We start from the raw sequence: 133,248 nt of genomic DNA, 5'->3' as shown, positions 1-133,248 counted from the left end.
GACTATGCATGTCAAAGCTCACACCCCCTGCCAAATTCTGCTTGGTCAAATATCCATCCCCTCCCACCCCAACACCCCAACACCCATGGGAGGAGGGGTGGTAGAAAAAGAGAGATGTCCCCAACCATTTAAATCCCTTCTAACTAAGTGGTCAGAGAGGGGTAAGGGCAATTATTCCACAGTGGTGCATTCCTTTTCAGAGGGGAATACCAACGCCGTCCAACACGTGGAATGCAAACGCTGCTATTAGCGCTCACGGCATGTCACATCCTCCCTCTGTTCGTCGCAATCCAGCTGCATACTTTGGCAAACAGCAGGTGCTCTCAAAGCTGCATGGCATGCATTAAAATGGCGTATACCCTAAACAAAACAAAAAAAAGGTTTGCAGCCATGAAATGTTGTGTTTGTACACTTACCCAGAACGAAATTTCACTTTTAGAGACCTGAAGTTATCGACTGTTAGCGCTAATGATCAATACCTGGTTGAAGATGTTCACATCATGAATCAAGCCACTAAAAAAAATCAGCTGATAGTGACACAAACCGGAGTAAAGTCAGCCTTTTCCATTGAAGCTTTTGGATGTTTTAAAAAAACAAAACAATTTTATATAAAGAATATAAATGTGGCATTTTTCCCGATGATAGCATTTCAAGAAAAATTAAGCCCAATATTGCATTTGTGAGTTTTTTCATTTTTTTTTTCAAATTCTTGTGAATCAGGAGCAGATGAAAAAAATGTAGTTTGAAAAAGCTTGTAGGTGTGACGTAGAAGCTACAGTGGGGGCGGGTCACAAGCTCCCCGCTCCACTGCATTCTGATCCACCTGCGAAACGAATACACCCACGCACGTCTTTGTTTTCCTAGTCTCGATCCAAAATGTGCCGCTGGATTGCTCCAATATTGCGCGCCTTTTTTGTTGCATGCGCTAATATTAGGTTGGGCATGTGAGGGGCTGTAAGCTAGCAGGAGAGCACGTCAACAGATGGATGAGCGGAACAGGGCAAGCTTACTTTGTGCCAACAGTTCCAGCCACAACTCAAAGGCAAATTTCTAACCAACTCCTGCCGTTCTGCAGAAGCTACGTCCTAGAAAACGACTCAGGTTTTTGGCTAAAAACAGCATCATCATAATTAAAAGACCACTGGAACGCTTTGAAAGTAGGGCGGGAATCTAATATCAAAGCTTTAAACTGACCTGTACAAAACATCCTTTGGTAGTTTTTGGCACAAAGGGGAAACAGATGCCTTATCTATCAAGCAGACTGTTGGCTAGGACAAACACAGGCCTAATGATGAAAAATACAGCTGCAGACATTTGAATGACGGAGCTTCCAATTAAGGAAGATAAATAATCGTGAGCCGAGATGCAGCGACGCCCTAAAGGCAGAAGTTCTGGGAGAAAAACGCAGTTTGTTTGCTTGGCCCCCCTGATATTAACGGCAGGCAACAGAAATGCTGCAGATTCATTTACACTTCCTGTCAATGGTCATTATTCGCACTACGTCTTCCGCAAACATGAACCACATTTTGGTTCTCCTGGTGATGCAGTGCAGCGTGGGCTCTCAAACCCCACCTGTAGATTGTGCAGTATCGATTGCCTCCGCCTGCCATGTTAGGGTCCATTTCTTCAAGCGGTGTTTAATGGAGCTCATCGTCCCCGACTAATTCTCTCAGCATTTCCTCTGAAACTGGACACTGCTGGCCATGTATCATCCAGCAGCACCCTTCTTAGGAAGTGACTGGAGCATGGAGCTCGAGCTTTAACACTTCTTTTTAGGAGTGTAACAATGGAAGCAAGACAGATTTCCAGCTGTGCTTGAAAACACACTTGCCTTTGTCCTGTCCTTCCCCTCCAGTGCATAGGGGTTGTCATAAACTCTGCATTTGTTTCCCTTTTTAACATTTTTGAATGCCTGAAAAGTTCAAGTGGCCATTTTCACGGGTCTGAACAAGCTCACAAAACATTTTCTTCTCTTCTTAACAATATTGTTTAGGGATAAAAAGTCACTGCAGAAAGAAAACACTGATGGGACTTTCTCTTAACCCTAAAATACCCACTGGGTCAAATTTGTCCCAGTTTTATTTATTTATGTTGTTGGACACTATTATAATTGCTTTTTGTTTTTTATTTTATTTATTTTTAATCAACATACTTTTTAGCTGTCATTTTTTTCCTTTTTTTTCTTTCACGTTTTATTTGTATTTTTATTTTTTTATGTTTGATTTCTTGGCCATAGTTTTTTTTTCTTCATTTTTTTTATTTATCCTTGAGTTTTTAGCTGCTGTTTTTTCCTTTTTATTTTAAAAAGAGTGTGTGTTTTTTTAAATCTTTCAATTTTTTTTATTTAACTTTTGATAATTTGGCCGCTATTTTCTCCTTCCTTTTTTTAATTTTTTAAACATTTTATTTATGTTTTTCTATTTTTGTTATTTTATTTTTTTTAAGTTTTGACCACTGTTTTCTCCTTTTTCTATTTGAATAATTTTATTAATTATTTATATTCTTTATTTTATTTGAATGTATTTATTTGTGTTTTTTCCTTTTTTTATTTTTAAAATGCTTTATTTATTTATTTATTTATTTATTTATTTTAATTTGTAGACATTATTCATTTTTAGTTTTTTGGCCACTCTTTATGGTAAAATGAACACAAAAAAAGTCAAATTCCCTCTAAAACCCTAAAACTGTTCTTGGGTTCTCAAGCATAATTTGTTTTGTCCCAGAATTCTAACTTAGTTTTCAAAGTCATGATAGCTAAAGTCAATTCTCCTCTCATTAGTGAATCTGCCTTATTAGTCAACATTCGTTGTGGTTTATGGGCTAAAAATAGCCTTAGAGCTAGCTAATGGTAACATAGCGGGATCAAACTAATCCCTGCTGTTATTGTGGTGACATCAGCTAAATTAGGCCACTTTTTGGTTAATCGCTTGGGAACATCGGATGAGTAACGACTAAAACATTTGATTGTGTTCCTATTATTAAAAATAATAGACAAATAAAGCCCACATGCTTCTTTCACATACACAAACATTCATTCATTTTCTATGCCGCTTTATCCCTTTCGGGGTCACGGGGCTGCCGGAGCCTATCCCGGCCACTTGTGGGCGAAGGCAGGGGGGACACCCTGAACAAGTCGCCAGTTTGTTGCAGGGTAGAATGTCCTCACTCACACACCCATTCACTCCTGCACTCACACCTATGGTCAATTTTGAGTTGCCAATTAACCTACGGAGCATGTTTTTGGATGGTGGGAGGAAGCCGGAGACCCCGGAGAGAACCCACGCATGCACGGGGAGAACATGCAAACTCCACACAGAAAGGTCCCCCATTGATGTTCTATTTTTCATGTCCCCCAGCCGGGACTTGAACCGGGGGCCTTCTTGCTGTGAGGCAAGAGCGCTAACCACTGCGCCACCGTGCACAAACAATTAATTAAAAAGGAAAATGCAAAGAGGCCTGTAATATAAAATATTATAATGTTATATTTATCTATTAAAACATTTTAGTGAGCGGAGCTATCAAAATATTTGATCAAACTCAATCATTTTAGCTGAAATGTGTGGCTGATTTTACTGGAACAAATAAAGGTATAGCTGGGCCACTTACAAAAAAGCTTTTTCATCCAAAATAATTGTATTTATTAATAAATTAATAGATATCTACATGCCTCTTTTTTGGTTTTCTTAATATGAGCGTTAACCCCTACAAGTTTATGGAAACTAACCATCTATAAATGGAGGGGCTTTCCTGTGGTAAATTACCAAGAAAAACACACCCTCAACCCACTAAGACTGTTCCCAAATGCCCTGAGACTTCATTAGTAACAGCAGAGTTAATCGGGTTAGGATGGCAGCTTCCACTTTAGTGAAAATTCTTCAAGACCCACTCTAAAGCAAATGGTGTTTTTGGTGTTTTTAACATGTTCTTTTAGCTTTTTATCTGATGATGGAGGACATAAAGAACTAAGCTTATATATTTCGTAAATGAAATTGTTGTGAATCAGGAGCAGATGAAAAAATGCCGTCTAAAAAAGATGGTATTTGTTACGTAGAAAAGATGCTCCGCTCTTTTCTGATGCATCCAGTTGCACACGAATAGATTCATGGACATCTTTGTTTTCCTCGTCTGAGCTGGTATCCGGCTCCAGACTGTATGGCCGGAGAGCTCAGATATTGTTATTGTTTCACTGAGCGGTACAGTATTTTCAGCCTTTCCAGAATATAATGGACCCATTATGCCGGATTGAACGGTATCATTTTCGGGGCCCTGTTGGTTGTGGGTCCACAGAAAAATGGAACGGACCAGTTAGGGTGAAGCTAGTGTCTTCAAACAATAAAACTCTTTGATTGGCGGAAGGTCATTGCCACAAAAGAAAGCGCTTCTCTCAAACAACATTAAATGACTCATATATACAATGATGTGAAATTGTGTACACAAAAACCAAGCAGGAAAAACATGAGCTACAGCTGGATGGCCTCCATTGTTGTTGTTTATTTTTGTTAGCGCCCTTTTTTGGACACTAAACCTTAAGACTTTTTTTTCCCCCTCAGGAATGTAAAGTCATTCTACAGGGAATCAAATGCAACTTTTCCACCATCACATCATAATGTATGTATGGAAGCCCACCTGCTATTGTGAAGCTGATTTGTCTCAGCAGTAGATCAGGAGGGTCAGAAGGTACAACAGGACAGAAAAGAATAAATGCCACTCATTGTGGTGATTAATCTAGATTCATAACCAGGAAAATTTTATTTTAGCAAATAATGTTTATTGGTTTATCTATAATAATTGGTGTAAACAGTAATTGTTCTTCCAGAATGTAAAAAAACTAACTCTTCTCTGCTCTTAATGCTAATGTAAGATACTCCAGCCTTGAGAGATACTATTACCCTCATCCAGCTCCAGGGACAGGTTTGTGCCTTGCATGTCACACAGGCTGAAATATGAATACTTTCCTCCAGGTGTGGGCTGGACAGTTCCTCCACCCAAAAACCAGAGAGCCATAAAGTGGATTTCCAGAAAAACGCAGACCCGGTTTCGTCACAAAAACAGCCAGCTTGAAATCAGTGCTTCTGAGGGGCCTGCATTGTGTTAGCGGGCACACAAACCGCCGTCAGCTAAACGCATCTGTGAGATAAGTCCAGGCCGAGCCTTTCATCCTCTGGACGTTTGGACGGAGACACAGACAGGTCAGGGTTAATGACAGGCTGTCACTGCACCTTTAATGTACTACGTGTTGAGTAAAGGCTGTTTACTCATCCACATGTGGATAATGGTTTTCCACTGACAAGATAAAGATCCAGACTTATTCAGCAAAGGGTTTTAGCACTTCTAAAACTATTGATACCTCTATGGCCATTCAGAAAAATCTCTAGAATCAACCCCTACTTCTGTCACTGTAAGTAAACAGTCGATTAAAAAAACTACGACAACAAGAATGTGCTTTAATTTGTCAAAGAGATCTGAGCTGACAACTTTAGTAAAGTCCACTATTACAACCTTTCAGGGCCCCTGACCTGGGGAGGTAGTGACCCCTGACCTTATTCGGGCCTCTTTTATGAGGATTTTTTTCAGCTCCCGCCAGATGGCTAAACTATCAAAGGGGTTTTTTTATGAGAAAAATCTGCAGGCAAGACTGCGTAGTATATTTATCTCATTGTGTGGAGAACTTCCATAGGCCAAGCTGAAAAACGTATGTTGATGATGTTTTTCATGCAGGCAATTATGAAAAGATCATCTGCAATTATACATATTTAATGGAATTAACTTCAGAATGACTTTGCTCTAAAAAATTCTAGCCTCCTACATCAGCAGCTTACTATTGACTGGTGGCCAACATATCCTCAGAGCATCAGCAAACAAGAAAAAAGGTATTGATTTTATGTCTTTTAAACTCAAAGCAGCTGTGTGGAAGCAGAAAAACCTACTGCTGTCCTTCCATTTTTGAGATGACAGCCATTTGTTTTTTTACTGGTAATGTAAAACCCGTATATGAGCAGGTTTTATGAACGCTGCACTTGACCCGGCCCCACAATTGCAGGAGATCACAGATGAACACAAATCAGTAGAATTTGTGTTCAGCAGAGCCGTCCATCCCATAACTGGCTGGCTCTTTTGGCGAATTTATGAGCGATGCTCCTGCCTTTGCTGGATCGAGTTTCTGTTTTGGGCATTTATAGTTTCTGTCTGCGGGTGACTGAGATTTCCCATTCATTCCTGATCAATAGAGGTGTAACGATTCATCGTCTTCATCAATGAATTTCTTTTCCTTCGATCCAAACACATCGATCTGTCTGAGACAAGTTGTTGATCGAATCGACGTATACCATTATAAAATCCTTTCTAAATGAAATAAATCAATTGTATTAATATTGGAAATACCATTTGTATTGAGGCATGGTAGGTTTTATTTCACAATAATGTCAAAATGTTAAACGGAACTTGTATGTGACATTATGGTAAATGGCGTATACTTATATAGCGCTTTTCCACCTTATCATCCCAGTGGACTACACACACCCCAAAAATAATCAGGACTTTATAACAGTGTGGTATAACGTTCTATGAATGCTCTGTTTGTATTATTTTTATGTTAAAAAACAACAGTGGAAGTAGCAAGTAAATCTTAATCTTTTTTAACCTGTATTGTTATCGGTTGTACCATAGGGCGCACGCCGTCCATAAATCTATCTCTAGGTCTATTTTTGAACTTATGTCATATCCCAACCTTGGAAAATGCTCAAAATATGGACCCTTTTATTTCACTGCATTACCTTATAGTTGTAATTTTTAAAAATGCTTAATCAATTATTGAAGATTATTAAAATGATTGATCCCTAATTATATCACTTCACTTGCTCCAAAAATTGATTCATGATTTTTCCTAATGAAAAATAATTTGCACATATTTAGAACTTTTGATACTTAAACTGCAGATGCTATGAAGTTAGGAACCGAATAATGATAAAGCATGTAATAAAATGGTTATGGTAGAGCAGGGCTGGGATTATATAAGTTTGCTTCCTTCCACTCCCTTCCAAGCAATTTTTAATTTAATGTCTAATTATCCTAAGTTGGATACATCTTTGTATGAATGTATAACTACTTATTGTATTGTTTGGTACATTATTCTTATTTGATTACTTGAAATAAACCATTTCAAACAAAATAAAAAATCAAATTCAAATATAGGAGGCGCATCGAACTGTGAGGCACATTACGCCTAGGAAAAAGAAAAAAAGATAGTCGGTCAGACTTCACTACCTGAGTTCACAGTAATTCTTGAACTTGATTGTAACACGCCACAAGTCAGCCATGTTAGAAGCGTCAGCCCAGCGTTCATTTGCAACATGTAAAAAAACTGACAAATACCGCTAAAACAAATGTTGCTGTGCATACGCTAACTCCCTCCATTCTAAAATGTAAAAAAAAACAACAACAACACAGCCTGACACTGCTACACGTTAGCCACATTAGCGTTTGTACAATAACACCCAACCTGGTTGGTAACATGTTAAAAAAACTGACTATTTGTTAAACATTTGTACAGAACACCGTGTGCCTCTCAAAATCATGTCAACATCAGTAAACACAACCAGAACAAATCCATGAATAAGGTGCTTTAAAAAAAAAAAAATTTTAAGTACACCCTGTAGGGCAGAAAAACGTCACCTGCACTGTTCAGTGTTTCTGTCTGAGTCACACTGGTTGAATTTTTGGCTACAAATGTCCTGGATCCATTTTAGGTCTGTGAATCGGATCGTTCAAAATGAACAGATATCGACTATGAATCTGATCTGCAACCACTTATAATGACATGAATCGAACCTTTCTTAAAATGAATTGTTACACCCCTACTAATCGAGAGTTGGAAAAAAAAAGAAAACTTTTGAAACTTCTAAAAGGAAAAGAGGAAACGGTCTAATCAAAGCTGCCAATTCTCTCCTTGATTGCACTCGGGGGTCGAGGGAGATCTGAAGTGACTGGAAGCAGTTAAAATAATAGGGGCTAATCATTTGTTTGGGGTTGTAAAGAGGAGAGGAATGTCCCTTCTGCAAAAACTTAATCTGAAGAATGTTAAATAACTCTTGTTTCAAGAAAAAAAATGTCTTCTTTTTTTTTTTATTGTGCAAGAAAAATAATCTCATCAAGAAAGTTTTTCAATAACAAAATAATCTTCGTTTGAAAAAAAGAGTGACTAGAATTTTGTCTTTAAAATAAGAAAACTCATTTCTCTTACCCCATTGTCAGATTTTTTTTACTATTAATTTTTCTACTTTAATCATTTTTTACTTCTAATTTTTGTAGTGCAGGGACAGATGGAGGCTGCTGCTTCTTCATTTGCACAGACCCGGGTTTTTTTATGAGAAAAAAGGCATCAGACGCTCGTGTTTCATTCTGCGGTCAGAGGCCTTACGAAGCAGAAAGAAGTGCAGTTCTTGAGGGCCCTCCCCTGCGCTGCAGTTGCTCAGCACATGTACCCAAGCATGTGCACACACCCACCTGCGTTCAGAAACCCCGCTCCACTCACAGACGCGCTCCACGTTGCTGTCTCCGCCCACTTTCATTCACAAAGAGGAGAGGGAGGCGTGTTTACCTACATTTACTGCATGATCACAGCGAGCAGCTGTCCGTGTGCTGCTCTTGGAATCATTTTTTCCCCCGTCAGTAGAGGTGGAGACAAAAAAAAAAAAAAAGGCATCCCCCCCCCCATCAACAAAAATGTCCATTATGACCCGGCCTCTCTCTGCCGTGTCATCTTGAGCCTCTCAGCGGGGTTTGTGTGCCTTGCAAATGAGCTCGAACTGGAATTATGAGGAGGATGCTCACCCTCTGGGGTTCAGCCTTCTTCGGTTTTACCCCTAAAGCCCCTGAGTCTGAGGCACAAAGACGCCGCCGGCCGGGCCACCCTGCAGATGGCTGGGAGATCACGGCTTGTCAGCACGCTTAAACGAGCCAAGAGTTCAGGCTTCAGCCCTGCGGGGGAGGAAAGAGCCTGAATGGGGCATTTCCACCGGCCTCTATAGCCCCCCACTGGGCATTTGTAAAATGATTTGTGGCAAATTTGTTTAATCAATATGGATGTGGGGGTTTGCATTCCCTGAAGTCTTTGTTTGGCCCCTCCCTTAAACGCCCCAGCGATCACAACAGCTTAGGCTCAGTGTGAATGCAACAGAAACACACCTGAGTGAAAGAGCTTATTTATCCAGGCCGTTCAAGATTTCCCTCACTGATACAAGATGCTGCTTATGCACTCCAGAAACAGACCCCTCGAGCCGCGTTCACGTCGCCCTCGGCAACGGCCATGCAAGTGGACACTTTCTTTGAAAAGTCTATGTAAACGTGTGTTTTGGACACTCACGGGTAGCTGCACAAGTGTTTACGACTGCTTTTGAGCTTTTCGTCGCTAGTTAAATCAGGTCAAACGTTGACCAATCAGGGACTCAGATTCGGTAATGCAGTATGGATTTGCTTTATCCTGTGGTTTCAGAGACGTCGACGAACCCAATGATGTCATTTGTTCTTCAAATAAGGATCAAACCGACGCCACTCTCCTGACATGATGGTAATCCATATCCGCCATTGCAAAGACGCCACCCATGAACCGAACCCTTTCCATTTCCTGCCCAAATCGCGACATTTGCATCGCTTTGATATTTCGCAGCGAGCGTCTTCCAACTGTAGGTGGTGGATATGCACTAGTAAACAGTTAAAAAAGAGAAGAAGCCCCTCCCTGCATGTGCAGTGTGAACACCGTTGGCTAAAAGTTCAGAACCAGGCATTTGAGGCGCGTTTAAGGATGTGCGTTTAGCGGCTTCTTGACCGTGTATCAAATGTCTGGTGAGTATGTAGCTTTAGAAATAAGTCAAAATGTCTTTTTCCATTGGTAGATTTTCTTTAAATAAGCAAAAAAAACTAAAATTCTAATTTAAAAAAGGAAAATTCTAGTCACTGAGATGTGTTTTTTCAAACTATGATTGTTTTGCTATTAAAAACATTTTGTTTTTATTGTTTTTTTTAAACTTTATTTCTTCAGGGAAGACAGATTAAGGAAAAATTCTTATTTTCAAAGGCCTTATAAGAAAGAGAAATGAAAGGAGTTACTTTCTTCATAAGATTTTGTTTTCCTTTTCAGGTCTTTTTATTTTCTTAAAGCTCTGTTTTTGCAGGTTTTCTTCTTATCTGAAGTGAGGAGTCAGCTGTGGAGAAATCCTCAAAGGCCACAACAGCTACTCCACCTGAGATCTGTGGATCACATTTTGCTCTCAAAAGTGCCCAAAAAAGCGAGGCAAAGAGAAGCGGACAGGTCTTTCATGTGCGTGAGCACAATCCTGTTTAAAAAAAAAAAAAAAAGGAGCTTATATCCTGTGTCCAAATGGTGGCTTTACAGGCGCGCAGGTGGCTTCAATCCAATTCTTCTGAGACTGCTGTCCGCGGGGAATCACAAGACAAAGGCACCATGGGGTTTGCTCCTTTTAGCCCAGATTGTGATTTACAGTGTCGCCTCACACACACACACACACACCCCCACACACACACACACACACACACACACACGCACTCAAACTTCGGCTCATAGAGCAGAAAAAGGCGACATGACCTTTACATTCTTTGAGAAAATTATCCCAACAGTCACTTCTATCGGCATTTCTCACCTTTAACTCCCAGCAGTCAAATTCTGCACATTTTACCGTCCTTCTGTCACATTAGAACTTCAAACCCATCGTCTTCAAAAACTCCACTTCACTCTTAACACTGCCAACCCCCACCCCAAACTCCTCCTGGAGCTGCCGTGAGTCACAGGATCCGGACAGATGCTGGCACGACTCCCAGTACCATCGGCGCTCTCATCCGATAAAGCAGCACAGAAAATAATCAGCAGAACATCCCATAATGGTGAAAGTGGGAGCAGCAGATGTGTGTGTGTGTGTGTGAAGGGGGGTTCAGCAGCCCCACCCCACACACACAGACATAAACACCACCCCTTCCACAGACACACACAATGAGAAATGAAAAAAAAAGACCCATCTGACTATTGTTCAGCAGAGGAGCAATTTCTTTGGTTGCTATGACTACCGTGATACACTCAGTGAATTTTTTTTTATAAATAAGCAAACTTTAGAAATAGTCTCATCTTGTGAGAGGGGGGGGGTTTGAGTTCATATTAATGGTTGCAGAGAGGATCAATACCACTGAGGGGCTACGGCCGTCGTCATCGCCTGCTGTAAAAAAAACACCAGGTGCCTTTAGTGTGCGAGTCCCACATGAGCGAGCGCATTCACAGTCACACTGCCTTTGTGTTGTTCTCCTTAACGCCCAATGGAGATTCTCACTTCTGCTCGAAAATGCCCAATTAAGAGGTTAGAAAAGGCAAATGAGACGATGACGATCAAACATTCATGACTCCGTTTATATCACGAGTTAACGCAATTTTAGCTGAGGACGTCGTTACAAAAATCCACTTAGTTCGTAGGAGGTCATATTATTATCCTCAAATAAAAAAATCTATAACTCATTTATTTGACATGATTTTAGGAAAATAAATTTGGTTAAAAACAAAGGATGGTCAATTCTAAGTCCATCTTTACTGCTTCCACAAAATCTAGGAGGATGTGTGTTAATGTGGGACCAACAGGAAACGACATTGGCAATCATGCTAATTTACCGACCTCATGTAACCCCAGACGTCTAATCCTGTTTAGTTTTTTTCTTTCTTGTTTAGTTTTTATTTTGGGCACATTTCTACTGAGGCATAATTTCTATTTTAATGATGAAAATCACATTTTTGTGTTTTTAACTAGATGGAGGACGTACTATACATGAAAAAATAAGCTTAAACTTGCAATTCTGAGTATTTCTTTCAATAAAACATTGTGAATCAGTGGCAGATGAAAAGGTTGCGTTTGAAAAAATGTGTATTTTTTGTATTTTTATGTAGAAATTAGCACAAGCTCCCTGCTCCGCTTCATCCTGATGGATCCACTTGCAGACTAATAGATCCATGTCTGTCTTTGTTTTCCTCGTCCGAGCTGGAATCTGGATTAAAGAAACTTAGAAACATGTCGCCACCATGCAAAATAACATCATCATCAAATCAGACTCGTCCCATATCTTTTCCGGTTTCTAACTGCATTTTATATTTTAACATTTCGTTATGATTTATAGAAATGGCTGAGGAAACTGTCCTTTTTGTTTATTTGTTTCATATTCATGTCCCGCAGCGGTCCTGGACTGCAAGGACCAGACAGTTGTCAACAAAAAAAATTTATTTATTTATTTATTTTTTGCGTCTTGTGTACACACAGAGTACCCCCCCCCCCCCCCCCCCCCGCGCCTTCACCAATGATTACATCACAACCATTGCCAAAGGAGGGGGGGGGGGGTAAAATTTCTTATACCGCTCAGACATTATTTATTTATTTTTCAAAATCCACTTCTGTAACCAAAACGTACGTGTTTTGATATCCAAAGAAAGTATTGAAATTATTATGGGATGGCCACAGGTCTCCCAATTTGTGCACAACATGGGAAAAGAAAACTTTTTTTTGTTCTAGCGATTTTCACAAAACAAGACCACAACCACAATCAAAGTTTCTTTGTTTTCGGTGGAACTCCACCATCTTTAATAAAAGATAAAAAAAAAACTTTTAGTACTTTATGCTAATTTAAACTCTTCATTGGGGGTTGTGATGCATCGCCTCCCAACTCCTCGAGCTTCCCTGAGAAAAACGTTGGAATTAAAAGGAATAATTGTGGTAAATAAAATCATCTGGTTGTCATAAGCCATAGAATTTCCTTTGATTTCTTCTTTTGTGAGGAGATAAAGTGACTGGAACTGTGTGTCAGTGTGAGACGGTGTTAACATGGGGGTGTTACAGTCATCAGGGCTTTATCCCTCTTTGCTTTGGTCACCTAACCATCTGGCTGCTCCCCGCAGAACTAGAACTAAGCATCAGAGCAAATATGAAGGATTCTCACACTTTTGCATCTGTAATCAGATTTCTTGTATAGGACTTTTTTTTTTTTTGGTAATTTCTGAGCCTTGGCTGGTAAATAACGTCTTCTGTAAATGAAAAATCTCCACTGTGGAGATCTGAATAAGAAGGTGATTCTCCTGAGATGATTAGACGTGAGGAAGAGGCTCCTCTGCTCTGTACTTCCCACCCTGTAAATGTTTATGACCCTGACCCAGATTGCATCTGAAGATTTGAGGGATTGGCCCCCCTGTTGACTCACAGCTTGCTGGTGACTGCCGCTCTCTTTCTATCTCTTTTGTTTATTGTGTCTCAAATCCTTCAAGTTTGACCCTGTGTGCAATAAACTGCAGCCACCTCTGATGATTGAGGGGTTTTTGTGACACTAAAGAGGTTTCTGTTTAATATCTCCTGACACTCTTTTTTTTTTCTTTTCTTTTACAGTTACTTAGCTCACTTGTCTTTCAGAGGGGGGGTTGCAAGCGAGAGTGAGATGTGGACACAGTGGGGTTCTCTTCATACAGTGAGGCCTTGTCTTCCCCCCTCTACAACACTCTATTGTTTATTGATGGAGGCTGTTGTCGCAGCTATGCAACAACAAAAGCCCGACTATTGCCGTGTTTACCTCTGCACAGGAACTACCGGGCAATTCTCCCATTAAATTACAGCCATGTGTGGGCTGCCGATCTCTGCCCCTCACCCGCCGGCCGCTCCACCAGAGGAAAATTCATGCATCGTCACAGGCTGACAACACGAGAAAGCTCCACTCACCCGTAACTCTCCCTAAGTGACGTCCCGGAGATGTGAGGGGCTCGCAGGAAAGGAGACATGATTTCAGCTAAACGAATCATGGGAAAAATCCCAGACAGAGGGGCGAGTTTTTGTTGCAGGAAGGTGTGAGACGAACAGGCACAAGGAGCTTAGTGCTTCCTGTTTTCATGCAGGTGTTACAACCATTTCTTTCCTTGATCTGCTGGTGTTCATCAGGCGTTTTCCTGGAATTTCCTGCAGCCACATTTGTGCTTATTAGAGCTTTGTTTCATTAATTTCTAAGGGGGTTAACCCTTTAAAGTCCCCCTCCGATCATCTTTTGAGCTTTTTTCAAACCATTCCCAGTGGTCGTTTAACCCTGGATTTTAGGCTAAATCCAAAAATTGTCTTGCTTTCCAGGACATAGTTTCTGCAGAGCGGCAGGAGTATATTAGAAATTAGCCTTTGAGTTGTTGCTGGTGTGAAGCAACCCCGCCCCCACTTCCCCACCTTGTTGCCGAGCGGGAAGCTTGCGGCCCACCCAGCGTATTTTCTATGTAACAAATACACTCTGTATCCATTTTTTTCAGCACAACGATTCGCATAAAGAAATACTCGGAAATGCGATTTTCAAACTAATTGTCTTCTAACGTGTCCTCCATTATTAAAAAAGATGCCACAAGAACATTTTAAAAACACCAAAAACACAAATGTAAACTGAGTGGGTCCTTAACACCAGAGATGTTGCAACACCTGAATAACACACACACATGCTCTTTGACCTATCGTAACTCTGACCGCTCAACATGAATCAGCTGATTTTTTTTCCGTTACCAACATAAGAGGTTGCATAACGGCACAAAGCCTCTTGGATATATGTTGATCGCATCAGCGTGTCACTACTGTAAAGGGTTGCACATCGGCGCAAAGCTGCTTTTCTCCACATCAGAATCCGCTGGAATTACATTCATCGCATCAACGGTTGTCGAAAGAATGTGAACCACGGAGCTAAAGATCCGGCGTCAAAGGGTTAAAATACACATATATTTGTCCCAAAAAGTAAGAGGAGTTCAAATAGCATTGGTTAGGAAGCTACAGCGCTCCGGTGTGGACCAAACAGTTCAGTGTGACAGTACTGGGTGACACGTTTCATCAGCTGCGGGAAATAAAAAGGTTTCAGAGAACAGTACAACATTCAAAGGGTGAATCTGAGGGACAGAAAAGTCCAGTTGATGCGCAAATTTTCATGAAACCCTCGGACTTGCTTGCGCCCATTTGTACATCATCCTTAAAAAGGCGTAACATCACGCCACAGCAGACAACCATTCATTACCTTTCACTTCTCCCCCCTCATAAAAAGAAAGAGAGGGGGTGCACTGATCAATAATAAGATCTGGTTGACACTAAAGTAATTGTAGGAAAGTGTTGGGGTTTTTTTGTCTTCACTTGTAAAATCAGGTATTGGGGTTTTGTCTGCCGGCACGGAAAACGGAGGAATTGTCTGCAGCTGCATTGATCGCAGAAGATCAGAGCGGCTGTAATATGAGCGATATGAATGGAAAAGAAAACAAAAACATGGGACGGCTCGAGTGACAGGAAAGGTCAACCATGGTGTTTTCATTTGTGTTTGTTTATCCTCGCCGTAGGTTTCAGCGTCATGCATTGAAGAAGAAGAAGAAAAAAAACACTCCGTCCTTTTTGATGTTTTTAATTATGAGTAAAAATATATATATATATATATATATTAAATCATAGATAAGTTGGAAGAAGATCAAACAAAAAACAGAAACCATCAAAAAGAAAACAAAGTTATTGGACATTAAGACATTTGTTTGTGTCCCAGAAAGAAGCATGTTCTCATAAATAGGAGAGAAATATTGTAAGTTTAGTGTAGTGCCCCTTAAAAGATTTGACACATATTTTTTATCAAATGCAGAAGTGTCTGCATTTGATTTTTTTTTTTTGCGACCTGCCGGCTCAGTTGACCGTCGCACATAAGCAGAAGAAGTGGAGACCTACACGTATCTGGGCAAGGTGGAAGCAAAAACCTTCATCCAACAGGCAAAGACATCCTTCATCACCCTGAAGAACATCTGGAGACCGCACCTGATAGATCGCAATGCGCACCAACATCGGTCTGTTCAACTCAAACATCCAGTCTGTCCGTCTGAACCATGGAGAAGAACCAAAACCACCATCAAGAGACTACAGACGTTCATCCATTCCTGTCTGAGAATCCTCAAGATCCACTGGCCAGAAGGTAGCAGCAACACAAAGCTCTGACGCAAAACTAACCATCCACTAGAGGGTTAGGGAGAAGGGGTTGGATTGGTCCCATCCTGAGGAAAGCAACACCCATATCATCTGTCAGGCCCTGACCTGGAATCACCAGGGGAGGAGAAAACGAGGAAGACCAAAGAACACGTAGAGAAGGGACCTGGAGGCTGACGTCAAGCAGACCAGTCACACCTGGAGGGAGCTTGACAGAATCCCCCAGGACAGAAGATGTTGGTGGGGAGCTGTTGAAGGTCTATACCCAACCAGGGATTCGAAGCCTCACTAGCTTAAGCAGTGTAAATGCAACCTGCATGTACCGACTGAGGCTCCATTGAAAAAGATTGGATGCAATCAAGAACTACATTTTTATGTGGTCCAGGTTGAACTTTTTTTTATTTTCTAAAAGCAGATTGGGTGTTACTTGAACTCTTTTGACTGTCCTAAAAATCTCAGATTTTACTCCAAAAACTGAGATTGAAGTCGCCTTGGGCTGCAGCTAAATGCAGCTATTGTCTTTTCACCTTCCAGGCTGTTATGCAAACCCTCCTCCATCCTCCCTTGCATTCTACCCCCTGGGAAGCCTCATCCCTTCCATGGCCACCATCAGGGGACTAAAGTCTGGGGAGTCTTCTCCTAACAACTCCACGCCTGATTCCGATCTTACCAGGTTGTATTCCAATCTAATCGCCAAAAGAGTTTAACTGTCAGAGTATATTCATCCTGCAACATTCTTTTAAAGTCACTAATGTTTATCTGAACACGTCTCCATCTAGAAATAAAAAGTCACATGCATCAATGAAGTACGTTCTGTGTTGCTGTGTTTGCGTAGAACATGATTTGAGCGTCAAACTCAAGTCGCCTCGATTTTGAAACGTGTCAAATTAGCTGCTAGATCTTTGTCCAAAAGGGTCTGAAACCTGATGATACTGATGCTGGTAAAAACGTCGCCATGTCTGAGTTCATGAGATCAATCAGGGCCTTACATTACCAACAAAGCGTTACACCGAGGAAGAAGAACATTCTTAATATTGTCTCAATGCCAATATGTTAAACTATGACATTTGTGAGGAGCACAAACTGCAACACCACCCATTCTTCATATCATCAATACATCACTACTGAAGTTGGGTTCCTGATTGGTTGATGCAGCTGTTCACCAGGTATTCAGGTATTCAATTCTGGAAACAACATGGAAATTATGATGCAAGTCCGTATGTTTTTGACACGCCCCTACTAGAAAACCACGGCATGCCAAAACATGCTGCCAGCAGACTGGTCATTTTTCCAAAGTGCACCCTGCCTTCGACCAACAGTAGCTGGGATAGGCTCCAGCAACCCCTGTGACCATGAAAGGGATTGAGCGACTTTACAAAAGAGATTGACAAAGAACAGAACCGGACCCAATAAACTCAGGTATACCTTTGAGTAGGGCTTCCATTTTTGTTAAAAGTGGTGGTGGTGTGATTCACTCTTAGACCATCAACTCGGTTTAAATGTAATGCCAAGGACATTGACCGCCATCATTGAGTTTCCTCTGCTTTCACACGGCTTTCATGAGAGCGCAGAATCTGCATACAACATGCACTTGGTAAAAGTGACTGAAATAAGCTCTGACCTATGGAGAGAAAGCAAGAAGAAAACCTAGCTCTTTCTCCATTCAAAACACTTTTAAAGATGGAAAACGTCCAGACGTTTCTTGATTTGCCTTTTTGTTGTGTCTCTCTGTGATCAGTTTATTTATCCGTACTGCGATGTTCACACTGGCTGTATGCTGCAAGTTTTCAGCATATGAGTTGTGTCCGAATTCCTTCACTACTCACTACATAGTGCACTTTATAGTGCGTTCGCCATTTTGTAATGCTTCTCCGAATCTACAATTCCAAAATCGAGTGTCCGAGAAACTTCCCAGAAGTCTCTGCAAAAAAACAGTGTGCATCGATGCTCACTAGAAAATGCATCTAAATGTATTTTTTTTATAAAATAGAAGTGGATTCATATAGACAGTGGATTCATTAATGGTCATTGGAAAGCGCTCATATCAATGAGATTTCCACTTCATGAAATCGATGACCTCATATTCGCTGAGCAACGGTGTTCACACTGGACTGTTGCTGCCCGATACTAGCACCTACAGTTGAAAGAGGTTTGGCTGACAAATCCCGTGAATCTTGCTCGAGGCTTTTTCTATCATTGGGCAATTATTAGTTTCTTCTCCATCATCATTCGTTGAACGGTTGGTACTTTCTTGAATTAGAAGGGACGCCATCCATACATCACTACCCAATACAAGTCCCTGATTGGTCATAACTTTACTGGTTTAGCTTTCAACGGGTGTTAAATGGGCGTGTTTTATTCATACAGCCCTAAAACTGACTTAAAATTCTGAATAGCGATGTGTGAACGCAAGACTTTTGACTGTGGAATCCCAAAGCGCGTTTATACGTCTATTTACATACATTGGGGAGCGTGTTGCCTAGGCTGGTGTGAACGTAGCCGGATTGCAATTATGCTTAGACCTCCTCGTTTTCATCTACTGAAGAGCCTGCTTTCATTCATCCTGCAGGTAAAATGCACCAGGGTTCACTTTCAAGTCACTACAACTTATAGGAAGAGTAGGGTTCCCTTGCAGCTGTTAGAATCATGTGTCGTCTGAATTGCCATCTTTGAAAACAGTAAAGACAAACCCTACCTAACGTTTAGCCATACGGGAAAAGACAAACGCTTCAAAGCTTCCTTTAGCATTTTAGCCTAATTTTTGTTTATTACACACCCTTGTTGATTTTTGTGTGTGTGTAACCTACTTCTTAAACACCTTTGGGTCTGCAAATCCTGAGAATTTAGTCCTCACACAATCATAAATTTATATTTGTGTTTTGGTTAAAAACCAAAAAATAAGAAAAGAAATTGGTGTCCAAACTCATTTAGGAGAAGAACCAAAACTGCAGTAATTTTCTTTTACAACGGCCCCGACTGTCACACGGATGTGAAACCGGTCATAGTTTCCGAGCTCGCCAGTGCCTTTCATCTTTTATGGAGTCCTAAAAAAAAAAACACATGTCCAGTTCACGATTCTCAAGCAAGTGTTGGCCTGTTTTTGTTTGTCCTTGTCAAGCTTCCCAACCGGCGACACATATGAGGTAACTTCTCCTCCACAACTAATTAAAAAAAAAAAAAAACTCTAAAAGGGGATTGAAAAATAAGTCCCGGAGAGAGAAAAAAGTCAGTGTCCTGGGGCTGTCTCTGCTTTTTATGAGACCTTCTGTTGAGTTCCTCCATTGTCAAACACCTGGTCAAGGACACAGTAATGCGTTTGCCTTTTTCCTGGCTTGTCATTCACTTTTCATCAAAGTAAATGCCACAAATGGTCCCAAAAAAATGTTGGCCTCCGTATCTGGTAACTGAGTAGAAAAAGACAGGAAAGAAAGGTTTCAAAAATGCAGCTCTTCTCCAAAAGATCAATTTGTTTCTTAGTTCTTTGATTTCCAAAATGAAGAAGTAACAAAGTTACTCCCAGTTTTTTATCTGCAAATGGGTGAATTTCCACAGGAGTCGCTCAAATTCCTTCTGGTTCCCGCAAAATACACTTTAACGAGCGTGCACAGTTTGAGCTGTTTAGACTGAATGCAGAAAAAACAAAGTATTCAATGTATACTTTCTTATTGGGGCAATAAACTGTCTAGACAGCCCCCCCCCCCCCCCCCTCCTCTTTTTACCTTCAGTCAGTCCCTCCAAGCACACATTTGTTTATCTGAATATATTGGCTTGTCTTTGTCTCCGGCTTATCAGAAGTGTCATTATACAACACATACCCGTGCATTTCAGCGTGAAAAGATGGATTGCGAGGTCAATCTCAAAAATGGCGAGGCCTGCAATGAGCTGACAAGCACTTTGGTCCAGAATTTGTCCATTTTAATGATTTATTTTACCTTATTTAGATAACTTATTTTGACACAAATGTATTAATTTCTTCAAATGTTACCATTTCATTGAAGTCCAAGGACCAAAATATTTTACATTATCTTCTAGAATTTCAAAAATTGAATCGCTTGGGGTTTTTTTAACCACAGAATCTCTCATTTTTCAAAGCTTTTTCTGCAGTTTATGAAACTCACCTTGACTTTCAAAGCAGACAAATGCTGGGCTTCTTTCAGCTTCTCCTTTGTGCTTTTGCACATGAGTGGTGTGTCCTTTCCTGAACAGCAGGAGGAGTTTCTCTTCCTCTGTCACAGCAATCTGCAGATTTTGCCTAAAATTGACGTTTTTTTTAATTTTTCACAATCTGGGTTTGTGCATAAACCAAAGCATAAAGACAGTTTGTCTTTGGGCGTGCGATGCCACAGAAACAAGTTCCTGTCCATAAATGAGCAAATGACCATGAGAAATCATTTTTCTACTGTACCGCAGTAAACAATTTAGTCATCAAGAATGTGTCTGTGTGCACACTGCAAAAACACTCCTTCAAAGTAAAAGTCTGATGTTCTGAAATACAAAAAAATATTAAAGCAAAGTCCTGATGATGCACTAACTGAAGAGTTCTACTATTCTAGTTAATTCCAGTTTGTTTGTTTGCTTTTTCATAAAGTTATGAGATATGCTAAAGTTTTCCCTGCTTTTTTAAAAAGATTTTAAAAAAGATTTTTGTTTTTTCAGTTTGGTGATGTTTACAATAAACAAATACAGAAAAAGTCTCATAAAAACTTTATGAATAAATGTTTTGATTTTTTTTCTCGAACAAAACATTATATTTGGAGGTTTTAGGTCTTCACGTGAAAACAGGAAACATCCTGAAGTTTGGCATTTGTTCCTGTTTCTCTCACTGCAAAAAACTCCATCAAATAGTTGAAATTCCCGTCCAACTACAGTTTCTCTCTCGTGAAGACACCAAGACTCGTCAACTGGTATTCACACTACTTTAAAGCAATTTTTCCATTGGAAAACTGTATTTCTCAGGACAAAAATGTCTAGATTTCAGTAAAAAAAAAAAGCAATATTTTTTTGTCAAAAAACACCCCTTGAGCCATTTTTGTCAAATTCCTGTGTAGTTCCAGAAAACACGTCTACAACATTTTGGCATTTTGAGGTGCTTTTTTTTTTTGTTTAGGTCAATCTGCATATTTTCAATATTTGGGTGATTCCCAGTTTGGTGAAAAATTCCTGACTTTTTCCCCCCAAATGAAATTATTTTAAAGGTTTTGACTAGTAAATCGTTGGATTTACACCAGTCAATTGTTTCATCTGAGGAATAATTGGAAAACTATATGTAAGTTTTGGATTTTTTGCCGTATTTGACTTTTTCTGTGGTTCTTGTTGACCAAAACTTGCATTTTGAAATGATTTACGGCACTTTACTTTTGCATTCAGCAGCATCTAAAGTCAATGTTTTTTCACTGGAAATCTGTGAAAGTTCATATTAATTGTTTTATAATGACTTGATTCACAGGAAAAATACATTTTGGCAGAGCTTGACCTATTTTGCCATTCTCCAGGATTTCAACAACATTTAGGTGTTTTAGTGACACATAAGGCCTTTTTTTCTCAGTGGAAACCATTAAAATGTTTTTAAATGGTTGGATTTACACCAGATAACAATTTCCTTTGACAAATATAAGCAGTAAAGTAAGATTATTACAGTGTTTTACTTATTCTGTGGTTGACCAAAACCTGCACTTTTACAAAGTTCTGTACAGCCTCTACAGATGCAGTTTTCATTGTAAATCTTTGAAATGTTATTTTGTCACATCAGGAGGTTTAGATTAGCTCTTCTTATTAGAGATGGATTTTTATTAGTGTTACATCTAGTTTTTGTTAACAAAAACTCTCATTTTTTAAATATGTGACTGTATTTCAACACTTACATTTGCTGATGTTTTACTAGAAATCTGGGAATTGTGAAATTTTTATGTCGAATGAAGTCTTTTAGATTCATTTGACCAACAGGAAACATACTTTTTTGCAGAGCTTCACTTTTTCTGCGCTGTTCTTGTTTTAATTAACCAGAAATCATTATAATATTTGAGTGATTTCCAGCCGTTTTAGTGACAAATCGTGGCCTTTTTTCCTCTATTGGATATCTATACAATATATTGATAGTAATAGTAATAAGATTTACTCCAGACAAGAATTTATTACGACGAATAATGTGACAAAAATATGCAGTAAGGTGTGATTTTCTTGTCTTTTTATAATAATTTTAGTGATTTACAACAGTTTTTTCACTGTAAATCAGTGAAATGTTTCATTTTATTGTCATTTCAAGTGTTTAAGTTAATTTGATTGATAGGAGAAAAACACATTTGTAGAGCTTCATCAGTTCTGGTTTATACTAATCTGAATTTTCAAAATATTTGTTTATTTTCCCAGTATTTCTAGTAAGAAAGCATGGGTTTTTTTTCTCTCAGTGGAAATCTATAAGATATTTTAACTGGAAAAATATTGGATTTATACCAGATGCTCATTTAATCTGATGAATATTTGGACAAATATGAAGTAACATTTTTAATTCTTTGCAGTAGTTGACAAAAACTCGTTTTTGTGCAAAATGTAACTGATTTTCCGCACTTTCAGTTGCTGTTTTTGCACTGAAAATCTATAAAATGTCATTTAAGTTTTTATCATTTCAAATGTTTTATGTTAATTTGACCCACATGTCACAGAACAATTTTGTTGCTGAGCTTCATCAGTTCTGACATTAGTCAGAATGTTAACAATATTTGGGTAATTTCCAGCAGTTTTAGTGAGAAATCATGACTTTTGATCTCCAAGGAAATCTGTAAAATGCTTTAATTTGGAAATTATTGGATTCATAGAAGATAGTCATTGAATTTGATGAGTAGTTGCACAAATATGATGCAACATTGTGATTTCTCTGGATTAGTTCACTTCTTTTTAAAGTTCTTTTTAACAAAAACTTGCATTAATATCTGGCCCCTCAGGTCATTGTGTCAAATGTTTTGGTTTAATTGACTTATTTGGCAAATTACATTCTTCTGACTTATTGTTTGCATTCATTTGGATTTTTACAGTATTTGGGGGATTTTCAGTCTTTTTAGTGAACAAAAAAGGGCAGGTGAACTTTATATCCCGTTGCACATCTGCTTCTTGCTGTCAAGTCCACCCAAATCCCCGTTGGAGAGAAAGATTTGAAGTGTGGGTGCTCCACAGAAACCAGGACAAAAGCTCACATCTCCTCCACAGCACGAGGACTTCCCTGAAAAGCAAAGGGCAGCGGTCAAACCCGAAAAACTGCGAGCGCCACGCGGCTGAAAGTGGAGCTCTGCGCCAAATGTATGCGGCGTTTTTGGAAACCATTTGTGTTATGAAGCGCCCTCTCGTTTTACAGTATTTTTTTTTTGCCATGAAGGACGAAAGGAGCAAGAAGTTGTCCGTCTTTGACCCTGCCTCCATCCCGCACTCCGGCCACTGGCGTGCCTCCTCCCGCCCCCTCAGCCGCTCATCAATAGGGAGTCCGTTTGAATAATGTGTGAGCGCTCTGGACTGGAGCCAATCAGCTGTCAGGGGCTCGTGATAAATCGCAATGCATTATTGATAATAATAATTACGTTGACATGCGCATTTCCCACTCGAGGGGCTAATTTTCCGAGCCGACGGATTTGCAGAAGAAGGGCAGGAAAATTGTCGGCGACTCTTTGCTCCTGATGGTCGCAGCATGTCGAGGCGCAAACAAGCCAAGCCGCAGCACATCAACTCCGACGAGCCCGCTGTGAGCCACACTGGTGAGTCTGACTGGACCGGACTTCATATTTAAACTCGTTTTAGCCCCACTTTCCCTTCCTTTTTCCGCGCCGTCCACGCGCTCGTAGACCCGCTGGTGGCGGCGGAGCTGGGGCTCGCGATGGGACCGCACGCGCGCATTCTCACAGGTGCTACACAGTCCGACTTTACTACGACGCGACAAAGTAACTTTATTTTTACTTCAATGGCGCCGCTTCGCTTGGAAGGTTCTGCATTTATTTCACATATTTGAATTAAAGTCGGTGGGTTTTGCTGCCTGGCGGCCTTTCGCCACCCCCACTTCCATTTTTTGGGGTAATATTGTGTCAATTATTCGACTTTTTCCACGAGTCATGTAGTAACTTTTTTCGTTTGTTTACGTCACCTTTTCAATTCAAACTTTTTCTTGCGTCATTTCTTTCAACCCCAATTAATTATTTTGTTAATATTTTAAGTTTTTCGGTTTCTTTTTGAAACCTTTTATTTTAATTTACTCTTAATAAACTTTTTTCCCCACTAGTAATAAAATGTGACTCTGTGTTAAGCTGACCCAAAGGCAATAAATCCCCCAGTTTAATGCATGACTGTTTCCTTTAGTAGCCTACATATGTGGAGAGGTGGGGGATGGAGCCTTTTTTTGTGGAGACTGGGTGGGGGTGCGTTTTGGCGTTGCCATATGCAGGCTCCAGTGCGGTCAAAGGCTTCACCTTTTTTTTTTTAATATATAATCTGATCACGTGGTGGGGGTGTGAATGCCGTGTCGGACAGTTCGCATTGATTTTTGAATTCTGGTTTGTCTTTAGACCATTCAGAATCAGAATGAAACTTGTTGAAGTCTGAGCACCTATATACTGAATCTGAGAGTGACCTCGTGTCATATCGCACGCAGTAAAGGTGATCGGGTCATGCGCAGTCAAGTGGTTATCCGACGTTTAACCTAACTTTAGAGGATCCCATTTCTAGGCAAGTTTCAGCTTTTATCTGCAAAATCATGAGATTCCTCACTTCCAGTTGACTTTACATGACTTTTATTTATTTTATTTTTTAAATATAAATTACCCCTAAGATTCAGATTGACTGTTTGGTCTCTGAAGTGGATAGCCCAGTCATGGTTTGAATCTTATATAGTTGTAAACTTTTGTGAAGCTCCTTCAGTGCCTCTTGGTGAGCAATTAACAAGGCCAAACGTTTCCTTTAGGGGTGTGGGGAGAAATGCAAACAGGTGGTCTGCCCCCTCTCTTTGAGGCATTTGCATTTAACAATACACCCAGTTGTGAAATGGCTTCTTGGTTACAGGACACTCAGAGGAATGATCAGGCCCTGAAAGGGTGCTGTAAACTGTTTCTTAGGAGGTAAAAAATGAAATTAAACCCTTTTTGGGTAACCATGACAATTTCCTTTTGTTATAGATGAAGTCTTTATTTTCCAGCTTTTATGTGGAAAGAAGTCCACTTTTGTGATTCAGGACAGTTAAATCAAAGGAGGATGATTGCCCTCTGGTGGCCCTCCAGACAACACATTAGAGGTTTTAAGCAGCTGCATTGTCTTTAGGGGTTGGGAATGTCTGCCTTTTTGCATAATCTCAACTAAAAAAAAATGCTTCTTTTTTTCTCTCAGTAATTCTGTGTTTGTCATTTGTTTATCATTTATGTCGGGGGGAAAAAACTGACGAGAATCTCCCTCTCTTAAGATATTCCTCGAGATGATCAAGCTGAGGAAGACGGAGGCGACATAAAGCGTTTCAAGATGGAGGAAACCAGAGTCTGCGCCAAGTGCTGTGCCGAGTTCTTTGACGAAGCCGAATTCACTGAGCACCAACGAAATTGCACTAAAAGCCAGCAGGTGGTCATCATGAAGGAGGGAAGTGGCAACGAAGTGCCAGAGGAATATTCCCAAGGCTCCCCCGAAGGCCTCAACAGCGACCACGACGATAGCCAGTCCAGCAGTCATTCCCACATTGACCAGCTAGAAAGAACGGAGGAGGAGTCCAGTATGAATGCAGAAGACTCGGGACATGGGGACCCGGGCGATGTGGCCGCGAGTCCTGAGACGCCTTTTCACCCTTCACCCAAAACGCAAGATTCCAGCGTCCCGCCTGAAACCATACCTGACGCTAAAGTGGCTGTCTCCCAGCATTCCTCAAATGCTTCTCTGACGTCAGCACAGGACGCCCTGCAGGCCATCCCAATTATCTTGGAGCAGCTCGTGTGCCTTCAGCAGCAGCAGCTCCAGCAAATCCAACTCACAGAACAGATTAGAATCCAAGTGGCCATGATGACGCCTCAGGGTCTGAATTCATCGGTAGGAGCAGCCATGGATCCTCTAAAAGCCCTGGGTGCTCATCTCTCTCAGCAACTGTCTGCTGCGGCGGCACTGATCGGGAAACGAACTGGCAACCAGAGTCTTTCCATGGAGACGATGAAGCAAGGCAAACTACCGCTACCCACTGGCATTCCTGCTTCTCTGGGCACAGGACTGGGATCAGTAGCCTCCAAAACAGACATTTTAAAGGGCGTTCCCGAACTGGCCAGCCGTTTACCAGCACTGCTGCCCCAGTCTCCAAATGTCTTAGCTTTCCCCGGCTCCTTCAATGGTATGCAAACGGGGCTAGATTCCTCCAAGAAGTTGAAGTCCAAAATGCTGAACCTTCCCGCAGAATCAAAGAATGTGGAGTCATTGTACAAGCATAAGTGTAAATACTGTGGGAAGACCTTTGGGAACGACAGTGCCCTCCAGATTCACCTTCGCTCTCACACCGGAGAGAGACCCTTCAAGTGCAACATCTGTGGAAACCGCTTCACAACCAAAGGAAACCTGAAAGTGCATTTCCAGAGGCATAAAGACAAATACCCAAACATCAGCATGAACCCTCATCCTGTTCCGGAGCACCTTGACAATATTCCCACCAGCAGTGGGATTCCTTTTGGTATGTCCGTACCCCTGGAGGAATCGAACCTGACTGAAATGAAGCCTGTCCTTAGTCACCCTGCTGCTGGATTCAACCCACCCTCCATACATGGTTTCAAAACCTTTGATAGTTTTGGGGGGCCGTCGCCATCGCCAAACGATGGCGCTACACCTGCGGCCCTGGCCTCTGTGTTCAGCAAAGAGACGGGACTGGATCCAAGTCCGAAGGATGCCAAAGAGTTCCTGGGAGCGCTGCATCACCCCAACCCGCTTCCTGCAGAGCAGAGCTCCGGAACAGCTAAACTGCAGCAGATGGTGGACTGCCTGGAGAAGAGAACCAATGACCCCAACGAGTGTGTCATCTGCCACCGGGTGCTCAGCTGTCAGAGCTCCCTCAAAATGCATTACCGCACACATACAGGCGAAAGGCCCTACAAGTGCAAAATCTGTGGTCGCGCGTTCTCCACAAAAGGTAACCTGAAGGCTCACTACGGAGTTCACCGAGCCAACACTCCTTTGAAAATGCAACACTCATGTCCCATCTGCCAGAAGAAGTTCACAAACGCTGTGGTTCTGCAGCAGCACATTCGCATGCACATGGGAGGCCAGATCCCCAACACCCCCATGCCAGAAAGCCAGTTTGAACCAGCAGATACCATGGACCAGTCTCTGTCAGAAGAGAAGTCCATGGATGCCCCCAGCTTTGACGCAAGCATGGATGACCAAGAGCTGAGTTCCCAAAAGCCACCTGGTGCCTCAGACCCCCTTCCGTCTACTTCTGAGGAGCAGAAGCATGCCGTCCTCTCCAGCTTAGATGTTCTGAAGAATCTCACCTCTGCGCTGGCACTGAAACGCCAGACGAGCACTGCTTCAGAGAATGAAGGCACCTCCAAAGAATTCCCACCAGCTCCAAAAGAAATGGATTTTACAAACGGCTGTAGTCCTGCCGTTTCTGATTCCGCCATGTCCTTTCACTCCTCCTCCCCGGTTCACAACGCAGGCACCAAGTCTCCCCCTTCCGCTGTGGAGGAGATTTCTCGCAGTGGGTCAAGATTGGACTTTGACTCATCACAAGATGGCTGTGAGACGAGCGGAGCTCTTGACCTCACAGCGTCCAGCAGCTTTACCCCGAAAGCTATTAAAGAAGAACCAGGTTTGCCATTTTCAAACGGAGACTATGGTGAGTTTCATCTGGAGAAAGCCCTTCAATCATTTTTATAAAAGCCTAGTTCTGACTTCTATCCACATTTTGTTTCAGCAGCTCCTGCCAACATAGCTTTCATGAAGATTCCCCCGGGTCTAAGCAGTCTGGACATGAAAAATCCTCCAGAGAACCCCTTGGGCCCTCACGGCTTATTCAGCTCTCAGATGCCTCAAGGTGCTGCCTTGCACTCTATCTCCTCCGCACCGCGGAGAACAACCAAACAGCACATGTGCAATGCCTGCGGCAAGAACTTTTCATCCGCCAGCGCCTTGCAGATCCACGAGCGCACCCACACGGGGGAAAAGCCTTTTGCCTGCCATATCTGCGGCCGGGCTTTCACCACGAAGGGAAATCTCAAGGTAAGCGGCAGCTTCGCTCCAAAACATTAGCTCACTTTCAGTTCTGGTTTTTAAACAGTCTTTTTTATTTGCTTTTATTTTTTGTCTTGAAGGTGCACATAGGCACTCACATGTGGAACAACTCATCCCGCCGTGGCCAGCGCCTGTCTCTAGATAACCCAATGGCCTTGATGGCAATGAGCTCCGAGGCCAAGATGATGCCTGAGATGATGGCTACGCCCAAGGAGCTGAGCGTGCCACCAATAAACTTTGACCCTTCCCTGTGGAATCAGTACGCCGCTGCCGCCTTCAGCAGTGGCCTTACCATGAAGACCAATGAGATTTCTGTCATTCAGGGGGGCGGGATTCCTCTCCCTGGGAGCCCCGCCGGCGGGCCTCTGATCGGGTCGACTGGGGGCCTCATGAAGATGGACGGATCCCACTCGGGCTTGCCCGCCACCATGGCGGAAATTGAGAAAAACGGCTCAGATAGCGTGCCAAAGTCGCAGTTCCCACATTTCATGGAGGAGGGCAAAATTGCAGTAAATTGACGTAAATCTTTTTAAACCATCAGGTAGCCCCTCCCCCTCTTTGCATTTGAATGTTTCATCGGAGGTACAATCAAATCCTATTTGTCCATTGAAGCGATCTTCCCTCCAGAACTCACTGACTCTTAAGCCTTTAGTTGAACTTGATTATAACTACTGTAGTTCTTTTGTTTTATATGAATATATATGCGGGTATTTTTCTTTTTTTTTGTGACTTTGTTTTGCTTTTTATCCACAGGTTTGAATGTATAACTTACTTGAAACTGCTTTAACTCATCCTCACCAACTTTGAAGGATCTTGACTTTATTAGGGACCGCTGCAGGGCGGTTTTTTTTTTCCAGGATCTGACCAATCAGGACAGACTTATGTTATAATGAACAATATCTAAAGACTACTCTCCCTTCTCCCTTCATTTATGCTGTATGTTTGAAGACTATTTTTTTGTTTTTTTTCCTTTAACTTTTTTTTTTGTCTTCTTATTACAGTTTTTCTATATTTCCATTCAATCGACACACCACCAGTTCAAATTAGACCCTTAATTCCATTTTTCGTTTTCTTCAAAGTGCCTAATATAAATTGTGTTGCATTTCAAGGTTTCTCGAGTTCTGGATGCGTCTTTCTTGTGTCCATGCTTTGCTAAAATGTCTCAAACTTTACAAATTGCAGAGTTGGCTGAGCTCTCGGGGCGGTTGTGCCCAAGGTTCTCATGCCTGCACTTTATTTCAGGTTCAGGTGCATTTCTAATCTGCCATTTATTTGTTTTGTTTTTATATTTAAATGAAAGAAAGCAGCTTCTTGAAACCTTTTTATTGTGTGTTCTTGGTTAATTTTTACATGTAGCAGGATGTATTTATTTATAACACCCCGGAATGCTTGAGTTGAAGGGGTTTAGCTCTACCTCATCTAGATTCTGTGACCCCCTCAATGCAGCCTATTGTATGTCTCCCAGTCCACCCCCGGCCCTCACACGGAAGCGTTTTCATTCTCAACCTGCTGAGTCGAACAGTCATGAATGTATCACTGGACACTTTACCCAACTCAGACTGGTCAGAGGACTGTGGGCTCCTGCTGTTCATTCCCTATCGATATGCATTTTTGCCAATTCGTGCCTTTCTTTAGCAAACCATGTCAGAACTGCTTTCAAGTTGTCTCCACACTTCAGGTAATGTTGAGCCAGTTTGATCTGTTTACAGTGTAAATGTAATTTTTTTCCCCCCAAGTTTTCCTATGCTAAATGTTTATCAGAGTTGTTCTTTTTTTTTTTTTTGAAAAATAAAATCACTGCAACTTTTTCAACCTTCTTCCCCTTATTATTGTAGCCAGAAGCTGTCCTGGACAAGGACTATTTGGTTTTTGTGATTCTTCTTCCCTACTGGGCCTTTGAGTGACAATTTTGCCCCTGCCACATATTCAAAAACTCACCAAAATTTGCATAGACCTTGTACCATCACACCGGGTGAAACCATCAACAAAAATGAACTGGGCCAAAATCTCTTATGGGGCTCAAAAGAGATTTTAAAATCCACTAATCAAGTAAAAACTAAAAAAGTCTGAGATGAAATTATGGCATGGTTACAGGACGGCCATTTTGTGACACATAGTGAAATTTGGCTACATTTTCGCGCTATGTGGCAAAAAATTGAGCAATTTTCTAAAGGCTCACACATACAGCCAGCTAAAGGCTACGGCAGAAGTTTTGTTGATTGTTGACCTCCGGAGGAGCCTGCCATCTTGAATTTTCCATAAACTATATCACTTTTAGTACTTTCAAAGAATTTGAACAACCAAGACATGATGACTCAGTCTTCTTTCTGATTATGGGATGTCCACTGCGGTACTGAGAAATACTGGAGGCTATTTTGTGATTAAAATATTTTCCAGCTACAGCAAAACTACATGGATTTAATGGGTGAACCACCTTTTTAACACTCAGAGTTTGGCATATATGGTGCATCTTGTTTTAGTGCAGAGGTGTCAGATCCAGGCCTCAAGGGCCAGCACCATGCTGGTTTTTCGGAAGCCCAACCCTACATGCTGCTGATCACCTCAATCAGGTGTGTTTTGCCAATGAAAAGCTCCAGTGGGAGGTTAGTTGGAAAACCTATAGGACACCAGCCCTTGAAGCCTGGGGGGTATTCCAGAAAGAAGGTAATGCTAGTTACCACGGTAAGTTTGAGGCTAAGAAAGTGGATAACCTCAGCTTTCAGTTCCAAAAATGGAGGTATGTTTCAGGTTATGCCAAGTTGCCATAGCAACTCATGCTCTGAACATAACCTGGTCTGGAGCAGGTTTAGTTGAAGGTTAGTTTGTTTTCAGAGAGGTGAAGCAGCATGGCGTCCATTTGAAGATGATTTAGTGCAGTGTTTTTCAACCTCTTTTGAGCCACGGCACACTTAAACCCTGACAAAAATCCCGCAGCACACCAGCATCAAAAAAAAAAAAAAAAAGGCAGAAATTCATGGTCTGTATTGATCAACCCCCCCCCCCCCCCCCGCGCGAAATCTCACGTGGATTTTTGTGATGATTGTGGCAGAAAAAGCAGGAAGTTGCGGCTGTTTTTTTCTAAGAGATGAACCACGAGACGAGCTTTAGCTGGTATTTCTGTTAGAACTGAGAGACTTTATCAGCAGAATTAAGAACAAGGAAGTGAAGACTTTAACCACTTCTGATTGGTCAGACTGATGACATGTGATTAAGCCTTCAAGAATGATTGGCGGAGACAGTTAAAGGGGCGGGACTTTTCCTTACACAGTTATAGCTGCAGCTAAATCGCGGTACCGTGATTCTTATCAAAATGTCTTTAATAGATTTAAATAAACACAAAGAAAAAGTCATTTTAAGATCTTTTATATTCCTAACTACTCAGTGTTTTATCAGGGCCTGTTTGGATGAACAAAGAGCTGATTTCCTGGAGATGGAAAATGTTTTTAGATCAGTGAATGAGGGCAATTTCTCCACGGCGCACTTGACCATCTCCCACGGCACACTAGTGTGCCGCGGCACACTGGTTGAAAAACACTGATTTAGTGGATGAAGAAGCTCAGATAATTCTCTTTCCACCGTGAGAGGGTGATAAGATCAGTTAAGATAAATCCTTTTCTTTAGTTAAGTAAGCTTAAAAATTACACATAGTTATCAGACATTTATTTTACTTTAATTAAAATTAATTTAATTGAGTAGGTGTAACTTTGGTGCTGCAGCACATGGAATTGTGGGATACCATTTCCTTTGCCTGTCTGGACGGATTTGGGTTTAAGTGTGAGTTTTTGTCCAAATGTGTTTAGTTTTTTAGCTGTTTTACTGTGTTTTGCAGAGTTATTTGTCTTGTTATGTTTAATTCTTTCTGCACCATGAGTGAGAGAGAGGCAGAGGATGATTCGATTATTTAGCAGCCATATTGCAAAGTGGTGTAATGTCAAATTCAGAGAAATGGTAAACATAATTTAGCTTCATATTGTAAATCAGTTTTGTTTCAATCATTTTATTGTTATAAAAATGAGAATATCTGCAGGCTCAAACTAAGACATATGAGAGTTCAAGAAGTACAATTAGTTAAGATGAAAAACATTTAATTTAATTGGAGTAAAATGACATTTAATTAGAGAAATATGTAAATTTGAGTTGTGAAAAAAAAACATTGAGTTGTTACCAATTGAATTAATTCATTTAAGTGTGATAATTAATATATATTTATGCGTCACAATGAAAATAGAAATAATATCAGAAACTTGTGCATTTACTTTGTCTGTTATTTTTCTCCAAGCAGAAACTCTTTCCATTGCTGATTTACTTCCTTTGTCATTTAAATCTCAGACTGCATCTCACTGAAGTATTGCGCTCTCTTTTTTTCTCCACGCGTTTCCAAAGTGTCTCCGTAAATCGGTGATCCATTGAGAATGTCTTTCTGTACCTGCTGTGCACGTGCATTAACCCAGGGTTAACAAGTCGAGCGTAATTACGCTAACTCATATCCGGTCTTTTGGAACCGACATACCCAGAGTGAGAAAGTTCAGGGGGATTTCAGCCAGAGTTCAGGGTTAAAGTCAGGGTAGTTTAAACATGCTTCCTGGAATACCCCCCAGGAGTTTGACACCTGTGTTCTAGGGTTTTCAATCTATTGCCTCCTATCTCAACAAGCATCATCAGGAAGCTGAAAGGTGTTGGTTTTAGAAGTTTTATATTTTTAAGCAAAAGTGAAAGTGTGCAACCCCTGTTGCGCACAAAATTAATATGGAATATTGTGAGAATTCTACACATGAATCCCTGGCTCAGGCTGAATTAAATGACATGAAATGATATGAATATATCAGGAATGTGGGTGTGGTTAACAAAAACCATTGCCAAGGAAATGCAAAAATTTACTTATGCTGATTTTATTTCTAAAAAATTACATAGATCTATGCGTCACCCCCAGGTGACCAAAACATAAAATGGTTGCTATGGAGATAAAACCTACAGAAAATCCGCCATTTTAAAAAAGTGTTATATTAATATGAATTTGTCATATGCAGCTCTGACCAGATTGGCAGCGGCAGAGGGGGAGAGTGAGAAGCATGTGGCTGTTCCTCAGCCAGTAAGGGCCAGTGAAAAGGGGGCTGTGGAGGCAAGTACCTCCTGTGGCTTTAATTTCAATGATTTCTCATCCAGCACCAGCCAAACTGAAATGAAAAAGTAAAAAAAAATAAACCTGATTTACATCAATTGACCTTCAGAGGACTTGAGTGTTGCTTCCTTTCTGCTGTCATTTCCCATCTGGATCCATTACTTCAGCGGCCTTTTTGCATTTGCAACGAAAGCGATTTGCATCTGCAACTGAAGCATGCTGTCAATCTGTGCCCACGATTCGTTCCAACTGTACGCCAGCTCGCTTCCTCTAAGTTTTTTACACGATACACAACACTTTGCATATTAGTTCACAGAAGCCAGGTCAGGGCAGTCTCAATGACTAACTAGGTGGGCCACATATGGATGTTAGAAACAGTCAAATAAGCCATCAAGGCTTTGTCGGTTCCTTCTGCGCTCCAGATGATGGATCGGATTTGGTTTTTGGTCATGGACAATAAACCAAGCATTTACAAAAACACAAATGCATACGGCCTGGGTGAACACGAAAAGAAATATGTGCACGGACGCCAAAAAAATGACCAGGTTTTGTAATGATCCGGTTTTATGCACAGTTGGAGCGCAGATGGAGTCATGAAAACTAAAACCTGTTTTCATAAGGTGGCCTGCCTCAATCACAATGACAAGGACGGCAGAGAGCCTCGCAGGCTGAGGTCAAAGATGTGGCATGCAAATGGAATCATTGTCGGCATTTTGCTACTGTAGCGTGCAATCCCCCACCTCCCTCTGTTACATTCATCTTAACCACCTGTGTTCAGAAGCCCATAATGTCCACATGTCAAAGGAGGGTAACAGCAAACACCTACATCATCAAAACCCTAAACTAAACCCAGCCATTACTGTCAATCCATGGACGTTTTGTCAATAAAGTTATTTCTCAAAAGCTGGTACTCTCCATATGATAAATACAATGATTTTCTAACAAGTTCAAAGCGTGTTTTAACCCATCAAGATTCATTCCAATGCTTTTCTGCATTACTGCACCCTAAAATGCTGAAAATAGATCAACCATCATAGGAACAAACAGTGTTTAATAGCTGCTCAAACTCTGATAGTTTTATGAAGACAAGAGAACGTAATGGTGAGTTGTGAAAGCATAATAATTTAAACTGTTCCTCTAAAAATGAATGGAACAATGTACAACGTGGGGGAAGATTTGCTTAGCTTTGAATACATTTCATTGCCATCATCCATCCATCTTCTAAACCTGCTTAATTCCTTCCAGGGTCATAGTGTCGCTGGAACCTATCCTAGCCACTGCTGGGGTACAATTTGGATGGATTGCCAATTCATTGCAAGAGGTCTTTTACATCATTTTATGATATTTGACAACAATAAAATGAGTTAATCTTTCTTTTTACAAGAGTGCTTCTTTAGTATTGAGGTGAATTAAGTCCTAGCACATTAGATTTTATACACAATCAGTGGCGGCGCACCATTTGTTGACCTTTGATCCCTTATTGCTCCTAAAACTATTTCTCCCTCCATTTTTTACACCTACTTAGAGGTGCAAATGTCTGAACAACTACGCGTCACTTTTCTGAGATGCTCACTGCTGCATCACCAGTTTACGCCTTTTCCAAGTACAAGACATGCTATAACACTCGGAGATTCTGGAAATAAGACCTGCAACAGACGGACAACCTGTCCAGGGTGTACTCTGCCTTTGCCCTACAGTAGTGGCGTTGGCTCCAGCGACCACATGACCCTGAAAGGGGCTCAGCGGGTTCTGAAGATGAATGGATTGATAGATTCTGGAAATATGCCCCACATCTGTCCGTTTACCACCCAGACGAGGGACTGCTATTTCAAGACTACAGAAAGGTTTGAGTCCCACTCAGCGATGTCAGTGGTCTTTTAATGATGCTTATTTAATTTTTACCCCCCCCCCCCCCCCCCACCCAAAAAGTGTTGTTTTCTAGGACATATTTCCTGCAGATTGGCATAAGTTTATCAAAAATTTTGGGCGGGACCGTTGATGGAGAGTAAGCCCGCCCCACTTCCTGTCACCCATCTGTTTGCACTCTCTCCTTCTAGCTACAGTCCCTCACATCCCCAACCTAATCATTACCAGTGCAGTAAAATAGCGAGCAAAATCAGAGCAACCCATCTAGTTTTGATCCACAAAGAAAAGGAGGAAAACTATACTAACCATAAAAGTGGTCTAAGTGTCTTAAATCCCACTATTTCTTTTACACTGACAACTTATTGTAGAAAAATAAATGAAACATATATTTTATCAGTAATTAATTCTTCCAAACAGGGGAGTTACCTAAAAAAAGCTTTATATATTCGTTTTACTTAATTTTATTTTGCAATGTCACTGTATTTTAAAAAAGATTAAAAAGTAAACGTAAAAAAAAAAATTCGCCGGAAGTAAAATATGACGTAATTTTCACCTTACAGACGAAGAAACATACGTATTTAGCTAGTGATGCTTTTTTATTATAAGAAACAGTGTCGTAAAGCGGTCGGAAGTGTCGTGCCCCGCGGGGTTACTCCGGTGTGTGTGGGCCGCCCGTCGCGGCTCGGCTAACCCGCTGACCGTTGAACCACCCGGTGACTGACGGCTGCAAGCGTCCGCCCCTACCGGAGCTCCGTCGCTCCCAGCCGCCGCTCCAAGCTGCGCCTCCAACAAGAGCCAGGCTGCTATGACCGACAACATCCCCTTACAGCCCGTGAGGCGAGCGAAGAGACACAACAGTAAAAACAGAAACGGGTAAGGACGTTACGCAGCAAAGAAGAAGCCATTTTTACCCCATGTTTTTTTTCTATTTCGTTCTTGTTGTCAGTGAGGCGCTGAAATGTTGTCGACAGGGCGTCATTGTTTCCAGACCTAGCTAACCGGCGGGGAGGTTTTTTGAGGCAAAAATCAACCGTTTCATGACACGCATTTTATTTAATATTACATCCACCGAGACGAGCTTTTTATGTGTTATTTAGCCACTGAGGTTAGCCTAAACCATCAACATGCCAGCAGACATCCTTGTTCCGGGCTGTACTAGCAGCAAGTACGTGTGTCGTCCATGTCAATATTTGCTATTCACTCATGCCATGGACAGGATTCAGAATCCAGCTAACCAGAGTGGCGCGTGCCAGCTCAGGGGTGGGCCTCGTGGGAGATGATGGGGAAGCTGACGAGAGCTAAAATGCCCCCCTCCCCGTGAAAACAAACCACTGCTGATGAGGAGCTCCAGAACAGTCTTAGTAGCTCTGGAATTCACAGTCGGTGGTCCAGTAATCTAGTTTCACATCACCATTTAATTCAACAGTGGTTCATTTTTCAAATGTCCAAGTTTGGTTTTATTTTTGAAAAACACAATTATTCATTATAGGGCCTATATCCTGCTATTCTTAAGCCTTTCAGAGTAAACTATATCCATAAATATGACCATATATTGGCACACTAATGCAGTGTTTTTCAACATATTTTGAGCCATGGCACACTTTAACCTTGACAAAAATCCCGCGGCACACCAGCATCCAAAAAATAAAATAAAAAAAGGAGAAACTCATAGTCTGTATTGATCTACAGCCCCGCTGCAATCTCACAAGCATTTTTGTGATAATTATGGCAGAAAAAGCTGGAAGCTGGAGCTGTTTTTTCTAAAAGATGTAATAAAAGTTAATTTAAAAGATTTAAAAACTGGATTATGTGTATCCGTTTCTTTTTCAAGAGGTTTAAGAGGAGAGACTCATTGTGCGCTGAGATGCTGTCACTTTAACCAAATGCATCATGGGAGATGTAGTGCAAATAATCGGCGGACACAGACAGACTAGCGTCTCTGAGCTTCATTGTTTGTTCACTTGTTCCACGGTCTTTTACCGGAAAGCTAAACTGCTAAAGACGAGCTTTAGCTGGTATTTTTGTTAGAACTGAGCGACTTTATGAGCAGAACCTGAACAAGGAAGTGAAGACTTTAACCACTTCTGATTGGTCAGACTGATTACATGTGATTAAGACTCCAAGAATGATTGGTGGAGACAGTTAAAGGGGCAGAACTTTTCCGAAACAGCTTTAGCTGCTGCTACATCGTGGTACCGTCATTCTTATCAAAATGTCTTGAATAGGATCAAATAAACACAAACAAAAAAGTATTTTATGATCTTTCATATTCCTAACTACTCTGTGTTTTATCAGGGCCTGTTTGGATAAACACAGAGCTGATTTCCTGGAGATGGGAAATGTTTTTAGATCAGTGAATGAGGACAATTTCCCACGGCACACTAGTTGAAAAACACTGCACGAATGAACGATTTTTATAAAATATGAGTTATTCTTGCAGTTCATTTTCATAACCAGAAGCAAGACAATTCTCTGAGGCTCCACCTTTCGCTCCTTGTGGGTGCGGCCCATTTCATGATGTCAACCTGAAGTCGGCCTCGGCAGAAAGTCTGTGTTTCTCCCATGAAAACAAACAACGTCCAAACTTTTGCTGTGTTGGTTGTGCACATTGTGCATGTAAAGGTTTTTACAGCTCAACGCTAGCTCCACAGAGAAAGTGTGTGTGTGTGTTAGCCTGGGGGGGGGCTGGCAGTGCAGACTCTTCCTGAAGGGGGGGGTTCCTCACTTTGTGATGTCACGATGTGAGGACAAGCCGTTTTCGTGGGTTGGGAGGGGCTGGTGCTCAGAGCCCAGATTTTTAGAGGAATACTCACAAATGCGTTAATGGGTCAAAATACTAGTTTAGGGTTGTTTATAGTGAGGAAATAACATTAAATCACATTTAAAAGCTCAAAAAGTTGATTTTGTATAATATAGGTCCTTTAAACTGGAAGCAAACGTAAAGCTTGTTTGTTCTTGGTGTTTTTAACATGTTCCTGTGGCATTTTTCTCATGATGGAAGACGTATATAAAGAAAATTAAGTTCTGAATTGCATTTCTAAGTATTCATTCATTCAAATTGTGGTGAATTGGGAGCAGAGGAAAAAATGCAGTTGGAAAAAGATTGTATTAGGTGGACAGGCCATAAGCTCCCTGCTCCACTCCATTCTGATTCATCCACTAGCAGACAAATAGATCCATGTATGTCTATGTTTTGTTTTCCTCGTCTGAGCTGGAATCTGGATCTAAACTGTACGGCTGGATAGCTCCTATATTGTTCCCCATTTTTGCTGCACTAGTAATGGTAGGTTTGAGGGTGTGACAGGCCGTAAGATAGTAAGAGAGCATGTAAACAGATGGATGACGGGAAGTGGGGGTGGGCTTACTCCTCGCCCAAATTTTGGAGGTCATTTTTATTAAACTATTCAACTTTTTTCCGCTTTGCAGAAATCTTGTTCTAGAAAATGACAAAAAAATTTATTTTGGCTAAAAACGGCAAAATCATAATTAAAAGACACTTTGAAAATAGATTGAAAGACGATCAGGGTGGGACTTTGAAAAAAAAAAATTAAACCTGATTTTTTCCGAACATATTGCATTTTTAAGTATTATTATTAGGCCTGCACAATATACCCCACATTTATCGTACATGTGCATATTGCAAAAGACGGCGAAATTGCAATAAATCGTAAACCTTAAATGTGTTAAAACAATCTTATGGCAGCTTGAAGCATTTAACTAATCAAATAAATCCCTTTATGCATTTGACCAATCGGATGGAGGCCTATTATGTTAGATGTTTGTCACCCATGTCGACGAGGGTCATTTGGAGTATAATTTTTAAACTGTTGCAATGAAATGGGAATGATGTTTTTGGTTATTGTGCTTTGTTTCTATACCGCAAATTATATCGTTATCGCAATATTAATCTCTAGTATCGCATATCGCGAGTTTTCCTCATATCGTGCAGCCCTAATTATTATTTATTTACACCCAGACTTAAGATTTATGTATAAACGTCAGCAAACGCATCGAGAAAGTGTACAAATCAATCAATCACACATGAGCAGGAGAGGTGTTATGATAAATTCTACCGGTTAAACTCTCAAATTTGCATTTTTCTTTCCTTAGTGAGCTCACCTACAGCCTACAGAAGGCTCCCATTGCCTATATGTTTTGCCGAGTTGGTGTGATGAGTTACACACATTTTTAACAGATGATCTATTATCTGACAGCAGTAATGTGTGGTTTGTGTTTTAGCTGCAAAGCCTCTTTAAATGCATGTAGCAATGATTAAAGCAAACAGTCCCATGAGGTGCTCCACCCTGGAGCTCTTGCTGCTTTTCTATATCCTGTCCTACTTGTTGCTGGATCAGGTGTGTTCTACAGTTGGCCTGAAGGACAAATCTCTCGATGGAAAAATATAACCAAGATCACAATGAAAAGTAAAAAGCAAAACAAATTAAAAAAAAGAAAAACATTTTTAGAAATCAAAGCAAAATTCCAGGAAACAAAATGTAAAAAACTCATATGTATTTTGAAACGCTAAAGCAAATAAGGTAAAAATGGAGCAAAAAAGTGAACCGCAAGAGGTAAATAATCGGGACGTCATGGATTGTTTGATCTTTGAGTTTTAAAGAAGATGGAGAGCTAGCGTTGTGCCGATGGCATCGTGATGGCTGACTGGCATCACGATGGAGAGACACCATCGTGATGCCAGGCTGCGAGTCGACACCATAAGCCGCTCTTACATGTGCAAAATATCTTGATCAGAACAAGGGTCGGATTAGAATTCAACCGTGTACTTGGACCCAGAAAAACGTTTTCCGATTATAATAAACGCTCAAATGGGGAGCACTTTCGGTCGGTATAAATCATTCGCACATGCACAGTAGTGTTTGAAATACCAGAAGAGGAAATGAGTACCGCTGAGGTGCCACACGCATAGATATCTAGCAGCTCTGTAATATACCAGATGATCTTCCAAACGTGCTTTTATTAATGTTACGGTTATTATGAAGCGCCTGTTCGTCCATCATTTTCATTTTAATCCGTGTGGTCAGTGCTTTTTCTGTTGAAGAACGGAGCCAGAAGATGCCAGGACTAAGAGAGGCTAACAGGCGCTAGCAACATTTAGCCTTTGATGAACATAAAATCCATGCGGGAAATGCTGCAATCTGCAGCTTGGCTGAACGTAAATATGTGGGAATAAGCCTTTATTTCGTCGGGACACGACTGGAAACACAAATCCACGTGATCGTTTGAACCGTTTCTAAAACTGGTTGTAAATTAGCAAAATAGAAATTAAAAAATGGTAAGTTTTAAACTGGAAAGTACACATAAACTTCTGTGCCTTAGAGAACATCCGCGTGAAGAAATGCGTTTCTCCTCGGCGCAATAAGTGAGATCCAGATCGCTCTACTGGCAGAGGGATACTCAGCCCTTAGTTGCTTTGACTCCATTTTGGACAACGCTAAAGCTACAAATGCCCCTACAATAGGGTGGAGCCAGAGGGGTAGGGGATGACTTTGAATGTGGCCTATGACTATATTTTGTGCGGGCCACGTACATGCCCCGGTTTGCCCATTTTTCGCCGTATCCACTCGTAAGAGAAAACCCCCAGTTCTGTTAGTATTTCAGGTGATGTTCTAACCAAGTGTCCAGGCAAGCTTGTCTAAAGATGTATGGTTGCACATGCCGGTCAATGTACCAAGTTCTCTGCTCATTCTTTAATGGTGTTTAAGAGCAGGCCCATCCTACATGTTTCCTGTTCTGTTTAAATCTGCTTTTGTTTAGAAATGCACGCGCCCTCTCTGATGGATATGTGGGTCAAGAAATGTTTTTATTGACATTGTACTCTCCGGCCTCTTTCTGAGGCTAAAATCTCAGAAAGAGCTTTTGCATTATCAATATTGCTGGAGGACTGAGCGGCGGGTAAAAGTGGTTCACTTATTAAAACTGGTAACCAAGGTTCCGATTGATGAAATAGAGCGGTTTTGTTTTGATAGAGCAAAGGGGTGTGACCACCTTCCTCGAGGTGAGGCTAATCATTATTTTCAGCAAGAAAACCTCTTCAAATTCTTAAGACATTAACTTTTAGGTCAGTGCTAGTTTTTTTTTCCCCCTGCAAGTTTGAAGCTTTAAAAACACAAAATCGCAAAGATATATCTAAAAAAAATCCAAATAACCTCACGAATGAAGGAAGACATGATTCATGGATGGATTTTCGCAATCCGGGACAAAAGGGGAAACTTTTATGTTTTAGGGATTTATATTTTTGACAGTTCTCTTTAAATAATTGAACCAAAAAATTCTTTAACGATAGTATTGAACCACCGAATAATCTATAGCGACTTCAGCTCCACCTGGTGTCTCTCAGCTTTTTCTTCAATAGATTCTCTACATCTGGGTAAGATCAGGCCAGTTTTTGAAGCGAATTCTGCAGGGAAATCAAATCAGAATCTCTGAAAATCTGGGAAGAGGACGAGGCCATGAAGTGCCCCAAACCTTCAAGGAAATTGTAGACTTTTAATTTGACCACGTATGGCTTAGTCATAACTGCCCTTAGGGTTTGGATATATAATAATATGGAGTTGACTGGAGCTGAGAACTGGGCCATTCAGGTGGCCGTATGAAATATCAAGGTCTTAGATCAGGGGTCTCTCAGGGGGCCAACATCTAAAACATGCTAAAGGCCTAAAACGTCGAACAGGATAAACTTTAATGGAACACACTAAAACTAAAACAAAACTTTTTTTAAACATAAATTTGAATAAAAATAGACTGACAATATGAATCAGGAATACGTCAACTTAAACCTTAAATAACTTCTATTTTCTCTCCATAAAATATAAAAATTCACAACAGGATTAAAAATGCACAGGTTTGGAGACAGAGCTGGGGCATTTCTGCAGGAACGGAGAGGGTAAACTGTTGAGGTCCTGCAGTGTCGTACTTCACCTTCAGTGTGCCAAAGCAATGCAGCTCAATCTGCTCCATTTGAATCTGCACAGGTGCAGTTTCCACATCGACGGCAAACGGGTTACGAAGCAACTTCAAAATTCCTCTTTTGTTCTTCAAAATGACCAAAGCGCTGCTCAAACTCCTTGTGCTCAGCTTCTCAGCAAAGTCCGTATTTGACGTTTGTCTCTTAGCGCCGTCTTGGATTCTATTCTTTCATCGCAGCCACATTCGCTCCACAAACGGGTTTCCCAGAAAGTCGGTAAACATTTATTCTGCCTCTACTCGGTTTTTAAAAGGCTCTGTTTCTAGAATGAATTTTCTCTCTTTGGCATCTTGAGGACTAGTGTTTACCAGTGCTGCTGAAGCGCTGCATTATGGGATCTGTAGTTATTTCACCAGGCCAGTAATAAAATAATATGAAATGATCTTGCGAGCCGGATATAATTACAAGGTAGGGCCGACGCGGGACGTTACTCTGACACGTGTCTTAGACCACTGGGTTGAGGCCGTCAAGTAAAAATGTTCATGCACATTTCTTTCTACAGGTATGCTGCGAGTAAAGGATCTTAATAAACACTTATCCCTTGTGCTATCATGTGGGGTCCACATGACCCCACTCCCACAAGATAACATGCCTTGAGGTACATGCCTCCAAGGCATGTTATCTTGTCATCTAGACCCACTAGACCAGGGGTCGGGAACCTATGGCTCGCGAGCCATATATGGCTCTTTTGATTGTCACATGTGGCTCGCAGACAAATCTTTAATTATACTTTTTTTAATTATACTTTGGAGAGAAAAACTGCGCTAGCACTATAAGTTTACAATTGTCTATTATTTCACAGAGTTTGTACCACCCGAAAACCTGTGAATTGCGTGCCTAAACTGCGCGCTCCCGTCTCTGAGAAAGAGCGCGCAGTTGCCGGGACGGGATGTGTGAAGAAGAAAGCGGAGGGTGGGGGTGAGGGGTTGTGGGGGCAGCAGGTGAATCGCGCAGGGATTGTAATAACGTAAAACCCACTGCCCGTCACTCACTGCAGCGTGAGTGTGTGTTTGGCTCCCTGTCTGCATGTGAGCAGTCTGTCTCACATCTACAGAACATTCAGACCTAAGATCACGTTTAAAGTCTCAACGCCTGCATGAAGCAGAAACTCACCACCTATCAACCAGACTAGACCATCAACAAAACTACCACGAGAAATACTCATCATTTATCAGCAACAGCATAACAGTGTTATTAAAAAGGATCCACAGACTTATTGTACTTTAAAAATGTTGAAATTACATCAAATGTACACATTCATTTGTATATTTAGTTTTAAACATATTGTCGCGGACTGAGTTTAACTTGGCTGTTGGGCCGCGTTAAAAGTTCTGGAGTTCATTGAACGCATCAAGCAGAGATCTGATTGGCCATCAGTTCTGTCTCTCAGCCTGTTGTCAATTAATTAATTTGGATCAATGGGGTTCAGCTATGGGCCAAATAAGGGAAATGGGAGGGCTGGAGCGGGAGCAGGGGAATATGACACTTTTATTAGTGCTCTAGTTTTTTTGAGACACAGCTCGGGGTTTACTTTTTTTTTTTTAAGGCTTCTCTTTCACTGAGCGGTTTCCCCTGAAACCAAAACCACAACGTGTCTCATCCCAACATTCCCCCTGCATCTTGGTTTCAGGTGCTGTCCGTGGTCGAGATGCTGCGGAGGCGGAGACTTCCGGCCCCGCACTGTGTGGCTGGGCCACCCAGAGAAGAGGGAGCAGAGGTACCCGAAGAACGTCATCAACAACCAGAAGTACAACTTCTTCACCTTCCTTCCTGGGGTAAGAGTCAGGCAAAAGTCACCTCCGTTTAACCCCTCCAGAACCTCCACCCACCTGCCCATCACTCTTTTCTCCACCCACTGTTTAGACACATTTTCAGGGGAATATAGTTCATAAATTTGGATTCCTGTCAGAAGCTTGTCATGGCTTCATCTCTGACATTTTATGCTGTGAAGACAAACAACAAGCATTCCTAATGTTTCAGTGCAATTTGGATATATGGAAAAATAAATACACCAATGCTGAGAAATTTCAACTAAAATCCCCCAGAGTTTAACGTTTTCTTGTTTGTATCTTCATTAATGTGTTTATTAATGTGTTAATTAAGGATATTTGCTTGCATAATGGGAGAGGAGAGCATGTTTTGAAAGGAAAACCAAAAAAACGTTTCTGATTGTTGTTTATACAATAAATACAAACTAATCTGATAATTTTCCTCATAGCTGCACTTTCCTACAAAACTTTTGTCTTCTACAAGCGGCTGGACCTGCACACCCAACCTGAGACTCATTCTCTCAACCCTCCGTTCTGATGAACGCATCATCCCTGCCTTATTTCCATATGCATTTGTTTTGCAGGCATGCAGTTGTCTTAAGATTTTTTTTTTTCCATGTTCGCAGACGGACATTAAAAGTAGTTCAGATTTGTTTGGGAAGCAGAAGACGCAGAGCAAAGACTTGTTTGCATTGCAAATGGAGATGCTTTTTATTTCACTTAATTTCCTGTCAAGGAGTTTTTTTCTTTTTCTTTATGTTTCTGAGTAGGGCTGCACGATATGAGGAAAACTCGCGATATGCGATTCTAGAAAGTTTAATATTGCGATAACGATATAATTTGCGGTATATAAACAACCAAAAACATCATTCCCATTTCATTGCAACAGTTTAAAGATTATACTCCAAATGACCCTCATCGACATGGGTGACAAACATCTAACATAATAGGCCCCCATCCGATTGGTCAAATGCATAAAGGGATTTATTTGATTGGTTAAATGCTTCAAGCTGCCATAAGATTGTTTTAACACATTTAACGTTTAGGATTTTTTGCAATTTTCGCCGTCTTTTGCAATATGCATATTGCAGAGCTGGATATTGCGATAACGATAAACTTGTGGTAAATCGTGCAGGCCTATTTCTGAGTTTGTGCTGCTGGTCCCCAGTCTAGTTCTGGAAATGACAGCGTCACGTGAAGAGAGAGGTTTTTCTGCTTGTAGTAATGTAGCACAGCGGTGGTAATGAAACCCAGCAAAGCTGTTGTGTGTGTGTTAAATCTGAGTGGAAACTATAATCCAGCTCCCTTTGCATTGTTTTCCAATACGCTGACCCCTTACCATATACCTATAGAACCTATAGATTGAGGAAACATTTTGGAGAATAACTCCTCATTTTTAACATACAAATGCATAAAAGTGCAGTAAAGTTCCACTTAATGATCTCAGAGTCCTGAGAATCCTCAAGATGTTTTCCTGAGTTTGGAGGTCTAATATAATAAATCAGATGAAATCAAATGACGTGTTCTCAGTGTTTGACTGTGAATCATTTCTCTCAGCCAGTTTCATGATTTTTATTGCAGTTTCTTTAAAAACAACAGGGGACAGCTCCGAAAAATGTCTTTTTTTTAACAAAGACATCTGAACATCGTTTCAACCCACCTGCCATATTTGAGCTATTTTTAATAGATTTGTGACAAAAATACCTTTTTATCACGCAAACATTTGAAAGACATGACTTGAAAGTATATCATTCTTTTATTTTAACTGCAACACAGAGTTGCCCAGAACCGTGCCTGTCTGTTCATGGTATACAGTCCTTAGAAACGGAAATAACAAAATAATTATCTTCATTGTTTATAATGCACATCCTAAAACTAAAAGTAGAGCTATTATTTAGTTTAATCCATAAGAACCCAGAGCCATTTTTTCTTCAAAATAACATTCTGTGTATTTGACCACAAACCAAGCGGACCACTGAATCCATTTCTGAGATTTTTCTGTTACACTGATGCCACCACGAGTTCTTATGGGTGAAATAGTTTTTTTTTTTTTTTTTAATTTTAATGCAACAAAAAATACTCCTACTAGACTATAGCTTTTAATGTCTCGGTTTTTACTTGGATAGGTTACCATATTTATTTTAGTTACTGCATTTATTCTTCATCAGTTAAAAAAGGATGTGTGGTTTGTGACGTTAAGACAAGTTCACACACAAAGCTACAAAGATGATGGACTGGTGGCTAGCTTATTCACACTAGTAGAGACAAACAAAGATATAATAAAATAAAAATAATAAAAATAGAATTTACTTTATTTATCCCACAATGGGGAAATTCTTTCTCCGCATTTGACCCATGCCCTGGGGGGAGCGGTGAGCTGCAGACTAGCCGGGCTCGGGGGGCGACAGCTGGCTGGGGAGAGCGGGGATCGATCCGCCAACAATTGTACAATTGTAACAATTGTATTGTACCATGGGGGCGCCTCACACACAACACCAATTTCATCCTTCAGAATACGAGATCAATTCTTTCAATACCAATAACATGCTTCATAGGTTAATTGGTGACTCTAAATTATCCATAGGTTTGAATATGAGTGTGTATGGGTGTGTGATTGTGGCCAGTCTGTGCAATCGACTGTTCCCTGCCTTTGACCACAAGTTGCTGAGATAGGCTCCAGCAGCCCCGCGACCCCGAAAGGAACAAAACGGGTTTAGAAGATGAATGAATGAGTATATGAAAAAAAATATGATAACATAGAACATTTGAATAACATTTTTATATTTAAAAACACTAAATTGCTCAATTTCTCCAAAGAGCAAAAGAACATAAAATGGTAAAAAAGAATTTGTTTTTTCACAAAAATAAGATACACTGATCCTTGTTTATTGTGGGACCTCATTACTTTCTAAAAATAACCTGATAGATGAAATTTGTGAAGTAGTCATATTTGTTTTTTACAATAATTCTAGATGTTTTATGGCGGTAAATCCCCTCACTACACATCTTATACACTTTTCTCAGACAGACATGAATATTTTCACACTTTTCTTTCTTTTTTCAACTCTCATAAGTTCAAACCTTCATGAAAAGTACGTCCATTATTGTGGAATGAAAATAAAGATCATATTTGCTGGCTAAGCACATTCTGCACTGGAGAAATGGCAGAAAAGAAATTGATTGACAACGGTCTACAGCCAATCAGGATGCAGAACACAATATGCTGTAAAAAAGAAAATCTGCGACACTGCATGGCCTAAGCGTGACATAGCGTGATAACGCTGTACTTTGGTTTTTAAAGGGGGTTGTTTGAAGCAACAGCTTTTTATAAGAAAACAAACATAAAGACATTAAGCTCTGATTAGTACACAAAAATCATATTATTAAATTCCAATAAATTACCCAAAAAGAATATTGTGCCAATTCTATGCTGAATCAGTAATTTGATTTTTAGTGAATCACACCAAGGTTCACTTGCAAGTGAACAAAGATCCTCATTTTTCGGTGTAGCCGAGTTTTCATGTCTTCACCGGCTGGCAATAGTTTGAGCAAAGGCGCTGTGGTGTGGTGCGTTCTAAAGATGGATGAATGGATTCTGATGTTAAAAATACACTTGAAAAGGAATCTGTGCAACATTATTTAACTCGTTGTAGTTTTTCTGCCTCATTTGTGGCCCCTTGGTTACTTTTCTGAATTGAGTTTGGTCCCTGGAGGGGAAAAAAAAACTTTGGTTGGGGGCTTTAGCAGCTTCACTTGGTCGCAGTTCTGAACCAAAGAGGTTGCAAGAAAGCCGGCATTTCATTGCATTGTGGGTATTCTGTCTCCTCAGGTGCTCTTCAACCAGTTCAAGTACTTCTTCAACCTGTACTTCCTTCTTTTGGCTTGCTCCCAGTTTGTGGAGGAGTTGCGTTTAGGTGCCCTCTACACCTACTGGGTCCCTCTGGTACGCTGCATTCCACATTCTGTTAATCATTAGTCGTCTTAGTTTCCACCCATTGTTTGTCCAGCAGGGCTGGGGATTCTGGCCATTTGATTCAGAAATCACAGATTCACAGATCAAACCACAACTCTTATGATTTAATATAATATTATGGAATGGTTTTCATACGTGCATCTTTTCCCTGGACGTGTGAATATTAATACAATATGTATGTAAATGGGTTGTAACGAGTATCCAAAAATCTGTCAACTGTTCCTGAAAATGTGAGTACAAATATTTGTGAGATGCTGATTCGCAATCTATACAAATAAAATAGAATATAATAAAAATACACTTCATGCAATGTAATTGTTAGTCTAAAATAGCAGAAAACTGCAATTTTAGACTAACAATTACATTGCTGGAAGTGTTTTTTTGCTATATTGCAGAATAATGTTAGATTTTAAGTATATAAACTACAGTAAAGTAGACTAAACATATGCACCACTATCACCGGAAGTACACACATCTTCAAAGTTACGTGTCGATGAAAGTTCTTATTTTCAAAGTCTCAAATGTTGTTTTTAGATAAAAAACAAAACAGAAGAGAAAGAATTTCAGTTGACTGAAATAAGTTTTGAAAACCCATTGATGTTATTAATATATTCTACAATTTGAAAACAAATGACAAAGATTTTGTGGGTTAAAATATTCTAAAAATCTGCTGATCAGTGATGTGACGTCATGTGACTCTAGATAAGCAGAACAAGCGTTCCAGAACGCATCTGCAAAATGTTCATCTGTAGTGTAGGTTTTTTGGCGTTTCCACTAAAGATGCAACGTTTGTAAACATGTTTGATTCAATGCTTGACTTTTTTGCCATTTTTTTGTAGAAATTTAGTAGAGAAAAAACTTTAGATTTTACGGACGCATCCTGGTCTGGTAGCAGACAGTCGCATGACGTCACGTCATTGATCACCAGGTTTTTGTAAGACTGTTACTTCCATATTCATTACATCTTTTTCATTCAAATCGACAATGTTTAAAACTAAATAGCTATTTTTTAAGAACCTATTTCAATAACCTATTTCATTTACGAGAAATGCATCTGACAGTAGCGCACATGCTTTGTTTAGTTTATAGACTTAAAAACCTACATTACTGTAGTAATGATGACATTGTGCGAAGTGTTTTTTTTTTTTCAACTTACTATATTATAAAGATCTTGAATGAGCAATCTTGGACGTTAAAAATATTGGTACATACATTTTCTAGAACAGATGGCAGATATTGGTCCGGCGCCAATGTTGAGTGTATAATTTAAAGGTTAGAAGTTGTTTTCTTGTTGTCTGAATGTCATCGCTTTTTCCCTCCAGGGTCTCGTTCTGTTCATAACCATCGCGAGGGAGGCTATCGAAGAGATAAGGTGCTACCTTCGAGACAAAGAAGTCAACTCTCAGATTTACAGCAAGCTCTCAACAAGAGGTGAGATCCCATCGTCCGCGTTCCTCCTTCTCCCTCACCGCCTGACTGCAGGCAGCGGTTCCTGTTAGGACTTATTGGGGCTGGGGGGGAAATGGTGGGTAATTTGAAGCAGAGATGTAAAAGTGTACATAAGAGGCCTCGGTATAAAGTGCTACCAGCAATAAAAAGCAGAGGACCTCTTGTGGTTTCCATCACGTCGCTGCTTTGATGTGGCAGCTTGCTTTGCTCATAAACACAACGACCGGTTGCCTCCGTGACAGTGACCCCATGCGTATTTTGTGGCTTAATCGCAACTCTGCGGTGTTCGTCTCGACATGGGAAAGAAAAGTAGTTCTTGTAAATGTTTAGGAAGCAACCGGAGAAACATTTGCATGTTTTTGTCAGCTTTCAGGAATCTGGTGGTTCTCAGTGAAATGAAAGAGCCAAACGTCCTCGCATAAAGCAGAGCATTCATCTGCGGCCCCGTGAAGCCCGAATGCATAACAATATTAATGCGCTTTAATGTCTTACATATGCAAAGCCAAGAGGTCGCAGCCCAGTTCAGGGGTCAGCGATCTCCCCCAAACAATTTTGCCCGTTCATTCCGAGTGGAATGAGAGAAAAGGCTGAACTCCCCCAGCATTCCTTCACATCAGAACGGGGGAGACTTTCCCAAAATGCACTGAGGGGAAGCAAAAGTCCTCTCAAAATGAATTCCTATTGTAGATGTCTTAAGAAAAATGTTATAATCAAAAACGCCTCAACACTTTATTAACCTTTCTGTTTTTGTTTCAGGCACTGTGAAGGTTAAAAGCAGCGGCATTCAAGTGGGAGATCTAATAATTGTGGAAAAGGTTGGTTAAAGATTGTTTAATGAACATCTGTGAGTAGTTTTTGCCTCCTGACCCCGTTTATGTGACAGGAAAGTAACCTTGTTAATCATCTGTGCTCCACGGCTGACGGCGGTGGAGGGAGTTAGTAAAGATTTTGTAATCTGGGGGGGGGGAGATCAATGCCGGGCATCGGCCTGTCAAACCCAATCCGCACACGGCAGATGTGAACCTAAAACGGCTTTAATGAGATTTTGAACCAAAGCCAATTTTATTTTGTTTTTGCAGACACTGTGAAAAATTCAGTTTAAAGTTCCACTCCATTCATCTTTTGCCATTTTTAACCCCAAAAAAAGAAAAGAAAAGAAAGACTGTTGTTTGCTGGGACATAGTTTCTGCAGAGCAGTAGGAGTTCATCAGAAGTTCACCTCTGAGTTGTGGGCGGGGCCGTTGTTGTGGAGTTACCCCAGCCGTACAGTTTAGATCCAGATTCCAGCTCAGGGCGAGGAAAACAAAAGCTGCGTTTACATGGACAAAAGTAACGGCAATGAACGCCTGATCAGAATGAAAATGCGTCATGTAAACACGCCGTTTGGAATACTCCGCCCCGATCAGACTTATTCAGATCAAAATTTCTTTCCGATCGAGAAAGGTGGGATATGCCGATTGTTGATCTGATCGTGGGGCATGTAAACAACTTGTTCCGATGGCGATGTGGCGCTCCAGAGGGACTGTGGTCCGGCAGCTGGCTCATGCAGTTCTTAAAAACAAGCTTTGTTTTTTATTTATTTATTTTTTTGTCGTGTGTTTTTATTTCTTCAGAGGAAGCTGCTTAAGTTTTAAAAAGCTTCTTTTTTTTGGCGTTGAAATGGAGTTTTATCACCAATCCTCGCTGAAGTCATGTTGCTCTGTCTGTCCTTCCTCTGTAGAACCAGCGTGTTCCTGCTGACATGATCTTCCTAAGGACCTCTGAAAGAAATGGTAAACATCTGCTGGTCGCGGGTTCAGGCATCCACTGCTGCCTGGCTCTCTGGCCGGCTGGGGAGGGGCAGGGATTAACCCCCGCGGCCGGGGACAGGAAGCCCCACAGTGTATAAATTGTAAACCGGGTCATTAGGGAAACGATGGTGACGCGGCTCCTTTGTATTAAGGTCTAAACTCTTGTTGTTTTATTTTCTCGATTCGACTAATTTTGTTTGTCAAATGAGAAGATAATGGGAAGGAAGATGGAACGGAGAAACGTGGGAGCGGAGGAGGCCTGGGCGCCCATCTGAATAATCAAATCAGGATCAGAATGAGCGTGGACTCTGATAACACACGTCTGAGCAGAAACCCTCGCCGCTACCCCCCCCGGCTGCTCCTGGGCTGCAGCCTGGAAGAAAAGCTCTGTGCTTGTTGTTGTTGCATCTTCCTGTTGGGGGAAGGAGAAGAAAAAACACAACCTTGTTTTACTGGAAATAGTGCCTGGTTATCTCTCTTCCATGTGGGGGCCATTAGGTCAATTATGAAGGGGCTAAGCCATGATTGGGAGTTCTGGGCTGGGGGGTGGGGGAGGACATGTGCAGCTAAGCTTAACTTCCAGAACTTCAAACAAACAAAACTACTTTATATGGTTTTTGTGCTTCAGTGTTTTTTTTTTTGTTTTGTTTTTTTTTATTAGTGGATGTTTTAGTTTGAAATGCAAGCCTAGAAATGTGTGCTTTGGGGGTGGGGGCTAAAACCTGTCTGCTGTTGCCCTCTAGAGGCAAACGCTTCTCCATCATGTTTTCTCCATCAGGCTCCTGTTTCCTACGCACTGACCAGCTGGACGGAGAGACTGACTGGAAACTGCGCCTCCCTGTGGCCTGCACCCAGAGGCTGCCGACCGCCGGGGTGAGTCCCGACGCCACCGCCACAAAGGCTCCAGGATTGTTCTGGAAACCCTGATAACTGTGAAGTGATGAGCGCAGATGTAATTGTGCAGAGAGAAGCAGGTCTGTCTTAACGAGACTAAACGGTCACTTCCCTCGAGCGCGCTTTGGCTTCCATGGCGGTCGTAACCAAAAGGCTGACGGGACTCCTGGGGCTTTTACTTCAGCGGGGTCTCCAGAGTGCACTGGCTCTAAACCAAGCTGATTTTACGTTCTGATTTGGAGAAATGTCAGCATAAAGTCTGCTCTCAGTCTTTCAATGTTGAACTTCCCTGCCTTTACGTGGCTGCAACAGAAGCTGCAGCTAATTTTTATGTTCAAAACAAATCACATTTATTCACATGGCACCTTAAAGACCCACTCTCATCATCTAGTCATCTATTTTCAGCGTTCCCAGTGACATTTCAATCATGATTATGCTGTTTTTAGACTAAAAAAACCAAACTGTGTCATTTTCTAGGACATACTTTCTGCAAAGCGACAGTAGTTCATTAGAAACTGTAGACAGGGCCGTTGGTGTGGAGCAGCCCGGCCCCCCTTCCCCTCCTCCTTGGAGCTTTAGGCCCGCCCAGCATATTTACTACGTCATAAATGTTTGTTTGTTTTTTCTCTAAAACATTTTTGCTCCAGATTCACAAAAATTTGACTAAAGAAAAGGTCAAAGTCACGAGGAAAAAAAGGCCTAAAGAACATGTTAAAAACACCTACAACCCCATTTTTATTGGAGTGGGTCTTTAAAACTGTTATTGAAACTTTGATGAAGTCACTGTTTTCACAGCGACTCTGCCGTCCCACAGGACCTCCTCCAGATCCGGTCTTTCGTGTACGCTGAAGAACCCAACATTGATATCCATAACTTCATTGGAACCTTCACCAGGGTGAGCTTCCAGAAGCTTTCTGATCACCTCTTAGACACACAGCAGCTCCTTTTGGGATTAGAAACGGAGCACTTGGCTAATGTTTGTCGTCAGACAGACTTCTGCTAGGAAAATGTCTGGAGAACAAAGGTCATTGGTGCTTCTGCTTGATGGTCGGATGAGAACATGGCAGAATAGTCGACATCAACACCAACTCTTGGTTTAAACATGAAAGTCCAGACAGGACTAATCGTCTCTCCAGCTGTTCAATGTCACGGAATCTAGAACAGAGAGTAGGAGATTTGGGTGGGACTTGGAGAGAATTTAATATGCAGTAACTCATGTAGTTTATAAGTAAAGAAACTTCAAATGTATGTATAATAAATACAATTTCAACCAAAAAAGGTGTGATGGAAGCCTGTTTGGACTTCTTTATAAAGTCCCAACCAAAAACAGAAGAAACAAACGCAAGTTCAAAGAGTCATGACATGAGAGCTGAGTTCCTATATCAAACAAATGTACAGGCTGAGTGATAGACGGATAGAAATATATCAATATGAACCCAGTTGTAAAAATACTTTTGTTTAAATCTACTTTCAAACCTAGAAGTCAAAACTTTTCCAAATGTTTGTTAGTCTGCTTTTGGGGTTTCTATTTCTATGTCATTCACCAAATTTAGGCTTTGATTTTCAAGTAAAGAGAGACAGCTTTTTTTTCTTCTTCAATAAATCAAAAGTAAGATATTGAGCCTTGACTAGTTTTGTGGGGGGAATAAAAAGGATTTTTTTCATCATCTAATATTGTGTCGCTATTTACCAGAAAAAAAATCCAATCATTTGTAGATGACTCTTCTAAACCTAAAAATTCTCCCAACCGTTGCAAACTACTGAATAGTTTGTAGATCCTTTGGGATCTACAGAGGACATTTTGGGGCTTTTCAATTATACTAAATATTAAGGGGTGGAGCTCTGAAAATTGTGTTTTTTGGTGGATTTAAAAAATTGACAGGAGAACATCTTTTTCTCCTAGAATAAATGATGTTTGTTAGTATTAAAAATGTGGAAACGTTACTAGTGCGATAAAGTTCTTCGTTTAGTTTTTCTCTTATCAGACACTGGTGCCACACTCGTGTCTGATAAGAGAAAAACCAAGAAGTCTGGAAATGTTACTTGTGAGGTGCTGGCTCTTTTGTTAGCAGAACATGTTTTCTGACAAACAATTGTATTTTATTTTTATTTTTTTTGTACCTGCCCACACAATAAATGATAGAATAATGCAACATGCATTTGTTACCATCATTTCTAGATCGATTGATCATTTTGTTGCAGTTCATCATCCTGCAGAATGCCTTAAGGAACGGACAGATGAAACTTGATCATGTTACTGTTATTCGGTCCTGTTTGTACTTTAACAGTCTGCAGTAAACAACGTGCTGCTGCTGCAACACTTTTGTGACGTTTTTGGTGTGAAGTTGGAGTAGGATCTTCATCGTGGACTCCACAGACATTTACCCAATAAATTAGCAGAAGTGAAACAAACGTAAACAGGAGTTATTATTTACACTTCAGCATAGAGTTAAACTGATATGTAAAAAGTTCTCCTAGAACTTTAAAGGAATTTCATTCATCAGAGACATTTTGGTGTAAAAACAACTTTTTTTCTCTTAAGTTTTACCTTCATGTTCTTCATCCCTGTTTTTAGGAAGACGGAGACCCGCCAGTCAACGAAAGTTTGAGCATCGAGAACACGCTGTGGGCCAGCACCGTCGTCGCCTCTGGTAAGCACGCCGTCGGTCCTATAAAAGCAGCTGACATCCTGGCTCAGGCCTGGCGCCATAAATCCATAAATCACGCTCCCCCAGGACAGGTTGCTACCGCATTGTTTAAGTTTTGCCCTCGGTATTGTCGTACCCTGACATAGGCAAAAAGTGAACATAAAAACCTGACCAAAAAAAAAAAAAAGTGTGGAAAGCACAAGCACTAAGAAAACCACAGAAACCACTTCAGCATCAGTGAGGCAAGTGCAGCCCTCAGATTCACTCAATATCCCAGTTCATTCTCTACCCCTACGGCTTCTCCCTACCTCTACATTTACCCCTACAAGCGAAGAGTTATGGAAAAATTATGCCTACCGCTTGATGACGAGTGCAATAGATGCGGGTCAAATACATTAGCTTCCAAAAGTCCTTTTCATGACATTTAAATGCAAACTTCAGAGCACACCCACGTGAAGAATTGCGTTTCTTCCCCGAGCCACAAACGCGTAACAGATCAGCCCACCGGCAGAGGGATAGCTAGCCCTAAGTCGCTTCTGCTCCTCCTTAAGAAAACAATTTTATACACCACTACAGCTTTGAATCCATTTACAATTGGAGCAATGAGGAGCCAGTGGGGTAGGAAATGAATTCAGATTCAGCCTTAGAAATCAGGAAATCAGACAAGTGAATGTAGTTTGTGTGGACATGCTATAGAAACTTCTGGATTATAAATAAGTGTTTGCAGCATTTGCGTGCAGTCAGTGAGAAACCAGTACGCACACCCACGATACACTTTCCACACGCATGACAATGGTACGTTCCATTTAGCATGACGTCCCCTTAGTTGGCCCCAAGAGAGCTTCTAGACACACCTATACTCCCCTTGTCTATGACCCTCTATTGGCCTGGACAACCCAAAAACCTCTACCCGTACGGGGCATGTGACTAAAGCTTTAAGCCCTCTGGAGCTGGATCTGCTTCGACTTCACTTCCTCTGGAAGCATTAATGTGATAAATAATCAGACTAAAAGCATTTGGGGTCAAACCAAAACAGAAGGAGTGATGCAGACAGAGAGGTAGCTGAGCGGCTGTGGGCAACAAAAAAGATGTGTTGCTTGTTCGGCAGTGCAAATGTTCTTGAACGTGCAGCAGCAGCAGCAGCATGTGTTCTTCATTATGCAATTGAAGAAGTGACATTCTCCATTAGCAGAGCTCCATTCACGTCAGGATTATGAGTCTGGAAAACGTCTTCCTGACATTCTGGGCTTTATGTCGGAGCTTTATGTTTGTGACCCCGGGCACGTTTTTTGGCTCGACTTCTCTCCCTCCTTCCCTCCTCAGGCACGGTGGTGGGGGTCGTGATTTACACTGGCAAGGAGCTGCGGAGCGTCATGAACACCTCCAACCCCAGGCACAAGGTACAGTAGCACAGCTTTTTGTGTTTTGTCGCTGTGAAGACATAAAAGCCTGGTTAAAGCTGCCGTCGCTGCGGGCGTCGCTCCTCACAGGTGGGCCTGTTTGACCTGGAGGTGAACTGCTTGACAAAGATCCTGTTCGGAGCTCTGGTAGTGGTGTCTCTGGTCATGGTGGCTCTCCAGCACTTTGCTGGACGTTGGTACCTCCAGATCTTCCGCTTCCTGCTTCTTTTCTCCCACATCGTGCCCATAAGGTGCGTCTGACGCCTTCCTCGTCACCCCCACTGCGCCTGGAGCTGTTAGTGACCCGCTGGCTCTGTTTTTTTTTTTTTGTCACAGCTTGCGCGTGAACCTGGATATGGGAAAAATGGTTTTCAGCTGGATGATCAAGAGAGACTCCAAGATCCCAGGAACGGTGGTGAGGGCCAGCACCATACCGGAGCAGCTCGGACGCATCTCCTACCTTCTGACCGATAAAACCGGTTCGTATGTTGTGCGGGGTCAGGAAGCTAAAATTCGAGGTCACATTAGAGCGGCAGGGTTTCTGCTCTTGGAAACCTGCTGCTCGTTGGATCCTTAAATCATAAAAAATCACCTCGCTGCACTTCCTCTACTGCGAGGTGTTACCCATCAGATTTATGGCCCCCATGGCCAATAAACTGATCAGCCATTTCCCCCCATCAGGAGTGGGATTAAGCCAGAGGGTCTGCGGGTCAGACTAATGTAGCCAGTCTGATATGTTGACGCCAAATGCTCCGAGGATGAGGACGCCGCAGGTCGTTTCCAAAACCTATGGATTCTTCCTTTATGGTGTTTATTTAAAATCACCACATATGACGCAGAAACCAGCTAGACTGATGTAAAACGCAGAGATAATTAGAAAGAAGTGATATTATTTCATATTAATGTAACATGAACTATTAGAAAACCCTTTTTTTACTGAAAAGATTCCTTAAAAGAATGTCCAAAATGTTCTTTCTTTTTTAAAATGTATTTATTTATATACTATTCATTTATAAAAATTTACTGTATATATTTTTATAATTTATTTCTCTAGTTTACATTTCTATTTTGCCAAAATTTTCGAGCAATTGTCATTTATTTATGCTTATGTAAGATAAAAATAAAAAAAGGTTAAATTTTCACAAGTTTTATATCCTTCATAGAAATGTCAACACTCTTTTGGAATGGCCGTACGATAAGTTCAGAAGTAATCAATAATCTAAGTGCTGCTTAAAACATATTCATTTAAGTATATTCTCTGATCCAAATATTATCTTTGCTCCTTTCTGGACCAAAGAAGTTTCCTGAAAATGCGCATAGTTGAAATACACGCAGCATCTCTAATGACAGTTGATGGGATTTTGTTGCAGTTTCTGTTCATAATGAAAATGTTCAGCTGTCGTTGACTTTAGCGTCAGTGAGGTGAAGACAAACAGAAAAGTTGATCTGTCCGCCAAACCCAACTTCATTTATGCAAAGTCTCTGTAGAAATGTTCTACTGAACTAAAACTACAGTTCCGATTTTATTTATTGACGCCAATCCTCTAATTTTCTCAGAAAGATCTGGCAACATTAAAACAAACAGGAAAATAAAAATTGATTGTTTGGTTTATTTCAAGCAATTATCAGCTATAAAAATATACGGGTTTATCCAATTTGAAGATATCGCTTCTTAAATTGACTCAATAATAAAGAACGTATATACTGTATAGAGTACAAGACACAATGAATCCCTTAAATATTAAGTTTGTCAAACACGGTTTGATTAATTGCTTAAAAAAAAGTGGAAAGAATGGAGTTCATATAATCCCACCCCCATTATATTTTACCAAATTTTTTTTCTTACATATATGCCATAATCCGCTGATATAAATTAGATTTGAAACTAAACTCTAGCTGGTTTCAAACCAACACGTTATCTTAAAAGATTTTTAAAAAAAATGACCATTATGGTTTTACTGACCACAAAAATCCAAATATGAACCAATCAGAGTTTGGGTTTAAAATGAACAACTTAATTATGTGTCTTTTCTGTTTTTTAGTCTTTCCACTGGATGATAAACTTCAAATTGGTGCAATAAAAAGGCCGTGTCTGTCACACCGCCACTGTGCCTTTTCTGCATACGTGAAAATAAGTGGAAAAGGGGAGAAAAGTTGCGGTCTCGACGTGAAATTTTCACAGATATATCACAAACGAACCATGTTAAAAACACTGATGAAGTACGAATAAACCACATAAAGAACACCTAAATCTACGTTAAAGGCAACCACGGCCAAAAATTCAGGCCTCAATTACATCATTTGAACTTGATATGTGCGCCGTGTAAGTGATATTAAAGGTATACTTGGTGGTAAATGCGTGACAAGTTCGTTTGACAGACAAATTCAGACAAAGATTTCTGTAATAATTCCGTATAAGCTACATAAAACACGCATAAACAGCTTAAGTCTGAACCAACCAAAAATTTTGAACGGCACAAAACCAAATTCATGTAAAGACCTGAAAGTCTCAACGGACATCTGCGCTCATCGACGAACGCAAGAAACACTTAGGAAAGACGTAAATCACGCATGAATCACGAAGGACGGAAATTTCCTACGTGGAAAATGCGCAAAATGTACGTAGTGGCTGTGTGGCACGGCCAAATCCTGAAATTTTAATAAAACTTCAACCAATCATTGAGGAGTTAAAAGTAAAAGTAAAACAAGCTATTGTTAAAGTGTGTAAAAAAAATTATTTTTATTTTGTTTCCTTCACCAGGAACCCTCACCCAAAACGAGATGGTGTTCAGGAGGCTCCATCTGGGAACTGTGGCTTATGGGATGGACTCCATGGATGAAGTGCAGAGCCACATTTTCAGTGCTTACACCCAGGTAAACATTAACATTCACATCTGAGCTAAAAGTGCTTATCTAGAAAAGAACCGAGCGTTGACAAAAAAGACAAACAAACAGGAGTGAGGAGTTTTTGTAGAAACGTCTCACTCTGGGGTTTTTGTTTGAGTGTTTCCTGACCTCATGTGACACCCTTTGTCCCCCGGTGGCACCAGAGGTTAGTGAGGCAGGAAACGGGTTCAGCCCACAAGCGAGGTCCTGACAGGACTCCTTTAATGACACTCCCATTAACCCCGGAACGCGCAGCCTGCTAAAAATAGCCGAGCCGCGCAGCAAAGTCTCCATATTTACTCTGAGCATCTGGTCACGCTTACGGCCGCTATCACGGCCGTCACTTTAAGTTCATCAGTGCTACCTCAATCCTCACGGTTCATCCTCATCTCCAGCCCACCCATGACCTTCCAGCCTCCAGGACTCCTGCAGCCACCAAAGTGCGCAAGACCATCAGCAGCCGAGTGCACGAGGCCGTGAAGGCCATCGCCCTGGTGCACAACGTGACGCCCGTGTACGAGTCCAACGGCGTGACGGACCAAGCTGAGGCCGAGCAGCACTACGAGGACACCTGCAGGGTGTACCAGGCGTCCAGCCCAGATGAGGTACGCACAAGCTCCTCCCCTCGCTGCTGCTGCTCTCACACCAACGGTCTGAGCGCCTCTGAATTAGGTTTCTGAAAATCTGACTTTTATGGGCAAAAAGCATAAAAGTCACATTGAGCAGATAACATTTTTAAAAAGTTTGAATTTATGTCAAAACATGAGAGGAGAGACCAAACGGAAAACACCCATCCCAGCTTTTCAGGTTGTGACATGTCAGCATGTTTACACCTGCTCCTGGTGTAAAGTGTTTTTGGATGTGAAAACGCAGCATCAGGTGGCCGTGGTAGCCCCTCCCACCTGTCAAGTAAAACCATTGCTTGTATGAAAACTGGACTGAGCCAGCGGGACGTCCCCCACAGAAACTGATGTACGTCCAGCTCCAACAATATGAAGTCAGTCCAGTCTTCATATGGACGTTGCCATGTTGGAGTCAGACGTCCTCGGTAAGCAGTGATTGGTCCGAGTCAGTCCAAGTCAACATTTCTATGCCAACCACTCTAGCCAATCCGGGATGAGCTTGTTTTATGGCCACACCCCTACCATGTAAATGTGGGCTTGGGTAAATCTGTCAATCAAAAGGTTTGACGTGAGACCACATTCTTTTTATTGAGGCATTTGATCCTTTAGTTAATAACTCCAATAACTTGAACTACCGAAAAAAAATCTTTAAAAAAATTGGATTAGCAAGAACATGTTAAAAAAAAGGTAGCAGAGCAAGAATGCTTATTCCTACAAATAGAATGACTAACAGCTTATGCCAGCTAATGAACTTATTCTGGAGAGCAGAACTCAAACAAGTGAGTAGGGGAAAAACGTAAGAAAATTTGCATTAAAGCGTAGATTTATCATACAATTCAAGAATCAAGAAATTTACGTTTTATTTTTTTTTTACCCGCACCACTTCCCTGTGAGACTGAAGAAGAACCAGATATTTAGAACAGAAACAGTAGGGAGTTTCTTCAGATACCATGTTCAAAAAGCAACACACGTAAAAAAAAAAAAACATCAGTCATTTCCAAACCTGGGTTTTTTTTTAAATGGACAGACAGACTTTCCCTTCTGACGGCCGTTTGTTCGTCTGTAACAGACTCGTTCTTCTCTACGTCCTCCATCTTAACCTTGCGTCTCTCTGTCTTGTCCTTGAGGGAAATCTCTCAGCATCAGGAAGTGGACGGCAGGTCAGACTCGATCTATTTCCTGCTGTATAAACACGGATTTCCTCCAGGAAGGATTTTCCTCTCTGCTCGTTTGGTGCCGCCCACTGGACCGTTCTCTGCTGACAGAACCGGCCTGGGATCCAGACTTGGTATTGTCGGCAGGAAATGGATCTCTCTCGCAGTTTTTGTGCGAGACCTTCAATGTGCATTCAGACAGGTTCAAATGATCCTTTTAGGAAATTCGGCCAGATCTGGTTTCGATCTTTCTGGACTGTGTTGCTGTGAGCTCAACCTTTTTTCTCTGTCGTTTCACAAAACGTGAAGTTGGAGATTTTGGTGAAACCTTAAGTTTAAAACTCCACTTTTCCTTGGAATGAATGGAATCCGTTCAGCATCTACACAGCGTTTGCTCCACAGCTGATCAAAACACCTCACCATGTAATTGCTGCATCTTTGCTTCCCAAACAAACCTAAAGCCTCAGTCACATGATGTAGAGGGTTGTAGAAAGGAGCCTTTTACACCAGAGCGTTTGCTCCAGTGTTTACATTCCTTTGACTACTGTAACCCTTCAAACCTTCATGCAATTAATGTGATTCCAGCAGATTCTGAAGCGGGGAAAAGCAGCTTTGTGCTGATATGCAACACTTTACTCTAGTAAAGACATGAAAAGTGACAGAATCCGCTGAATTGCATTGATTTGCGTAAACCAGGGATGTCAGAATCCAGGCCTCGAGGGTCGGCGTCCAACATGTTTTCCAACCAACCTGTTATTGAAGCTCCTTCTTGGCGAAACACACCTGATCCAGGTCATCAGCAGCAGATGCAGCAGCTGGCCGCCGGCGTAAACGGTCAAAGATTTACGGTACATCCAAGAGCACATGTTCTTTAGTTCTCGCTGACAATGTTTGCGGGTTGAGAGGACCACGGGTGTGTCTCGCAGTTCCTTTGAGGCTCGAACAGCCACCTTAAGAGTCGTCATCAAAATGGAACGTACCATTTTTGTGTGTGTGGTAAGTGTATCAGGAAGTGTTAGTAAGGATAATGGTAAGTTGTACGCACTTATTGCATACAGGTGATGCCGTCCTTACGCCACACTCCAGTCATTACTAAGGTACATGTACTGGCTCCTCACTGATCACACGCAAATGCCGCCCACACGGGGTTTCCTCAGGCTGTGTGCAAGAAGCACGGACCTTTCCCTTGAACGACACAAACGGACTCTTCGTACAGTCCTTATAGGGTTTGGGGGCATTGAAAAAATCCAAAATCTGTACGATGTGCCTGCGTCTCATCACTTCACCCTTAGATGTTGTTTGCTGTGACCTGTCACTCGCAGCATACCCATTGCCTGCTACAGGCTCATCCAGCGGTCTACCCCCTTACTATTCTGAGCGGTCCACCTGCATGGCCCCTACAGGTTTACCCATTTTTTGCCTGCAGACAGCACAGATCCTTGATCCATGAACGATTCGTCTCCGGACCCTGTCTTATGGTAGACTGCAAACTCGCTCGCCTGTTTGTCAAGAACGGGTGGAGGGCTTGATCCCGTTCCAAGCCGCCCGCCACCGTCGTAAAGCGAGCTATATCATGAGCGGCGCCCGTGTTCTCCTCACCTAAGCTTCTTCATTTCCGCTCTCATCGGAGCCCGTTTGACTCCTGCGCTGTTTGTGCTGTCAGTAGATGGAGGAGGAATTAGCAGTCTGGAAGTTATCGGGGGGAGGGATGGATGGACCCCCCCCACCCCTCCATCCACTCGTGTCCGTACTGCATTAATGGATGTCGTCTGCTGCGTCCTTCAGAAAAAGACGGGGCAGCAATGTTTTCAATCTAGAAATGGACATGCTGCGGGTTTCTGAATCGATGGTCATAACTGCTGAAAATGCTCCAGTTATTGAACAGTCTCCGCTTCCTCTAACAGCTGAAAGGGACTTTTTCACATTGAAATCCTTAGAAATCAATAAATGCAGCTGCTGGGTCATCTGCTATAGATTAGTGCCTTCAGAAATGTGAGCATTAGTTCTCAGCTGTGGTGCATTTGTGTGTCTTAGTTTCCTTCTGTGGTCTTTTTCCTCCTGGTGGGGGTCGCTAGGTGTCGCTGGTGCAGTGGACTGAGAGCGTTGGCCTGACTCTGGTGGGGAGAGACCAGTCGTCCATGCAGCTGCGGACCCCTACTGGCCAGATCATGAACTTCACCATCCTTCAGATTTTCCCCTTCACCTACGAGAGCAAGCGGATGGGCATCATCGTGCGAGTGAGACGCTTAACTATCGCCTTCCTCATGACTTTGCACATACATGCACTTTTAAATGTGAGATCTAGTGAGTCCTGTTGTTAATGGAAAAGAAAAACAAATGACTTCATATGAAGATGATCAAGAACTTTAGCAAAAATTAAAAAAATTACAAAAAATGTTTTAAAATAACAAAAATGTTAAAAAGTGAAATGTTATGCATTATACACATATTTAAGTATTTGTTATTTGTTTTGCACATTTTTTACAGTTAAAATCTTAGACTCTTGTTTTAATAAACAGCACAAAAGCCTCAATGTTGTCACGATGTTTGTTACAATGTCTGTTAGACTAGAAAGAAAGCCGAAGTTTTTCCCTAAAAATGATTAAAAACTGTTGCCAAATTGTTGAAATTGGATTAAAAATTGGGAGTTTATCATAGATATATTTATATATAAGTATTTGTAATCGTTTATTCATATTTTTTTACTTTTAAAATGATATATTTTTTGCAAGTTTTTTTATATATTTTTTTTTTACAAGGCAGCACGAAAACCTCAACTTGTCTGTTAAAATTGAAAGAAAAGCGGAAGTTTTCCTTTAAAAAGTAATTGAAAACTGTTGCAAAAATATTCCATTTTGGTTAGAAGTGAGGGGTTTATTCATATCTTTAAGTATTAACTATTTTAGCATATTTCTTACTATTAAAATGATTATTTTTCTGCAGGTTTTTTACCTCAACCTTTACAAAACATCTGTTAATACGTTGAAACTCAACCACTTTCTGCATTTTAACATAAAAGTCAAAATGTATCAAAAAAATATGAAAATAATGTGATGTAATAAGTTCTTTTTTCTAGGATGAATCGGCGGGGGAGATAACCTTCTACATGAAAGGCGCTGACATGGTCATGGCGGGCATCGTGCAGTACAACGACTGGCTGGAGGAGGAGGTGACTATTTGTCTAAGGAAGCGATGAAAGGAGATGCTTTTGATCGGTGACCCACAGGTTTTTATCTCCATTCCTAGTGTGGAAACATGGCGAGGGAAGGTCTGCGGGTCCTCGTCGTCGCTAAGAAGTCACTGACGGAGGAGCAGTACCAGGATTTTGAGGTAAACTGAAATCCTTGTGATCTGGATTCATCCAGGTAAAAACCTCTCATTTTAACCCTACTGAAATAAAAATGATCTTTGATTTAGTCCTAAACTACAAAATCACTATACAGTTGAAAGGTTATCTTTTTTATACTGATAATTACAGATTATACTTTAATGTTGGCTTTAAAAGTTAAACAAATTATTTAATGACAATAAACAGGTCAGGAAATACTTCTCCTGATAAAACATTTGCTCTGTTTACTCAAAAAAACATATCTTTAAGAATCATACTGTGAGATTTCCTGTATTATTTTCACTAAATTCGATCGAGTTGAAGTGTTTCTGGATGTCCGGGTTAATGGCCAACGAAGCGCGCATTATCAGGAATGAACGCACGCTGTGGAAGCCTGAAGCGCCCGATTTGGAAGGGAGAACGGCTAATGCTGATAACTTTGAAGGCCCTTAACCCGCTTATACCATGGTTACTTACTAAAGAAATTAATAGTAGTACTTATTTTTTGGGTTTTGATAGTTTTTTTTCACAAAAAGCAGACTATTTGTTGCGTGGTGCGGCACCGTGACAACGCGCCCCTTAGTGCACCTCGACTGCAGCGGCAAAGGATAGCGATACATATATGCTGATGGTCAGGATGGGTTAGATAAAGCATCAGGTCAGAGAGAAAGTTCACCTTTTCCCGCTTGTTTCTGGCCAAATGATGAAGAAAACCTTTGTTTTAAAGAAGCCGGCGCAGTGATAAACAGGCAGGACACATTTTTTCTAATTTAGTTTCTGTACATTACCACAGTGAATTTTAAATAAAACAACTCAGACGCCATTGAAGTGCAGACTTTTATTCCATAGCTTGAACAAAAAGATTGTATAAAATGTGAAAAAACGAAAGCATGTTTAAAACACAATCCTCCATCTGAGTCCACATGGAGCTGCTTTGACCTTTGGTCACCAGGAATCATAACTTTTATCATAACTAACTTTTTTATATGCTGTCGGCCCAATACTCTGTAAAATGGTAATATTTTAGTTTAATTGATTCACTTTAAAAAGGTTTTGTTTCTAAATCGATCAACCTAAGTTTCAATGTGTTTATTATTGTGGCTCAATTCCATTCTTTTTACTAATATATATCTTCTAAAAATGTATTCTTATTTTGTTTTTTTATTAAGTCCGTTTAGTAATTTTAAATATGCACACATTTTTTTTTTAATGTTGATTTTATTTATTAGACTTTCTGCGTAATCATTTGTCAGGATTATTTGGCTTTTTTTATTCCAGCAAAAACAACTGTGGATGAAAGTTTTTTGTTTTATTTAGAAAATAGGGATAGAAAATTACTTCGAAGCCCATCGAGACGACTGTTGTTGTAATTTTGGGCTATACAAATAAAATTGAATTGAATTGAATTGAATTTTATATGTAAATGTTTTGATGGCTGTTTAGGAGTTGTGTTCAGAAACACACCACCTGAATTATGGTCATTATGATCATTCAAACTCTTTATTTGATCCAATCTGAACGACAGTTTCAATTTCTAAGCCACACAACAGTAGAAAAACATGACCTGGCGATATTCAAACACAGTTTTCAGAAAGTGAAGGAGGAGGATGTAGGAACTTTAATCCCAACTTGATAAGAAGCACAAAAAAAAAATTCTGAACGTCAGTGTGCAGAACAAACCCTGGAACGGGCTGTGCAGTGAAATCAATCCATGCACAAGTATCCATCAATTCAAAAAAATGTACCAAAAATGTTTTTGTGGGGGGGGGGTAAAGGTCAGTGGATGTTTAAATTCTGAGCAAATACGTTAGAATAATAGGAGTATTTGTTGGTGGTTTCTGGCTGTAATGAAAGAGCACCATCAGATCTAAATGTGTTTTATGATGAATATTTAGCGCTGTATTCAATAGTCTGCAGTGGGATTGATAAAGTAATAGTTCTTCTATACATCATGTATTGTATTATGACAATTGTATAATTACTGAAGTAATTTAAAAAAAGTGGAATTATATTAGATATATGTTTACTTCTTTCTACCTTGTTTCAAGCACTTCTTATTTAAACATTTTGCTAATATCATGTATTGAACTCCTCAGGTATGTGTCTATAAGCATGTATGAGTCTTTTCCAGCTCATTTATGTCTGGATTCCTAAATTAATTTCTTCATTATTTTTGATTCTTATTAAAAGAATAAAACGTTCCGATTCGGAAAAGTGTCTCATGGCAGCCAGAAATGTAAAAGCGCTCAGCTCCTCCTTCCTGCTGCTTCTGTCTAACAAACACTGATGGATACTTGGAGCAGACATGTATTTCTAAATGTCAGTGTGTTTTTTTGGCAATCCGAGTGACCTCTGACCCCCCCAGCAGTCCTCCCACCCACCCACTCGCACACAAGGCCGCAGTCATTGTTTGAGCTGGGCAGGGCCGTCTCCCCTGCAGTTGTGAGCCTCGGGCGCAGAACTGCAGCGTATAATTGAGCGAGCAGATCTGGTGGGCAGCGGTGACTCACCGGCTGAGTCACACAACTCAGTTTGTTTTCCTGTGTGAGTCACTCTCAGATTGTTTTTGCTTTATCTCACCCTCAATTTGCCCCGGGGCTCTGAAGATGGGCGTCGACCGCTTGATTATGTCTGCTCCGTACAGACAGACCCTGGAAAACGTTCACAGCTGTGGAGGAAATGTACATTTAGGCTGAACCCGTTAGCATCGACCCTCAAATGAAGTGCACCGGCGGCTCTTGATGTTTAGTCTGCAGGCGCTTCTGCCGAATGAGCAGTAGCATTTGCCTCGAGCCGCGGATGCCTGATACCTCCATCTCCTCTCTCCCCCCCGTCCTCTGGTGTGCTCCACAGGCGCGGTACGTCCAGGCCAAGCTCAGCGTCCACGACCGCTCTCTGAAGGTGGCCACCGTCATCGAGAGTCTGGAGATGGAGATGGAGCTGCTCTGCCTGACCGGGGTGGAGGACCAACTCCAGACGGACGTCAGACCCACGCTGGAGATCCTCCGCAATGCGGGCATCAAGGTGCGGACGCCGGCTCCGGCTGACCCCCTGTGGTAGCAGCAAATCTGACAGGAGTGGCTGGTGATGGCAAATGATTTAGTGTTAGACACAGCTTTTAGATCAAAGTACCATCAAAGCAGTCTTCATTCATGGAGGACTTTTTAAATAAATCATGTAAAACGACTACGTTTATTAAACAAAATTACACACACCTCTTTAAGCAATAAAGGTGAACAACAGGTTAAGCTGGGAAAAAGTTGCTAGGTAGAAACGCTAATAGTTGGAACCTCCTCCTTTGGCAATGGGTGCATAGCCAGGCAGGTGCAGCCATGCTGCACCTGCCTGTTTAGCTGCCTGGCTATGCACCCATTGCCACAGGAGGCAGGCAGGTGCAGCATGGTGGTGGTGGTGGTGGTGGTGGTGGTGGTGGTGGTGGTGGTGGTGGGGGGGGGGGGGGGGGGGGGGGTTTGTGCCGGTTGAAAAACGAGCATTTTTGGATTTGTAACCTCGAAAGCTAGTGGGAGATCATGTAAACAGAGAGCTCTCAGTTATGGGCTGGGGGGGGGGGGGGGGATTCAAGTTTTATTACCCTTAATCTTCCTCCACATTTTCTAAGGTGTTACCCGGACTTATTAAGAACTGGCTAGGCGCCACTATGTGGCATTACCAACCTGCTGGGTTGGTAAATGCATATGGATTATCAGCACAGCACTGGGACAGTTTTTAAAGTATGATTTTACTTTAGAATTGAGTTTAGATCAAAGGGAGGCCAATAGCAGAACCCTGCAGAACTCCGCCTGATAAAAAAAAGAGGAAATCAGTTGATGAGCGGGCAAAAGCTCCTGGAACTGTTACTGCTGCTTCATAGATCCTTACGAATGACAGTCAAGGCAACTTTTGGCATCAAACGAGGAAACAGTAGAACTGTCAGAACAGCCCTTCTATTGATGGTTTTTAAGGTGGAATGCTGATCTTCTGAATCCTTAGCAGCTTAATGAAATCCGTAATCAGTGTGATAAACACTCTTGGTCTTGACGTCCAGACCTCGTCTGAAGCTGCTGTTTGTCTGTCGGATCAGGTCTGGATGCTAACAGGAGACAAGCTGGAGACGGCCACGTGCACAGCCAAGAATGCCCACCTGATCACCCGCAGCCAGGACATCCACATCTTCAGACCGGTAAGTGCTGCACCGGCTCGCGTGATCAGGACGGCCCTCCGTGGCGGGTATAAATCACCCTACCGCCGGTGCAAACGTCCAAGGACGGCAAACCCCCCCACCCCACTCAGACGGGGAAAAGAAACCATCTGAACCCCTCCCAGAGGGAACATGTGAAGGACCCGCTTCCTAATTAGTTTAGCATGTTTCAGCTTCTCTCTGCTCTGGTAGTCCCCTTCTGTCTTCCCCTCTGGAGCCGTGCCAGCGCAGAAGGAATTCCTGCCGCGTGGGAAGAGTCCGATTTGCGTACAAACGCTGTAACTGGAAGAGCACAACAATGGTTGGCACGGCCTACAAACCTCTGGAGCAGGGAGCACGGGGGAGGGGGGGGCCTGCAGCACATGCATCTGGAGTAGCTTCCTCGCCGCCTGGAAGGCCCGATCTGGACTGACGTGTGAACACTCAGCAGTTGAAGGATGTTCACGCCGGAGCAGGGCCCCCGATGATAGATTCAAACGCTCTCAGGACGCCACTTCCGAAGAGTTTTTTTAGATCTATATTTGAACCTGACACAGTTGTTAGGATTTTATTGTGAAGGGTGTTTTCCTGCCTCTCTGTCGTTATCGTTACTTTCTGCAATATTCGTATCGCAAAAAACAGCGTAAACTGCACAATATTGTTGCCTTGATTGTTTACACACAAACCACACACAGTCTCATGGCAGCTTCATTTTTTAACGCAGTTTTTCAGCCTTCTTTGAGACACGTACACGTTTTCCTTGATAAAAATCACAAGATGCACCAACAAAAGCAAATGAAACTAAACAAAAGAAGAAACTGTAGTCTGTATGGATCTGCAGTCCCTTCATGATCTCTTGTGCATTTTTTTGTCGTAATGGAGGCACAAAAAGCTTGAAGTTGCATCTGTTCTTCCTAAAAGTTGTGATACTTTTCAATAACAATTTTTAACTAAAGTTGATTTTTTTTCTAGTTTCAGTGTTTGGTGGAAACAGGATTCAAAGCTGCAGCTAGATGGAGTTTATAAAGTTCTTGTGAATGTAGATTCTTGGAATAATTTCGATTGCCTCATGTGTGTTTCATGAGTGAAAATGTTGTCAAAGGTTCACTTATGTTGTGGTTGTAGTCGTCACGTACGGGTCGCTGAGCGGCTTTTGCGCCCTCAACCAAACGTCCTGCTTTCTTTTGTCTGATAACGAACAGGCGCAGACTGTCAGGTTCCAGCCGCTGATCAGCATTAGCCGCACACGCGTGTCTGTTCCCTCCTGCGTGCTCTTCTGAATGTGGTCTGTGTTGCCACAGGTGACAACGCGAGGTGAAGCCCACCTGGAGCTCAACGCCTTCAGGAGAAAGCACGACTGCGCTCTGGTGATATCAGGAGACTCGCTCGAGGTGAGTCCGACTTTATGAAACTGATGGAACCACATCCACTGTGGCGTCTCTGGAAGTGGCTTCTGTGGTCAGACCTACACCCATCCTCCACGCCACAGTTGGAGTTAAACTGTAGGTGAAGTGGATGGAGCGCAGAGCAGAGGCTGAAATCGGTTAGAAGCTGCGGTCTAAAAGCGGCTCACCCGTCTGTCATGTTGGCCTTTCTTGCAGGTTTGTCTGAAATATTACGAGTATGAGTTCATGGAGCTGGCGTGCCAGTGTCCTGCTGTGGTGTGCTGCCGATGCACCCCCACCCAGAAGGCGCAGATAGTCCGGCTTCTGCAGGAGCGCACAGGCAAACTCACCTGCGCTGTAGGTGAGTGGGAGCCGGTTTGGTTTTTGCGGCTTCAGCTGTGCCTCCTTTCTTCCCTTCAGCCACAAGCTGCTGCTTTGCAGCTCATTTTATTTCATGTTGTCGTTATTGAAAATAGGCTAAGCGATCTGTTAATCGGGGCGCTGCTGAAATATTGACCCCAGCAGTATTGGAATGTGTCTGCTATAAATCCTGACACCTCCATGGCTTTTCTTCTCTCCCAGGGGACGGAGGAAACGATGTCAGCATGATCCAGGAAGCCGACTGTGGAGTGGGAGTGGAGGGAAAAGTAAGGCCATCCATCTCACAGCCTCACATTGACGTGACTGGCTTTGGATTTCCTGTGGAGATCTGAGCGGCGCTCGGAGAGCAGAGGAATCCTTTTTATGAGGATCTTTAGCCTGAATGAGAGGAAACGGAGATCATGGGAAGAGAAGGAAGCTCCCATCAGCCTTTTGCATCATAGTTCTCTAAATTATGGGATTAATTTTTGACCTAAATTGACAAAAATCATTGACAAGAAAAGTTTTTTAGGGAATTTCTGAAGCATTTTTTGTAACATTTAAATGCATTGCCTAATGAAAAATGACCTTTTTCCACATATTTAAAGTTCCACTTCAGTAATCTGATGATCTATTGTAAAGCTATTCCCATTGGGCGGGTTGAAAAAAACAAATAGAAAAATCCGTCCAATGATCTACAACCTGATATTTTGTGAGGATCTGTGGGGGTTTGACCATTTCAACCTGCAGACAGCCCCTATCCTACTGTAGATGCCGTGTCACACAGACAGCGTACAAAGGTCAGACGTGAATGTATGTGGAAAAAGTGAGAAAAGTTGACTTTATGTGAAATTTTCACAGATTTATCACGGATGAAACCCGTTAAACCACAGAAGAAGTACGAATAAACCACACAAAGAACATGTAAATCTACGGAGAAGATGCGCCATGCGTGATTAATGCGCAGTTTCTATGTGTATGTTTATATATATGTATACACACCAGTGATTTGTGCGTCAATTACATAATTTTAATGTGATATGTGCGTTGTATGCGCGATATAAGAGTTATACATCATGGTACACGCGTGAAAAGTCCGTTAGACGTGGAAGGGCCGTGGAAAGCCACCAATCTGCAGATGCATCTCTCAGAAATCATGCAGATTTGCGTAACATTTGTGTGAACAATTGCCTATAAACTACGTAAAATATGCATAAACTGCGTAATTCGTCCCTCGACGGACATCTGCGGACATCAATGAACGCAAGAAACACTTATGAATTCCGTATATCATGCATGTTTCACGAAAGACAAGAATTTCATACGTGGAAAATGCAAAAAAGGCGGAAGGTTGAGTAAAAGCCTCTGTGACCCACTGTCACAGGGTCAAGGTCATGATTCACCTCTGACCTCAAAAATGTTCCAATCCATCAGCATTCCTCAGTCTTTCTGCTACATTCATGTCTTCAAACTACAGCTCGACAGCAGGTCTTTCCACTGATTTGAATTCCAAGCATCATTGATTTGCATTTAGTTGAATGCATGAAACCCCCAACGGACTGCACAGTGAAACATCTGGCCTGCTGTGGGAGATCTCCTTAAAGCACGTTAGAAACCCAGTGAAGGCTTCTAATTCTAGAAAGAAAATGTAAATAAAAGAAGGGAAGTCACTTTATATCTGTGAACAGAACCACATTAAAGATGTAAAATTACAAGAGCAATAAAGAAATCACCAAAATCGCCTTTGAAGGAATTTATTGAAAGTAAGCCTGAGAACTGCAGTAAAACTTCTGCACTGTATGGGATGTCACAAGGTGTTTTTTGGTGTTTTTAGCAGATTCTTGTGGCATTTCTCTGATAATGGAGTTTATATATAAAGAAAATTAAGCTTAAAATTGCATTTCTGAGTATTTCTTTATCCAAATTATTTTGAATCTGGAGCAGATGAAAACATTCAGTTGGAAATCTGTGATGTAACAAATACGCTAGATGGACCATAGGCTCTGTGCTCAGAGGAAGAGGGGGTGGTGTTGCTATGTGCCAACTGTCGGACCCACAGTTCTAATGAGGCACTGCCGCTCTGCAGAAGCTATGTCCTAGAAAATGACACAGGGTTTGGGCTATTTATTAAATGACCATTGGGAACACTTTTGGAATAGATCAACAGATGATCGGAGTGGAACTTTGACAAAAAAAAAAAAGATTCCTCTGTGTTAATTGGAAAAAAATGATCCATCATTTCAAACGTTCTCGTCACGGTTTGCTGATCCTACGGAAACTCGCAGTTGTAGTTTTGGGAGGAAATGCCCCAAATTCCTGCTTGAATGCTTGTTTTTTGTGATACCGGTTGCAGAATTTATTGCCTCTGTGTTGTAGCTGATTTCCATTACAGCAGAAGCCAACCTTCAGCCCTTGTTGGGCTCGGCCTCGCTGACCTCTGCTGCGTGTTTGGCAGGAAGGAAAGCAGGCGTCTCTGGCGGCCGACTTCTCCGTGACTCAGTTCAAACATTTGGGCCGTCTGCTGATGGTCCACGGTCGTAACAGCTACAAACGCGCCGCGGCCCTCAGCCAGTTCGTCATCCACAGGAGTTTGTGCATCAGCACCATGCAGGTATGAACAGTTTGTGTATAACTATCACAAAAATCCTTTTTTAACAAAATTATTCCCCCCCAAAGGTAATAGATTTCTTGAGTTTGCTGCCTGGAAATGTAAGAAAACCCTTTGGACTGTCTGTGGAAGACGACACGATACGCTTTTTAATCATTTTTTATCAGCCTGACACACACTCCACAGCATTCCTGCTCTCTTCCCATGTCCCGGTCTGACCCCTCAGCTCCCACAGTGAGGGACGGACCGTGACTCACCGCTTCACGGACGGCGGCCTCTCACAGAGGCCCTCCTCTGCATGTCTCAGATCAGCAGCAGTTGCAGCTGCAACCTGTCTGGCTGGAGGCCGTGCGGTCGAGGCCGACCGTCTGACAGCTTCATGCAGACTCTACCTGATGAGTCAGCAGAGGCTGCAGCGGTGGATTAAAATCCAATTCCCAGAAATCTTGTCTTGTTCCTTCAAAGTAAAAGTTTCTCATCTCCTGTCTTAGTTGTGTTATTGATTTCTGCTCATTGACTTAGTCTTCCTTTCTTCTGACCCCCCAGGCGGTTTTCTCCTCCGTGTTCTATTTCGCCTCTGTCCCGCTCTACCAAGGATTCCTGATTATCGGGTGAGATGCGGCATCTGGATGACTTATCAGCGAAGCATTTGGCGTCCTTGCTCCCCTGGCATTTCCTCTGCGCCGAAGCTTCGCTGAAATTCAAGATGAGGGAAAATATGAACTTATGCTGAGTCGCGCACATGTGCTCCTTCACTGATTTGTGTTTTGTCTGCTGCAGTTATTCCACCGTCTACACCATGTTCCCCGTCTTCTCTCTGGTGTTGGACAAAGATGTTAAGTCGGAGGTTGCCATGCTGTACCCAGAGTTATATAAGGACCTGCTGAAGGTGTGTAAAACCAGCAACACGTTGATGCTAACCTGCAGTTGCCTTCAGTCTGTTCATCAGGTCTGCTTTTCCTCCAACAGGGCCGACCACTGAGTTTCAAGACCTTTCTGATATGGGTCCTAATAAGTATTTATCAAGGTAAGAGATCCCTACTGAAAAGTTCATTCATTCATTTTCTTCCGTTTGTCCTTTTCGGGGTCACATGGCTGCTGGAGCCTATCCCAGCCACTTAAGGGCCAAGGCAGGGGACACCCTGGACAGGTCGCCAGTCTGTCGCAGGGTCGCACATATCACTCTCACATTCACACCTATGGACAATTTAGAGTGACCAATTAACCTACGAAGCATGTTTTGGGACAGTGGGAGGAAGCCGGAGTCCCCGGAGAGAACCCACGCATGCACGGGAAGAACATGCAAACTCTACACAGAAAGGCCCCCCATGGTTGGTCTGTTTTCAGGTCCCCCTGCCGGGACTAGAACCGGGGGCCTTTTTGCTGTGAGGGGCCGAAGAAATACAAACTCTGATTATGACATTTAAATGTCATTTAATATTTTTAAACAAACTAACAGTTATAAATACTGCTTTTAAAAAAGTGTATTCTCTAAAACTAGAGGTACACTTTTTCCTTGACAACAATCCTGCGGCACACCAACAGCCAAAAATGTTAAAATGGAGAAACTCTGTATTTTGTTTTAACGAACAGTCTCTCCACAAACTCACATGCATTTTATTGTAATAACTGACTCACAAAAAGCTTCAAGTTCCCGCTGTTTCTCTCAAAAGTTGTCAATCATATCTTTCAACAAAATTAGCTGAACGTTTATCCCGGTAGTTGTTTTTCTCTCCAGTTTACTACAATGCAATTTCATGTAAACCTGGCTTAAAAACCCCCAAAACAAATAAAAACAATAATACTTTTCTTCTAAAAAGTGATTTATTTATCAAATTTTTATGTATTTATTTATGCCAAAGCGACTGTCGTTTTTGAACAATTCTATGATGACGACATGCTGATACATTTTACACAAAAAAGACCAACATTATATTTTGTCTGAATAAAAAAATGTAACTTTGAAATAAAAAACAAAGGTTTCTGATTGAATCAATTCTTTTCACTTTAGTTTAAACACGTCTGTTGAGCTCGTAACCATATAGTGACTTGCGAAAGTATTCGACCTTGAACTTTTCAAACTTTTGCCACATTTCAGGCTGCAAACATACCGATAAAAAAAATGGATTTTTTTTGTGAAGAATAAACAAGTGGGACACAAGCATGAAGTGGAAAGAAATTTATTGGATATTTTAAACTTTAACAAACAAAAACTGAAAATTATTCATTCTGTCTCTCATCGGTTTTGCACATCGAGAAACTGAAATTGAATTGTATTTCTAATCGATGCAGAAGTAGTTTTGTTTAAATCCAGGGAAGTGTTGTGTTCTGGTCTTTCCGCTCCGTTTACCTTGGAGTATTGGGCAGAGAGAACCTGGAAAGCCCGTGTTCTGTTGTCGCCTGTAGTTTCAGGTTAAACACGCCCAGCAGCAGCCTTGCCCTGAACATGAACGTACACGCGTGTTTCAGCGTCGCACAGATGCTGCTTTCAGTGGCCAATGAGGAAGCTGGTAAATATTTGCTCAGAGGAACTGAGCGAATGTGGGAAACAAAACAGAAGTAAGACTTAGTTTTGTTCAAAGCGTGTTTTTGTCAGGGAGACGCCCAGGTTGCTCTGACAGCTGCCTTCAGTATCTTCTTTTTGACCACGGTCCCCAGATGTTCTATCAGGTTCTATTCAAATGGAGCACAGGATCACCACAACCATTAAAGCGGGTTTTGGTGTCTTTGTGTGAGCAGATGCCAAGTCCTGCTGGAAAATGAAGCCAGCATCCCCACAGTCTGTTAGCAGAGTAGCTGGAAGTGCTCTGGAGCTTCTTGGTTGAGGTCTTCATTGACCGAACTTCAGAAAACAGAGTGGACCAACACCAGCAGATGACATGGAACCCCGAACCTCTTCACACTTCAGTCTAGACTTCTGTAAATTTTTCCACATCTCTCCACTCTTCCTCCAAACTCTAATAATGAACTTTCATCTGAAAAGAAGACTTTAAGCAACAGTCTAGTTCTTTTTCTCTTTAGATTGGATAAGATATTGCTGACAAAACCAATGATTCAGAGATTTGACCCGAACTCTTGATGTTCTGACTCCAGCCTCAGTCCCCTCCTTGTGATACTCCTCCAACTTCTTGAATGGACTTTGTTCGCCACTCCTCTCAAGTCTGCGGTTTTCCCTGTTGCCCATTTTCCAACCACACTTTTTCCTTCCACTCAGTCTGTTAACAGGCACGGAGACAGCTCTCTGTGGATAACCAGCTTGTTTAGCATTATATTCTTTGGGTTACCCTCTCTATGAAGGTCGTTGATAACTTTCTTCTGGCCGCCAGTCGTCCTCAGGATTGTGTTGCTAGCGATCCAAACTGAGATCATTTAGAGCACATCTGTCAAACTCAAGGCCCGTTGGCCAAATGTGGCCCCCCATGTCATTTTATGTGGCCCGCAAAAGCATAAACGTTTTTAATTTCTTAGAATAAAAAATACAAATTGGTGTGTCTTTATTCATATCTAGGGGGAATTGGACTTGAAATATGGGATCGGGCAACTATACATTAGGACTTAAACACTGTCCACATAACCTAACCTAACCTAATGATAAAGGATTTATGCTAAAGTAACAAGCAAACATATGTTTTCTATGGAACTGTAGTTGTCATTTTAAAAAGTTATAATAAATAAATAAATGAGTTATTTAACATTAAGGAGTAGTTACGTTTATTTTTCATTACATTTCGTTACAAGTATAAGTTATAGCTGGGTAGCTCGGTTGGTAAGGTGGGAAGCTACCATGCAGGAAACCAGGGTTCGATTTCCGGAGGGGAATGAGCAATGGTACTGGGGGCAATTACCATATCAATGGCAAGCAGTTCACATCGCCCAGTGAGGGTCCTTGGGCAAGACCCTTAACGCTACTGCCTCCCGAGCGCGGTTTCGGCTGCAGCTCACCGCTCCCCAAGGGGATGGGTCAAATGCGGAGAAAGAATTTCCCTTTGTGGGATAAAATACAGTGTAAAAAATACAGTGTATATCTGGCCCTTTGAGGACAACTGCTATGCTGATGTGGCCCTCAGTGAAAATGAGTTGGACACCCCTGATTTAAAGTCTCTGGAAACCTCTGAAGGTGTTTGGAGTTCATTAGTCAGTTAAAGCCTAAGGCACAAGCACCTGTACGGGGATGCAGGAGGTTCGTCCAACCCCCTTTGGGGCGTCATTTAAAGAGAAAGTACCATTTCACCCTGGCTGCATAGCTGTTCACACTTTCACCTCCCAGTGAGAAGGTTCAAATCCCAACAGGGAATATGGAGTTTGCATGTTCTTCTACATGTGTGGGTCTTGTCCAGGCACTCCACTCTCCTCTCACAGTCCAAAAACATGTTTCATGGGTTAAGTGATTACTCTAAATCAGGCGTGTCTGATTCCAGGCCTTGAGGGCCAGTGTTTTCCAACAAACCCGCTATTAAAGCTTTTTATTGGCTAAAAACACCTGATCCAGGTAATCGGCAGCAGGATGTCGGCCCTCTGGGCCTGGAGTTTGACACCCCTGCTCTAAATTGTCCTTAAGTATGAATGTGAGTTAGTGTGTTCCCCTTGAACAGACTGGCAACCTGTCCAGGATGTACCCCACCTTCACTCAACAGCAGCTGGGATAGGCTCCAGCAACTCAGTGACCTCCAAAGGGATTCAATGGTTTCTGAAAATGGATGGATGAATGGATTGATGGATGGATAGATAAATAAATGAATGAATGGATGGATAAATGAATGGATAGATGGATGAATGGATGAATGAATGGATGGATAGATAAATAGATGAATGGATGGATAAATGAATGGATGGATGGATGGATGGATGGATGGATGGATGGATGGATGGATGGCACTTTGAGAAAAAAAGAAAAAGAAGTGAAATGTGGAAATTGTGTTCATTAATGGGTTTTGAGTTGGGATTATGTGAAAGGTCCTCATCATAAAATCAGATGATACCAATGACAGAATCAGTGATGAAATGAAGGCACGTGACTACATCAGTTCAAAGGAGTAAGAGGAAGAAAGGAAAAACGTTATACTATTTAAATAAAAATTTACTATTTAATATAAACTATTTAATTTTGAAAAAATGGACACCAATGCTTATATCATAAAAATGGAAAACTAAAGGCTGATTTGTAATCCTCTTCATGTGACTCAGTAAAATGTGGGTTTAACCCAGGAGACTGCAGGCTGTAGGTGTGACTGTCGCTCTTCGCTCCTCCTCATCCTCAGGGAGCATCATCATGTACGGCGCCCTGCTGCTCTTCGAGTCGGAGTTCGTCCACATCGTGGCCATCTCCTTCACCTCCCTGATCCTGACGGAGCTGCTGATGGTGGCGCTGACCGTCCAGACGTGGCACTGGTTCATGATCGTGGCAGAGCTGCTGAGCTTGGCGTGCTACATCGCCTCGCTGGTGTTCCTGCACGAGTTCATCGGTGAGCACACACATCCGAACGCCGCGGGACGCCGTGCTTTGGCTGGCCTTGAGGTGGTACGTCAGCGCGGTGGGGGGGCGGGTCTCCCCGGTGCAATAAAAGCTGTGGTATGCAGGAAATCGGGGGCGTGAAGGTGAGAATATCGACAACCTTAGTTTGGTATCAGAGGAAATGCCAGCAGGCCGCTTTGTTTCCTGCCAGAGTTTGTGGAGGTCAGAGCAGCTCCTTCCGGTTGAAACGGGAACCTTTACAGTAGAAACAGTTCATCTCTTGTTGTTTGCTGCCGTTGCTTGATTTCTAAAGAAAACAACAACCCCCTTTAAACTCACCAAATGAAAACTCCTGCCTTCCGCGGCGCTCTGACCCAGAGCTCTCCATGTCTTTATTTTCAGCTTTATGTGGGGTGGAGCTCCATTTTCAGTCTACAATCTCCACCACCAACAATCATGACTGGCATGTGGTCAAGTGTTAACCTTTCCTCCTGCTGTTTCCCTCCTCAAATCAAACTGAAATAGACTTCAGAGGCGTTTGTGTTTCTCTGATGTGCGTTCAGAACAGTCTGAGCCGCCGCTTACAACAACGCAGACGGGATCCTTTGTTTGGAACTCAAGGTTAATGTTTGACACAGATGGAGAGTTTCTTTTTGTTGCTTAGCTAGTTTATTTCAGTTTTTATTGGAAAAAAACTTCAGAATGTTTGAAATATAGAACCTCAATCTGAAATACAACGGTTGACATTTGAAAAAAATCCGTTTAAATCAAAAAACCGTCCGGAAAAGTTTCTAAAATAGTATAGAAATTAGTTCATTTTTACTCTTTCATGCCTGAATTGATTTCCAATGATGTAAAGAAATATTCTTCAGTGATTTTTCTGCTCTGGTGGGACGTTGATGATAATCTTCAATTCAGGGATGTACAGCGTGAAGCAGTTAAAGATGCCACTGGGAGCATCAGAAACTTTAACCTTGCTTTTTCGGTTTAGGTTTTAATTTAAGTTCAGATAAAAAATATCTACCAACAATATTTTATTTATTGGATCCCTTCATGGTGGTTTTAGTTTAGATAACAATAGATTTTAGATTAGTTTGGACTCTTGCATCATTAAGTGAACAAACCTAATTACTATAGTAACCATTGAGGTAAAGAGTTTTTCATCTGGATCGTTTGTTTACTTTGTTTATCAGGTGGAAAAGTTCACCTCAATAAAACTTTAGTCACAACTGCTCCTATAAGTGGAAAAATCAGCAAGAAAAGATCGAGATTGTAGAGCAGTGGATGAACCCGCAAGGCTCAAATGTTCATGCACATTCATGCTGCGAGCAACAGGTCTTGGCAAAAACGTCAACAACACCCACGAGCAAAATAAGTAAAGGTGAAGTAGGTGACATGCAACCCCGCCAAATTCCATGCATTAAGCCTGCGTCCAAATTTCCCTTCGGTTATAGAGGACGTTCGCCATTTTTCAGGGTGTTCGAGTCTACATTTCCAAAATCTGGGAAGTTTCTATGAAAAACCCAGTTTGCATCCATACTTACTAGACTGGCAATTTATAGACCACAATGCATTACGTTTGAACAACCTGTCAGGATCACCCATATGTCATAAGTGCGTGAAATGTACCAAGGACAGGAATGCCCAGTTTAGCTTAGTCTCTTTAGTTTAGTTTAGCCATTACCTACTGAATTGTATGACTGATTTATACAATTACCGGTATGAAGCCCATTGAGACGACTATGATGTAATATTAGGCTTTATAAATCAAATTGAACTGAACTGAACTCACACTAGCCTTACAAATAATTAACAATACACTTAGAATGCGTTCCATTTACAACGAGGCTTAAGGGAACTGCAAGACTCACTTAAGCTTCCCTTAAAATGCAGCTGCCCCACCAAACTGCAACCCTCCACAGACCCAAGACACCCAAAACCCACAGCACCCATACACGACGACACGTCACTAAGGCTTCAAAACTCTGCTCTACCTCTGAAATTACTTGCAACTGAACTCTGGTGTGGTTTAGTTCAGTATGAATTTTGATTTTTTTTTAAATATTTGAAATGTTTTATTTCAAACAATAATAATGCACAGAACAATACAATCAGCAATTATATATTCATACAATGAGGTATCAAACTTAGGATAATTAGACATTAAATTAACTATTACTTGAAAGGAAGTGGAAGGAAGCAAACTTAAATAATCCCACCCCTGTTCTACTGTAAGCATTTTCATTACATAGTTTGTCATTATCCGGTTCCTAACTTTAATCAGACAGAATCAAGAATCCTGATCCTGATCCTTTAGGTTAAGTGTAATTCAGTTTTTCTCATTGTTGTCTCCAAGTCTCCAGATGCAACACTAAGCAGTAAGACGTGACTCCCACTAAGACTAAATCTGACATTTAAAGTCAAATGTGGACACTTTCTGACAAAAAAAACTGAATGTCTGACACCACCAGTCGTGAGTTTGTCGTGCCAAGCGGACCGTTTGAGCGGCGTTCGTGTTGTGACCGCTGCCTCTGCTTCTGTGGCAGACATTTACTTCATCACCACCGTGTCGTTCCTGTGGAAGGTGACCGCCATCACCCTGGTCAGCTGCCTGCCGCTCTACATCCTGAAGTACCTGCGCAGACGCTTCTCTCCACCCAACTACTCCAAGCTGACCACCTAACCACAAAGGGAGCCGGGCCTCGCTGGACGGGCTTCCTGCCGCCACGTCAGAGTCCGCAGAGCGTCGTGGTTCTGAGAAGTTCTCTGACGAGGACGCCGCATCTTTACGTCTGCAACGCCGCAGAGAGTTTATGTGTGGGAGACAAACGGACCGGATTGATCCGGTTTTTATGAACTTATTTATTGTTGATTCTGTCGGAATCAAATCCTTAAAGTCAGAGTAACACATTCTGAGAAAATGCTATGATGGGAATGAAGGGAAAAAAAACGGTTCAGATATGAATCACTGATTATTAGGCTTTAATTTCAAAGGTTCGGTTAGAAACCCAAACTGAAAGTGGCCAAAGCCAGTTCTTCACCTTTAACCTTTGTCTACTTAGACATGCAGTAGCAGCCGCTGCGCTTCACGTGTATATTTATAATTCTTAATTCTTATTTCTCACCTGTCTTTGAACTTTTTTTTTCTCTTCGATTCTGGTCAGAAAAGCCCCCGCAGGTTTGGTTTCCACACGTGCGGCGGTGCTGATGTTTCGTTTCCATGCAGGCCTGCACCTCTCTGACTTTGAGTGGGACGTTAAGCTGATGCAGAAAAAAAGTTACTATGTACAAAAAACAAACCAACAACAACACAGCAGGAAGGAAAGTGGAAAAGTGGTGTTTTAGTCAGTCTCCTGCTCAGTCATGACCCGTTTTATGTTCTAAACTGAGAGTCGTTGGGCTAAACTGGGTTTATTGCCCTCTCCGTACGAAACACACCTCTGCACGTTTGTTTATTTGACGGTGCGTCACCCCCGAGCTCCAGCTCAGAGGGGTGGGGGCTATGACCTCTGCGGCCCCACTTTAAATCCGTCCGGCTGCCGCTCGTGGAAAACCGCAGCGTTTTGCTGACAGGCTGGCGAGCGGCAGGAATGCTTGGATGAAGAGGAGGGGGAGCAGCCTCGCTTTCAGCGCCGTGACTCACCAACCCCAAGAAGCCATAACTGAACCCCCCCCCTACCACAATAGGACCCGAGAAGCACGGCGGCTGTAAATAACCTCCAAGCTCACTGCAGATACTAACCAATCATGGGACGGAGAACTTCCTGCTTCTCCATAATCCTGGAGGCCATGGTCCATGCACTGGATTTTTTTTTTAAGGTGAATAATGGAGCAGAATTGTGTTTTGTGCAGGTATGATGTATATTTTTATGTTTGCATGAATGTAAATAACTCGTTTTTATCAAACTCTGTTGCACTTATGAGCTAAACCAGAAAGGGAGAATTGTGCTGATGTCAGTTTTGTGATCACTAATAAAAACCATTTCCTGGATTCACGGTTCCACAGAGACGTTTACTTTCGTAGACTCACATTTTTACAAGTATAGCCTGTGATGAGATCATCACATTACATTTAGATTATTAAACAGCTGCAGATTAAACACGCTAAATTAGTTGTATATAGAAATATTAGATTATTAAAGCAATTTTTCCCTCTGAGATAATAGCTGGACTGAAAACATCACCTCTTTCATTCAGGCAAAATATTCTCTCAAGATGGAATTCAGAAATGTTTCAGTAAAATAATCAAACGGTTGAAAACCATAAAAGAAAAAACGAACTTTGATTCTTGAACTGATTTAAAGTCCCACTCTGATAATCTTTTCAATCTATTTCCAAATCGTTCCCAGTGGTCTTTTAAATATGATTTTGCAGTTTTTAGCTAAAATCCGAAAACCTGTGTCGCGGGACTGTTGGCATGAAGCAGCCCCGCCCCTCTCCCCGATGCTGAGAGCTCAGACCAGGGAGCTTGTTACCCGCCTGTCGTATTTTCCCCTTCACAAAGAAGCTTCTTTTCAAACAGCATTTTCTTCATCCGCTCCTGATTCACAACGATGTTAATAACACTCAGAAATGGAATTTTACACTGAATCACACTGAATTCTTTTTCCCTATGTGTTCTCCATCATCAGAAAAATGCTACAAAAACATATTAGAAACACTGAAAACCTGGTTTTCATCAAAGTGGGTCTTTAAAGTAGAAAAAAATGAAACAAACTCGAAGCTGTGGGGCTAGAAACTTTCTGATGGATAGATAATGTCACCCAAATACAGAAACCATCTATGAAAATGTGAAGATAAAACTCCTTCAAAAACCATTTTCTGTGGGTGGCGTCACACTCGCTCCATCCAGTTCACCTCTACAGTCGATGCCTTCATTCATCCATCTGTCTTGAAAAGGCACTGAATCCCTTTTGGGGTTACGGGGTTGCTGGAGCCTATCCTAGCTAATGTTGGGTAAAGGTGGGGTATGCGCTGGACACGCTACCGGGCTGTCACACACTCACATGCATACTAGGGGCCATTCAGAGATGCCAATGAAGCATGTTTTTTGGACCGTGAGAGGAAGCTGGAGTGCCCGGAGGAAACCCACACATGCACGAGGACAACATGCAAACTCCACACAGAAAGGTCCCAGCTGGGATTCGAACCAGGACCTTCTCACTGTGAGGTGAGAGTGCTAACCACTATACCCCCGTGCGACTCTTAAACTGCCATCTAAATGATTCAAAACTGTCTTCAATCGTAACTTTTCCTACTTTTTGTTGGGGTTTTTACAGCGATCGGCTTCAGGCAGAGAAGAAGCGGAGCGCTGGAGACCTTCTTACTGGAGGGGTGCGTGTCTGACACACAAACACACACACACAAAAACACACTCACTGTTGCATTTGCCATTTGTGTTTCAAGTCCGAAACTCAACATCAAACCATGTTTGAGAAGCAATCCTGAATAATAAGTCATCAAAGCTCATGGGAGACGGACAGATTATTGGAATGTCAACGTGGCGTTTTAGAGAATGTTTAAAGTGTTTTTTTTATGAATGTGCAGCCCAGTAGCATGTTTGGACTAAAACTTCCTCACAACACCCACTTCTTCTGTTTTTTCGCCCAAACGCACACGTTTTAGAATTAAAAGAAACCATTAAAGTAAATCAGCTCCACGAAGATTGAAATTCCACTCCAGGATCAACAGAGCTGCCCGCTAACATCAACATCTCATCGTCTCTCCTCCTGAAGCTCCTGCCAAAGAAAATCCCATCGCAGTCAAAGTCGATTCTTAGAGTTGACTTTTGCTCTTTACAAGTTCAGGATCTTCGGGCTCTAGGATTACAGCTAAATCCGGCCTCGATTCTCTCTGGGGCTTCACATCTTGGAGAGCATTGGAAAGAAAAGGGTTTTAGAGCCAGAGGAGCTGGCACGTGGCGACCACGAGAGGAGCGCTGACCTCCTGCTGCTCTCGCCACATCTGAGGCAAGCTCTTCCTCTGGACGCTTTTCTGGATTTCAGAAAGTGAAGACGTGAAAAACGAGGCTGCATTTTTTTGAGGTCAACAGCTCCAAAGGTGGAAAGACAAACTGCAGCGTTGATTACAGGGAAGGACTGTGGGGACATTAGACTTTAGATCCCGTCATGGGTCCGGAGTGAGCCGTGAACATTTCCACTCATCAAATCAGACAGCAGCCTCCGATCAGTGAGTCAGTGGTGCCGACATTACAGAAAACTGCTCTGGACGTTCTCCACCGAAGGGCAGAAGACCGAGATCCATCTGCAGGTTTGATGTAAAGGGGGATTCAGAACAACCCGTCATTGTGCTTTCTGGCCTTTTCCAAACCATCCTCTCCAGATCACATTTCCTTTCCCACCAGCTTTCACTTTTGATTTTTAATCTCATGTAGATCAAATCAGAACAAATCTCCTGCAACGCTTGTTTCTGGAAATTCTCCAACAACTTTATCCCAAACTTCACACTTTCTATTCTTTACACCATGTTATTCTTAAGCTTTCAGAGTAAACTATAGCCATATACACTGACCAAAAATATAAACGCAACACTTTTTCTTGTGCCGAGTCTAAGGCACACCTGTGCAATAATCATGCTGTCTAATCAGCATCTTGATATGGCACACCTGTGAGGTGGGATGGATTGTCTTGGCAAAGGAGAAGTGCTCACTATCACAGATTTAGACAGATTTGTGAACAATATTTCAGAGAACTGGTTATTTTGTGTGTGTGGAAAATGTTTCACATCTTTGAGTTCATACCATAAAAAATGGGAGCAATAACAAAAGTGTTGCGTTTATATTTTTGGACCTTTTAGCACACTAAATATTTTTTTTAAATGAAATACTAGTTATTTTTGCATTTCCTTTTCCTACCCAAAAGTAAGAACGCTCGATATCTGAGGCTCCGCCTTTTGCTCCGTGTGGGTGTCGCCCATTTAATGACGTCATCCTAAAGCCGGCCTCGGTAGCGTGTCTGTGTTTTCCCACACAAACAAACAACAAAGATGGATGTGCATTTGTGCAAATAAAAGGAAAGCGTTTAGCCGGTCGACGCTAGTGAAAGTGTGTGTGTGTGTGCGCGTGTCAGTGCAGACTCTTGCTGGAAGGGGCTGTTCCTGCCTGAATGGGTCAAAATACCACTTTGTTTTTGGTGAGAAATGACCAATATGATACACTTAAAAGCTCAAAAAGTTGATTTTGCATGGTATAGGCCAGGGATGTCAAACTCAAACTCACAGTGGGCCAAAATTAAGCATTAAATTAAAGTCATGGGCCAAACTAAAAATTTCTTTAAAAATGTCCTGTAACTGATTTGTAATGTTTAACCTTTTCATATAGTGTCTACTTATGTTATATTTTTTTCATTACAGCCACTTTAGCTCCGCACACAAGACAAACAGGTCTGTCCTTTATGTTCATGAACAGATAATCTGCCTTCCCACCTGTCCTGGAAGCTCCTGTAGTCCGTCTTTCATTTGGTCATTTTTGTGGAAGGTGAAATGAATTAGTCCGATGTGACTGGAGCGTGGCTGTCAATGACTGTCCACAGAAAAAAAGGAGCGCTTGCCGTTTTTGACTGCACACCAACATACTAGCAAAGCATTGTGGGATTTGCAGTGTTATACAGTATATACCGCGGGCCAGCTCTAATGCACATTTGATATGATCTCGCATGCCAATTATAATTTATGTGGGCCTGAGTTTGACACACGTGATATTGGCCCTTTAAATTTGAAAACGACAGAAAGACACAGTGCACCATAATTTATTATTACTCCTTTGGTGAAACTCTTTGTGGACCCTGCATGTTTACGTAAAAACACCGTTAACTACTGCAGAACACAAATAACACACACACACAAAAAATCACTTTGTTTTATTTAAGAAGTACGGAAAGAAATTGTGTCTTTCCCACACAAAGAAGTGAGGGTTTGGCGCTAACACGCTGAAGTTGTTTATGTCCATCTTCAAACCAAAGAAGCTGTAGATCAGTCAAATGAATCCCCCACGCTGGGTTTTGTTTACGCACAGAAATGCTAACACGGTTTGCGACGACTCGCCTTATGGTTTTTCAGCAGACTCCTGGTCAGTTCCAACACTTTGGAAGAACACTGTCACCCGTCGATGAATGTGACATAAAGAAACACAAACAAACATAACGTGCAACTGCTTTCATCCCTGTTAAAAGAAGTCATCCACCATGCCAACAATTCATTTTCACCAGGTATTTTGGTAAGCTTTTGAGTATGTGGTGGGGGTGACATTTTGGCTCAAACGCGCAGTAAGAATAAACTGCATCCACTGCTGAAAAATATTTCTGTTGGAAGAAAGGAGCAAAGACGCAATGAAGTTGTAATTTTAATGTTTATTGAACACCTGTTAGGAAAAGTGTTTCTGGTGTTCTGATGGGCCAAAATGTAACTCTCTACTAAAAAAGTGAACTTTATAACCGACCAACCAACTTTCAGCAAATCTTTTTAACTTAACTGCAACCAAAAGTCTACAAAGTCAGACCAGACCTTGAAGTTTGCAGAGAAGAAACCTGCTGAAGCTTCTGCCTCCCGTTGGCTTGAAACAACAGAAACCGCTAAGGCGGGACACCAAGTCATGACCCGGTCCCTGCAGTTGTTTACTACTTTGTGTTTCAGCCTCTCACTGAAACACACACCCACCTCCAGCACTATTTATAGCTCTGTGAGTCCGGAGCTGTTTGATGGGTCTTAAAGTTAAACTGTAAAAGTGTCGCCCCGCCTTTACCCATAATCCTCTGTGATACTGGCTAAAGCCACCAAAACCAGCTCCACAAAAAGCTGCACATCGCTAAAGCTGACCCGATCAGATCCGCATTTTCCCCTCCGGTGGAGCGGAACGGGGATGGGTGTAGGGCTGGATTAGTTGTGATTGTGGAAGCTGCAGCAACAGTCGGAATTGGGAGGAGTTGGTTTTGCTTTCAGCCAAACTGCTGAATAGTGCCGTTCGGGTTTGTTTTGACGACCAAATATAGAGCGGGCTGCATCTATTCTCTGCAGATTACAGATAAAGATAGACGCAGTTATGAAATACCACAAGGGGCAGGACTGGAATCCTGGGGGGGGCGATGCCTGGGGGAGGTGAGGTTTCTTGGGATTTTATCCTCGCTGATTAATCCGCTGATGAGAAGAGGAAAGGGCCATGAAGTGGACTCCTGCATTTCCTGTGAGCTTAAACACCAAAAGTCCTACTTTAAAGTATTGATCAGAATCATATTGCAGTAAGAAACGACATCCCCAAGTTTCTATAAATAGAACATAATAGTTTATGAAGTAGAATCCAGGTTCTCTCTGGGATCTGTACAAAGATTGCAAAAGAACACAAACTCTGTAGCTTTGTTGAGTTAAAGCAGAACTATAAAAAGTGCTCAAAATTCTGCAATCTTTTTATTTTCTGTCAACGATGGTCCACGTATTTGGTTTAGAAGAGAACTGCGTTGATAACAGGAAGTCCTCTGTCATTCTGTAATAAACTAAGGCTAAGACTAAAATAATAATTATTGGACAATAATTATTGTTGTTATTAATTTTATGTGTATTTTTAGTGTTATTTTTGAAATAGAGCTATGGTAACAGCAATGTCCTTTTCGTGGTATTAATAAACATTTTTTATTTTATTAAATTTTTTAACTTTCCTGGTTTTAGTTATCTGGCGTCACTGAAACCTGACTTTTCCAGAAACCCTTCCTCCCTGAGGAGGCCTCCGTTTCCCTGCTTCAGACGGTTTTTTGTCCAACTGAGGCAACAAAAGCCTCAGTTGTCGAGTTGCTTTTAATTACTTTTGTGAAACCACGTGTAATAACAAATAATTAGCTAAGCTGCATCTTCACCCATGTAACTTTATCTTTTTATTCTGCCGATTTAGAATGAAAATGCGTAATTTTGTTTATTTGTGTTGTAAAGCCAAAACAAGCCATCTAGTGGTCACCGGGGTGAACTACATCTTGCCTAATTTACTGTGCTTTCTAAACGCGCTTCTAACAGGAAGTCTGCATGTTTTCCTGTCATGAAACCATGTTGTATTTGCTTTTACTGGCCTAAATGTTGACTCATATACTCCAATTAGATGTCTGCCCTCATTCGAAAATTTTAAGATGATTATTTTTAAAGTTTTAAAATAACGCTCGGGTTTTTAAAAGAAAATCATACATTTATTATAAAAGTTTAGAGAACCAAAGAAAAAAGTTGGAAAATCGTTTTTAGAAACACAAGTATGTGTCATGTTTGTAAATTGTGTGCAAAGTTGAGTGACCCAAGCGAACAAGGTTCTCCTCTCACCCAGACGGGTCTATCCCAAAGCGGTTTCCCGGTGACGGAAAAAACTGTATGAACTCAGAAAAAAAGCCCTCAGAGACGAAAAAAAAAGGAGAAAATCAGCCAAACGGGGCCTTTTGGCCACTTTTCCTCTCTGCGACAGTGCTATGTTCATTTACTCACTCTGAATTTCAGTAGTGATCTGTAACTCTGGAGGAATTTACATCTGGAACCTGAAAGCCGGTCACCCCCACCTGGTTCCTGCGGTTCAGAGACTCATTGCAGTCTCCTTATTCACGGTCTCTCGCGCTGACTCGGTCACTCAGAATAATCCATGAGTTAACCCAAATCAGGCTGCTGATTACCTTCACCAGTGCTCATATTTTCCTGAGGCTGTAGAGGACGATCCAACGCTGATCTTAGTCATTTTTGTTCTCATTCCTCACATGTGTTCAGAAGGTCCACCTTCATTTCTTAGTCATTTTTCCTGTAGGGTCCGTGTTAGACTCCGGGATCCCTTACAGATAGGATGTTGAAGCAACTTCTTCAGAGGATGAGGGACGCGTTAAACAGCAGTGGGATTCTGAAGAGGGGCTTTGAAAGACTGAAATTGGTCTTGGTTTAATTGTAGATACAACAATCAAACCCAGCGGCTCTGAGAACACGCCGACCTTAATGCCACAAACTAGCTAACTTAATGCTTTTTTTTTTAATGTTATCGTATAGCATCGACATTTCTTTTCTTCTAGAAGAAAGCATTAGCATTGCTTACTTTTTGTTTAAAGTTCATTTCAAAAAAGGGTGAAACACCATCAAAAATGTTCAATAGGTCATAACTTGGACATGGATTTGAACTCATGATCTTTTAGTCAGGGTGGATATTCTACCAGAAGACCACAGAAGAACCGTTTCCTGCCACACTTATGATTTATTTAGTGATATAGATCAATCATATAAATTTAAAAATGGTGGGTTTGGGGTTTTAAGATTAGACTTTTCACGTGGGAGTAAACAGAAATGGACTGTAGCTGAAAAAATGAAAACCACTTTAAAGAGACTAGAGTCAGATCTGTGGAATTTCATTTTCATTAAGAGGCATAACGATGGGAGGTTGCTTTATGCAGAAAATATTGAAAACTGTGGCAAAGTGCAGTATATAAAGTGACCACTAGGGGGAAAATTAAACTAACAAGTCTCCCAAGTAAAACTTTACAAAAATTGCCAAAACTTTCACAAGACTTGATTTTCTTTTTGTGACATGATATAACTTTAAATCGTACATGTGACCACTGCTCAGATGGGTTTCTGGACAAACTCATTTGTATCCTATTTTTGGGTCTATTTTGTGAAAAATCTACAACTCAGTGATGAATTCTCAAATGCGAGTAAAAACAGAGGAAATTGAAAATAAAAATATTGTAGTGTTTTTAGAAAATATGGGTTTTTAAACTTAAAAAATATCTCTTTCTGTGTTTTCTTTTTAGTTCACATGTTCTTATAAATCAGATGCATGATAAATATATATTTTTGTATTTTAAAGGGCCAGATTATAGTGAGAAATATCATTTTTAGAGATTATTTGGATGAGGCCACATCCTGCTGCTTGGGGGGTTTGGGTGCCCCCAAGCCCCTTCAGATACGGCCCTGAAGACAGTGTAATATCTACAGCAGGGGTGAATCCATTCAGGTGAAATACTCCTCTCTTTTTTTGTTTAGTTTTACTGTAAAGGTCATATGACACAGCCACTACATACATTTTGCGCAATATTGCACAGATGAAAATTTGTCATAAGTGAAAATACGTGGAAAAAGTGAGAATAGTTGTGCTCTTTCCGGCAAATTTTCCCAGATGTATCTTGAATGAACCGCGTTAAAACCATGGAAGAAATAAACACAAAGATACACGTAAATCAACGGTGAGCATGAACCGGGCAAGATTATTATACTGCAAATATGCAGTTCATTAGTGATTTATGCATCAATTACGTAGTTTTACATGATATATGCGCAGTATACATGAGAAAAATGTCACACATCAGTGGTACATCTGTGAAAAGTCTTGGTAGACATTATTCATGGGAATCACAGCTCTTCTAGGACAGCCGGCTCTTTTGGATCGGCTCCCAAACGGCTATTTAGGTTGTTTTGGTTATTATCAATAACTATATACAAATATGCACTAAATGAATAACTAATGTAAAAAATGTGCTTTTATGTAAGTGTATTATATACAATTATTCCTTCTTGATTAAATGTTCAAAATTAACGATAAAAGCAAAAAACAACTTTTAATAGAATTTAACTTTTAACTACCAGTATATACAATTTTAGCTTTTTCCTTTTAAACAAATTTTAGGCAAAACAATGCAACCACAACACAAAATACAAATTAAAATGTGCAAAATAATAGAAGAAAACAAAAAAAAGACTTATTTGCAGAAAAGGTTTGCATTTAAAGTGTCTCAGCTTTGAAGAGATTATCCGGTTTCTTCTGTCAGTGAATATCTGCTTGGTGTTGGAGAAGGTTGCTTGTGGAGTCGGTTCTAGAACAAATTTCCAGCAGACTTTACTCTCTTCCTTTGAATTATCAATAAGAATGAAAGGCTTCCAGATTGTTGCTTCTTTTTCCAGTCCCACTCTTTTTTTTTATACTTTAATTTTTTGTGTTGATGTAGTTTGTTGTTGTTGCACCTGGTGCTCTCTTTGCCTCCCTCATACTCTGTTCATGTGCTGCTGCGCATGAACCCCCCCCCCGTGCATGTGCGCACTCAAATCAACACACACACACACACACACACACACTTCCATGCGGTCATCACAATCCATAGACCATAAATATAGTAAATATGTCCATGGCGCTAACACGTGCGCTTCAAGAAAAAAAGAGAGAAGTCAAAAGAAGAAGGAGCTGCATTTCCAGAAGAAAATGCAGGGTTGAAGGCTGCACTGCTGAATGAAAGCTGAATTTGCTGAAGAAATGGCTGAACTGTTGAAAATTTGACGATGTTGCTAAAATGGCTAAAAGCGATAGCATGACTATCAGGATCAGCATCTGACTCAGGAAAACACATTGCCTAAGAGCATCATATTAGCATCATATTATCATTATTAATAGCTAAATGTGATAGATCAGTGTTTTTCAACCAGTGTGCTGCGGCACACTAGTGTGCCATGGGAGATGGTCAGGCATGCCGTGGGAAATTGCCCTCATTAACTGATCTAAAAACATTCACCATCTCCAGGATATCAGCTCTGTGTTCATCCAAACAGGCCCTGATAAAACACTGAGTAGTTAAGAATATGAAAGATCGTAAAATACTTTTTTCTTTTTGTTTATTTGATTCTAATAAAGACATTTTGATAAGAATGACGGTACCACGATTTAGCTGCAGCTAGAGCTGTTTTCGGAAAAGTCCCGCCCCTTTAACTGTCTCCGCCAATCATTCTTGGAGGCTTAATCACATGCCATCAGTGTGACCAAGTGTGACCAAGACTTTAACCAAGAAGTGGTTAAAGTCTTCACTTCCTTTCTTCAGATTCTGCTCATAAAGTCGCTCAGTTCGAACAAAAATACCAGCTAAAGCTCGTCTTTAGCAGTGTAGCTTTCCACAGAATCCGGTGTCAGACCGTGGAACAAGTGAACAAAACAATGAAGCTCAGAGAAGAGGGTCTTTCTGTGTTCAGCGGCTGTTCGCACTACATCTCCCATGATGCATTGGGTTAAAGTGACAGCGTGTCAGCGCACAATGAGTCATCCTTGTTAATCAGCTTAAAACCACAACAAACACACATCAAACAGTTTTTAAATTTTCTAACTTAACTTTTATTACATCTTTTAGAAAAAACAGCTGCAGCTTCCAGCTTTTTCTGCCACGATTATCACAAACATGCATGTGAGATTGCGGAGGGACTGTAGATTAATTCAGACTATGAATTTCTCCTTTTTTATTTTACATTTTTGGATGCTGGTGTGCCGCGGGATTTTTGTCCAGGTTAAAGTGTGCCGTGGCTCAAAAAATGTTGAAAAACACTGTTAATAGAAATAATAGAAAATCCACTTTTTTAAAATGGCAGCTTTTCTTTTGATTTTATCTCCATATCAACCATTTTATGTTTGGGTCGCATACCGATGACGGACAGATCAACGACAGTTTCAGACAAATCAGAAAAAGTATACTTTTTGGATGTCCTTAATAACGGAGGTTTTTTTCTCAACGACGGTCACATTCCCTATATGTCCGTATCCAGTGTATTTCAATATGTTCAGTTCCAGCCACGGATGCAGTGAAACGCATAGATCGCCTCACATTTGGGCACAAAACGGCTGCCAAACCGTAGGTCGTGTTGCCATCCCATAATAATTATCTAACTTAAGTCATATGGCTGTGTCCGAATTACCGCCCTAACCACTATATAGTGCACTATATAGTGCGGTCGCCATTTTGTAGTGCTGTCCGAATCTACAGTTCAAAAATCATGTGCACTAGAAATTTCCCAGAATTCTCTACGAAAAACCAGTGTGGATCGATGCTCACTCGATCGGCGAATATTGCCCAGAATGCACTGCGTTCATACCAGAATGCATTGCGTGTGACCCACAATACACTGCGTTTGAATTATTCAAAGATGGCGGACGGTTGCGCTAGAAAGAGGACTTAAAAATGTAAGTATATTTAAAAGTATCTTGTATATGTTGTAAAATATATTTATAAATACGTAAGATGATGTGTTTAATGTTTTATTCCTCAATCGACTATCTACATTGTTTTGAAGCTCATCAATTTTGGTAATGCTAAAGCTAACGCTAGCGCGAATTAGCATTGAAGGCTAAAAACAAACGCTGTTGATATTACATCAAAAAACAGTGAGTTCTAACCGTAGTCATAAGTTATTAACACATTTTTAAAATGTGTTTATATATGTAGGGACTGACGAGGATGAGGAAAATCTGATCCATCTGTGGATGGAGAAAGATAGCCTGTTTGTTTTCAGTCAAGCTCGTGCCGGATGGGAGTAAGAGACACTTGATCAGATTTGTATTTATTTATCATTAAACTGTAATCGTTGTCATTTTGGGGTAAAGGTTGTTGTTGAAAGAGGAGAGGAGGAGAGAGCAAGAAGGGACAAAGAGTGACAGGAGAGTCTGTTAAGCTTACCTGAGTTTAAAATATTGTTCACAAAATGTAACGTCGTCGTTGTTTTTGCCATTTGTTTAATAAATGCAGGAACAAAAATGAATTATTTACATGTATTATTTAAATCTGAGCCAATCTCAAACAATCTCAAAAGGATTTTCATATAAATATCAAATGTACATGTTTACATTTACGTTTTATATGTTAACATTTATTTTTATACATCTTAACAATAATCCTGGTCTTCCTGAGTCATGTGTGTCACAGTTGGAGCTGAAAGGAAAGCAGAGATCTGTCCTCGCAGACGGACGCCACTTTACCTGTCCTACTGGTTCCTGCTGTGGCTCAACATCTGTGGCTCCAAGCAGTCCCCTTCACTGATGCACAGATTGTGCAGAACTGAACTGCAGGCAATGATTTTCATTGCAAAGGTTGGTTTTACTTCCAGTGCCCCCAGAAATATTGCTCTCCTCCTCATCTTCATAATGCCAAATGCTCTCTCTCCACCACAGAGCGTGCCTTGGCGTGGTGCTGGTTGTAACGGGCCTGAACCGCATTCCTCACGGGTTCCCTGTAGGGTGTCAGCAGCGTGATGGGATGAGCAATGCAGGGATACCCACCATCACCCAAAATGATCATTCAGGTGGGTAATGTTTGATTTACATAAATTGGGCTTTTACGTAGAACCTGTGAACTGTGGACTGATCCCCAACAAAAATATCTCTAAATTTGGCTTAGAGTCACATACAGCCTGCAGTTGAATGGAATAAAAAAGCTTCCTGTTAAAATAACAAGCTGCATTTTCTTTTAGGGCCTTTATTCTTCAGTGGCAGCCATCAATGTTCCCCACGACCTTTTGGAAGGTGGAAGACCAAGCAAGCTGCTATAAAACCAGAGGTGACTAATGACAGTTCATTCCCACTGGATGCTGGGTGACCCTGCTCATCAGCTGGAGGATGCGGTCTGCCGCTCACAGTGGACCGTGGCATGTCAAAGGCCCTGGTTACCACGCCGTAAGATGCGCCACACGCCAGCCAGAAAAGAAACACCAGGACCTCAGTCTCCTGTACACCCCCCCAGAGTGTGAGGAACCCGAAACTGCTCCACCAGATGCTCAATGGTCCTGCGGGTCAACCGATCTGCGGGTCTGCCGGTCTGGTTTTGTGTCGGACTGACCGTCAGCGTGAAGGGCCACGACATACACCTTTATGTTGGCAAAGCAGTAGAGACGTGGAAGACCCTGTAAAATAGAAAAATAATTATTTCATTGAGAAAATTAAATCTGATTTTTTTGAATGTTTCATTTTATTCTAATGTCTTACATTTTAGTTTATGACGTATTTATAAATGCTGGAATATCTCATGGTTTTTTTTTGGCTGGGTTTTTGGATTTTTATATAAATATTTAAAAATTAAAGTATTTTTGTTTAAAACAAGTGATATGGTTTGACTCTGAATAAAAAATACTAAACTTTGATCTCACAAGTGTTTCATGTAGTTAGACTATACAACTCATAATCCAGTGTTGGAAAAAAATGTTAAACTCTTACCCAGCAGACTGTGTAACCTTGAGCACAATTAGTGACAAATGCTTAAATTGAACTAATAAAAAAAACTTTAAGTTTAACTCACAAGTTGTTCATGTCTGGCCAGGGCATCCAGAGGAAATCTTCGGAGACGCCTGCTTCTCCTTGCCGCCCTGTGATGGTGCATATCTGCTCGTTTTTGGTTTGATCCCATGAAAAACGGTTGAATCATTGCCAGGAACACGGACAGATTCATATATAAAGCTATTTTCAGTAAGGTAGAAGAGAAAACTACAGAAAAAAATGCCTCCTCGCAAGAGCCCGTAAATCGTTCAGCGGCACAAAAATAAATATTGCCATGGAGTAATAACATGGGGGTTTATTTATCAACTAATACATAAAATCTACACCAATGTGTTTGTAATTTTATTATTTATAAATCAGCCACATTTTCCATGATCAGAACACAGCAGATTCATAAATACTCTTCATAAAATGTTCATATTTATTATATTTTTTAATTTGACAAACGTGTGTCATTCTCCGCGTTAAATAGAAGTAGTTCCCCTCCAGACCAGGTGGTGGCGGTAATGCGCCACTTTGTTTCCGTGCCAAGCGCCATTTGAAAACACCCGAAAGAGAAAACTGGTGAGCACGGGTGTCCGCTTTGAAAATTCAGAGAACTATATAGAGAACTATATAGTGCCGCACTATATAGGGTTTTAGTAGTTAGGGGTTAGGGCGGTAATTCGGACACATTTGAAGGACCAAAAGTCATAACTGAAAGGAATAAGTCAAAAGAGCTGAACATTGTAATAGCAGAATGGTTAAAATAGGTGAAAAATTGAAAGAGTTCAAAAATCGCCACACATTTTGGTACAAAATGGCCGCCAAACCATAGGTCGTGTTGCCATCCCATAATGATTTCAAAACTTATAAAAACTTTTGAAATCCAAAGCCTTGTAGGCATTTTAATGTTTGTCTCTGGCTAAAAGCATGTTGAAGCTGTAATGGTTGAAAGAAGCTAACATTTTCAAGGATTCTCCATGTATTTAAATGGAGCACAAATCCTGGAAAAACCTGGAATATCTTGAAAGGTTCAAGGATTTGAAGGACATAGCAAGAATAAGATGAAAGAGCTGAACATTTTAATAGTTGAAGGGTTAAAATAGGTTAGAAATTGTAGGAGTTAAGTGGCAAAAAACGACAGAAGATGAGCGTGATAAATAAAGAGGAACAGGAAAACAAAAGGGTGAATGCTTTACAGCTTTACAGCATTCAACCAATTAAAAATAATAATAATAAAGAACACGGCTCCCGGAAAAGAACCGGCTCATGTTGTTTACTCCAAAGAGCCATTTAAAAAAAAAACAGTTTCATTCACCACCAACCCATCTCTTTTGGACATACATGAACATATGTAGAACGGTCATAAAAAAGCCACCAATTTGTGGACGCATCTCACAAAAATCAACCACAATTGCGATTTATGTAATAATGGCGCATAAACTACCTAAAATACGCATCAACTGCATAAAATTCCCAACTGACCAAAACATTTGAACAGCTCACCTAAAGACCCGTCTGCTGAAACCCTGGACGGACAACTACACACATCGACAAATGATGAACACAAGAAACACTCATGAGTTACGTTTATCACGCATGAATCACAATTTCATAAATGTACGCAGTGGTTGTGTTACACTGCCTTTCTACACACTACAAACTCTGTAGTTTGAAATAATCCAGATTCAATTGTTCTTAACCCAACTCCGAGGCATAAAAGAGACAAACTTTTGGATTATTTTAACTCAGGATAAAACCTAAATGGAGTTTAAATGAAATCACTATAACCCAAAATTGTGTATTGGTCCAAAAGGAAACCCAAAATTCCCAACATGAACAACCCAGGAACTGGGTTGAAGAAATAACCTGCAGATGCTGTTTTCTAGGCTTCTCTGTTTCTTTTCATTCATTTGTTCCTGAAGCCAAAGTCTGTGAACTCAGACTGCTAAACAATGCTGGCTCCAAACCAACTATTTCAGAAACTATAAAACATGCCAGGTTATGAAGCTGGGATCTGTCCCTATTGTGGAGGTCTTCTTCCTATTTTTAATTTTAGACAATTTTATGCTTTTTTTCTTCTTTACTCATCAAGTTTTAGTTTTAGAATCCGCTTCTGTCACGAAAGAAACTACAAATCCTAGTTGGATTTATTTATTTTTAGTCAGGGATTTTAAAAGGGAAACAAAAGTTCGAACATGTGGGATAATCAATGTCCAGAAGTGGTTTTCTTCCCCCCTTCTGTCTCTTACAGTGGTTTCTTCATCTCCACAATGAAGTTCTTGTGTGCTACTGTCTGAGACAAGCCGCAGAAATGCTTTGGCGCAGGAGCCGGAGACGTCATGGATTCCTGAGAGTGGGGCTTTGCAGGAAAGCCCTGAGTCTCTGACATGGACCGGCTCCAGGTTTCCATGGCAAAGGCGCACAAACAGGAGGAAACACTGAGGGAATCCCGTTATTTTACAGCGCTGGACCATTATAAACACCCAGAGCGGGGAAGGAAGCCGCTCTTGATGCGAGTAATCCTTATAGAGCTCGAGGAAGAGGGACCTCATACCAGAACCGCGGCTGAGCTGATGCAGACGCATGTTTTTGGGGGCTGAAGGGAGTTTGCGCAGAGCTCAAACTTTTCTCCGACTTCTTTTCTTTAATCGTTTAAACTTAACAGATTTTCTCTGTTATGTTTGTTAGAAAGAATTAGTTTTTCATTTTTACATCTTTTTTTTTCTTCCAAAGATTACTTTCCCCCCCGCACTTCTCCAGATGTTCAGAGAGACTTGGAGGCTAGCACAGTACCACATGATGAGGTCGATGGATCAAGGTACTTCTGAAGTGTTGTGATTATCTGGTAATCTTCTCATTTGATTTTTCTATGTTACAATGATGCGTGTGTGTGGCCAAAATGCGGGACTGTCGTGGATCAAGTGTGTGACGCGCTGCGCCAAATAAGAAATGGAAGTCTGTTTTCCTGGTCAATAAAAAGTTTGCGTTTTTTTAAGAGTTTGGAGGTCGAAATGAGTCCAAATACCTGGAAAAAAAAACCCTTCAACATAACTCGACAGGAATTGATATTCGTGTCTGGCGTGTTTTTGCTCACAGTCCGCATTCCTTTGGCGCGGTGGGTGTGAGGGGAGTAGCTCCCGGAGCGCAGTGTTTGCGCAGCGCTGTGCGTAAATCCGGGGATACCCATGAGGAGAACCCGCTTCTGTCAACAGGCAGAGCAGGGAACTCCGAGCGACGTAACAGAGAAGAGCGGCGTTCCCGCGAGCCGCCTCTCCCCCAGCGCCACTCACCCAGGTGGAGTGAGAGAGAAAAAAAAAATAAAACAGGTCGCGCGGCTCCCCGCGGTGTCGCGCGGCACGTCAGACACCCGGGGGCAGCAGCAAGCTGTTTGTCACGTTCGGCCCACTCTGTTTGTTTCACTTTAACCCCCCCCCCCCCCCTCCTCCTTTGTTGTTTCAATGGGAGGGGGGGGGGCGTGATCAGATGCGCTCCGTTTGTAAATAGACCCGCCTTCGTCTAGAAGGAACCGCGGCGCACTGACACAGGAAGCGGCGCGCGCCTCGCTTCTCCCCGACCAGGTTTACACAGAGACCGCGCGTTCGAACCCTCAACCGCGCTTGCAGCCGGGCAGATGACCTCCTTTTACGACGGGAAGGAGCTGGAGGAAGAGCTCGCTGGGGTCCACTGCCCTGATGACGACCTGCGCTTCGAGTACTTGTTTGAATACGAGCCGCCCTGCGCCGGAGACTTCCCCGCGGGAGACCAAGGTTCGTTCGGGGCTGCACGGCAGCACAGTCCCCCCCCCCCCCCCCCCCCTGCTCTCCCTGTGGGATTCGAACGTTTGACATATGGCCACTGAGGTGTAAACATGTGGAGGGAAAAAAACACTGAAAGCAGGAAGCAGAGCGCGCCAGCGTGTTGATGGAGCTCAGACTAGAAGCCATGTGCGAGAAGAAAACGCAACTTTGATTCCCACTTTTGGTTTAAGTTATTCATTCAAAATGATACCAATTCATTTTCTGTTCTGATTTTTGTGTTTTTAATAAACTTGTGGCAATTTTAGCTTCAAATGTTACTTTTCTTTGTTAATATTTGCTGCTGTTTTGCTCCAGATGACCCTAACCTGGGATCTCACAAGGTTCTCAGTCCTGAGTCTGAGCAGTCCTTCCCCCTGGATGGGTCCTCCCCGTACAGGATCAAGTCCTACAGCCCCTCCTACAACGACCAGACCGAGGGGGTCCTTTCTGGATTTGACGGGCAGGAGGCCAGAAACTACCTGGACAGCACTCGCCCACCAAGCGTGGCCCTGAGCCCCCGGATTGAAATCACTCCCTCCCGCGAGCACTACAGCCATGGCAGGGACTCCCTGCAGAACCAGCACCTGAACATCAGCCCCAGACCCACCCTCACCGTCCCGGGCCACGACACCCTCTCCTACCGCGAGCCGCTGTGTTTGAGTCCGGCCAGCAGCAACTCCTCCACCAGCTGGCACTCCGAGAGCTACTCCCCCTGGGCGTCCCCCTGCGTGTCTCCCAGCGGCGGGCAGAACCCCAGCGACCTCTGCCCTCGTCTGCAGAGCATCCACACTGGCTCCCCCCGCACCTCACCTGGCACCTCCCCCCGCACCAGCCAAACCGAAGACGGCTGTTTGGGGCAGCGCTCGCCCTCCCCCAGGGCTGGCTCCCGCTCCACCTCACCGCAGGGGAAGCGCACCTACGACATGTACAAGAACCCGGCGTTGGTCCCCGGGCACCGCTCCCGCAGTCCCTCCCCACACAGGGGTCACGAGGATGCCAACATAGGGGCCAATTACACCCACAACAGCCTCTCTGATGGCATGAATGGCTTTGGCTGCGGTCAGCCGAGTCTGGTCCCCACCAAAATAGTCAAGACATCCAACCAAGTTTACACTCTGTATCAGGAGAACCACGGAGACGGGAACTACTTGGTATCATGCAATCAGGACGGGAAAACCAAACCCCCAGCAGAGCCCTTCTTTGTCATCCCCCAAATTTGGCCCAAACCCTTGGTCCCTAGCATCTGCAGGTAAGTTAAGCGGGGCCCACCCCCTCCTCCATGTCCTGTTTCATTCATACCCCTCATCATGTGAATCTTTTTTTGTGTCAAAGTATCCCCGTGGCCTCTCTCCCCCCGCTGGAATGGCCCCTTCCGAGTCGCACCGACCAGTACGAGCTGCAAATGGAGGTGCAACCCAAACCCCACCACAGAGCTCACTACGAGACCGAGGGGAGCAGGGGGGCGGTCAAAGCCCCCAACGGAAGCCATCCTGTCGTGCAGGTATGAATCTGTTTCTGCAGCAGGGCCGGATATAGACAAGGGCAAGGGTGGGCAATGCCCCTCTAAATGCTGTGAGAAGAAAAGAAAAAAAATGACAAAAAATAATATAGAAGACATAAAAAGGATGGACGGACGGACAGACAGATGGACAAATAGACAGACATAAAAAGAAAAAAAGCATAAATCCAGCCTCAACAGGGAACAAACCAGTTTACTGCTTTTGCCTGTCCCAAGACCGGTAAATGCAAAAGATAGTGTCAGGAAGAATTTTCAACCTAAACTTTATAAGACATATCAAATATAATATGAGGATGGGATGGTTTTCTGGGCATTTTAGGGTGTTGGAGGGATATGACACCCCAAACTGTCAGCACACCACTTTCTATCTGCACCTCATAGTGGGGCTGTATAAATCCGGGCCTGTTCTGCAGCCGTGTGAAGACGTACATGTGTGTGCTACATGTGTGTGGTTTGTTCGACAACCTCAGAGAGACAAACTTGACACAAGGAGCCCGCCGACCCTGACCTCAGATCAGTGAGCACCCCACCACCCACCCCCACCTGTGTTTTCTTTGGCGCTTAAAATAGCCCGTCGCTGTGCGGCGTCACCTCCGGGTCATAACCACTCTCTGCCGTGTGGATAAAAAAGTTGACTTGAGGACCAGAGCGCATCCTAGACATGCCTGGAATAATAGTTCCTGCGGTTGTAATTGTAGATGGTGGGTGGGGGTGGGGGGGGGGATTAGCTTTTACGTGTGTAAGTCACAACATGGAAGTGAAACGCAACAGTTCAAATTAGCTGTAACAAGGTTCACAGCTGGCCGTGGTGTCCATAAATAGGTCTAACTTCCCTTTCTCTGCGTTGCCGCGGCAACGCCTCAATACTGTTTTTGTTGGTGATAGTAGGGACTTTGTCAGCTTTGCCCCCCTCCCTTTCCATTTTTTGGGCCTCACTCTGAGGTCAGCTCTGCCCGCTCCGCCCGGTCCATCAGACGGTCAGGCCTGGCCGGCCGCAGCTGCGCTCCTCCATCACCCCCCCCCCCCCCCTCCCTGCTTTTTTTCTCCTCCTCGTGCGCTCCACTTTACTTTTCCTACGTTGCCCTCTGTCATGACTCACTGCTCCCTGCAGCTGCCATGGCAACCGGACCGCAGCTCGCACAGGCTGCTCCGTGTTTGCCGTCACCTTCTCCTCCATGTGTCGTCTACCTGGACGAAGGAGGCCGGCATTGGTGTTGCCGTGGTTACGGCTCACTCGGAGCAGCTGCTGTGAATCGCGAGTTCCACTCAGGAAGCAGGGATCCGGCGTCTGAACAGAAAGAAAAAAAAAATCCATTTTGAATGTGTTGCATGGTTGGAGGTGAGGCAGATGGAAAGTGATGTGCGCCTCGTCGTGTGAAGGTTATTCAACACAACGCTCACAAGAAAACTGCTTTTAGATGCAAAGTGATACTTTGTGGCTTTTGCAAGTTTTTAATACAAAGTACTGGCTGAGCTTAAAAGCATCCTCGCTCTTGTTGTCAGTTTGTGGTCTCACTATCAGAGTGTTTCTTGTTTTCACATGAAGACTGATCTAATGCAAAGGTCGGGGTGAGGGGAATGGCTCAGAAGTTTTCAAAAGAGATTTAAAAAGTTTCCAGAAAACAATTTTATTAAATCGCCCATTTATTTCAATGATTCTTACTTTTGTATTCATTTTTTTAACATAATCTCTGCATAGCGGCGGTAGTTCATAATAAGTTCACCTTTGAGTTGTGGGCTGGACTGTTGGTCCGGAGCAACCCCACCCCCCCTCTCCCCTCCCTGTTATTGAGAGCTTTCAGTTTACACCCCTCTCCGCTAGCTTACAGCCCACTAACCCCCAACGTAACTTTAGCGGTGAAACAAAATTGGCGAGCAATATCAGAGCTATCCAGCCAAACAGTTTAGATCCAGATTTCAGCTCAGACAAGGAAAACATAGACGTTCATGGATCTATGTGTCTGCAAGTGGATGCATCAGAATGAACACCTAGAAAATAATCAAATAAGGGTTGAAGCATTTCCTTAACTTTTTTGCTTTGTTTTTGATTCTTAGAGGTAGCAACAAGAGCTTTAAAAAAAAAAAATAAAGTCGTGTTTGCGTCTTTCTGCAGCTGCACGGCTACAGAGGCAAGGATCCGCTAGGGCTCCAGATTTTCATCGGTACGGCAGACGAGCGCGTCCTCAAGCCTCACGCTTTTTACCAAGTCCACCGGATCACCGGCAAAACCGTCACCACCACCAGCTTCGAGAAGGTCTTCCACGGCACCAAAATCCTGGAGATCCCACTGGAGCCAAAGAACAACATGAGAGCACTGTGAGGAAAGAGCAGAGATGCCATTTGCTGACGCGGCAATCAAGCCGGCGTGCAGACCCTCAGTCTTTCCGTCTTCTTGCAGAATCGACTGTGCTGGGATCCTGAAGCTCAGGAACGCAGACATCGAGCTGCGGAAAGGAGAGACGGACGTGGGCCGGAAAAACACCCGGGTTCGCCTTGTGTTTCGGGTTCACATACCTCAGCCTGGAGGACAACACGTCTCTCTCCAAGTGGCCTCCAACCCCATTGAGTGCTGTAAGCGTGTTCATCATATGCTTTTCCAACCTTTACCTTCTTGTTTTGTCATTCCATGTCCATTCTTTTCCTCTTCTGACTACCTTTTGACACTTAGGAATAGTTTTAACCCTTGTGCTATCTTGTGGGGTCCAGATGAACCCACTCCCAATGGTAACGTGCCTTGGAGGCACTTTACCATTGGGAGTTGGGTCATCTAGACCCACTAGACAGTGCTCTGAACCTCTTTTCTTCAATGATTTGTGATCTTCACTGGTGTCCATGGATTACATGAAATCTTTCCACCTTTATCCACCTTTGTCATGGTAGGGAGAACACGTTAATGTAAGGGTGGGGTCATTTTGACCCCACAAGATAGCACAAGGGGTAAAAAAGATTATAGTTTCAAAAAGGAACCAGCCGTCAAATGAGTTTGGAGCAAAGCGTTCAGAGTCCGGAGAGACCTCCTGATGCAGGCCTGCATGGTACTAAAGTCTGTTTGTGTGCACACTGTTATTACAGCATCCAGTTTAATCGCACCTTAAACAAGAAGGTCCTTTGTCTGTTTTGGATCAGGCAGACTCAGATGATGTGTTACAGCCGCCGCAAACTCATCCTGCAACATTAATCCCCCAAAACGATAGGCAGCAACAAAAATATATATTTATATATTTTTTTGATTATTTTTGTCTTGGTTGGACAGTTAAAGGGTTAGAAAAATAGTTAAAGATTCTTCTTTTTTTAGTTTTCTTTTATTTGTTTAATCCAAAGAGGTTCCTGTTGTTGTCAGGTCTCAACTTTTGTTTGAGGAATTGAAACAAGTAGGGATGGGCGATGTATCGGTGCCAGTATAGTATCGGCCAGTATTGGCATAATTTGAGTTTATCTGTATCGGTCCAATATAAAAAAAAATACTGACTGTTCTTCTGACCGTTCTTTAGAAGCACTTTGTGTGTTTACTAATAGATTGGGAAGCTTATGTCTACAGTCATAGACAGTAATTGACTGTTTTCAGGCATACAGTTAAGGGCAAAATTGTTGGTACCCCTCAGTTAAAGAGAGAAAGTCCACAATGCTCACTGAAATGACTTGAAATGTTCAAAAGTAACAATAAATTAAAATTTATTGAAAATTAAACAATCCAAATCAGCCATGACTTTTGAGTTGTTGATTAACAGAAGTATATAAAAAAACAAACTAATGAAATAGGGCTGGACAAAAATGATGGTACCCATAACTTAATATTTTGTTGCACAACCTTTTGACGCATTCACTGCAATTAAACGGTTTCTGTGTTTGTCAATGAGCCTTCTGCACCTGTCCACAGGTATTTTGGCCCACTCCTCATGAGCAAACTGCTCCAGTTGTCTCAGGTTTGACAGGTGTCTTCTCCAAATGGCATGTTGATTTTGATTATTTAATTTTCAATAAAATTTTTATTTATTGTTACTTTTGAACGTTTCAAGTCATTTCAGTGAGCATTGTGGAAGGGAAATATTTTTTTCCCCATAGAGATGAGAAAAGGATAGAAATCTCCAGACAGGAGTATCAACAATTTTGTCCACCACTGTATATTATTTTTGATAGGGATACATGTTGTTCCTAATAGATCTCTGGCAATGTGGAGCTTATGGATTACAGTTATGTTCAATATTCAAAAAAATGCTCTGAATGCTCACAGATATGTTTATATGGAAATTTTAAAGTGATACTTTGTCCTCTGAGATCCATTGCTTTATGCTAAAAAGGCAAAGTACAACGTGATTGTCCAGTAAAAGAAAAGTTTGGCATTTCTAAAATGGAAACAAAAAGGAAATCTAAACCTTGTGTTAGTGTAGAAACTTCAGTATCTATAGCTCCAGGGGCATTATCGGTAGAAAATTGTATCAGCCCATCCCTAAAAGCAAGCACATAAAAACTAACGGTTGCAATTCCTTAAATGGCCACTAGTGGGTGGTTTCAGTAGAGCACAATTTCTCATTGACTCGCATGTTAAAGCGTTCGCTTTTACTCCACAAATAAAGGTATGTGCAGGCTGATGCTAACATTTTTTTTGTTTGTAACTGAAGTACTGACTTTAAGAGGTAACTTGTTTTTTTAAATTACGGCGAAGTATGAGGGCTAGGTTACAAAAAAAAAGATTTATTTTTATTATGACTTTAAAGATTCGAACTGAAGCATCACCCAGACTCGGAGGAGATCTTGTCTGCAGGGATATCGATGGCTTCATCAACGGCACTGCAGTGTTCCTGCAAGCCACCCATCAGTGAATAAAACATTAATAAACCATAAATCAAACAAAGGAGCTTCCAACCTTATCAAGAAACATTCAGCTCACCTATTTAAATTCAACAGTCTGACCAAACTCATATTACAAGTGGTCTGCTGCTGCACATGGCGTTCACTTGTAGGTTCACTTCCACTTTAATCTCGTAATAATGCTTTTTTTTTCTTCCAACGATCCTTATTAAGGAAATTTGCGAGAAAAAAGTAATAATTGACAAGTTCTTTCTCGTAAATTTATGACTTTGATATTTTGAATCAGGCTTTTTTTTGGGTGGCCTTAATACTCCATAGACTACATAAAAATGTGTTAGACTTTTTTTTTTTCAAGGAAATTTAAAAAAGTACAGTTGATATTTTGTCATCTAGTCCAGCGAAGTCTGTTCCTTCTTACGTCACTACATTAGTTTGGCTTTGCTCAGAATGGCACTACAGAAAGCGACTTTGGTGGACTCTCAGCTTAAATCTTCTCTTGGTCACCGCAGCCCAGCGCTCTGCACATGAGCTTCCCATGGTGGAGAAGCAGGACACGGACAGCTGCTCCGTCCTGGGCGGCCAGCAAATGATCTTGACCGGGCAGAACTTCAGCACCGACTCGAAGGTCATTTTTCTGGAGAAGACTCAGGGTGAGTGTCACTGAACCATGTGTGACCTATATGTCTTTAATTTAAATGCCATCCTGGTAGATAACAGCGAAGTGTGCCACCAACACCACAAACATAAAAAAAGACCTCGGCTATTGTTGTATAGGTGAGGCCTCAAAGTATTTGCATGAAGTAAAGGATACTACTGGAGCCTGACTTCCTTTTGGCCTTTTCTTCCTCTCTGACTTCCAGCACTGAAAGGGGCCTTTTGTTGTCTGATTACAAACTTTGTGTGTTCATGCAAAATTGTTTCAGGTTGGTGTATATGTATAGCTATACAGCCAGTAAGAGGTTTTGCAAATGATTCATGTTACATGCTTTTTATTCATATATTTTTATGTTATACATCATCTTCATCTTCTGCCGTTTTGTCCCTGTCGGGGTCACTGGGCTGCTGGAGCCTATCCCCGCCACTTGTGGGCAAAGGCAGGGGACACCCTGGATGGTTCCCCGGTCTGTCGCAGGGCCACAGTCACACACCCATTCACACTCACACCTATGGAGAATTTAGATTAACCAATTAACCCATGAAGAATGTTTTGGACGGTGGGAGGAAGCCAGAGACCCCGGAGAGAACCCACGCATGCAGGGGGAGAACATGCAAACTCCACACAGAAAGTTCTGGTTCAGGTCCCCCAACCGGGGGCCTTCTTGATGTGAGGCAAGAGCGCTACCCACTGTGCCACTGTTTATGTTGTTTTATTTAAAAATTGAATATGTCAGCTCAGTAGTCTTGTGAGGTCAGAGGTCAGTAGATAAGCAAAGACTGAGACTCAGTTTAGGTTGCAGTCTTATAAAATTTGTAATCTTTGCAGCAGTACTTTTTCAATAGTTATTATTTAATACTCAACAAATAACAATCTTCTCATTTTGATCAGTTGCAGCAGCTGCTCTGCTTCACTTAAGGTGCTGTTGTTGTTTTTAGGTTTGGATGTTGCAGTAATTTTTTAAATAGAGGACTTAATTTCTGTACATAAGCTGTCCTGCATTTATTTAGTCTCTTGCATGTAGGGATGATTGATATTTAAACTCCAGGAATTCACAATTATGCGCTAAGCAAACCCTGTTGGCAGCAATGCTTAAAATCTATGCTTAAAATTGAACTCTAGTTAAATTCTGCCAATAGTTTTATAGAAGTGCTGCTTCTGTGCAACAGTTTGGTGTCTCATATTAATGAATGAATGAATGTATTAGAATGAGTAAAAGTGAAAGAAAAGAATTGCAAAAGTAACGTTAGTGTGATATTTTAGGCTGGATTCAGACTGGACACATCTGATTCACTTAAAGTCAACCAGAGTTCGTTTCCCTCCTTAATCCAGAACAAATTTTCAGTTTGAACGAACCTGACCTGGTCCAGAACCAGGAACCGCTCTCTGACCCGTCTTTGGAGTTGGTCTCAGTTCGTTTCTGACCTTTGGTCCGCTCTGAGATTCCAATTCGTGCTCTGAGTGGAACAACTGGACCAAAATGGCCACCATAGCCAGGCATTATGGGATGTAAACCCAGTACCAGAGCAACAATGAGACACAGCAACTCATTCATGGTCGAATGCAAGCTGAATACAACAGCTTTTAATGTGATCCACACTGCTTCTCATTGTTTTCCAGACAATCTCTGTCATAAACACCTATCAGCGTACCTTCTTAGCCGTCGTCTCCACGGTGACCATCGTACAGCACGCTTCTATCATATCAAAGGAGCAATAAAAAGTGTTGTACCTGATGTTGATACAGACGTTCAAAACTGGTCAGCGAAATATAAAGTTTAAATAAGTGAACTGTCCTGACAAGGACTGCAAAGCAAAGGACTTCCATTATTCTTTTGTCGTTGCTTTGCCCCGCCCTCATAATTCCTGCCAATGACTGAAGAGATCTTTAGTTAAGTGGTTTTCTTTACTAGCTCTGGTTCGAAACAGAAACACCCGCTAGACAGCGCTCTGAATACAGACCAAACGCGAGGTTCAGGACCCGATCCGGACCAACGGACTTTTCCAGTCGGATTATAGCCGAATGTATTAGCATTAGCGAATTTTTTTTTTTTACTTTAAAATTTTTAAACTATACGTATGAATTGTCTATTTGCATATAAAGCTTGATAATGTTTGTTTATATTAAAAGTTAATGAGCCTTTAATGTTGTTCTTATTAAGTTTTCTGAGTTTCAGCTTTAGGAACCAGAGTTGCTAGCTTCAAACTAGTTTCAGTCATTATTAAGGTTTAAAATTTAAAATAATTGAGTAGTGATTTATTAGTGGAGCCAGTTTAGCTCGGGCTGGTTTGCGGCGCCTTCGTCCGTGAAACCAGGGTTCGAATCCAGGCTGCTCCCTGTTCCCTTCTCTGCTTCTGTGCCGGTCCCAAGCCCAAGTTAACCATGTGACTCATGCCCCTGATGGGAACAGCCGAAAGAGAAAGAAGAATAGTGATTTAAAAAAAAAAAAAAAGCCAACTCGCAGTAATAAAATGATGGAATGAGATTAAATTAATAATAACCTACAATCATTGGCTATATGCTTACAACAGTTAACTGCAGCTGTTGCATGTGGGTTTGATACAGAACCACAGATCAAGATAAAGTTTCAGAAGCTTCAGGTTTTTTTTCTGCTTTTGTTTAGTTTTCCTCTGATGGATCTCAAGGCCATGTCACACAGCCACTATGTACATTTAGCACATACATGAATATATGTGGAAAAAGTGAGAAAAGTTGTGGTATTATCAAGAATGAACCGCTTTAAAACCATGGAAGAAGTATGAATAAATCACACAAAGAACACGTAAATTAACGTTAATATCGTCAAAACAGTCTGTTAGACAAATGTGCAACGGTCGTGGAAAGCCACAAATTTCTGTAAGCATCTTGCAAAAATCTTTCACAATTGCATTATATTTACTTAATAATAGCGTATAAACTATGTAAAATACGCACAAACAGCAGAATTATTAACTGACCAAAAATTCTGAACAGCTTAGAACGGAATTCACGTAAAGACCCGCAGGCCGAAACAGACATCTGCCCACATAAAGAACGCATGAAACACTTATGAGTTACAAATCACGCATGTATTATAAAAGACCGAAATTTCATTCGTAGAAGATGCGCAAAACGTACGTAGTGGCTGTGACACACGGTCTTTAAAAAATCGTGTTTAAATGCTGCTAGGAGCTAACGTGCTAAGGTGCTTTATTACTAAATATGTACCTAACTCATTGGTTCTTCTGTTATGTTCTCATTTTATTTGGTTTTAAAATAGAAAAATACTTAGTATTATTATTATTATTTTTTTTTTTTTAGCAAAATGCACTTTACAGTAACATGAAGTGAGAGGGATTGTTTTTGTTTTGGAACGTGAGTCCGCATCATGACGTCGTAGACTATCGTCACCCTGAAATCCTCTGAATGCGAGACGGCTGTGAAAGGCTGGCGCTGCTCCGCTCTTCTCCGCCTCTTCTCTGGAAGGAAAGCTCATTAGGGGTATCCCTTAGAGAAGAATTACAACAACAGCTCCGAATGCCAAGAAAGCAGCAGTCGTCACATTTTTTAGGAGAAGTGGAAAGTGTAAATCATAAAAACGCAATCAAGAAAGCAAAAAAAAAAGAAATTGGCAGGGTGCGTAGAATCCCCCTTCCTCCTGCTGACTCATTTCAACCATATGTTTTTCATTTGCAATCTTGACAAAGGCTTTCCCACCGAAGGCGGCGATCGCGCCGCTCGCCGGCTGCACATGTCCTGGATGTTTGGACATGTGCAGTTCAGAGCCACATGCGCCTTAAGTGACAGCTTAAAATGGGATCTGATGAAGTGCGATGTGCACCACATGGAGCGGCGCCGACGGCTGCAGTTGTCATCACCTTGTAGCTGACATTAACGATCTGTCAGCGCTGAATTCAGCAGCAGACACATGTCTTCCACAGTCGCGGGTCTGTATTAATATGTGGAGTTAAACCTACAGGTCTATGCAGTGAGCTTTACATTAAAATATTATAATTGAACGGAAGAAAACTTGAGACGAATCAGAATTTTCACTTGTATTGCATTATCCACCCATGGTCTTTATTCGCCATATCCCTTTTGGGGTCATGTGGTTGCCGGAGCATGTCCCGGCTACTGTTTGGGTGAAGGCGGGGTACACGCTGGACAGGTCGCCAGTCTAAGGGCACTGTTTTACATGAAATTGTCTCGATCTGTGATGGTTTAAACTTCCTGGATGTTGTGGCATCACAGACCCAAGTCCTAGTTTTCCATCATTTTATACTTCCTAAATATGTAGTCCAGGATCGGGCAAACTTGTTGACCTGTGGACCGCAACGGGTTCCAAAATTTGACAGAAGGGCGGGATCAGGAGCAGTATTTTTATGATCCGTCTCATTACAGAAAGAAATAGCATACAATCTGGATGAAGAAATGCTTTGATTTTGATTGGAAATGAATATATATTTTAACACAGAACATCTTTTAGTTTTATTGCAAAATTTCTAGCTTTTGTTTCCATTTTTGAGCATAATGCAACAAAGGGTTGATGGGTAGATTGCAAACTTGGATAAATGCTGTGTTCATGTGATGTTTGAATGATCTGAAAAAGGTCTGTACCACTCAGAAAACACACAGGAAAAAACAAAACATCTTCCAAGACTGCATGAATGGAAAATAAATGTATCTAAACAAAGGTCAATGTATCTGTAGTGTACCATCTATGGAGAGACACTAGAATAACAGGTAAAATAAAACATTAATAAGGATTATCAATGTCATTTTTTCCAGTTTGGTAGGCCAGATTTCATAGTTTAACATATGGCCCCCAGGTTGTTGTTTGCCCACCAGTGGTATAGTTGGATACAGCCGTACTGGTGCTGAGTGTTTTTGGGTTGTCCGGTCCCGTGAAGGGCTGTAGAGAGGAGCGTCTGGTTCAAGGGCATAAGGGTAGCGCAGGTATGTTGCAGTTCCCTTGAGGCTTGTTGAAAATGTAACGCACCATTGTTGTGTGTGTGGTAACTGTCTGAGTTCACGAACTCACAACACATGGGTGATGCTGTCGTACAGTGTCCTTACACCACACCCTAGTCATTGATAAAGCATTAGTCACAACTGCCCTTACAGCTAGATATGGGTTGTCTGGCGGCAAAAAATGGGCAAACTTGTACAGGGCACACAAGGGGCACACACTTATCATGGGAACAGCACTAATGGGCCCTCTGTTGGGTTAACCTACTTAACCCTACGTACACTTGTGTGTTTTATATGTGTTATAAGTGCCATGACCTTTTGCCTACAGCACGCCCATAGCAAAATATGTGCACAAACATTTTTGCTACACAGGCTCACCGTGCAGTCTACAATCTAGATATTTGGAATGGGCCACCCACAGGTTTGCCCATTTTTCACCTGCAGACAGCCCGTATCCACCCCTAAGGGCAGTTCTGACTTAGACACAAGTGAATGCTGCAAAGTGTTAACGTGATGTTTAGAGATTTTCTCTTTGTGAAAGGAATGAGTGGAGTGTGTCTGCCTATCTGACACTGTGGCACCAGCTGCTACAAACAGAAAATGGTTGATCATGGTTCCATAGAATTAATTCTGGCTTTTGAACCCTGGCATCTCAACATTTTTCAGTACTGGCTACAAAAATGAAAGAAAAACAAACAAACATCATCACTGTCGTCTTTTTAATTACGAATACAGTGAAAGGCTTTTTGGACTTCATACCAATGTATTAGTTAAAATGTCCAATTTCTTCCCTTTTCAGATGGCCAGCAGATCTGGGAAATGGAAGCAACCATAGACAAAGATAAAAGCCAACCTGTAGGTGTTTCACGTCTTTAAGACTTGTACAGTTACTTTACCACGTATGCTGTTTTGATGCTCAGTTCATCGATGTCTTGCAGAGCATGCTGTTTGTAGAGGTGCCCACTTACCGGGACACTTCTGTCTGCCATTTTGTCAAAGTGAACTTCTACGTCATTAACGGCAAGCGAAAGCGCAGCCAGCCTCAGCATTTCACCTACACCCCACTGGCGTGTAAGAACTCCACTCAGACTCTGGTGTTCTCCTGAGGCTTTTTGGAATTTGAATGTCTTTACATTCCGTTGGTTTTGTTGGGTTTATTTTTCAGGTCCATCCATTAAGACGGAGCCAATAGATGAGTACGAGGCCGACCACATGGCCTTCGCAATGCCCCATATCTTGGGGTTATCTCCTCAGTCATACTACCATAACACTCGCGGGGTCCTCCATCCAGACAACGGCCTGGTTCCTAGCATGGCATCCTGCCAGCGTCTAAGTTCTAGCCTCCCAAACCAAGATGCACTTTTCCGGCAGCAAAGTCCAGCTATTGTCTACTCTCGTGGTGGAAAAAGTCTGAGTGGGAATCCTGGCATTTGGCAAACCGGGGGTGGTGGACCTGACGCCCACCGCTCTGTCCTGGTCCACACAGGCTCACCGGTTCAGCCTGTCGGGCCCCTCAGTACAGGCCAGCACCCCTCTATCATCCAGTTCTCCCCGACCAACCACCACATGGTTCGGCCAGGAGATGCTGAGACTCTCCCTCCTCCTCCTCCTCCTCCAGACAGCCAGCAGGTCATTTACTGCGACACCTTTCCCCCGCAGGCCGCGGTAGCCAACCAACCATCAACACACCCCGAGGCCCAGGCACCGCTGGCCCACCCACAGCAATGTCAAACAGTGATTCAGCAGCAGAAGAGCCAAGCCAACGCAGGGATGGAGTCCCCAAGAGACGGACAGAGACCGGTGACGGTCAAAGAGGAGAACTTGGACCAGGCTTACCTAGATGACGGTGAGTGTAAGTTCTTACCTTTACTACCGACTGCTTTTCAACTTTGAGCGAGCTCTGTGAGGGGTGGAATAAATGTTTGGAGTGATGGATTTTCTTTGCATGAAAGAGGTGAATGATGGAATCCTTCAGCAGAGATTGGAGATCTCCTCTGAACAATTCAAGGATATTTACAGTTTCTGCTTCACCTCCTTTTTGCGTATCCCTCCCCAGCCGTGTAGCATAGGATCCTCCCAACAAAGCCAAGTGAACTGTAAAAACAATCCACGCAAAGAGATGCAGACATGTTCCACCCGAGATGGAAATAACAGGGGTTGTGAGTCACCTGTTTATACTTGTGCTTGTCAACTCCATTACCCTTTGACAGAATTAATGTCGGCAGCAGGCAGGACGTTGAGCGCGTCCTTTATTTAGGGGTCAGAGGTTCTCCAAACTGTTTGATCTTTTTTGAGAAAGGGGCAGGATCTGTCAGGGAGCAAAAATTACCCAGCCTTTAGGATTTATGAGCCAGGTGAGGTGAAAAGACCACAATCCTTCTGAGAGCTGCAGAATGTGTCAGGAAATGTGGTACAGAGCAAGCTGGACGGAAGAAAAAGTGTCACTTTGTCAACTGCCGGGACATGTTGACACTATTATGAGGTAAAAAACATCTTCCATGGCAACCATTGTCAAACAGGGGAATGTGCTGCCTGGGAGAACTGGGGAAAGCCTCTTTGTTTGTTATAGTTGGCCGGGATTTCTCCTTGGCCTTCTGCCCTTCGATTCTGCAGGAGAGCCCACCAGAGTATTCGCTTTATTTTCCGATTGGGGGTTCCTGCCAATCTGGCACAAGAAAGTCCTCTTTTCTACTGCTGCTCTACAGAAAAGCAGCCTGGTTTGTGTAAGATAGCAGGGAGGTGGGACGGGAGTTTGCAGGAAAAGGGAAGGAGCTGTGGTTTTATTTCGATGGAAAAAATGAAATGAGAAAGTTAGCAGTGGAATTTGTGTTTTTTGGACGGAGCAGAAGAGCTTCCTTCCACAGTCAACAGCAGCTGCCCTGAGATTTGGTGAGTTAAGAAGGAGCTTGAGAAACCGTAAAATCTGGGGCTTCTTTTGATCCACCCACCTTCAGAAAAGATAGAATGGACCACCGTTCTTGCAGACTACTTCTGTATCAATCTCACTTCTTTAGGTATGCACAAATAACACAAACACCTGCCCTAAAATTCAAATTCTTCAAGACCCAAAACGGTTTCATCTGTACGCAAAAATACAAATGAATTATCTTCAGAAAGATACTTAGTGACTTGCGAAATCCCCACCTGGTATGCAAGAAAAGTAGCAGCTGGATCAGCTTATCACTTCAACAGATGATGCCTCTCCCACTCACTTCATTGTTGCCTAATGAATTGGAGGGACTTTCCACGATTCAAATTAGTTTTTGGGATTAAGAAGATTAGCAAAGGTAGAAAAATCCCTCCTCGTTTGACAAAAAGGTTATAAAGACTGATTTTGACCACAAATCAGTCATGACGTGGTCATCAAAGGTATTTTTCATTTAAGTGAGAATGTCAACATTAGTCATTGACTGGCATGTCACCGTGCAGTCATTTTTTGATAACACACAGATGCCACATCCTGGTATCAGCATGGTTTTGTGGTTAAAAACTGTCACATCTCCTTGGAACCAGAATAGTGTTGCCTTCAAGTTGCAAGAGCTAAATAAGAACCAAGTGTTTCATTTTTCAACCCAAATCTTTTAGGGATTATCTACCACACATGTTTAATTGGAGATTTCCCTAACCTACTTTTTCTTCAATGATGGCTGTGTCAGCTCCCAGCAAATCACAGTTTAGAAAAATAACATTAAGAAAGGAGAACTGGCATGGTCTGAAACACCTGTGAGGTACAGGTTTAGTGAGTGTGGAATAGGAATAAAGCCTGGAGGCAGTGGAGCAGGTGAAATCGGTACAGTGGCTGAGATCAGTGCAGATAAAGCACACAACAGTGGCCCGGTTGGACGCACATTAGTCTTAACTCACTCCTATCTTCTTTGAGAGGCTTTGTTGAGAACACACGAGGACACAGTGAATGCTAAAACCCCCATATACCCTAACAACACCCAACACTGAGAGGAGACCCACTACAAACAAAATGACTGTGTAAACAAAGGAAAATATGCTGTAAAAAGATGCAGCCGTTGAATGGAGGAAGTGAATGTCTGCTCAATGTAACTTCATGCTAGAAAAGAAGAATTGATACACATTAGATGAATACATTGGGACCTGACTTGGAATTAACGTTAGTGCTATTTTTTGTGTGTGTGTCATTACTGTAAGAAACACGACACAGCTTCCATTTTCGTCTGAGCCCTTAGTTTAACAAAGGAAGTTACAAGCTGCGACAATAAGAGAGTTCAGCCTTAGTCACATGCACCTATATGGGGGTCGAACTGTACATGGGGCTACGGGTTTTGGGGTTTTCCAGGCACATAGAGGATCATACACAGGATGGGCCACACCTTAAGGGGAGCAAAGGTGTGTTTTGCACATTCCCTTGAGGCTCGTACGCCCACCGTAAGGGGAGTTCTTAAAAACGGAATGTAGGATTGTTGTGTGTGCAGTTAGTGTATCATGAAGTAGGTTATGACGTACAGGGGATGCTGTCATACCACTCTCTTGTTGTTAGTAAGGTCAGTGTCTGTGGGACGCCCCCTCAAATTATGCTGTGATTGCCTAATTTCCTCATTTCCAACAGTTAGGCTGTACGCAAGGAACCCGCAATGAAACGCAACTCATCACGTGAACAGCACTAACGGCTCTTTGTGCAGTCCGCAGGCTTTGGAGAGTTGAAAAAAAAATGAAAATTCTGTACCTGCGTCTAACCAACTTCCTCCTTCCTTTAACCTTACATGCTGTACAAGTATTTGCTAGAACGTGTTGCTTGCAGCATGCTCGTGGAAAAAAATGTGCACGAACATTTTTGCTCCATGGGCTCACAGAGCGGTCTGCAACCTTGCTAGTATTTGTGTGCCTCATACAAATGTGCCCATTTTCCGCCTGTATCTATCCATAAGGGCAGCTGGGACTCGTGCTATGTTCACACCGGGCATGTGACACACGTTTCATCATATGCCGTTCACCCTGGACTGTCGCTACCTCATACTAGAGCATGTAGTCACAGTTGGACAAGGCTTAGTGCGAAATGTTAAAGCGGTGCTAATATCACAAATTCAGGCTTTTTTGTCACTGACCTATTTGGTGTCATATTATTATATATACATTAAATATGTATATTATATATATATTATTTCTCCTCCATTGTCAATTTTCAATGGCAGGCACTCACATGAATTGAAAAGGATGCTATCCACACTTCACTACCAAATCTGAGTCCCTGATTGGTCAAAGTTCAACTGGTTTAATTTTCAGTGCGCTTTTGTCCTCATTTTGTACGTAGAGCCTGAAAGCCAACTTAAAAACTTGCGTAGCAATGTTTGAACACCAGTTTTAAACGCCAGTGTCCTGAAACGCTCATATACGTGCGTTTACATAGACTTTTCATCGTAAGCGATCGCTTGAACGCACGTTGCTGAGGACGGTGTGAGCTTAGCAACAGGCTTTAACACTTCAACCAGTTAATGGACCCCAGGAAGAATAGTATTTACATTGATAAAGACTATTTATCAACCCTTAATAAACAAATGAACAAACGGTAAATGTTTGCTTTACACTATGCTAAAACTTGAGTTTATTTTGTCACTATTGTGTTACATTTATGTGAGAAGTTAGCAAACTGAAGCCTAAATTTCAAGAAGTACTCAAGACATTAATGCATCTCCAGTATGACATTATAAGAGAAAACCGTAAACAGTTATTTTTATTTTGTCATTTACTGGGTGTGAATCATTCAGTCAAGTAGAAAAAAGACAACAGTTCTATAAATATGTTCTTTAGAAATTGTTTATTAATATTTTCGTTTTACTTTTCAATGTTGAGTGTTTATTTGACCAATTTTTATTTAGTATTTAAAAATAACAAGGCGTATCTTTTTTATTTTGGCTTGTAATTTTTTAATGACTAGTTTATTTACTTTTTTCCTTTTATGATTACACAGTCTCAAACATTTCAAATGGACTGCGTTAAAAACAGGCAAATTGCATGAACTTAATACATACCTTCAAAGTGGACAGCGCCTGACTCAGCTGCTGCACGCAGGGTTTCTCCGCTCGCACCATGGGTTGGTAAACAGTACACACCTCATTGGTTCAGGACTCAGGAGCCAGACGTTGACTTATTGAACAGAACAGTGTTCCCTGTTCCTGCCTCAAAGACCTGTGCCAACCCTTCACTCGCATCAGCAAAGCCGCACTGTGTGCTGCCCCTCTGCGGCGCTGCTGCTGCTCCTCTGAGCTGGCTTTATGCTCAGGAAAAATCCTGTGGCCCAGCTGTGGAGATGAAAGTTTCTTTAAGGCATTGGGTGTCGGACGGAATTCCACTGCACGCTAAAGCAAACAGCGGCGCTGAGATTGTGACGACAGCGGAGGATCCAGGCCGGCCGTTTCCAGCCATTTTTGGAACCCTCAGACTCTGCTTTGGTTAGAAAATGTGCTCAGTGTTCAGCTGCTGTTTCACATCTGCAAGTGATCAGATGGAGAAGCAGAGGGGTTTGAGATGAGTCTGGGGGAAGAAAAATGCTTATTAATGCTAAAATGCTTTCAGTACATTGTTTTAATTTGGTCTTTAAATTCCAAATATGCTGCGTGGGAATACCCATATATAACAGACATCAGTTATGATGGAGCTTTTGACTTCAAACTTTTCTGTCAGTTTGTTTCCCAAGAGCGATCTCAGCCATATTTCCCTGACACACCAATAAGTATCAACAACCTAGTGTGTATGGTCTTTGTCTTTCAGCTGTTTGCTACAGCAAATCATCCTCCATCTAACCTTATGTTTTGTATCCTTTTTACTCATTCCATCCACCCTCATGTCACCCTTCTCTACATCAGTGTTTTTCAACCAGTGTGCCGTGGGAAATTGCCCTCATTAAATGATCTAAAAACATTTTCCATCTCCAGGATATCAGCTTTGTTCATCCAAACAGGCCCTGATAAAACGCTTGAGTAGTTGGGAATATGAAAGATTGTAAAAGACTTTTTTCTTTGTTTTTATTTGATTCTATTAAAGACATTTTGATAAGAATGACGGTACTGCGATTTAGCTGCAACTAAAGCCGTTTTCTGAAAAGTCCCGCTCCTTTAACTGTCTCCACCAATCATTCTTGGAGGCTTAATCATACGTCATCAGTCTGACCAATCAGAAGTGATTAAAGTATTCACTTCCTTGTTCCGACTCGGCTCATGAAGTCTCTCAGGTCCAACAATAATACCAGCTAAAGCTCGTCTTTAGCGGTGCAGCTTTCCACAGAATTCGGTGTCAGACCGTGGAACAAGTGAACAAAACAATGAAGCTCAGAGAGGAGAGTCTTTCTCCGTTCGGCGGCTGTTCGCACTACATCTCCCATGATGCAATGTGTTAAAGTGACAGTGTCTCGGCGCACAATGAGTCTCCCCTCTTAACGTCTTGAAACAACAACGAACACTCATCAGTTTTTAAATCTTCTAACTTAACTTTTATTCCATCTTTTCCAGCTTTTTCTGGCACAATTATCACAAAAATGCACGTGAGATTGCAGAGGGGCTGTAGATCAATGCAGACTATGATTTTCTCCTTTTTTTTTTTTTTTTTTTGGATGACTGTGTGCAGCTGGATTTTTGTCAAGGTTAAAGTTTGCTGTGGCTCAATGAAAGGTTGAAAAACACTGCTCTACATCCATAAACCTCCACTTTGGACTTCCTCTAGGCCTCTTTCCTGGTAGCTCCAACCTCAGGATCCTTTTACCAACACAAATGCTGTCCCAATTCTCAACATGCCGAAACCGTCGCAATCCTTTCTCAACAAAACATCTAAAATGATCTGTTCCTCTGATGGTTTCATTCCTGATCCTATCCATCCTCATTACTACCAAAGAGAACCTCAACATCTTCATCTCTGCTACCTCCAGCTCTGCCTCCTGTCTCTGCATCAGAGTCTCTAAACCAGGCATGTATACGTCTAAGTACGGCCCGTGGGCCAAATTCGGCCTACATTTAAATTTCCAATGGCTCTTGACGAAAAAAATTTCTAAGAACTGTGCTCACGATTTCTTAAATGGGTTGGCTAAATGACATTTTCATGTTCACCATGAAGAACCACTAATAGAGGAGACATGCCATCTGCGACAAGCTAACTGATTATATACAGTGTGAAAAATTTGACAAATTTACAGGGATTTTGGTAAAAACTTATTTAGATGTATTTACATTTACATTTCCACTTCACCAAATCTGGCTCTCTTTGGAAAAAGTTTTGACACCCCTGCTCTTGACCAACAACATGGCTGCTCTCAACACAGTCTTCTACACCTTTCCTTTCATCCTTGATGACACTTTTTTAGTCTCACATCCCATCTGAAACCTTCCTCCACCCGTTCCAACCACTTGCACGCCTCTTCACCTGTTTCCCTCAATCTCTGTTGTTCTGGACGGTTGACCTTAAGAATCCTAAGTCTTCAACCATATTCATTTCTGCTCCTTGTAACTTCACCGTTATGTTGAGTTCTTTTCATTCAAACACTGCAGTGGACCTTCTTTCCTCTCCTAACCAGAGCAAACCTCCTCCTCTCTAGATGTTCCTCCACCTGCTCCCTGCTCTCACTATTGGTCACAATGTCATCTGCAAACATAAGGATCTACAGAGATTCCTGTCTAACAACATCTATAAGTTTGTCCATCATCATGGAAGGATGGAAAGGGACTCAAAGCTGACCCTTGGTGCAGTCCCACCTCCACCTTGACTCCTGTGTCACAGCTAGAGCCAAACCGAACCACAGCTCCTCTTTCTGCATCATGACGTAGACTTTCTCTGGATCTACAAAGACACATTGGAGTTCCTTCTGATCTTCTCTGTTCTTCTTGAGGTGGATTTTCACAGCAAATGTCTTATCTGCTATTCTCTTTCGGATGAAACCATATCATTGCTCACTTCTGCTGTCTTCTGACCCCTTATGTTCTATTTTTCTTCTTAAAATGCTTCTGAGCTTCTTCATTACACCGTATCATTAATGTCTGTAGGAAAAAAGTATTATAAAAAGGAATAAATTTGATGTGCAGTCTCTCAAATTAGGTAGTTACAAAGCTGCATACAGCTTGACTTTGTTTGCACAAACTCCAAGTTAAAAAACAGTAATGTGGGTGGACTTTCTTCCACCTGCTGCAACCCAGCAATTTGTAGTGAAACTAAAGCTAGCTGCTGCTAAATTAGACGTGGAGGAGTCATCAAAAAACACATTTTGGCATTTAAACATTAACTGTTGACTCACGAACAGTGTATTTAATATGGCCTACTTAGAGGAAATAAATTCTCTGCTTGGCTGACACAAGTGGAAGTGGACATGTTTATAGCTCGCTGGACCTTTTGCCATTATGGCAGTGAAATAGACTGTAAAATGGACATTGATGTTTGTTCTAAATAGTCTTGAGTTCAATTCAGTTAAAAAATAGACATTAGTGGCATTTGATAGCTATGGCTGTAGAAAGGAGGGAATTAAAATAAAAAAAATATGTTAAAAAGGATCTTAAAAGGTTTTAAAGTGAACTTGTAGAAACGTCTGTGTTTTGTGGAACTTTCTTAAAGCTAAGTGTAAATGTAGCTCTTTGGATCAGCTGTGTAATATTGTTTGTTATGCTCAAAACAAGATTATAACTTATTAAGAAATGCCAAAGAAATGCCAAATATGATTTCAGATAATTTGATATTAGCCACTTTTATAATCAACTTCAGTTGAAATTGTTGAAAGATTATTTCATCATTCTCTAACTGGCTTTGACAGTTTTATTAGCAGTCTTTCTATGTGACCATTGTAGCTGGTCATATTTTTAATATTAGTGAGTTGTGAACAATAGCAGCTATAAACACAATTTATTCTGTGGACCACATGGGGTCATTTTTACTGTGCAGATCTAATTTGTGTTTCACATTGAAAGGGATATGAATATGAATGAATATGTAGCGTGGATAGACTAGTTTATGCTTGCATGAGGTAGATGCAACTTCATCTGATCTAATTTTAGATTCTTTTCTGCTTATATTTGCGATTCATTTGCTTTACCTGTTTAAAGTAAAAAAAAAAATGTAGTTTTAGCATTTTAAGTTTCTATACTACAAACGTTTATAAGATATGCTTTCAGACAGACAATAAAAGAGGGAAAACTAAACCTTTTTTTTTTCTGGCAAAACATTTGACACCTATATATTTTAGCCATTAGCCTACCAATTAGCTTAGCATATAAAATGGGGGCAAGCTAAAATCTTAATGTTAGCACCCTTTAAAAAATCCACCCTTTAACATTTTATTGGACTTCTAAGAAAAAAAATAGGTTTTAAATTTACTGTCTGCTCAAATTTAATTTCTTTTATGATCATGTGCTTGCAAGTAATTTGCTCCCTCAATTGCTATCTTCTCTGCTACTGGGTAGGAATGCAGAAAAGAAGTTTACTTTTTTATTTATTTTATTGGTGGTACTCAGCACAAACAGAAAAAAAATGTAAAATCAAATTTAAAAATACGTTAAACAACAATTTGCTGTCAAAGCATATTTATGTATAATAATACTCAAATGGCACATGGTTTTAATTTATTTGTTTATTTATTTTTTGGTCAAAATTTAGCCAATGTTTTTCTAAAACCTTGACTGAAGCCAAAAAGCTTTTTTGGCACCCTTCCGACGTGTTAGTCGTCTGCCGCAAAGAAGCTTCCCTGAGAACAGCTGAAGCAAAAACATCAGCGTCTGAGGATGCCAGTCTGCAGAACAGCTTTTAGAGTTGCTCCCACTGAGAAAAAAAACAACAACAAAAAACCAGACTGTGTGGTATTTCTGGTGAGATGACGTGCTCCACATTTTTTCTACAATCTGTCGTGCACCATGCAGCCAACCTGATCAGACGACTTTCACAAGAGGGAAGAGTTAGTAGTAGTTCCTCAATCATAAGAGGAATGCATAAAACCATTAGACAGCTATAGAGCTTTACTCTTTATAGATTGTGGGATTATTTTTTTTTTTTTGCGCTTATAAAACTGTGTCAGCTTAAAATGTTTCTGTGTTGTGATAGTCATTGTATTTGCTTGTGTTTCAGTGAATGAAATCATAAGAAAGGATCTGACAGGCGTCCAGGCCAGAGGGCAGACATAGACTTCAGAGCTGCGGGGAGATTGGCGATCCTGCACCTTGCACGGACATACAGCATGCGTGGACCACGACCTTTCAGCGGGTAGATGCACTCAGCGACTAGACCCTCACTTATTTGTTTCTTCACTTATATATATTAAAAAAAAGGGTTTTAGTTCCAGAATTGTCACAGAAGTGCCTTGTCTTTTTTTTTTAAAGGTTCAAGCTCAAAATGTGTCTCCTGATGATAAACATTGATTAAAGTCTTTGAATAGTAACCTTACACCCTTTTGCCTTTTATTACTGAGTGAAATCTTTGTAGTACATTGCACAAACAGCATGCATTTATGCCATAAGTGAAGCCCAAATATGATGTTAATATTTTGTGATCTTCAAACAGGGTGTATAGTCTATTTTTTGTGTGTATTGTACCTGAAAAGACTGACCAAAGAACACACATTCATTTTTAATTACAATTAGCAATTTTGAGACTAATGCACACTGCCTTACGCATGAAACAATTTTGATATTGCAATCCCCCCCCCCATTATGCAGTGTTTCAACAAAGGGGGGGACTGCATTGTTCATACTTATATGTTTAATTTGTTTGAAACATGTGCTGTTTTGCAGCCATATTTAATCACATCTAGGTGCCAACGTTTTCAAGATTTATAATTGTGGATTTTTGTGCACAATCCTATTTAAAGTCACTTAAAAACGTGTTTTTGTTTTTTTTAAAAGTCTGACTCATGAGAGAATTTGAATGTTTACCTGTTTTATGTATCTTCATAATTCAGATTGATGAATACTAAATGACTCCTGAAGGAATACTCAACAAATTTTTGTTACACAGTTGAGAAATGCGTTTTAAGAGCTCTGCAATGACAATCCTGCAACTTCAAACTGCCTATGCAAAGCTGTCATGCTTGCAAGACGAACGTTTGTTGCATCTGCCGTCCTTAAGTAAATTCAAATTTACCAAATGTGGAATTTTACGTGTCTTAATTACAAAGTGGGACTGAAAACAGCTAAAAACACCTCAATAAAAAAGGCAAGAATGAATAAAGATGATATTTTCCTAGGTTTATAAGAAAATGTTAAACTTTGTGATAATATTCAAGGTCTTTTCTGATCCTTTGATTGAGCCAGTTCAGCACAAATGCAATTATTGAATGTAATTTGTATGAAATACTTTCCCCTTTTTTGTAAATATGCATAATGTTAATAAAGTTTACATATTTTTTTTTATTTTTCATGTATCATTAAAGTTTTGTGTAGAACTCTCAATACATCTCATCATATCTTCTGTTATTTACAAGACAAAGCGATTTGAATAAAGTTAGGATTCTTATAATTTAGTTCAATATTCATTTATTTTTTTATAGTAAACCTTTGCCAGTAGATTTTTAACATCGTTTTTTTTACTTTCTCTTTATACATGTTTGCTTCTGTGTGATTTCCCCCCCCCCCCCCCCGCCTTTTCAACCTCATCATTATGCTATTTTTGTATTCATTAAAGAAGCAATAAATGATAATCTTATACTATGACTTTTGATGAGCCTCATTTTTGCTTTTCCTGAAATGTTTTGATTTTACGGAAACCGGAAAAGGTCAATGGGACATCGCTGATTGGATGATGATGTTTGTCCCTCATTTTAACTTAAAATTCTTTGGCATGAAGTGATGGTGGATATTCTCCATACTGATCGCAAACTTTTATTAACGTTTAAAAAAAGCTCAAAACGCCACAAATCAAACGTCATCATCGAATCAACGATGTCTCATAGTTGGAGGCTAGGTTGGTGCCCTGGACGCAACTTATAAAGTTGAATATATAATTAAGACATAGTTTGTAAGTTAGTTTACATTTACTATGCATCAGTGTTTTTTTTTCTTCAGATCAGCAACATTTGAATTATAAATGAATTCATTCCTGTCATTTCTGTTGGTTTTGTGAACAGGAAGTCAATGGACACTAGCAGACACAATCTCCCATCATGTACCACATAAAAAATGAATGAAAAAAAGAAAGCAGATTGTATTCATTGCATCTGAACGGCATAAGAGCATGGGCCAAATCCACCAATTAGGTCATTAACAACCACAAATCTGTGACAAATGGTTCCTAGAATTGAACACGCCAATCCACAAACTTCGTCACATTTGGCTCCAAGCGAGTGTTAATTTTGAACACGGCCTGCAAACCTTTAGTCTCTGAATGTTTTTCTTCTTCTCTTCTTTTCTTTCTAAAGTTGAGAGGGAGAACAATCAGATTCTCCGCCATGTTTGTTTTGAAATCCACTCAATGATCACATCATCGACACATCACAGGTCAAAGTTCCTGATTGGTTGGTACAGCACCAGTTCTTCACCAGATATTTTAACTGTTTCAATTTGTGTGACCGGCGCGACAACCCGGTGCAGCTAATATTTTCCTGACTTCAGATCATTTAGATTTATTTTTTATTTTTTTAATTGATAATATTTTAGCTTCACCAATAAAGAGTAAGCAAGCAAGGCCAAGTGTGCCCCAGATGGTTAAAAAGTGGGCAGGAAAATGTGGGCCCCAGATGGGTTTTTCCATGGTGGCCCCCACCTGTGTTTGCCCACATTGACTTAGGTGGACACCCAGTGGGCTGAAATGATCCAAAACACAAATGTAATTTTTTGAATTTTCCTCAATGTATCAAATAAATTCCATCATGTAAAATCTTCTATGTATAGAATGAAAGCAATGGACTGCTCTTCTTCTCCAAAAATATGCATTTACTTGAAAAAAAAACAACCCAGACAATTTAGAAAAGACTTGTACTATTTTGATGCAGACCGTTAAAGCCTTAGTCATGTGCACGCGTACAGAGAGTTGACCTGTAAGGGTGCTGCAGGTTTTTGGGGGTGTCCAGGGCCCCAGAGGGTCTTAGACAGTAGCGGGTGGATTTTAAAGGGAGCACAGGTGTTTCTTGTTCCCTTGAGGCTTGTACAGCCACCTTAAAGGTGACCTCATGAAAATGCAACGTACAGAGGCGGTCCTGGCTAGTTTGATGCCCGGGCCAAAACACTGGATATCCCCCTCCCCTTCCAAGCCCCACCCCCCAAAACCCAAAACCTACATCCAAGCAGAAAAGCAAAAATATATTATTTATGCTACTTTATTAACTATATACGAAAAATGTACTTATTGCGTTCTTAAATTTTTTACATGCCAAACGATTTGCCACCCAGCGAGGGTTCATTTTGGACACTGCCTGCATACCTGTATCTTGTGTTTTCCCATTTCTTCTCTTCTTTTCTTTTTTAACTGGACACCTGAGGCTTTTTATGAAATTTCGTCCACTATCCACAACCTTATAGACGTTTCCGTCAGGATAATTTTTATTTTTATGATTATATGATTTTTATTTGTTTGACTTTTATTTGTTTGCTTGTTTAGTGATTTGTTTGCGTGATTTACAATGCAAGCCCAAAGTAAGGATCTGGCTCAAAGCTGCACGGCTGGGTGACTCCAATATTGCTCACCATTTTGTTGCAGCAGTCATGTTAGGTTGGGGTGTGAGGGCTGTAAGCTAACAGAAAAGTGAGTAAACAAAGAACTCTCAGCAACAAGAAGGGAGGGTTTCTTCACGCCATTCGGTCTGCCCACAACTCGGAGACGAATTTCTGATAAAATTTTGCTGGTCTGCAGAAAATATGTCCTAGAAAAGACGCCAAAATCATAGGTAAAGACCACTTAAATGAAGCCAGAAAAACCAAAATAGAAAATATAAATGTAGCTTAGATTTTTATTTAATGAATAAGTTTTTTTTTAATGTGAACTACTTTTTGGTTTGAGCTAACTGAGCTTACTGATTCTATGTCTTACTTTTCTGCTATACCTGTTCTATAATGATTATAGATATGTAAAAATAAGGACTTTGTAATGGTGACCAAGCATAATATAAAATCCTTAAACACTAATTTAGTGACAACGACTTTCTTTTCCTCTTGTATTTTAGCAAATGCAGTTTCCTCATTACATTTCTAGTTTTTCTGCTTCTACACGTGCAACAGAAGCAACTTTCAAGTGCTTTTCAACTTTCTCTGGTATCTCTTAAATATGGAAAGGGTGTGACTCACCAAACTCCCATGATGCTTTGAAGCAACATGTGCAGTTCAAAGGAGAGATAAGGTGTGTTTATAATTCCTGTAGCTTACTAAAAGCCTGGAGTTATGGGCGCCTGGTGCCACTGACCACAGCATGCGAGATTGTGGACGATAGACATGACCCAATGTGTCCTTTACAAAAAAAAAAACAACAAGAAGAGGAACTCGCATGGCCAAAGGCTGCCGTTGCCATGGAGACTGCTTGTTTGGTGCTCGGTCCCGTGTCATGAGGAAGTCTCGGTGAATGGGCCTAGTGTTTAGGAAGTCTTTGGTTGTGACATCACTATGACTGAAAAAGCAGCACGTGGGCGTCTCTGCGTGTATCCAAGCCGCCCGCGCAGATATGTGCCGGTGACTCATGCGGCCTTCAGAGCAGTGGTGTAATGAATTTGGACTGCAGACAGATTTACTCTGTGAAATCATTCAAGAATGAAACAGAAGACATTAGTGTTTCATTCAGTTTTGGGCATTTCATGAATAAAAAGGACAGCCATGAAGCAAACACCCCCGAAAAAAATGGGATCTTTTCTGATTTGTGCATTTAAAGTGTTTTTATTGGAACTCAAACTTGTTGTTGAAATAGAAAAATGAAGATTCTATTTTTGCATTGAGTGTTAGGGTCAGGGTTGACTGTAGAAGAGAACTGGAGTGAGTGTCATCCATGGAAAATGACTTACCTCCAGCTCCAATGAAAAAGTCACTTCGGACGCAATTTTTTCAGCAATATAGACGTTGCCATGTTGAGCCAGATGTCAGCAGTGATTGGTCAAAGTCAGTCTGAGTTAATGTTTCTAAGGCAACCACTCTCCCTAATCACGAGTGACCTTGCTGGATGGCCACACCCCTACCATTTAAAAGTGGGCTCTGGAGAATCTGTCAATCAAATGCTTTAAATTCTCAAAGCATGACCGCGTACTTTCATTGAGACATTTGATTGGTCAGTTTATGACAATAATGGAGGAACGCCATAATAGCGTCACGCACAGCTGCCTCGGTGCTGTGCTCTCTGGTACCGTCTCTTCAACAGACTCACACGGGCTCCTAGGGTCCAACATTTCACAGGACCTTAAGTGGACCTCCCACATTGACTCACTTTGGAAGTTCAACCTGCCTCAGGACCTGCTGACCATCTTGTTGACTGCAATAATTCAGTCTGTCGTGACCACATCCATCACGGTCTGGTTTGGATCCGCAACCAGACATGACGGGACAGACTGCAGACAACCATCAGGTTCCAACCTTCCCTCCAACCAGGACCTGTACCAGTCCAGAGAAGTGGGCTGGGAAAATGTCAATGGGACCCCTCACACCCCAGACAGAACATTTTCATTTTCCTCCCCCCAGGGTGGTGTTTCAGAGTTATAAATGCCAAAACCACGAGCTGCAAAGTGAGCTTCTTCCCCTGAGCCGTCGCTTGGAGGAACTCTTGACCAGTCCCATAGCATGAAACCACAAACATGAGAAATGTTAAACCAGCAAAACCGTTTTATGTATCTTTTTTTCTTCTTTTTTTTCATTATTTTTTTAATACCCGTTTGCACTTTGCCTTGGCCCTTACACCAAAGCCAAATCTCTTGAATAAGCAGTCATACTTAGCCGATGAAGCTGATTCTGAAAAAAATATAATGAAAAAATGTATTATTAGTGAGGACTTGTTAAGAAAAGTCCTCTCCTGACAAATATAGAATGAAGCTGTTTATTTCTATATAGAAGTCCATGGGATTTTTGCTTCTTGGAGCCAGAGAGTACTTCCTGTTTAGAAAGTGGGGAGCGCTGGGGGGGTCACTCAGTCCAGTTCTCTTCTACAGTCAATGGTTGAGGACTAGGATTAAAGATGTGGGTCACAGCTCTGAGAAAATCTACCAGACCTCTCTGGTTTGCTGTTGCCTGGTGGATGTGAGTAGCCAGAGCCTTAGCACACGAAGAATCAGAGAAGAAAACAGACGCATATGATCATAAGTCTGACCATCAGACCCCGACTATGTTAAAAAATCGGTGGAATAGTTTTGGTTCAATTATTGATCCTATATCTCTGCACGCTGCTAACCCATAGCTGTGCTGTCCTCCATCCTCACTGAGAGTAAATGTGACCGGAGCAATGACATACAATGACTGCAGATGTTCTTGTTAAGTTCAAACTTGTTCCAAAACTCAACAAATAAATTCAGAACAGATTTCATCGCTTATGAAAATGAGTGGACTTTTTATTTTTTTGTCCTAGTAAGGGAGGATGTCACTCGTCTGAAGCTATAAACAACAATGCAGACATGCAGACGCTCTGAGATGTGATTATGAAGCCATCAGTTATATTTTTGGTGGTAATCTGATGCTTCAGAGAATCTGTTGTAGAGCCATGTGCACAAAGAACAGCTGTGCTAAAAATAGTGACTATCAGCACAGCAACATAAAAAGGGCAAAGAATTACTTGCAGGTTCATGCAAAAAACAACCAGAGGCCAGGGGATTAGGGGAAACCAAACAAAAAAATAAATAAATAAAAAAATGGCTGATTTTATAAATGGAAGGTGTGGGGATTAAAAAAGTTCCTTTTTCTTTGTTTTGCCCTGTGGGTTGGAGTGATGTTGGGTGGAGCAAGCAGCTGGATAGCTCAGTTGGTTCAGTGCGGGACAGTGCAACATTGACCTTTATTCAGTGTGGGTTTTTGGGCAAGACCCTTTATGCTACTGTCTAACTATGTAGCCACAAGGGGGTGCAAGTCTCCCTGTACCTCTCCCCCGCCCGGATAAAATTGTTGTATCAGGAAGGGGATCCGGCATAAAATCTTTGCCAAAACACCTGAGCAAATCAGTGGATGTCTATTCACTGTGGCAACCCCTGAAGGGAAATGATGATATAACAACAGTGGTAGTGGGCGGAGCAAACTCTGATTCACAAGCCTGTCCCCCCTTGTCCAGGCTTCATTTTCAAAATTCAGAATATTAATGGTTTTGTAACAGATGATTAATGCATTTTAATTATGTTTAAGACAGTATTCTGTTGCTGGTAAAATAATTTGGTTAGGTAGTCTATAAATATGTAACATAGTCTTTAAATACATGAAGATAACATGTTCAAAGTTCCACTCCAATGATCTTTTGATATATTTTCAAGGCGTTCCCAGGGGTCTTTTAATGATGAAGTTTAAATCCAAAAACCTGGGTTCTTTTTTAGGACATAGTTTCTGCAGGGCAGCAGGAGTTCAGCAGAAATTAATCTCTCATTTGTGGGCGGGACTGTTGGCACAGAGCAACCCCCCTCCCCTTCCCATTTCTGAGAGCTCTCTGTTTAACACACTTACAGCCCCTTTCACCCCCAACTTAACATTAGCGGTGTAACAAAAGTAATATTGGAGCTATCCAGCCGTAGAGTTTTGAGTCAGATTCCAGCTCAAACGAGGAAAACAAAGATGTTCATAGATCTAGAGGGCTACAAGTGATGTATCAGAGTGGGGCGGAGCAGGGAGCTTGTGGCTTGCTCAGTGTATTTTATATATCACAAATACAAGCTTTTTCCAATTCAACATTTTTCTATTATTGTCCTCCATCATCAGAAAAATGCCACAAGAATATGTTAAAACACCAAAAAAAACACCATTTTAGTTGGATTGTCTTTAGTCTAGAGTTTTCAGTGTTCTTGTTAAAAAGATGTGTAGACTACAAACAAAAGTGGACCATTTTAATTTGTCAAAGGGAGCTATACTCCTTGTTCTCCTTGCTATTAAGATAATGTGCATGTTTAATTAGCTGCTTGTGTGATAATGTGAAGGTGTGAAATAAAGCAACCTTTAAGATAAATCACCCGTCCTTGGAATGGATCGGGTCAAAGGCACAAGAAACCCGCCCATTGGATGTCCTCAGGGAAACCCAGATAGAACAGCTTGTTTACAGAAACTCAACAACTCTACTTGTTTTTTCTTTTTTCATAGACATGAGTCACTTTCCTGGTCTTCAGGAAGGTAAACACTCCTCCCTCCACACACTTGGTGGAGCAATGGGTGCAGGTTCCAAAATAAGGAGGAGGCCCCTCACTGCTCAGATCAGAGCTTTCACTGTTCTAAATGTAGGCTAATGCCAATGCTGTTTGTAATTAAAAACGTTCCATAGACATCATGAGTAAACACACTCACAAGTTCAAATAATTACTCATGAAGGCAAGCAAAAGTGCTGGAAATGGTCTCACTTGTTCATGTAGTGGACACGACGGTAGAAGGTCAAATTGGGCTCTTCTGTTGACGTGTTATGTCTGTGTGTGTTTGTGCGTGTGTGTGTGTCCATAGTTTGAACCTGAATCCCATCTAGAACAATATGATGCTTCATCACAAACAGCACTAAAGCCTTTCTTTACCAGTTCTCTAGTCAAATGGATGAACACCATGACTGTGCTCATTTCAAAGCAAAAGAGGCCACTTTCAAGAGAAATGTCATGTTCATCATAATACTAGTCATTTAATAAGCTCAGACTGTATAGCCTCTTACGAACCAGCCCCGTTCATTTGTGTCTTCCTTAGGGGATTTTAGATTGTGTCCTTTGATTCATTTGAAGTTCTCTACTAAGACCTGATGTGCGTACATAAGGACATTCTGGTCTTTCAAATGATATTTCATGTGTTTGGGTGGGATGATGGGAAGTTAGGTTTTCTAGTTAGGTTGTTCGCAGTTCCCTTGGTTGCTGGTTTCCTGGGCCCGGCGGCCGTGACCCTTTGGTTCTGGTCCTTCCCCTGGAGCGTTGGGCCTCTCAAAATTTCCAACAGTGGGTGAGCCACTGTCAGGCCTTGTTTACAATGCTCTTTAGGGGGCCCCTACTTCTCTTTAGCGTCCTCCTTCTGGGCGGGGGTGCCCCCACCCCCCACACACTTCTGTAACCATCCTCCAACTTCCTTAACCCTTGTGTTATCCTATGACCCATCCCTTGCATTGACATGTTCTCCCTACCATGAAAAAGGTGGATAAAGGTGAAGAGGATTTCATGTAATCCATGGACACCAGAGAAGATCACAAATCATTGAAGAAAAAAGGTTCAGAGCACTGTCTAGTGGGTCTAGATGACCCAACTCCCAATTTTAAAGTGCCTAGGACAGCACAAGGGTTACCACTTTTTCTCTAGTAGGCAAGGCAAGGCAAGGCAAGTTTATTTGTATAGCAAAATTCGTACACAAAGTAATTCAAGGTGCTTCACAAAACAGAAAAATGCATTAAAATCACAATACATCATAGAAATACTCAATGTAAAATTTACTTTAAAAGAAAAGAAAAAAATTGAAAATTCATTTAAAATAAAGGAAGGAAAGGAAAGAAAAGTGCAGATAGAACCTTTCAGTCATATACACGGCTAGTATCCATACTCCCACCTGTAAAATCCCACTTTCTTATTTTTCCTGCTTCTTTTCCGTCTGGTTTAACAAAAAAATAAGTACAGACATAGTGAATATAAATAAATGAAATTTAGCCTCAAATACAAAGAGTTTGTACAAATATACACTTTGTTTGTCCTAATGTAACAGGAAAATCTGTCCAACACAAGAGGCCTTCAGCTCTTACCTGTTTGCTGAGCTGTTGGACAGGAGAAGTTAAAAAAGAAAAAAAATGGAGCTTTTCAGTGAGATATACATAGAGATGAGGCAAACTAGATAATATTTTTTTGTCAAAGCTTGTATAAGTAAAAAACATTGTCAGTTTCTAAAGATCACACAGTCTCATGTGGATTTTTATTGCTGATTTGAGTTTAACACTTTTACACCGGAGCTCTAGTTCCAGTGTTGACATTCTTTTGATTACCATAACACTTCAATTAACGTAATTGTACTTCAGGGCCACCGTACTGTTGAGTTTTTTCAAGTTAAAATTGAGAGACTTATGAAACCTTTTCTGGACATAATATAGTTTCCCAATAACTGTTCTCATTGTTCCAAACAGTTTGGTCTCGTTTTGTGATTCTTTGTTCTGTTCTGTTTGCCACAGTTCTGTCTTCTTCTGTCGAAAAGAGAATGCACTCTCATTTTTATATTTCATATTTTTCTCCTACAACATGAAGGTAATTTTTCAGTATGATGTGTCCTAAATGACGTTTCAACACGTTTTTAATGTATAATCAATATTGAGGAATAGTTGCAGCCTGTTTGTGTGGCTCTAAGCTGTACAAAATTATAGTTTTCTACATTTTATTGCACCAAATATATGTCAAGAGTTAAAGTCTACCGTTGTAAAAAGGATCTTCTGAATCACTTATTGAGTCCAAAGTACAAAAGTTATGATTCATCCATAAAGTCAGGCTAGCGTTAAGTTCAAATCTGTCAAAGAGAAATCCCAAAAAAGTCCCAAAAAAACACCCTAATATTGGAAATACTTTTGGTTCTGAGGGCTAACGCAGTCAGAATGTAAGAAAAAATAGAAATCCCACCTGAATGGCCATGCCATGCTCAAAGGCTGAGGAGCAGCTTTTCTGTTCCTATAAGGGGGGCAAAGGTTTGGTGAGCAGAAGCTCACACAGACCAACTGATTAAAGGTGGTTATGACGCCAGCAGTAATGTAATGTAGTCAGTGATAACAAGAAGAAAACCTCTATATAAAGTGGAACCACTGCACCATAATCCTGTTTTTTGTTTTTACCACCAAACTGGATTAAGGTTGTTGGATTTTATGCACATCCACTCCTTTATCATCCATTACAGAAACTCCTGAGCTGTCTAGCCAAAAACTCAGCTATACCAACCGTGCGAGTCAGTAAAAGCTGATTTGCCATGCAGACAGGGGAACAAAAACAGAGACTCCTAAGCAGTCATTAGTTACATCTCTTTCAGAATTTATGGTTTATATAATTTTAATTCCTGCACTTTTGTGGTCAACTCCCCATTTTTTCATTTCACATTTAGTCATGAGGCAAACAAAACTATATAGACAATTTAGACTGAGCCAGGAGCTCAAGCAGGTTTTTGAACATGTGTATTCTGCTTTTTCTATTCTATTTTTTCTGTTTCCATTCTTGAGCCAGGCTCATAAAAACTAGACTGATTAACAAAACCTGAGAGGTCACCAGTTTCTCCTGTGTTCAAACTCTTCTGTGAACTGAAACCACATTTCTGATATAAATGTAGAAAATTGCCATAAAACTACACACTCTGCCACCAGCATTCATGACTCTTGTTCATTCTCCAGATGTAGCATCACTCTGCTGCTCTCACATGTAACTAGTGCATTAC

At 41.5% G+C, this 133,248-nt stretch overlaps 3 protein-coding genes and 1 long non-coding RNA gene across 11 annotated transcripts; all 4 read left to right on the top strand.

The window, feature by feature from the left end:
* The first annotated feature begins 23,167 nt into the window (after positions 1–23,167).
* On the top strand, positions 23,168–30,026 carry sall4 (spalt-like transcription factor 4). Of its 4 annotated transcripts, none has more exons than XM_004070999.5 (4): positions 23,168–23,734; positions 25,423–27,819; positions 27,901–28,202; positions 28,295–30,026. In XM_004070999.5, exons 1-4 carry the CDS (start codon positions 23,668–23,670, stop codon positions 28,730–28,732), a joined length of 3,204 nt encoding a protein of 1,067 aa, XP_004071047.1. In that variant the 5' UTR covers positions 23,168–23,667; the 3' UTR covers positions 28,733–30,026. The 4 variants fall into 4 exon arrangements, with proteins under 4 accessions (XP_004071047.1, XP_011475896.1, XP_078806335.1 ...); XM_011477594.4 differs by having other exon boundaries at positions 23,169–23,734; positions 27,898–28,202; XM_078950209.1 differs by having other exon boundaries at positions 23,472–23,881.
* A 5,712-nt stretch (positions 30,027–35,738) lies between these two features.
* atp9a (ATPase phospholipid transporting 9A) lies at positions 35,739–82,071 on the top strand. The gene is made up of 28 exons (XM_004070998.4): positions 35,739–36,072; positions 43,815–43,959; positions 47,783–47,896; positions 49,249–49,357; positions 50,132–50,190; positions 51,096–51,147; positions 51,944–52,038; positions 52,874–52,954; positions 54,635–54,710; positions 56,031–56,107; positions 56,198–56,358; positions 56,444–56,586; positions 58,869–58,981; positions 59,389–59,598; positions 62,846–63,007; positions 63,847–63,939; positions 64,017–64,100; positions 66,952–67,122; positions 68,180–68,278; positions 69,577–69,666; positions 69,877–70,021; positions 70,243–70,307; positions 72,476–72,631; positions 73,175–73,239; positions 73,409–73,517; positions 73,598–73,655; positions 77,887–78,090; positions 80,627–82,071. Exons 1-28 carry the CDS (start codon positions 36,005–36,007, stop codon positions 80,761–80,763), a joined length of 3,141 nt encoding a protein of 1,046 aa, XP_004071046.1. The 5' UTR covers positions 35,739–36,004; the 3' UTR covers positions 80,764–82,071.
* An 896-nt stretch (positions 82,072–82,967) lies between these two features.
* nfatc2a (nuclear factor of activated T cells 2a) lies at positions 82,968–123,459 on the top strand. 5 transcript variants are annotated; one of them, XM_078950210.1, is made up of 12 exons: positions 82,968–83,250; positions 83,360–83,414; positions 97,828–97,912; positions 99,207–100,140; positions 100,224–100,392; positions 102,524–102,726; positions 102,809–102,981; positions 105,729–105,869; positions 111,624–111,679; positions 111,763–111,895; positions 111,990–112,676; positions 121,883–123,459. In XM_078950210.1, the coding sequence occupies exons 1-12, from the start codon at positions 83,030–83,032 to the stop codon at positions 121,936–121,938; spliced, it is 2,913 nt and encodes a 970-aa protein (XP_078806336.1). In that variant the 5' UTR covers positions 82,968–83,029; the 3' UTR covers positions 121,939–123,459. The 5 variants fall into 5 exon arrangements, with proteins under 5 accessions (XP_078806336.1, XP_078806337.1, XP_020560556.1 ...); XM_078950211.1 differs by having other exon boundaries at positions 82,972–83,250; positions 111,990–112,670; XM_020704897.3 differs by lacking the exons at positions 82,968–83,250; positions 83,360–83,414 and adding an exon at positions 87,168–87,276.
* Positions 92,955–94,143, top strand: LOC144994037 (uncharacterized). Its single transcript, XR_013657413.1, has 3 exons — positions 92,955–93,027; positions 93,752–93,930; positions 94,012–94,143. It is a non-coding gene; the product is annotated as an uncharacterized LOC144994037 (long non-coding RNA).
* Positions 123,460–133,248: the final 9,789 nt, after the last annotated feature.

Source organism: Oryzias latipes, chromosome 7 (genome assembly GCF_053564925.1).
Source record: "Oryzias latipes strain Hd-rR chromosome 7, Olatipes_Hd-rR_3.1".
NCBI classification, from domain to species: domain Eukaryota; kingdom Metazoa; phylum Chordata; class Actinopteri; order Beloniformes; family Adrianichthyidae; genus Oryzias; species Oryzias latipes.
Note: the sequence above shows the minus strand (reverse complement) of the source record. Positions and strands in the feature narration are given on the sequence as shown.

Excerpts from the sequence above, each read along its gene's own strand:
- sall4 (XM_011477594.4), top strand. The coding sequence starts at position 23,668 with ATGTCGAGGCGCAAACAAGCCAAGCCGCAGCACATCAACTCCGACGAG. Across the intron at positions 23,735-25,422 it reads GCCCGCTGTGAGCCACACTG|ATATTCCTCGAGATGATCAA; the intron begins GTGAGTCTGACT and ends CCCTCTCTTAAG. Across the intron at positions 27,820-27,897 it reads ATTTTCAAACGGAGACTATG|CAGCTCCTGCCAACATAGCT; the intron begins GTGAGTTTCATC and ends ATTTTGTTTCAG.
- atp9a (XM_004070998.4), top strand. The coding sequence starts at position 36,005 with ATGACCGACAACATCCCCTTACAGCCCGTGAGGCGAGCGAAGAGACAC. Across the intron at positions 47,897-49,248 it reads ACACCTACTGGGTCCCTCTG|GGTCTCGTTCTGTTCATAAC; the intron begins GTACGCTGCATT and ends TTTTCCCTCCAG. Across the intron at positions 73,656-77,886 it reads CCTAATAAGTATTTATCAAG|GGAGCATCATCATGTACGGC; the intron begins GTAAGAGATCCC and ends CCTCATCCTCAG.
- nfatc2a (XM_078950210.1), top strand. The coding sequence starts at position 83,030 with ATGTTGGGTAAAGGTGGGGTATGCGCTGGACACGCTACCGGGCTGTCA. Across the intron at positions 83,415-97,827 it reads GAGACCTTCTTACTGGAGGG|ATTACTTTCCCCCCCGCACT; the intron begins GTGCGTGTCTGA and ends TTTCTTCCAAAG. Across the intron at positions 100,393-102,523 it reads GAAGCCATCCTGTCGTGCAG|CTGCACGGCTACAGAGGCAA; the intron begins GTATGAATCTGT and ends GTCTTTCTGCAG.